The sequence below is a fragment of the Scomber japonicus genome, chromosome 6 (genome assembly GCF_027409825.1).
Source record: "Scomber japonicus isolate fScoJap1 chromosome 6, fScoJap1.pri, whole genome shotgun sequence".
Taxonomy (NCBI): Eukaryota; Metazoa; Chordata; class Actinopteri; order Scombriformes; family Scombridae; genus Scomber; species Scomber japonicus.
The window spans coordinates 15,816,780-15,960,958 of NC_070583.1; the positions used below are offsets into that span (position 1 = coordinate 15,816,780).

General features: G+C 39.0%; 8 protein-coding genes across 14 annotated transcripts; 2 read left to right on the forward strand and 6 right to left on the reverse strand.

Moving 5' to 3' along the window:
* Positions 1-1,347: 1,347 nt before the first annotated feature.
* st3gal4 (ST3 beta-galactoside alpha-2,3-sialyltransferase 4) lies at positions 1,348-24,861 on the reverse strand. Of its 6 annotated transcripts, none has more exons than XM_053321127.1 (12): positions 24,573-24,860; positions 19,256-19,327; positions 17,147-17,218; positions 15,251-15,332; positions 14,811-14,900; positions 13,354-13,451; positions 12,877-12,940; positions 12,592-12,687; positions 9,736-9,925; positions 8,179-8,316; positions 2,515-2,667; positions 1,348-2,401 (listed from the first exon to the last, which is right to left on the reverse strand). In XM_053321127.1, the coding sequence occupies exons 3-12, from the start codon at positions 17,166-17,168 to the stop codon at positions 2,312-2,314; spliced, it is 1,023 nt and encodes a 340-aa protein (XP_053177102.1). In that variant the 5' UTR covers positions 17,169-17,218; positions 19,256-19,327; positions 24,573-24,860; the 3' UTR covers positions 1,348-2,311. The 6 variants fall into 6 exon arrangements, with proteins under 6 accessions (XP_053177102.1, XP_053177104.1, XP_053177103.1 ...); XM_053321129.1 differs by having other exon boundaries at positions 19,256-19,347; XM_053321128.1 differs by having other exon boundaries at positions 24,565-24,860.
* An 11,507-nt stretch (positions 24,862-36,368) lies between these two features.
* tirap (toll-interleukin 1 receptor (TIR) domain containing adaptor protein) lies at positions 36,369-36,902 on the reverse strand. Its single transcript, XM_053320159.1, has one exon. It carries the CDS (start codon positions 36,900-36,902, stop codon positions 36,369-36,371), a length of 534 nt encoding a protein of 177 aa, XP_053176134.1.
* Positions 36,903-40,394: 3,492 nt separating this feature from the next.
* Positions 40,395-50,887, forward strand: srpra (SRP receptor subunit alpha). The gene is made up of 15 exons (XM_053321111.1): positions 40,395-40,463; positions 40,586-40,723; positions 41,058-41,141; positions 41,263-41,426; positions 41,727-41,887; positions 44,468-44,630; positions 46,055-46,205; positions 46,325-46,452; positions 46,580-46,701; positions 46,791-46,877; positions 47,386-47,558; positions 48,413-48,626; positions 48,825-48,988; positions 49,291-49,389; positions 49,575-50,887. Exons 2-15 carry the CDS (start codon positions 40,601-40,603, stop codon positions 49,701-49,703), a joined length of 1,962 nt encoding a protein of 653 aa, XP_053177086.1. The 5' UTR covers positions 40,395-40,463; positions 40,586-40,600; the 3' UTR covers positions 49,704-50,887.
* Positions 50,888-51,597: 710 nt separating this feature from the next.
* fam118b (family with sequence similarity 118 member B) lies at positions 51,598-61,501 on the reverse strand. Its single transcript, XM_053321126.1, has 8 exons — positions 60,987-61,501; positions 60,345-60,434; positions 59,844-60,096; positions 55,430-55,657; positions 54,523-54,651; positions 54,091-54,388; positions 52,180-52,245; positions 51,598-51,885 (listed from the first exon to the last, which is right to left on the reverse strand). The coding sequence occupies exons 2-8, from the start codon at positions 60,425-60,427 to the stop codon at positions 51,872-51,874; spliced, it is 1,071 nt and encodes a 356-aa protein (XP_053177101.1). The 5' UTR covers positions 60,428-60,434; positions 60,987-61,501; the 3' UTR covers positions 51,598-51,871.
* A 1,824-nt stretch (positions 61,502-63,325) lies between these two features.
* ilvbl (ilvB (bacterial acetolactate synthase)-like) lies at positions 63,326-70,158 on the reverse strand. The gene is made up of 14 exons (XM_053320994.1): positions 69,788-70,158; positions 69,169-69,370; positions 68,702-68,829; positions 68,332-68,582; positions 67,823-67,922; positions 67,597-67,694; positions 67,135-67,271; positions 66,282-66,416; positions 66,014-66,128; positions 65,676-65,845; positions 65,471-65,541; positions 65,302-65,373; positions 64,715-64,820; positions 63,326-64,606 (listed from the first exon to the last, which is right to left on the reverse strand). Exons 1-14 carry the CDS (start codon positions 69,890-69,892, stop codon positions 64,428-64,430), a joined length of 1,869 nt encoding a protein of 622 aa, XP_053176969.1. The 5' UTR covers positions 69,893-70,158; the 3' UTR covers positions 63,326-64,427.
* Positions 70,159-70,688: 530 nt separating this feature from the next.
* glb1l2 (galactosidase beta 1 like 2) lies at positions 70,689-76,412 on the reverse strand. Of its 2 annotated transcripts, XM_053320995.1 has the most exons (18): positions 76,229-76,412; positions 75,940-76,008; positions 75,726-75,821; positions 75,522-75,630; positions 75,299-75,391; positions 75,109-75,190; positions 74,950-75,014; positions 74,746-74,830; positions 74,321-74,458; positions 74,102-74,182; positions 73,865-73,971; positions 73,185-73,331; positions 72,954-73,025; positions 72,245-72,323; positions 72,025-72,112; positions 71,476-71,590; positions 71,048-71,164; positions 70,767-70,942 (listed from the first exon to the last, which is right to left on the reverse strand). In XM_053320995.1, the coding sequence occupies exons 1-18, from the start codon at positions 76,390-76,392 to the stop codon at positions 70,832-70,834; spliced, it is 1,818 nt and encodes a 605-aa protein (XP_053176970.1). In that variant the 5' UTR covers positions 76,393-76,412; the 3' UTR covers positions 70,767-70,831. The 2 variants fall into 2 exon arrangements, with proteins under 2 accessions (XP_053176971.1, XP_053176970.1); XM_053320996.1 differs by lacking the exons at positions 75,522-75,630; positions 75,726-75,821; positions 75,940-76,008; positions 76,229-76,412 and having other exon boundaries at positions 70,689-70,942; positions 71,447-71,590; positions 75,109-75,344.
* Positions 76,413-77,965: 1,553 nt separating this feature from the next.
* LOC128360204 (beta-galactosidase-1-like protein 2) lies at positions 77,966-98,550 on the forward strand. The gene is made up of 19 exons (XM_053320579.1): positions 77,966-78,380; positions 79,016-79,201; positions 79,447-79,515; positions 79,982-80,077; positions 81,892-82,000; positions 82,521-82,613; positions 83,681-83,762; positions 84,402-84,466; positions 84,665-84,749; positions 86,788-86,931; positions 87,734-87,814; positions 89,661-89,767; positions 91,925-92,071; positions 92,558-92,629; positions 93,019-93,097; positions 93,258-93,345; positions 95,572-95,686; positions 96,693-96,809; positions 98,110-98,550. The coding sequence occupies exons 1-19, from the start codon at positions 78,277-78,279 to the stop codon at positions 98,194-98,196; spliced, it is 1,926 nt and encodes a 641-aa protein (XP_053176554.1). The 5' UTR covers positions 77,966-78,276; the 3' UTR covers positions 98,197-98,550.
* Positions 98,551-102,746: 4,196 nt separating this feature from the next.
* Positions 102,747-120,238, reverse strand: LOC128360469 (galactosylgalactosylxylosylprotein 3-beta-glucuronosyltransferase 1). Its single transcript, XM_053320904.1, has 6 exons — positions 120,167-120,238; positions 115,939-116,081; positions 113,114-113,625; positions 105,101-105,397; positions 103,084-103,194; positions 102,747-102,799 (listed from the first exon to the last, which is right to left on the reverse strand). The coding sequence occupies exons 2-5, from the start codon at positions 116,048-116,050 to the stop codon at positions 103,108-103,110; spliced, it is 1,008 nt and encodes a 335-aa protein (XP_053176879.1). The 5' UTR covers positions 116,051-116,081; positions 120,167-120,238; the 3' UTR covers positions 102,747-102,799; positions 103,084-103,107.
* Between the last annotated feature and the right edge of the window lie 23,941 nt (positions 120,239-144,179).

Below are 144,179 nucleotides of genomic sequence, written 5' to 3' on the forward strand. Positions count from 1 at the left end.
CATAACTCGATGACATAATACAGGTAAGGTGTTTTAGGTGTTTGGATGTCTGAGTACAAACATGTGCACAGACATGCAATTGTCTTATCATGTTGATGTGTGTGAAGGTGATACTCGTGTGTATTTTTGAACACGTTTCAATGCATGTGGAGGGGAGTGACAAAAGGGTGGTTTAACAGTATGTGACAATAGCCCCTCCACACATAATGAATGGCTCTCAGAAGTGACATGATGAGCTTTAAATGGTCTGAAAAGCACATTTTATTTGTTGTTAGGTTGGTTTTCAGTTGCCAGGAAATCAGTTAGAACCAACAATTGACAATTCTAGTTAACTGAATATGGGGTAGGCGTATGGTTGTAGTCTTTACCCTGCTGCAAACAGGATTGCCCGCTGTATCAGCAATACACAGGCTAAACACGTGGATTTTTGGCAAAACAGAACACACAGCTGAGCCCATGTACAAAAGCGGTACTAATCTATAGTTGAAAAACCCTTCATAGTCATGCAGTGAGTTCAGCTAGTACAATAGCAGACAGTGGTGCAGTACATCATACTTACAGCACAAAGGAACCTTTCTTACAGTCTAACCTTGAAGAAAAGGTCTACATCACTATTCAAGAGATACAACGCTGCACTCAAGTGCACATTTTTTGAGATTTTACCGTAATACATGAATACATTCACACTAGAATATCAGGAACGTGGTACAAATAGTAAGCTGTTGTTATTGCCATTAGTAATAGTTGTAGTAGCAATATTACAACACACCTTATATCACAACATTCTGTGTAACATTCTGGTCTTAGCTGATGAGCTAGACACTGTCAGAGTTGATGTTGCACCACCATGTGTAAGCCTAGTTTATAAATGCCAAGGGCACAACTCCATTCATGTCAACACTAATAAAGGGCTGAGTGTACAGTAGGCACCATCATTAACATCTGTTGCCAAGGGCACATGTGTGTTAGTCATTCTCAGTTATTAGCATTGTGCAATTTTCTGGTCTTCCAGATGTTCGTACTGTACATGCGCTCTACAGCACATGTGCTAGTGCTGGTTTGCTGTTACCATTACCCCAGGCACTTTAAGATGGGCTGCTGCATGACTGCACCATGTGCAGTGCAGCAGAGAATCTCCTGTACAGTACGCATGCAATGGAGGCTCTCTGCCATCTAGTGGTGATAATAAAATAATGCCGAACAAAGAACAGCTCAGTGCAGGGTTACACAGTAATGAAGTGTTCTGATTTCCATTCAATAGACACATTTGCCTGCTCATCTGAACATAAACAAAGCAGAACAAAGTTAAATGGATGCTAAATGAGAATCAAATGAAATTCATACTGATTTCCTTTTAATTAAAAATGTATTTAATTCTGTACAATACAAAATATCCAGTGGTACCATTAACCGGTATTGTTTGTGAAAAAAAAAAGAATAAATTAAAAAACAGATACAATTGTCTGGAAAATGTAATTAAAACTCTAGCAAATTAGCAAAATACAAGTAGTATTTCCAGTCCAAGAAGTAACGGCAAGAATCAGGTTTGTGATCAATTCATTTTTGTTTAAAATGTACATTTTAAGTGTAGTTAAAAACATCCCTCATCAATTCTGACAGCCCTCTTATTGTAAAACATATGACCAATCTGAATCTGAAAATGAGACGCACACCATAATGAGTGGAAAGAAATAAGACTGATTTGTTTTGCAGCTTACTGATGAGCATAAAATCTCTGGACAAAAAAGAAAAACCCATTCGAGCTATAGATCTGAAATGCTCATATGCTGTATAAACTGGTGCCATTACATGGTCCTAAAAACAACATCAAAGCATTCTAATTATCCAAGATCTGATGTAATCAGACTTCACTGGCTTGTAGGAGCTGCAACAAACAGATATCTGAGTTACCATGTGAATAGTTGATTGTACTGTGAATTGACTTTTGAAGTTGTGATTCATAAAAGATACAAACTTCAATAAAGTGACACAAAATGCAGAGCCGCATTATAAAAACATCACACCACTTCAGAAATCAATGGAGCACTATTAAAATAAACAGTTTAAACCACTTTTTATGTCTTTCAGTTCAACAAAACATAAGGTGCCACAGAGGTAAACACTCTTCACAGCTCGATCGGGGCTAGTTGTGTCACCACATGATGACTCAAAGCACCAGCAAAATCTCTTGTATCCCACTGCAGAAGGCACATTAAGATCAGATGACCCAAACCAATTTAAATGAGATTTGGGTGTTAAATCATTTTTTGGATTAAATCAAACTGGAACAGTGTTGTGTGCTGTATGTGCATCATAAATGTGGATGCAGGTAGAAAATGGCACCTGAATCCTCCAGTCTTCTTAAGGCTTCAGCTTCATGATTGAGGTCATGATAAGAATTCTGCAACAGGGAGAAAAAGATGCATCAGTATTCATAACATTGAACAAGCTGCAAATGAGCTAACTGCTTTTCACTATAAAGACTACATTTGAGGAAGACGACTGTGACCCCACCTTCATAGATTTCATGGTGTCATATCCATAGTAATGGATAGGCTGCCTTTGGGTCTTTGAGGTTGGATATCCAAAACCAGCTATGTGGACCACATCACAGTAGTTGAGAGCGACAAACACAGCAAGGATACCCGTGGTAGGATGTACTGGATTCTGTAACAAACAAACACAGTGTTGATTCTGATCCTCCTGACAAACTTTTAAAGCGACTATGTCTTGGATTTGAACATTGTTGACATTGGTGCATCCTAGTGTTGGCACCAAGAGTCACAGTTGATGCTTGGTACCTGAAGTATGGGTTGAAATAAACACAGAAAACAGAACAACAACGAATACACATGTTACCAGAATAATTTAAGCACATGAAAAGTTGACTCATAGGGGCTTTAAAATGTTGAGGAATCATTTTCATAACCCACAACTGATAGAGTTACTGTACAGCCAATGGCAGAAAATGTTTCTTTGAGCAGCATGCGCATGAACATGTTTGCGAGAGAGTATGGTGTGATGTTAAGTCAAGGGGTGCTGTAATGTACATTCACTCAACATGACGTTTGCTAGACATATAAAAGGGGTTATGAAACAAGCATCTGTGAAAAAAACTAAATGCTAATAATGTGTCTTTTGAGCAATGACTCCCCAAGTGGGCAGAATTCTTATGAGTGAATTGCAGTCTTTCATTTTGCCACTAGATGGTGGAAGAGGGCAACAGAAACCGCTTTATCCTCCTGCATCTGACCTTGGCTTGCAGTTTATCAACACTATTTTTTCCATGTCCAAAATCCTTACTTCATGTGAACTTGAAAACATAAGCACTTATAACTTTTGAAAGCATCAAGCTCTTGTTCCTATAAAAGTTATATGAATGACTATAACAATAAATAACTTTGAACAAAAACATTGTCAAATAAATGTTATCTAATATAAATAAAACATCTGTCATGTGACCTGGCAAAACAGAAATATTTACATTGCAATAACAATATATTTTTTTTAAAAAGTATATTTTTTGGGGCTTTTTGCCTTTAATGTACAGGTTAGTAGAGAGAGACAGGAAACTGGAGGCAGAGAGGGGGGAATGACATGCAGGATAGGACCGCTAAGTGCGGGATTCGTACGGGGGTCGCCTGCAGCGAGGACTGTAGCCTCAACACATGGGGCGGGTGTTCTACCCACTGAGCTATGCTCTACCCAATAACAATATTTTTAACGGAATATTCTGAATCAAGAATTCCATTTTTTCAGGTAGATCCACAGTTCAGATTTAATCTAAAAAAAAAAGATAATCCTCATATTACATTTGCAACAGCTGACCATTTACTAAATCCTCAACCCTTTGTGTACACCCATAATAATCTGGGTAAAGTGCTTTCTATTTTTTTCAGACACAACAAACATTGGATATCAGGTATAATGTCAAAACATTGAAACAGCTTTCATATAGTTGATGCTGATTTGTCCAACAATAGTGCCCCCTCTTATGCATACTACGTACGTGTGCCGTTGAAACCTTACGTACGTAGAAGCTTTCTAAAAGTTTTCTGCATTTCTTTACAGCTCTCTTTCTCCGATTTAACAGCCTTTCCCTACAGACTGTGTCTTTCCAAGCAGCTTACTAACTTCAGAAGAAAAGACACTCTTGATTCTAGTGACAAGACACAACTTCTGGAATTTCCCACTTGATGTTTTTTTTGGCAAAACACTTGAGAAATTGGAGAGGGCACTTGACACAAAAGAAAAGTGCTCACTGAGACAATTTAGTTCAAAGTTGATATAAAAAATGCTGAAAATAATCTTGAATACTTGAATGTACTTTTTACAGGCCGTCCTACAATATATCAGACATAATTGTTTCAAAAAGATGTGCCAGTATCCACATGCCCACTTCACGCATGTTGGTTTGCTCCAATTAAATCACTCCAATCGAATCTCCAATTAAATCTCTTTAGTAGCTGCCTGTGAGCTATATTATTGTCTTCAGGTGCTTGTTAGTATTTTAAAAGTACTTCATGGCCCTGCTCTTGAAAAGCTTAAGTCCTGAACCCTTCAATACATTCAGCTAACTCCTATGAATTGTTGTGTGCTCCAGGACTAAAGCTCACAGTGGTGTTGCATTAATTAAACTATTCTTCTGATTTACTGGCTTATATTCTTATTGTTACTGCAAATCACTGTGAATTAGGCAAACCATGTTGACATTGATCAACAGTAAACCTCTTAAATGACAAAGTGAAAAGAAATCTTTGAAAAAATATGTATTTACTTCCTTCAAATTAATATTTAGTAGAGAAACCTTGGGCACAAACTACTACAGCTCCAGTGATGACTTATGGGCGTATCATAGTAAAGAGATAAGACCGGAGGTTAAATATGTATTACTCACACTGAAAATGTTAGCTGGTACCACTGATGCACACCCTCATATGTACAGTACTATCTTCCAAAGGTATTGGTCTGGATAAGAAAAAAGATACAAAATAAAAGATAAAAAGTTGAAGCTCTAGGGTTTATTACAAACTTACCTTCCAGCTCACTGAAAGTCTATAAGAAAGTAAAGTTTACAGATTACACAGCATCCTGATGGACTGCTTCCTACCAAGTGACTCCCTCAGTTTGATTGCAGCTGGAGATTTTTGTTGCCTGTCATTCTCTTTGCCTGTTTCCCATGTTTCATATCTGTCTCTATGACAGAATTGGTACTGTATTTACTTCTTGAAAAAACTACATAAAAAATGGCAATGTCCTATGCAGCATCACATAAATGAATTTAATGTCATATGATTAGAGCTAAAATAAAATTGACCCTGTTCAGATACAGTTTTTCTTGCTTGTCACTTGATCTCCTCTTGTTAAACACTGGACAAACAAGATATGTAGCTAATGTGAGCCTCAATGAGGTAAGGCGTGTTTGTTGTGTTGTTCCCGCTGAGATTTCCACATATTGTTTGCTGATTGCCCAAATGACTCTGTCAGTAATTATCCATGTTCACATAGGCAAGAAGGAGAATCACTTCCACATGACCTGGAGATACAAGAACCTTTCTCTTTCCATCTTTTTTGCACACGTTCCCAACAGCCTTTTCATATCTCTTTCTTCTATAGTTTTCCATGTTCTCATCAAGTTTCCTCTGCAGGAGCCCAATCTGCAAGGACATTTCTATTGTCCAGTATCCCATTAGTGCATATCCCAGTGTTTACAATGGCCTGCTTCTTACATGTCCTTTAGCAAAGGCTTATGATTATTTAACCAAAATTAAAGGTTCATTTGTCAGCTGACTAGTTTTAGATAATATAACACGTGTTCCCAGCTAACAGAGGCAGACGCCTGTGTGTGAAATATGTGAAATATGGACATTCACCAGCTGATTAGCTTAGCTTAGTATAAAAACTGAAAATAGGGAGAGACAGCAAGCCTGGCTCTCTCTAAAGGTAACAAAATAAGCCTAACAGCCCCTCTGAATGCCTAAGAGCATTGCAGCAACACCTTTCAGAGGAAAAAATATGCTTTCAACCTCTGACTTCCTGAAGGCTACACCACTGGTTAAAATGTTCAAAGCATTCAGCATTCAACCAAATAAACTTGCTATTACATTGAGCGTGACTGTCTTTTTTTTCTTTCTTTAATTCAGTATCTATTGAGCACCCCACAATGGGACACAGCTGACATTCTGTGTGTATTAGCCTCATGTGGTCACCAGCACACTGGCGAACACCAGAACTCAGCAGCAGCGCAGCGCATAGTTTGGACGCGAGCCCGTGGAGCCTTGGTGAGAGGGGGCGACGGAGGGCTGCATACTATCACCACTGCAAGCCAGACCTACAAGAGCTCAACACAAGCCTGTGTTAGGGGAGAGGGGTGCGAACATGTGAGTAGTATGCAGTGTTCATGTGTGACTGCAGTGCAGAAAAAGATGAAGGAGAAGAAAAGAGATAAGTGGTTGCTTGTATGAGTATGTGTTTGTGCCTGTGTGTGCATATGTGTGTGTATTTTCAGGGGAATGCTTGTCTATCTGGCAGGGTCATTAGTTATGGGAGGGCAGGGTGGGGTGTCTGCAAAGAGACAGCCTGCACGGTCAGGATTCCTGCTATTTGTCAGATGAGGAATACAGAAAAGGGGAAAAAGATAGAAGAAGATGGTGAGAGAAATATAGAATTCCTTGGCTTTTCCAGCAGAGTCATCACTATTGTTTAAAAAATATGTGATTACAGGACTAAATAAAAGTAATTCCATTTTTAAAATCTGTTTAACATAGTAAAATGTAAGTGCCTATAGCCCTAAGTTCTCCCTTCAACTACATCCCTCCATCTCTCTACTCGTCCTGCCCAACATCCCCTTGGCCCTCACCATACAGTCTGTGCAGATGGTGCAGAGCTCCTGTCGGGCGAGCCCGCTGGTTGCCTGTAGGATCTCTTGCCTTCCCACTGCTCGCTCTTCTCATGCACCAGCCAGTTGTGTTTGTACTGCAGTCCAAAGGGGTAACACCCCCGCCCCCCTCACTCTTTGACAAAAAGGGCTCAGGAGAGGGGAACAAGCAGAACCAAAACAAAACTTGGCTCCAGCCCATGTCAGGGACAATCCCCACCAAACACACAACAAGTCCGCTTGGCAGATGGGATGCAATGGGCCAATAAAAGAGTTCATGCTACATGAGTAATAGCCCAACTCAAATCCCAGGGTGTTTCAAAATCCAAGCACAAGGGCCAAACATAGAGTCAACGTCCAATTTGTGAAACAAAAACAGATCAATGGCCCACTGGAAAAAAAAAGTCCTCCTCATGTTTTCTTATTGCATAATCACTGTTTTTCAGCCAAAGTTTCACAAGTTAGTTTTGGTTATGTTATGTATGTTTGAAGTTGCTAATTTATCTTCACTTTACTTTACTTGATAAGTAATAGGTAAGATTTCATTGTCTCTAAAGTCCCAAACATTTCCAATGAGATTCAACAAAACCATGAAATCATGCAAAAAGGTCACAAACTCTGGGCATTTTCATGTGAAAAAAGCAATAATCAGCTTTTCAGTGGAGAAACACTGGAAGCTGTCTCTTTTCCAAAAAAAAGGCATCTGGTTGAAATTTATACAATATTTTGGCTTTCCTTCAAAAGCCAATTATTTCTCTCGGATTCACTGAAGACACGAGGAGCTTATCTTGTAATGAGATGACAGAATTCCAAGCAGAAGCTAATCTTCATCATGTCTTGCAGTAATTGGATCCACAAAATCACTATTGACCCAGCTAGATTTCATGAGAAGTGCTTCTTCCAGTAAACTGTTTATCGCAGCACTCAAGACATATCACTGGAGGAGCTGTGGCTAATCAGTGGATGCTCCAACCAGCCTTGTTAACATTCATGTGGGAGGCAGCAAAGGGCAAAAAGGGGGAAAAACTGAGGTATGGAAGAAGGGGAACAAACAAGAGAACTGGTTCCAGTGGGAAAATTGCAGTTGACGATGCCAGAAATGGTCAATATTAATGAGATGCAGCAGAGAAGAAGCATCGCCTCCATAATTTTAGACTCATTTAGCTACAGATTTGATAGGTTTGGTTCCGATCAGAGCAACAATTTGGTGTGGACTTTGACCAAAACATCTGGTTCTAAAACTCTGCTCTTGCCTGAAGCTCAACAATTTTCCAAACATTGAAATGGAGGCAATTTCTCACCTGTTTACTCTTGGGATGCAGAGGGATCCTTAACAGTCTCTCTGCTGTCTGATGAAGAAAGTGGGGGTCCAGCACTCTGATTTTACTGGCATCAGCCAACCAGATTTGGGGAGGGGGCTTCCAAAAGCCTTTCCTGATCTGGGTGGCACACAGCAAAAGACAAAAAGATAAGTGACAGAGAGGCATAGAGGGTAAAAGGAACAAAAGCATAGAACAAATAAGAAATAAATTGCTATTCTTGGTCAGCACAGTGAGCTCATTTACACAAACAAGAGATGCAATTGAACCTATGACTCCTTCATGTCTGGAGGCAACTAAATCAATGTGCAAATTAGCGGGTAATGACCCTGCAACTATTAGCAGTGGGAGGCCGGAGATGCCGGGAGCAACACAGTGAATGATGTCTGCTATGGAAACTACATTTAACTCTGAAGAGCACTGGGAAAGAAGCTGAAAGAAGTATGTTTACGTCAGGAAGAGAGGGAGGGGAAGAAAATAAAAGAAAGTGACATGGCATGCATAGGTTTGTGTGTATGTATGTGTGGCACACCCAAAATAGGGTAACCACATTTAGATGGTAAGATTCCTTTTATATTGATATTTTCAATTAGAAGTCTTGAGGTGCTCCGTTTATGTTGGAAATGGGGGGGGGGGGGGGGGGGGGGGGGGGTGTTCTCATGAGTTGCTCTGGGGAATGGTTAGGGGGCCCAACTGCTGCCGCTTCCTCAGAGGCAATCTGGACAGGAAACACAACAAACTGTGTCCTCATTCCTCTGCTTTACCTGCTTTATACAGGTCAGTTAACTGTTAATCCACCATGAAATGTTACATATATTATCAGTGTGAGTGTTTGTGTGAAGGTTTTAATCTGTTTTAATTCATGTTTAAACAACATTAATATGTGGAAAGCACTAGTTAAAGTTGGAATAAGTGACATTTAAACCTCAAGTACATGATTTATTCCCAGCTACTTATGTGTTAAGTGTGTTTACTATAAATATGTACATTTGTTAAAATTGAAATATGGTTACAAATTGAATGTATCTTAGTTTATAAGCCTGTTGTCGGGTAAGTTTAATGTAACACAAGCACTTTGTTTGGATACACATTTCAGTGCTCTTTTACAGAGGCAAGGTATGTAATATACTGTATTTAAAGGTGTTTTATACACTGTAAAACTACACTACATGAAAATGGTGGAAATACAACAAACTGTGTCCTCATTCCTCTGCTTTACCTGCTTTATACAGGTACATATTTGTTACTGTGGCCCCCCATCCCTGGGACCCGTAACATATGTGTGGTCTATCATACACTAGGCTACTTTTGGGGACAACTTTCAAACTTGGAACCAGTTAATTTGGGACAATAGGCCTGTCCAAAATTGGGAAAAGACTGATATTGGGTCAGGTTAGGGTTAGTCAAGTAACAGTGATGGTTAGAAGTAATTAATGTAAGTCTATGTAATGTCCCCAAAAGTGACCATGATCTGATGTGTGTGTGCGTGTGTGTGTGTTTGTGTGAGAGAGAGAGTGCATTCTCACACATATCCTGTACCCTCTTCTCATTATAGAGGATCTCTTTGAGCCACCGTAGGTCTTGCTGTTTGAAAGGCACCAGGACCATGAGTGTGCCGGGCTCATTGTGCAGGCCGGGATTGTAGGAGGCCGATTCAGGGTAGAAGAACCTCATGGTGGTCTTGTTTCCCACGTCCTCCTCATAGCCCCTCACTGGAGCATCATTCAACCTTAGGGAAGGGACAGGATACAGCACAGTTTCACCTTTAGTTTAGGATTTTTTGTTTTTGTTGCATCGTACAATCACATTAACATTTTTGAAACATTTCTTTGTTTAAAAAAACTTTATTTTGCAGTTTTTCATTAACAAACATACAACTTACAAACATAGACAGAAAAAGAAATGTATCCCCCCCCACTGCCCCAAGGCTCTTAAACAAAAGTTAAATTTTATAAACAGAAAAATACAAAAACAAATACAAAAATAGTCAGACAGGAATTGGGTGAATTGATGTTAGTAGTTGTAACTATTCAATACAACTAGTGTTAAGGCATATCATTGAAAGGGAAAACCTTCTACGAATTCTATAAAGGGACTCCAGGTCAGAGTGAAGTTTTTACGGGCTTTACATATCTTGTATCTCAGTTTCTCTAAAGGTAGAAAAGATAGTACCTCCCTCAACCACTGCAGAAATGATGGGGTTGTATTTGATTTCCAATTAAAAAAATATGAGTCTGCGTGCAAGCAGGGAAGCAAATGCCAAAGCATTCCCTTGTAAATTTTGAGACTTTGCAGCCTGGGGGTGGTACGCCAAAGATGGCTGTGTGATAGTCAGGCGCTATAGTCTGACCACAGATTTTGGAAAATACATCAAATATCTGTCTCCAATAGTCATTGAGGGAGGTGCATGACCAGAACATGTGTCCTATTGTGGCGGGTACATAGCTGCACCTCGGACAGCCAGGATCTACAGTGGGAAAGAGTTTGGACAATTTATCCCTTGAATGGTGCAGGCGATGGAGCTCTTTAAATTGAATTAAACCATGGCGTATACACAATGACGAGGTATGAATACGTTCTAGACTATATTGCTACATATCGCCAGAAAGCCCCAAGCTCCCAAATCTTTCTCCCGTGCCATTTCAGTTATATCCCATGACATTGGTTTCAAGTCTCCCATCATATTGTAAATCACAGATACACGTTTCTTCTCATAAGGATCCAGTTCTAGAATTGCATCTAAATGATTCCTAGGTGGTGGGAAAGGAAACAAGGGAAACTTTTCTCTGGTAAAGCTACGTATCTGAGAAAACCTAAAATAATGTGATCTGGGTATATTCTGGTCATTTTCGAGTGTTTCAAACGAGATAAACACGTTATCAGGGTAAAAATTTGAAACATTTCTGAGCATTAAAGGGAAACATTTGTACTTTCTACCTCTGTTGTAGACATTCAGGGAATACAACTGTGGTCAAGGATATCTGGGTAAACCTCCTAAGACTTCCAAATCAACTTCACTTTGTCCCTGAATCAAAAGTATACACGGAAATGAGCCCCTGTGATTAGCTATTTTAGCTAACCTTACCTACAGTAACTAACCAAGCTAGCTTTTTAGCCAGCCAACTAGCAAACTATTAATCTGCAGTAATAACAAAATTCTGTTACTTATCATTTCATATCCAGTGACCAACTTATGATGAACATAATAGTATTCCAATTTTCCTCTAACTACTACTTTAAGGAAAACTGCTTGTAGACATGAATATGATTTTTTTTCAGTATACCTTTGATGATTTCCATGTCCATTTAAGTTACTGTTTTTTCAGCTAATATGTATTCTGTGTCTGCTTGACAGAAGGATATGTTAATGTTTAACTTGGTTGGTAAACAGGTGCCCTGAAAATGTCATTTGTGTACCATTTAATTACCCAACCAAAATGTTGTTGTAGTCAGGTTCCTCTTCTTTCCCCAGTAATTTCTGCCACTTTCCACAACTGACTGTCTGGCAAAATAACTGAAAAAAGCGTTGCCTTCAAAGACTGGATGAAACTGCTGACATACACTTAAGCGTTTAGGGCTTACATTTTGATGTGGGCCTTATTATGGAAACGTCCCTGCTTCATTACTTTGAACAAATCCCTAATAGAACAACCCCTTAAATACACATTATAATGCGTTGCTCAGGCCATTAATTAACACGGTTGCAGAGACTAAGACTGTGTTCTGCTAAATGATTACTCCAAACTTTGGAAACTCATGTCTCGACAGGCTTTAACAGTGTCTAGTGGGGTTTCTATGACAGAACCATTCCAATGGCGTCAAACTCTAAGGCATGCATTGAATTCTGAGTGTCAATAACCTTACTCAACTTGGCCAGGGAATGATTAGCTTCTGAGAAGAAAGGGAGAGATGTGAGGGGAGGAGGTGGGGGTTGATGCGGGGAGAAAAATGCATTGTGGCCAGGCCAAATTCTGGCTGTTTGAAAGAGGCTTATAAAAACTCAGAATGCATGTGTTCATTCCTAGGCTTTAAAGTCAGATTTGCCGAGTGCCTATGTCCCTGAGTAAATGAAACGCTTTCTGTAGTTCCTTGAAAAAAATTTGCTTGACCTAAAAGTTTGCTAATTGCAGGAGAGGACAACTCTATGTCAGGGTCAGACGGTCACACAGTCGGATACTGTCCATCATTAGACTGTTTATAAAAATAAATGTAATAAATTAGGATTTTTATTACCACCCTCCCCTAAGCATCTGTCTGATCCTAACCAGCCTGTAAAAGCTTTGGAAAAAGGAGGTGGTTATGAGGCGATTTAAGGTTGAAAAACTACAAAAATGGTTTTATTGTTGAAATTCATTATATGTAATATTTACAACATTTGTTATATTTTTTGCTTACCGAATGACCACGTCATATTTGTTGATGATTTTTCCCAGGGAACTGTTTTTAATGGCAAAGCCATTGCCTATGACTACACAGGTTCTGCATTCAAGGCTGCAAATAAGTAAACCACACACACACACACACACACACACACACACACACACACAGTTGAAATGTGGCCGATTTATGTTATGTACAACAACAATGTACAAAAACAATGTACAAAATCAGAATAGAAATCTTTGTTAGAACGAGTAACGAATGACTCTCAGTATTATGTGCCAGGTCTCTCACACTTACTTTTCAATGTTGGCTGGCACCTGATAGTTTGCAGTTACAGCGAGAACTTTCAGTAGTTGCAGCTCTGGGGGGTAAAGTGAGAAAAGGGGAAGTTTAAAAATATGATAATTTGAATACAGAGCTGTAATTCACATCAGGGCTGATAATACTCATATGTAAAACACATCTGAACTGCAGTCCTCATTACAGTAGATTAACACACAATATGAAGCTGTGACATCTGTTTTTCAAAGTATCATAACTGTATGACAGTAAAGCATCACATATTTCATGTCTAGTCATGAAATCAGTTACAAGTATTAAAAGAGTTCTTTTTATATGTGATTTAGTTTGGTAGAGGTGGAGATCTAAAGTCAAGTTAAATCTGGTGTTAATATATCTAAATGCCTCCTGTTGAAAACAAATAAATAAATAAATAAATAAACAAAAAAAAACCATGAACTAAGCAGAGCAGCGGATAATGTAGGGTCAACATACCACTGCCCTTAATGCCATAAGGTAACGCCAGCTTTGACAGATGCTCTCGCCAGAAGAAATCCTCCAGTTTCAGAAAGAGCTGTGTTTGTCTGCTAATGCTGCATGAGAAATGTCAGAGCAGGAATTACAACATAATACTGTGCACAGGGTTTTACTGTATAGATGAATTATGTTACAGGAGGGTTTGTGGCTGAGAAAGAGAGCGGAGCGGTATGAATGAGACGTAAGACAGCGAGGATGAAGAAAAGTATTTTCATTTTTTTTGGCTATTCACCACCATCAAACCACACAATGGAAAATACCAACTTCACTGCCAAACAGTACAGCGCTCATAGTGGCACATGGAAAACTGCTTCATGTGCTCGACTGATTCCTTAACTTTCCCAAATGTTCTGGTATCTATTAAGCAGGTAAACCAGGCTCATTATACACAAACCAGCCATTTACATGATGTCATTCAATAGCAATTTTCCTCATTAAAATCCTCCTCTGTTGGCATGTCTCTGCTGAGAGGAAGGAAAAGAAAACAACAACATTCACAGAGCCTGTGGAGTGAGACAAATGTGGCAGGTAGTAATATGGGAAACAGTTGCTTTTCTGTGTTCACTGCCTTCAGACTCCAGCTGTTTATGACCTACTGTCTTTGACAGTGAGTCTCTCAGACATTTATAACTCTCATGTGCCAGCTAGCTCTACGTGGGAGATCAGATATCTCTGGGGAAGGGTCTAATTAGAGGAAATGTCACTGTGATTGCCTGGAAAGTCTCCCTGCGACTGTAATGACTGATGTGAAAATCCGAGAATGGCAAACCAGGACCATAATGCAAATCATGTTCTTTCACAGGGATTATGAATCTGGGCTGTTTAAAAGGTCAAAGGGCAGCTGTGGAAGGTTCTACTGGGCTGAAGAAATAAACAGTGACCTTGGAGGAGGTTGGGACAAACCACAGATGGAGACCATATCGCTATTTTGTAACGGCGCACACAAAAAGACCAACAGTAAATATACAGCTGAATAAACTGATAATAGTGCAAGAGAAAATAAATGAGAGGGGGGCTCGGGGCTGTGGAACAATGATTACTTAACAAGGCAGAACCTGAGGAGGACAGAACAAGTGACTATCTGCCTCCAAAAAATACAGCTTTATCAAAAGCTCCTTTCAAATAAACAGTAGTTTTAATATTAACTCTACCTGTTAATCATTTCTTCAAGACATTCCAAATGAATTACTAACACTAACTGTCAGTACTGGAAATTAAAATCTTTTTTAATGATAAATTATGTTCAAAAATGTTTTACCCTTCACAAAACAGTTCCTGGAGCCTGGCACCTTTGGTTCAAATAAAAATGTTGGCATGCCATCCTCCCTTAATAGGCCATCCACTGCTTCCAGTTTGTGAAAAAAAAAAAAAAAAGGGAGAGAGAGAAAAAAAAACACAGACGTGCCATTACTCACTTAAAGTTAAGGCTCTCCCACTTCTTCTGAGTTAGCCAGCCACCACACAGCGACTTGCTACTGTTCAGAGACTTGCTGGTGCCTCCATAGCTGAAAGACAGACACACTGACAATCACCACAACTGGCATGAGAACTACTGCTGAATTCATAAAAACACACTGTGCCAGTTATTGGCTCCAGAGCACTCAAAAAAGAAAAAAACTGCAAAAGTGGGTATGTGTGAGGGCCTAAATTGACCAGCAGCTTAGACCACTGGATCAGAATGTGGGTTGTCTCCTTAACTTTTAGTGACTCAGCATTTCACAGACCTCATGAGCTTACTTTTTACCAGAAATGGGCATTTCTGTAATCAAATGACCTCAATACCACAGCATTGGAGAATGAAAGACAGACACTAAGAAGGTAAGAAAGAAATGGTTGTGCTAGTGTGTGCATTTACCTCTGAAGTATGACATAGGAACAGTAGTATGTGACAAAGGAGATGAAGAAGAGGAGAACTGGGAGAAGCCTAAGCCACCATGCTGGAGTCAAAGAAAATAAAAAACAAAGGGAAACATACAGAACACACAATTCAAAATAGGATAATAATTTCTTAGACACAACAATGTTCTGGCTTTAAAGTTTCAGCACCTTAAAATCCAATTAATAAAACCAACATCTAAACTAAAACTGAAAGCTTTTTAATAAAATGTAGCCACAGTTGTCTTTCAATTTCAAGCACGTGTACTATCGGTATAAACAAAATGGATATTGAAAAACGGAACAGAAATTACTATTAATAGATTCCCAGCAAAACCACAAGAAGTGGTTTACCCATTATAACCTGAAATTGAATAACAGAAATTGTAGCTCACAAATGTCTTCATTCTTAAGATTAATTTTCATTGTGTGTAACCCATTGAGTGTGCTTTTTCCAATACCAGTCATTCATTACATATGACACAAACTATACTACATATCCAAAAGTACACAGCAAAAACAGGGAGGACTGGGTTAGAATTTGGAAAATTGGGATTAAAATGATGATACTGTATGCACTGTGATCACGAGTGCTGTGTGCTTGGTTTAATTTTGACCAAAAATGACTGAGTGAGTGGGTTTTTGGAAAACTCCTGTTAAGTTGTCCAAAGCCAGTAAATGTACCCATATCTTCATTCAATTACCCTCAGAGCTGTTTCTGTCATATTTGCTATTTTTTCCACTTATGTAGACTGGTCACAGTAATGGGATTTCTGTCCTGGGAAAGAAAGGAAAACCATGCATAAAACTGAACATCAGAGGTATGTTCTTGAATTTGGAAATTTGGTTATTTGCTTTCTTGCTGAGAGTTGAAAGAGAGACTTTGATACCCCTCTCACATCTGTTTCTTAAAGGGGACATATCATGCTTTTTGTGACTTTCTGTTATGTTCATACTGTTATGATGTCAGATGTCTGTCAAACATGGTCAAAGTTCCAAAACTTTAGATAAACATATTCAAAAAAGCTCCCTGATAGTCAAATGCCAGGGATTCAACCTGCTTTCAGCACTCAAATGTCATATCTTACACACTGTGTTCACACTCTGTTCCAAAGCCTTTGTTGTTAAGGTTGTTGCTAAGGTTGTTCACATTGTTCAGTCTCATACTTCAGATCTCATTCAGGTTCGAACATGCACAGGTGTATTTGAGAAGCTGACATTTTGAGTAAAATCCTCCTTCTACAGTTTACTGTTGGTTTATTTAGCTGCCGGAGCCAATGGAAGTCTGCAGAGACACAGGTTCCAGCTAGCCAATCAGACTTGAATGGGCCCCTCTGGAGTGGGGCCTTAAAACGATAGGATCTAGTTTTTTGAACAGTAAAACATGCAAATATATCCTAGTAGAGCCCCAGTTTACATGAGCACAATACATCAGCAGCAGGTTATCATAGCATAGCACACAACTGGAAGTGGCATCAGTCCTAATAATGTAGCGTTTCAGTTATAAATGAAACACTTCAAAGTATCATGCTCTACTGTATATGAGGAAGTGACAAGAAGTAGAATAAGACTCTTTTTTCACACTTGAGTATGCGTATGGATTGATACATCTGCAGAGTTGAAAGGAATAAAAAACACAAGTTACTTGTGGTACAAATAACAACTGGTTATAATTCAGTAGTACGTAGATCATTAATGAGGGTTAAAGCCCATTTTGGACCATAAGATACCTAATAACACAGTCAGATTAGTGCTTTGCTGAATATCAGAGATTTTTTAAAAAGCCTGCAAATAATCTGATGAATGCCCACAAATTAGAACAAAGCGTTAACAACATCTGATTAAAAAAAAAAGTCCTCTGCCGCTTAAAACTTACTTTTAGTTGCCTTCTGGGACATCTTCACATGCTCCTTGTTCCTTTCATGTCTACATAGTGCACAAGATCATCCTGGCAGTGGGTGAAGAAAGATGAAAAACAAATTAGCACTTCCTCTTTAACTGCCTCAAATGCTTGTGCTTCACTTCTGAGAACATTTGTAACTGTCAAATGAGCTTGAAAGCGGTTCGTTGAGATAGTGGGTATCACTCACATGCACACATGTAGTGGGGGTTGCCAGAAAGTCAATGTGGGCATGAATTTTTTAGCCAATCATATTTCATTGTGGTGTGGGCGGGACCATATCACGACATCTCCCGGGTATTCGCGAATACCTAGTAGATAATGTATATAAGCGACCGGTCAATCTAACGGCTAACAGTAAGCTAGTGAAGTGAGTGGGCGAGCGAGAGTGAGGGAGTGGCGTGTTGCAGTGTTTCAGTGTCAGGGCTGACAGAGGTGTGATGATGATCGGACAGAGCTGGATAAGCAGTATAAACTGAATGTAGTTGGAATGTTACATGTATGTTATGAGCCACATTTTGCAATAAAAATAAATGATGCAGACCTTCGAGCAAAGCAGAGTTCCTGAATTTTGTGTAGGCCTACATTCTGCTGATTGTAGTGACATTATGATGAGCTGCAATTTATCCCATGGAGCTGTAATGGTGTCTCAGAGCTTTTCAACTAGTTATGATAGAAACTTTGATATGATTTAAGTTATTTTGTTGTTAAAATGTGAAGTAAGCGAATGTGTGATTTGCTTGTTTCATTTTGTTTTTTTTAAATAAGTGATGTCATGATAGCCAGCTTTGAATGACTGTTTTTCCGGAATCACCTTTGTGTGTCGTGAAGCCAGTTAGGGCAAAGAAACCTTTAATATGTTGAACATCCATGTGACAGGGCTCTGGCTATTATTTGTATTGCTACGTTTAATTTTTTATTGCTACATGTGGTCCTATTGAAGGCCCAGGGTCAAGGTCCACGGTTCGCCACTGGCAAAACCCAACAGGAAGTTACACAGAAAAAAGACACACAGATGAAAAAAAAGAAAGAAATAGTAAAAGAGAGGAAGGGCAGCAAATGACAGACCATCCGTTTAAGAGGATCATGCTGAACTGGTAGACACTTAGTCCCTGAACTGAAGGAAATATGCAATCCTGCACTATCACATTAGCTTCAGCACTGTGTGCTTACTTCAACTGTGCTGTGGAGAGGCTGAGATCAGATTATGGTTTACATCAGATTAAAAAGCATTAAACCCAACACACATCTGACTATTTAATGCACAATGCACATTTTATCCACAATCTAACAATGCTTCAGAGCCAAAACATATCACTGACAATCTATAGCAAACTGAGGGAGCCCACAGCTAAATATCTGTTTTAAGACATGTTTGTGTGTGTGTGTGTGTGTGTGTGTGTGTGTGTGTGTGTGTGTGTGTGTGTGTGTGTGTGTGTGTGTGTGTGTGTATGTGTGTGTGTGTGTGTGATTTTACTCCACAGTACGTTAATACTCAAGCCCCTAAAACAGAAGCAGTGCCACTTAATCACAGAAAACATGATAAGATACTGCTATGTCCTAAATTTGAGTGTGGTTCCTTGAACGTGTAATGTTGAAGGAACAGGGTGGGGTTCATCTTTAGCCGGATATGAGGCTGTCCTGTGTTTACTTCTCAAGTTATTGTTTAGGAAATGATAAAAATAATGCAGTCGTAACAAACTGATGTTCTATGTCTCTGTTATGCTGTCTGCTTTGGTGCCTGTATAGAGAGGTAGCACAGCATCCCAACTGTTGGCCTGTTGTAACAACATATTCATTTGTTTTGTATTCAATAGTTTAATAATCAAGGAAATTAACAATGGCTTCAGCCATCAAACAAAATGTTCCAGTTTCCTAGGCGTACAGTCAGGATATGCTGCTTGTTTGTTTTTTACATTGTTGGAAACGACAAATAACTTGAGGTTTTGAGAAATGGTCTCACAGTTTTCCAACATTTTACAGACTATCACTTATTCAGAAAAGAAATTCACTTGATGACTTGAAATGTAGTTGATTCATTGCTACAAATACAAAAAATGACAATATCACTACTGAACATCTTACCTTTTCCCTCTTTCATTTCCAAAGGCTACAGTATACCCTCCGGGATTCAGATGTAATAAAACACGGCTTGTCCTTGGAGTAAAAACAAAAAACTATCAGACCTTTAGATGATACAGTATCAGCAGAATAATAGATATATTACTATATATATATCATATATATCAATTAAAAACAATAATAATGAGTTCAAGTGCTTCCTATGAACTTTAAACATGATTGAGTAAGTTACAACAGCTGGATGTACTGTAGCTCACAGGAGACACAGAAGGCGCAGGACCTCCTCACAGGCACCACAGGCAACACAAGAACAGAGCAGCACAATGGCTGTCTGTGTGCGATGCTGTGAGGCAGACTGACGCTGGCAAAAGTCCTCAGGATGTGAAGGACCGACAGAGCAGCAGCAGAGTAAGATTCTGTCAGACCTGCCCTTCACCACAGATGTTCTCAAAGCATTGCTGCAAGCCTAAACGTGGACCACGAAATAAATGCAGTCAGACCACTCAAAGAACTTACTCACACACTGTAGTGATTAAAGATGATTCAGGCTGCTACCATGGAATAGCACAGTGGATCTAACTAACAGTAAAACAACGAGTAACAATGTAAGGCCTAACAGATTTATCAAGAGATGTATTGGGTTGATTCAAAACAGCTGAGGTAAAAAACCTTGCAACGTCAGGACCGACATAAATGATGACAAAATCGACCTCCTCCTTTAAACTTCTTTCACCTACCAGCTGATTTCCCTGAACCACAGACACACTCACTAAAGAAAATCACGTGTGTTCAGCAGCTCACAATAGAAAATCACCTCTAAAACACATAATCCCAGATTTAATCCAGTCAGAGGAGCTAAATCGGGTGCCCATTTACACTTTGACCCCTTTTATGAAGAAAAGCTTTCAAAGAAATTGCAGGCTCTAGTCAAACCTTTTTTTGCCTCCTAAAAGAGTCTGTATGGGAAAAGGCACCTTCAGGCAGCGAGTGTACAGTAGAGGAGACGTGCTGATTCCCTGCAAGGTTTTTCATGGCAATCATGCTGAAGGCAGTTTTAGTCCAGGGATGTGGCTTCCCTTCAATATCCTGATCCTCTTTGTCAAATGCCACTTCCCAAGGTTTCAGAATACTTTTTTAAAGATTATGAATCTTTCAACGTTCCCATATAATGCAGGGTTTTTTTTCCTTCTCTTCTTGACTCAATATGATCTTAAAAACAGAACCAGTCAAAAGTTTAGACACACTGGTGCTCATTCAAGTAAATGGGAAGGTGTGTTCAAACTCTTGACTAGTACCGTAAAGGCGTGCAGCAACACATCGAGACGTATTACCGCACTTATCCATGGTATGTCTGAGTTGTGTCAGTTCCACTGTTTTGTAATTGCGTTATTTTTAATGTTGCAATTTAATTGTCATTCTCCACCCACCCTGTGGTTTTTAGCATCCACTTTCCATTACACAGTTTTGGTTGATCTCTTCCACTTTTGTACATTTCAAGATGAGTTTTAAATTTCATGCAATTGTGTAATTTGTTTGTTTAGCAACTATGATATGTTGCTTCACATGCACAAAAAGTCAACCAATTTAGGATTATATAAAGACTATTCATATTGACATTGTCCTGTACTTGTCATTTTGCTTGACAGAGCTAAATGTGATGCCCTTGGAACATAGGGAAACACTTAGTCAGTATTTCACAACAGGAACTCCACCAAATCCACACAAAAACATCTTTTGCTTACTCACGACACTGGTCAAAGAAAATCTTCCAAGCTTTCATAACACATGATTCATAGTGGTAGTCAAGCCTCTTAAATTATGATAACAGGGCACTGTACTTGATACAATTTAAGGAATTGTGAGTCATGCTGCATGTTTTGGTACACTGGAAACAGCATTGGAGACATGACGTAAATGAGATCCAAAGTGAAAATTAGCATGATAATAATTTGGTAGTACAATCAGAGTAGAATTTGTATATGTGTAAAAGTGCAGGCACACCCCTCTTTGGTGACTCAGTACACCCATCCTAGTCACTTCTTTGGAAATCAATCTGGTCTTAATTAGTTCTATGGAGTGTGTTGAGTGTGTTTGCTCAGTTTACTTTGGCAGCAGTTGACCATTTCCAGTTGGTCATTGCTGATTGTTCCCACACTAACATATTGAATCAAGGTTAGGCTTATTTGGGCTTTGTTGTCATTCTCATCTGCAATCCAATGCACACTGTGAATGTCTACAGATAATTACTTGCAAAGACTATCTCTGTCTGCAAAAAAAAAAGGAAGACGCCATCTCAGAATAAAAACAAGGGGCAATAAAAGTCAGATGGCTGCATATTGCACTCTACTATAATATAAAAAGAACATAACTGTATCAGGGTAATAAAGAAATGCTACCAGAGATATTACACAGGTTAAAATATGGAAGAAAGCTACTATATAAATGTGAACTCTTACTTTTTGCATAAAGAAAACAGTGATTAAAGTTTCTATGGTAAGTTATTTCGTGAAGTGTAAACTATGTGGTGGAGGACAATCAGAGAGGTTTCTGAGGTCAGTTTTCTCACCCCAAGTAGAGTTTCTACTCTATTTGTAGTCCAACATCCTGTGACACATTGAGATTGAAACTTACTGACATGCAGCTCTTATAACGTAAAAATGCATGATCGACTTAAGATTATAATTGAGTGTTCATATTCAAACACAAATTTGCAATTAATCAAATTACCCGAATCACACTGGGGCCTGGGGTCCAAGAACTTCAGAGGCAGGTAATCCAGCTTTGCATGTATTCTCTCAATAACAATAAGATGTTTTGAATTTGATAAGTCTATGGAAACACCTTCAAGGATCCGCGGAAGCCTGTGGGCTTTCACTGCACAGTGAAGTGCATGAGAGTATGATTAAATTCCCCTGAAACTAATGTTTTGGGGGCAGATAAGCACTCAACACATCTATTGTATTTTTCAAACCAGATTCCCAACTGATTGATTCAAATAGGAGAGAGTCATGACTGCAGAGGGCATATTGTGGTCTTTCAGCTGGTTTGCTACAAGTTGCCATGTGGTAAATATCTCTGAGAAAAAAAAAAGGTCTCTTATGTAGCCGCTGCTACAGTGACCGAATTCCACAGCCTAAAAAATACAGCACGGATTTAAAAGGAGCAAAATCAATTTGGAAAAATAAATATATAACAATAAGATCGATGACATTAAATGTGACATCATGAAAGACATTGGCAATCAAGAGTTGTGCCATACAAAGTAAAATGTGATATTCGGACTAACATATAACATTCATACAATACCCACTACGCCAATGTGTGACTGTGTAATGAACCCACCTTTTCAAACAAATGTGCTGCATTCTAGAGCCAGGCCCTCTGATCTGCCTTTCAAATAACTACACCCAGTTTGGACAGTTTGTACATGGACTATCCCTACCCTACCCGATACTGTGATGACAGACTTCAACCTGGCCATCACCCAAATGTCTTGCATACCAAACCTGTTTTTAGAGAAATTGTTAATACATTTTGTCAAGAAGACGATGTTGTGCACCAAATACCAGAACAGGTTAGATCGAGATTGCAACAGACTGTCAAGATAAATTGTGACATACAGTGTGGTGGTCCAGCTGTGAAGATCAGTGGCTCAGGGCCAGACAGGAAAAAGGATCTATAGAAGATTTAAATGAAAGGGTGAAGAGTGAAACCATCAGGCTGAATTACAGCTGATATAACTTTCAATTGATCTAATTTTTTTTAATTGTTTACACTATTGTTGAGGATAAGAACTTATTAAGCAATACTGTTGGTTCCTGCATGAGGAGATTGTGTCATAACTTCTACAAAGCACATATAATCCCCACTATTAGTTCACATGTATTGTTCTAGACGCTGATAAACTACAGAACACAAACAAAAGTTGGACTTAATTTGCCTAAAATGTTGGGTTTTTTAGGGCAGATGTGTGCTCAACACAGTTATCACTTTTTCAGCCAGACTGCAGCTGAATGATTGATTCAAGGACGAGTGCTTCAAAGCAGATTTGCCACTGCAGAGAGCAAAACATGGTTTTTCAGCCAGTTTGCTCCAGATCCTACATACTACAAGGCCTCATTACATGTCACATCTAAGGTTAAGAAGAATGGCAAACTGGGCAACAGATCTGAAACAAATCAAGTATGAGTGTGAAGCAAAAAAACAGGTGAGTTTTCAGCAATAAGCAACACAAAGGACTGAAGCCTCAAGGATACAGTCAGACAGTATCCTTACAGCAAGAGTAAATAATATAATCAATAAAGTAAAAAATATACATATGATTGGATACACGTTCATACTGTCTGCAGTCAGAAAACCCCCCACCAAAACCAATAAACAATCCCCACAACCATCCCTTAGGTCGTCAACAAAATATAATATCACTCCCCTCCGGAAGTTAACCAAACAAATAAACACTAAAATAAAATAATAAAATAAACCAATCTGATTAACTACATTGGATTTTCTAGTAATAATGAATCAGTGTTGAATCAGAAATGTATTAAATTCATTTACAGCTAGGGAAATTACTTGTTGAAATGAACATTACTTGTCCTTTCTAGGACAAATGGTTGGTTTCAGCTTCTTAAATGAGGTAAATGATTTCTTTGTTTTTGATTTTTTGTCTTTGATGTTTGGACTTTTGGTCAGACAAAACAAGACATGTGATGGGGTTACCTTAGACTCTGAAAAATTATAGCATTCATCTTTCAATATTTCCTGACATTTCATAGAGCAAATTTAACCAAGAAATTAATCTGCAGATCAATTGATTTATAGCCCTCTTACTAATTACATAGTAAACAATATAAAACAATACAAGGGTAGCTCCTTTAACTCTACCAACACTGACCAAAAACATTCTCTCCACTCACTGCCTGAATGTTAGAGTTGCTGAGACATTACATTTAAACCAGGGAGGTTTACTGGCAGACTGTAACTGAAGCTGCACTTTGAGTCACATCCAGTGCCACTGATCACGAGGAACATAAAACTGCCTGTGGTTAAATACATTTAGCAATATGTCAGTATGCAGTCTTCATCCTAATCTACATTAATCTTCCAACCAAACGAAAAAATGAAAAGTGATCTCACTGATAGGAAAACAAGAGTTGCACCACCTAAATGAAATTTAACATCTTGTGATCCAAAGAGGCCAGTTACAACAGAGCAGTGCAATTGTATCCCTCCCTACAAACATGTATAAAACTCCTACAGTAACACACATACAGGGTGCACTGTTAGTCCGCAAATGATTGTAACAGTCATACCTACTTACCAGCAGTGCCGCCCTGACCGATGAGGTTTAATCCGCGGGGGGATTCTGTTGTGCTGTACGTAAAATGATGTTAATACCAAGTTCACGTTGCTTTTAGTAACACTCACTGCGTGGGAAAACGAGAAATATGCCTCTGCCCGCAGCGCATACACTCTGGTGGAAACAGTGATGTGACACTCGCCTCAGCGTTCATACCTACGCTCAGTGTCGCGGAAACAAGGACCAAGCAGAGTGGTTTACAGTTGGTCTGACTGCCATGAAGTCCACAGGCAAATCTAGCGGAACGCTTTCTCTCTGTCACAGTGCGTTCTCTTTTCTCTCCATGCAGGGACGCATGCGCATGGCTGTAAGCGCACTGGCTGGCCGCAGGAGGACAGATCCAAATACAATGGCTGCAAAAAAAAAAAAAAAAATGTACAAGCCGAAACTTCATGGAGCTGGTGTTGGTGTGTGGTTCATATAAGATTATCGACATTTTCAGTGTGATCCAATGTTGATCGTTCCCCCTGTGCCTCCTCAGTCCGCTACAAACTGGACTTTTCTTCCAGAGGGAACAACATCTGGAGACTGCTTGCTGTGATTTTGTGTAACTGAATGTAAGAGAGATAACAGACTGAAACTCAAGGACACTATTACCTTCAGTTTCCATCGCGATGTGTATACAACTACATTAAAAGGAAGGTTTTTAAAAAAAAATCATTTCAGTCAGTCAAGTCAATTTTATTTATAGCCTAATATCAAGTCCATTTTTCAAGTCAAGTCATTGTGTCACAGTGGAAAATATAGTGCCACATCATAACGAAAGTTATCACAGGGCACTTTTCAGATAGAGCAGGTCTAGACCATAGGCTACTCTTTAATTTACAGAGACCCATCATTCCCCCATGATCAAGCACATGGTGACAGGCAAGGAAAAACTTGCAGGAAGAAACCTCAAGCAGAACCAGGCTCTTGGTGGGCAGCCATTTGCCTTGACTGACTGGGTTGGAAGAGAAAGAGGGATGGGGAACACAGAAGCACAGCAACAACATTACTAACAATGAGGACTAATATAATAATATAAATATTACCAATAATAATAGCAGTAGAAGTGGGCAAATTGGACCAAGGGGACAGCAAGCAGCCTGCAATTGGAGGCCACTTGCGAGACAAGAAAACACAAAACACCAGGGAAGATGACAAGTTAGTAATATGCATTAAAAGAGCATGAATGCATACAGATGGAGAGGGAAAGGAGAGAGGAGCTCAATGCATCATAGGAAGTCCCCCGGCAATCTATGCCTATAGCAGCATAATTATAAAGGCTGATCCAATGCAACCCTGGACCAGCCCTAACTATTAACTTTATAAAAAAGGAAAGTTTTAAGCCTACTCTAAAGTGTAGAGAGGGTATCTGCTTCCTGGATTGGAAATAGAAGAAGGTTCCACAGGGTAGGTAGCTGAAGGTTCTGCCTCCCACAAGATAGTATCACAAACCACAAATTTGCCTCACAGGATGTTGTAGTCAGAAATACAACACTGATCTATTTAGATCCTCAATTCAAATAAGGAAAAACGTATTTCTACAAAATTATAATGAATATGTAAATTACTCACATCACACCATTCAAATACACAGGAGAAGAAAATACATTGTTTACAGAGGAGAGAGACAATAAGATAAAGGCCTCAGTCAGAGAGAGACATGAGGTGAGGCTGAACTCCTGCAACATGGGGAATCAGATCTAAAACCTCAGTAAATGGCACCGACTACCAGGGAAGCAGAGCAGTTCCAAGATGGGTGCTGGTCCAGCAAGAGATAGCCTGAGAGACAAGAGAGGACAGAAGGAGAAAATAGAGAGAGAGAGGGGGAGACGAGCAGATGGATAATCAGAACAGTTGCAACAATCAGTGATCTTGTCTGCAGGACAGCAGTAAATTAACAGAGACAGAAACCAACTGTGCAGTAGAAGTTCATGAAGTACTCAATTAAAGGCAATTAATTGTAGGTTAAGCCAAAAAGATTAATTTTAAGTTTAAATGTAAATGAGTCAACAAACTCAGACTCTCTGATGTCAGCAGGGAGACTATTCCATACAAATGGGAGTGGAGGGCTTGAATATAAGGTAAAAGAAGATCAGACAGGTATTTTGAGACATGACCATTCAAGAATTAAGGTTTATATTAGCAGAAACTCAATGACAGCATATCATTTGGCCATAAGGCAAAATATAAAGAGAGAATAGCAGAGGGCCATGGTCTTAGCCCTGAGGTACTCCATATTCAACATCAGATAAATTAGATGTAATATTATTATAGCAGACACTCTGTTCGTCAGATAAGTCAGACTTTAGCCAAGACAGAGTTAGACCAGAGACACCAAAATTACAGTTTAGTCTCTCTAATAGTATACAGCGGTCAGTGGTGTCAAATGCTGCACTGAGAACCTGTAATAAGAGCACAGAGGTGGAATCTGAATCCATACCATGTAGAAGATCATTTGCCACTCTGGTTAGAACTGTTTCAGTGGAGTGACCGGTCCTGAAAGCTCCTGAAAAGGTTCAAATAGATCATTTTCTTTTATGAGTCAAACGTTTTTGAGGCAGATCTCTCTCTAATACTTTAGAAAGTAATTGAAGATTAGAGACTTGTCGATAGTTATTAAGACTTATTGAGAGACCCTGGATCAAGGTGCGGTTTCTCAAGTAGAGGTTTAACACAGTCATTTTAAAACTGAAGACAATGTAGTAAGTGATAAATTAACATTATCTAGCATTGAATGTCCCAGAAAAGGCCAACAGCCTTTATTCCCTTCAGACCCGCATTTTGTTCGGCTGGGCAAAAAACTGATTCTGAATCCTCTCCAACATAAAAACAAAAAACACACTTTTGCTAACTCATGTTTTTAATAGTTTTTTATCAAGTCCATTCCAGTGGACACCAAGACGAGATGGGCATAAAATGTCATAACAATTTAAGAAAAATAAGGCAGAGATTTTTCACATAGTAATCAATCAGGTATGACCTAAACATCTGGAACTGGATGTTTGCATGGTTTGAAAGGTTTTGCTGGTAAAGTATTTGGTTTAGAAGCTGGCACGAGCTTTATCAAAGATAAGAGATCATTTCAAAACCAGTAATTACAGCGAATATCTGTGATCTGTGTTTACATGTGTACTAGGAAGGTTTAAAAAAACGTCTCACGTTGCTCAGTGATTTTTCTGTTGATGTGCCTTTACTATGCCAAATAATCTACTCTAGCATATATCCAGAACCCGTTCAATTGTGGCTTTAGCTTGATATAAGTGTTGCAGTTGCAACTTTTCGCCGAGGGACTTTCCTTAGGCCCACAGAGAAGCAATGTGAGCATCAAAGTTCATTCATGAATGGCAGATCCACACACATCCAAACACTGTGGCTGCAAAAATGAAGTCTGTTGTAACTAGTGCTAGATTTTAAAACACACACACACACACACACACATTATTCTAAGAAAAAAATGTAATAAGAAGAAGTGATATTGCTTTATTTTAGAATCTAGCCTTTTATTAGATTCTGAATAACACTGTGTAAAGATCTCCTCTAATGTATCTGCTGGCAACAGGACTGTTTTCTGCAAATGTAAACCCAAAGATTACATGTTGGATAAATGTTTGCTGGCTCGGGACCAGGGACAATGTCAGGGTTCTGTAAATAATCTAAGAGTGAATCACTCCTTTACAAGCCTTCTAATTCCACTGCAGTGTTTCATTATCAAGTTGTGGTGTCCATAATTTATGTGTGACTAAGCATACAATGAGTACTGCACATTATTTCTGCACCAAATGTAGAAGATAATAAAGCACAATGTCTCTTTCTATGAAATGTAATCCTATTTTAAGCTCTTAAATCTTCGTTCAGGAAACTGGATTATGACTAAGAGGAGAGGTGCAAGATGGACTTTTTGTAAAGTTTTGTATCACTGATACGTAGTTTTATGTGCTCAGTGTTTTAGTTTCCCATCATTTTCTGAAGAAAAAAATGGTATGCAGGTTCAGTTCAGATCAGATCTTTATTGTCTCACAAGAGGAAAGGGGTTTCATAATAAGGCAGAATAAAAACGCATATTTATAAAACATTTAAAATATAAACACAATAAGGCAAAAGTACAATCAAAGACATACAACATTTTATTTGTAAAGCATAATTGTTTGCTGGAAAAGATGTGGCATGTGGTGAAAAGTGTATCATCTGACTGCATCTAAAAAACAGTGTAGACATGTGGGTCTAAAACTCATCTTCCATTTTTGTGTTCAATTTTACTTGCAGCTCTCTCACGTCTCATTTCACCATATGGCCTAAGTTCACTAGAAATCCAATAAAATGTTTGGATCTCCTTCTTTCCTTTAATTAACCCAGCTGGTGCTTTACTGTAGCACAGCAAGCTGAATTTACTCACCACAGATAGAAACGTCCAGGTCAGTACTGCTGCACCCAGCAGAGACCACCATGCTGACTTACAGCAGAGTGCTTTTCTATATACTGTTGGTGGTCCAAAGTACACCAATGGCAAGTATTCTCTCATCTCTTTCAGTTCTCCCTTCATGCTGAAAGTGAAGGGATGCTGACGCTTAGTCAGCACGCCCATTCAGTGGCTTTCCAACACAATCACATGGGCTATTATTAGATTTAATGTTAGTGGAGCTAAAAACCTGAGATCGAAGGTAAATGCGAGCTCTAGTCATATTCAGTCAACTTTGTTTGAGTTATTTTTCATTCTTACAAAACATTCACCATTTAAATCTTGTTTTAGTCAGTCATCAATAGATTACTTAAAGCAGACAAAAAACGTTGTGAATGTTTTAGTCTACACTGTAAATGTTACGTAACTAAAACTTTTTTTTAAATGAGGAAACATTTTCCAACCACTTTTAGGAGTTGGTTGAACTTCTGCATATTTTAAGTTGTGTGAACTCCCCAATTGTATTTCAGTGAAAAGAATGAGTACACTCTACAAGAAACAACCAGGAAATTGAGTTTAACCAATGTGAAAAAGGGAACGTGTCTATGTTCCCACAGCCCTATGTTCCCACATTTCTAAGAGATTTTTGAACTTTTTTAAACTTTAGGCCCTATGTTCCCATATTTCTAAGAGAACCGTGGGTTCAATCCACACTCTCGGTTCAATGCTGCATTCCCCTTCCAACACATAGAGCTGTGGGAACATAGGGCCTAAATTTAAATAATTTCTTAGAAACGTGGGACCATAGGCTGTGGGAACAAGATGATATTAATATTAATATCATTAAATAGTATTTCGTGCGCACGTTATACCTATTTCGTGGCCACAAACTAGTATTTTGTGCGCACGTTATAGCTATATTGTGGCCACAATTATTTTTTTTCTTTTGACCATGACACAGTGTTTCCCACAGGACAGGCATCTATTTGTGGTGGTGTGGTCCTCAGCTCATTTTTGATTCTCCCCAAATGAGAAAATGATCGCTCCCCCTCACAGTTTGTCACCGGCAACGTAAGGAACATCCTCAAAGCCACATAAACATTAAGGAAGACTAACTGCAGGCCAAACTTCAACATGGTTTTCAGCATATTTGAGGGTGACTTGTCTGTTTCAGCCAACATGAAGGATCGGAACTGCAGACACTTAAAACACGCTGTTCCGCCTACGGGACGGACCGGAAGTTGGGAGGTAGCGACAAGTTCTTCTGAATGTTGAACACCAACCCTTAAACATATATATTCATGTCGTACATTGTTACATTGAAAGCTTAGATTCTCCTGATTCATTCAAGACCACTCATGAATTATATGGTTGCTCACAGCTGTAATAGTATTAGCGGTTAGCTCGGCTAGCCACTCCGCTAAAGTAAGCTAACAGCTATATTGCTACATACCTTCAAAGTCTTCTCTTTATCCACAACGATCATCTTATGACTCAGGACTTTCTGTACAGCTCGCCAAGTATCCATTCTGGTGAAATATGAAATCCGTTTCCATAAAACCGAAATATTTTCCTCAATATGTCCATGTATTTAGTCCAACACGTAAGGAAACAGACACGGAACAAACCATATACGGTCCCTTTCCCGACACTGCATCTGTGGGACACGTGACTGTTTTGTTTACGTCCGTGAACTCCTCCTGTTTCATACACACCACACACCAGCAGATAGCCTCTAGCAAAGACATATGTATATGTCTATGTCTATGTCTATCATGTCTATCTTCTTCTTCTTCTTCTTCTTCCTTCCTTCTTACTTTTTAATTATGTGAAAGAATAGGAAATTGATTTAATGGGTAAATATACTTAAATAAATTGAAAAATATATACACTACCACTGAAGGACCTTTTACAGTGTTGTTTTAATCAGTCAAATATAAGCAAACTGCCTCCAGTTCAAAATGTATTCAAATTGGTTTTCAGGTTGTAAAACCTAGTATTGACTGGGCAGAAAATGGTGGTGTTGTACAAGACTGTGTTTCTAATACTTGATGCACAACCATTTACATAAATTTGGAAGGCAAATATGTGGTCTAGATGGCTGACCAAGGTCGATATGTATTGAAGCCAGAACCTTATGTTTTTTAATCTTTAAAGTAAAATGATTTGCATTGTAATAACCACAATATATTGCAAATTTACCACATGTAGCTGTCCTAAAGTCATTCAAAATAGACATGACTTGACTATCAAATATGTTCTGTTGTTATATTGTGCACCCTTGGATAGATAGTAAGTTTAATATTCCAAATAAATGAGGTTAGCCAATTTAGCTAGTTGGGCTACTTGGGTAAGCTTCCATAACCCTAACCCTAACCCTTACACCACCAAAAGATATCTTGTCTAAACCTTACATGTATATGATTATTATTGTTTGATTATTGTTGTTTGATTTTTTAAAAAATGCATTTGTTCATTAATTGAACAGTTCTGTGCCTCTAATTTATTGTTGAAATATAGATGCAGTTCATACATGCAAAACTACATTAAGTGGCATTGGAAAGTGTATAGGGAAAGTAACTAAATTAAATTCCAACCTTCATCATTGTTTACATTGTTTTTGTTTATGATGAAAATAAATGACCATGACTTCTTTTAACATATATGTTATTAAAGACACATAGCATGTTTGCTCTCTTCAAACTATGAAAAAGAAGAGAGATTTAACTCTCAAAAAATGAATGATGGGAACTCTGCTAATATGCTGATTTCTTTATAAACTTAATTCAATGAGTTAAGTGACCTCCCAGCGGGTCATTCATTCAACATAATTTCAAGTTAAAAGACTCAAAGTCGGAAAAAATCATACATGCTTTGAAATAAAAATCCTAATTTAGAAAAATTAGGTTGAAATGACTTGAAGTTATAAAACCTCTATATTTAAGTTCATGGCAAAATAGGTATTGATTCCCCTGAACTCCTGTATATTTACATTTATAGTGTAAAATTTAACCTTCTCATCTAAAAAATGAAATATAGCTTTATGTGTGTATGATGTTGTGTCTTGGCTAATGATTACACAGTTGTGAAATTGCCTTTCTCTCAGTCAGCATTCAGATCTCACATATCGCAGTGTGTGTGTGTGTGTGTGTGTGTGTGCGAGTGTGTGTGTGATCTGGAGGATGATTTTATTATTTATTATTTTATAATTTTATTATTATTATGGTAACAACAAAAGCTTCGTAGAACATCTGTGCCTTTCAGAGATTAGTCTCAATTTTTATGTTCCAATGTTGGCTCGCCACAAAAGAGACCATTTTATTGTGGCCCTAAATGTTGATGTCTTGTTTAGGTAAGTGGAATGATGATACAGCTAAAATATAATAATAGTTAAAAATACAGATACAAAACTCATAAGAAAATAAAACAAACGTAACACTTCTTGGAGGCATAATACTAATAATACTTAAATGTATTTGTAATCCATTGCATCCAAACTATAATGGATTACAGTTAGGCTACTGAGAAAATGATGTAATAAAATTACAGTTAAAAGTGAAAGAAAATGCTAGTGATTATAAAAGAGTTGCATTTGAATATATTCCTTTTGGTAAAACGTTGAAATTAATTCTGTCGCTTTGTATCTTCTTCTTATATCCTGTCAACGCAGGTCCACACTCAGCAAAGCTTTTAGGACAAATTTGAGTGCATCATATGGTGATGATAGGTCAGACTTTTTGCATTTGCATTTGCATTTGGCAAATGGCAAATTGTGAGCATCCCATCCTCTTTCACTCAGTGTACAGTCTGCACTTTTCACAGAGGAACGTTTAAAAAAATATATATATATATACATATATATATATATATATATATATATATATATTTTGGGCCTTTTAACTGGCAGAGAGGAAACAGATAGAGAGATAGGGGAATGACCTGAAGCATTGGTCCCTGTGTGTGTGTGTGTGTGTGTGTGTGTGTGTGTGTGTGTGTGTGTGTGTGTGTGTGTGTGTGTGTGTGTGTGAATAAACTGGTTATGATCGTCTTGGTGCCTGTAACATTACCTCTGATAATGTATATGGCTTGTAGGATTAAACTTTGGTACATTCAGGCAAATATAATTCTAATGGTATGACTGGCCTTGGGCAGGTTAGTCAGGTTAGTCCAACCTGATTTACTTTGTGCATACCCACACTGTGATTCCTGACTTTGATACTGGCTTACAAAGCTGTGTCTAGACAGGCTCCATTCATTCAGCAGTATGAACTTAAATTAACTTTATTTCCTAGATTGAAGCATTTGTTAGAAACTTAATCACAAAGTAATCGAATGTAATAAGTTACATTACCTTGATTAAGTAATTAAAATAGTTACATTAGATTACATTTTAACAGGGTAATTAGTAATCTGTAACCTATTACATTTTAAAAGTAACCCTCGCAACACTAAACATACATAATAGAGAACTTAAAGATCATGTAAAGTGAATTCAAACATTTTCTTCTAAACACATTAAATAAGTCATGAATGTAAAAAAGGTGTAAAAAGCATTTCAACCATTTAGATTTGAATTGTGAAGCTAAGTTTCAAGATTTCTGTGTTCAGGATTTAGTGGGCGGGTCTGATAAAATACATTCAGCGCACACTACTACTACTACAGTCTACAGTTAGCTGAGTTAGCCGCCGAGCTAGCCGCTGAGCTAGCTGCTGAGTTAGCTGCAGAAAGCTCTCAGACCTAGCGTCCATGTTTCGGTGACTTTGATTGACAGGTGACACTTGGCAGGGGGCGGGGTTTCAGCGAACTCGGTGTGCACTCCCACAGCGTTTGGGAGCAGAGAAAGAGGCTGATTTTTACACAACTTTGAAGCCTAATATCATATATTTGGCGATTTTTTAAATAATTCAAATTTGGCAGGGTGGTTAACAACACACTTTTTCTGTGGTATGTCAAACTCAGAAAACACATTTATTCTTACTTTACACGGACTTTAAAGGTTTTTTTGGATGGAGGAGGAAGGGTGTTCCTTCCAAATTGTTGCCTCAGACTTTTCAGTCAGAAATATTCTGCCTTAGATGCCATATGCCAGTGGATCAGAGCTGCAAGTCTGACCTCTTGCTGTGTTTAAGAGAGGTCATAGAAAGAAGAGAAGACTGTCAAATTGTTGTTCTCACCAGGGATTACAGTTCCTCATCTATTACTTTTTAGAGAGGAAAGGAAATGCCACAATCACCTGTTATCATGGGTGCGCCTTTCCTTTCTTATCTCACTCTAACACTACTAAAACAAACACACACACAAGACTGTTCTTCCTGAGGAAACTGAGCAGGATTGGCTCCACTGTACCATTCTCTACTGGATACTATGGGAAAACACTCCATCTAGTGGTAAACTTATGTTTCACAGTATTTTCATCTTAAGCTTGTATACCGCCATTTTTCACTCTGTTAAAAAGATGATCACATGTATTTATGGTGCTATAGTGCCCTTTATTGTAAACTTAAATAGGGTGTGCAATTGAACTGAATGGATTAACACTAGAACGGCCAACATACCCCGTCATTTCTTGAAGCAGTTAAGTTGTTCATTTTTCATCTATTTTTTAAATAAAAAGTAAGACAAAATAACTATTTAAATTTCAGTTTATGGGGTTTATTAATTTTAGGCCTACAATTGCTTTAGGTTATTTCATTACAGATCGAAAATGTCAGATATGTCAAATTCGACTGCATCGGACTGTTAAATTGTTAAATAATTTAATTAAAGTATTTAATTATTGTATTAGAAGAAAGTTCAAAGTTAAAACAGTTAAAAATACGTTATGGATAATAATGTGTTGTTTTAGTTACGCTACTGGGAATAAAGAAATGGGGCGCTCAATATTTACAATTGTTTTTTTTACAAATAGAAAAGGTCAAAAATGTATCAATAAACTATGGACTACAACAAACAAAAAACAAAATGATTAATAATTTAAATAATTTAATTATTATAGAAGAAGAACAATTAAAAGTTAAAAATTTTCGATAATAACGTGTTTTATGAAGGGAATAAATAAACGGAGGGCTATCTCTCTCATCACACTCCTCATCTGTTCACCCATGGATTATATGTGTATATATATGTATATAGTAGGGTTGGGAGATATGACAATATATAACAATAATTAATGATAATAATATTATAATAATAAATATTGCAACAACAGACAGCAAACTTGAACACCAAAGCTGCCACAGCAAGTGTCAAGAACACTAAAATTATGACTGAAAACTGCAACAATCAGCACATCAGTTTTGTTTTTTGTGCACTTGTTTTACACATAGACTTCCTCAAATTGCGTCTGAACAATCTCTGTTGCTCAGCAAAATGGACTTTGCGTAAATGTTGAGCATGGCATTATACAGCAGTTTTATGAGGGGTAAAAATTAACCCCTCAGTGTCTTGAGGTATAAATGATCACTTTGTTTTTCTTTTTATCCCACACCCCCCATAATTCACTAGATGATTAATAAACCCATTTTAGAAAAGTCATGAACTGAAAGATGTAGGGGTTTTAATTTAACAGAGTTACATGCATTTGAAAATGCCAGGGGGGTAAAAGTGACCCCTTGGCGGTTCTAGTGTTAAAAAGATGATACTATGGGGACAAATGATCACGATACATGTACATTAATGCTCAGAACTGTACTTCTCTAGCTATGATACAGATATATGCCCTGTGGCATCTGTTTCCTGTTCACTGTATGGATATCCTCACCCAGAGTTGATTTAGCATAAATGAAGAGTGAAGAAAAGTCTAATTAACACTGTAGCTTCATTTTGTTGACGTTATGTATAAAAGGTTGGTACGGTTGACATCAGTCAATAGTAGCATTGTTTTCCATTTAGAGCCTCTTGCCCTTCATCTCTTTCTGTTGCAGTAATGAGAGCAAACATCATTGAAGCTACATCTGTATTCTTTCTCTTCCAGCAGAATTGAAGTCTCAGCAGGAAAATACTTTGATATCAGCTGGTCTTCTTGTTAGCTGCTCACTCCACTTAATCCATTGCTAGAGCTGTCCATGTTGCAATCAAGTGTCTTCTCATTTTTAACCATGTCTTGCAGGTCTGGAAAAGACAATATGAGGATATTATTGTTTCACCACCAAAATGTTTCAATCATTGCAGAATGTCTTCTTTATTGTAAAGTTAAAGTAACCAAAGTGCTAATTTCAACATTTGTCAGAAAAGGAAAAATAACAGTTGGCTACTTATCATGGGTTAAGTTAAAATCATCATTGACAAAAGATCTCAACAACTTTCATTTCAAATTTGGGTTTAAGGTCAGGCACAATTTACATTTATGAACCCTGCCAAAAAAATGATTCCCTCGTTACTCACATTGTACCACAGTGTTGCTGACACGAGTATAACATTGGTCAGGATGCTTGCCAAGGTCGAAGTAGAAGCGAAACTTGAGTTCCTGAGGGTACTGAGAGTGTGGCAGGTTATGAACCAGTGGAAGCATGCGATTAGACATTGGCCCCTCTGACAGTGCCTGGTGCATCATATACATGCACCATTCATCCTGCAGGAAGTTAGGAGTGATGAGCAGAGCCCTCAAGTGGCTGTTCTGTATAGCCTCACATAATTCTGTGGAAAATGCACCTCCTGGACATGTGTCCCTGTGCACAAGAAAGCACCGAAGACTGTGGGCCTCCAGAAAAGAGACCAGGTGTACAGCCTCCTCAGTGTCACTGGGATCTGAGCTATGGCACACTAACACATCATATTTTAGACTCCATCTCAGTGGTGAGCTCAGAGCAGGTGGTGACTGTGGTGGTTTAGGGGAAGTTGTCCTTGATGATGGTGACGAAGAACAAGATGATGATGTAAATGAAAGTGATGAATTGCTAACAGAAGTCATGTTTTTTGTCACTTTTTCTTCTGTTTTACATGTTGATGAAGATTCTCTTGATTTCAAGAGTTTTTGGAACCAGCCTGAAACAGAAGGAAAACAATATGTACATATTTCTATGTTGATTTTACATTTTAAAGTGCTGATGAATTCTTTAAGTTATGGCGCTTGAGTGGTCGAGTGAGCCGACCCCGGTTCAAGTCCCAATCAGAGGTCCTTTGCTGCATTTTACCCCCCGCCACCCCCTCTCTCTCCCATGTTTCCTGTCTGTCTACTTCTTAATAAAGGCAAGGCAAGGCAAGGCAAGGCAGTTTCGTACACAATGGCAACTCAATGTGCTTTACATAAAACAGAAACATTAAAACATACAATTAACCCCCCCAATAATAAAACCAAAGTACAGATAAATAGAAAGACATAAATAAAATGCTAGAATAGAGCATTAAATATAAGATTGCAGCATAAAATAATAAATTAGCTTTAAAATCATTAAAAGGACATAGAGTGCAAATGAAAGAAATTAGCTTTAAAATCATTAAAAGGACATAGAGTTCAAATGAAAGATTAAAATGTAAAGTGCTTTAGAAGAGCTCAATCATAAGCACAGGAGAAGAGAAATGTTTTTAACCTGGATTTAAAAATGTTCACAGTTGGGGCTGATTTCAGTTCTGCTGGTAGTTTGTTCCAGTTGTGTGCAGCATAACAGCTAAAAGCTGCTTCACCATATTTAGTTCGAACTCTGGGCTCAACTATCTGACCTGAGTTAGTAGATCTCAGAGCTCTACTGGGTTTATATTCTACTAACATGTCATTTATGTATTCTGGACCTAAACCATTCAGTGATTTGTAGACCAGTAGCAGAACTTTAAAATCTATTCTATAGCTGACTGGGAGCCAGTGTAGAGACTTTAGAACTGGAGTAATGTGCTCTGATCTCTTTGTTCTGGTTAAAACTCGAGCTGCAGCGTTCTGAATGAGCTGCAGCTGTTTAATGCTTTTTTGTGGGAGTCCAGTCAGAAGACCGTTACAGTAGTCGAGTCTACTTGAGATGAAAGCATGAATCAACTTCTCTTGGTCTGTTTGAGACATAAACCCCTTCACTCTGGATATGTTCTTAAGCTGATAGAAGGCTGTTTTGGTGATTGATTTGATATGACTGCTGAAAGTCAGATCTGAGTCTATCAGTACGCCAAGGTTTCGGACTTGGTCCCTTGTTTTTAGAGAGAGTGACTCGAGATGTTTACTGACAGCAATCCTCTTCTCTTTATTGCCAAAAACAATGACCTCAGTTTTGTCCTGATTTAATTGAAGGAAATTTTGGTTCATCCAATTAGTTACTTGCTCTAAACACTGACACAATGACTGTATTGGACTGTAGTCATCTGGGGACAGAGCTAGGTATATCTGTGTGTCATCTGCATAACTGTGATAGTCTACATTAGAGTTCTGCAGAATTTGACCCAAGGGCAGCATATATAGGCTGAACAGAAGGGGTCCAAGAACTGACCCCTGAGGAACTCCACGTCATAGCCACTCGATTAGATTCATAACTTCCAATGGTCACAAAATAACTCCGCTTTTCCAAGTAGGACCTGAACCAGTCTAGGACTGTTCCGCTGAGTCCTGCCCAAGTTTCCAACCTGTTCAACAGTATACTGTGATCCACAGTGTCAAACGCAGCACTGAGATCCAACAGGACCAGAACTGACACCTTGCCTGAGTCAGTGTTCAACCGTATGTCATTTAACACTCTAATAAGAGGTGTTTCTGTACTGTGGTTAGGTCGGAAGCCTGATTGAAATTTGTCAAAACCACTTTCTCAACAATCCCCACACACACACACACACCCTTAACTCACCATGCATGTTGTTAATGGAGCAGAACTCAGAGATGGAAGCTGTACAACTCATTATTTCCACAAATGACAGTCCAACGACAGAAATTGAAGGTAACGGCGATGAAGTGCAGCATTGGTGTCTCTGACATCCTCCTGAAATAAGAGGAAGTGTCTGGCTGCTGAAATTTGATGTGAGGCATGCAAAGCCAAATGTGTCATGCAAAGACTGAAATGTGACACTTCACTGAGCAGGCAGTTAACCCTTTGTTGGTATATGGACAAGTTCAATATGATTATTGTCAACGAAAACAGCAATTCATAAGGGACAATTATACTACTTTCTGATCACCCATTTGAAAGAAGAATAGAATAGAATAACAGAATGACGAGCTAATGATAAATGATAAAACTACTGTAATGAGAGCATTTTCACATTAGGGGAAGTCAATGTGTTTATGGGATGTAATGGAGTGGTTTTCTTGTCGGGCTATAAACAACATGGAGAAGCACAAAACAGTAGTCCTGTCTACACAAGAAGAAGTAACTGACTTCCTTTTCTTAGGTCAAGTAGAAATAAAAGTAATACCACTTTATAAAAAAATAATACTTCATACAGGTAAAATTGAAAATGTTAGTTAAGTAAATAAGTAACACTGTATATGTAATACAGGCTAATGTTGGGGGTTGAATTACCAATGATAAATGATACAACCACTGTAACTTAAGCATTTTTACATTAGGGAAGGGAAGAAAAGTTATATAGTATCTGTGGGATTTCATGTGGCTTTCTTGTTGGACCGTTGAAAAATTGGTGAAGCACATGCTTAAACAACAATATAGTCATGTCAACATAAGTTACTCACTTCCTTTACTTAAGTTAACAGTAGAAGTAATACACATTATAACAAATACTTCATCCAAGTAAAACAGCAAATGTTATTCAATTAAAAAAAAAGTAACAATGGCAAACTGTATTTGTAATAAAAGGTAATGTTGCACTTTAAGGCATAATTACCAACAGGGCAATTGCCAAAAAGGAGCAGAGGCCCCAAGCTCCCTGGCCACATTAGTTTCATAATATTGTATGCACATCTGCAGCAAACTATAAACTGAAATGATAAAGGCCTTAAGCAAACACATGCTTTATTACCAAGGCCCTCGTGTTATAATAACAGTTTGCATTTTCCATTTTAAAATTGAATGTAAATTTCCGATAAGGACCCACAACTCATTTCTGACCTGGGCCCCACAACAGGTTAAACAGGTCATGGATAGCTCCATCCAAAACCATGCACCACATTTTATAAAAATGTCATAGTTTTGCGTGTAAAACCATAATAATAGCTAATGCTAGGCTACTACTACTACTACTACTACCACTACTATTAGTCTCACTAGTGGTACTGTATTAACAGTGCAACTTAGTTTAAAAGGCAGATTTCTCTCCGCTAGTGTAACACTCCCGCTGGAGTTGGACGCCGGGCAGAGGACAGAGCAACATCGTTGCGCAGCAGCCTCATGCGGCGTAACCGCTGCCGGTGGAAATCCCATGCCCACATGCATAGACCCACATGTGCTTGAGTTGTAATGACGTCAAGTTGGCAGTAGCCACCAGACAACGCATGCGCGGAAAACCCCGCCGGAAGACAACGTAACTTCCTGGTTCTGTATCTGACGTGTCTAAAGCTGTTTCGCACTGGTGGGGGATTTACCATCTATTCAAGTATTATCTGGTAAGATTTCATCATTTTATGAGTAGGTACAGGCCTTTTAAATGTGTCAAGAAGCATTCGTTTGTAGGCAGGGCTTCAGTTTCACCTTTTTTCCCCCTTCCGTGTTTGCTTTTTAAATCTAGATACGTGGTGGCAAGATGCTCGATTTCTTCACCATCTTCAGCAAAGGGGGGATAGTGTTGTGGTGTTTTCAGGGAGCTGGGGTCACTGAATCCTTCACCGGGCCTGTCAACGCCTTGATCCGCTCCGTGATCCTTCAGGTAAGTCTCAGTGACAAGTGTAAAACCTGTGACAGTAAACCTATCTGCGTTTTTCTCATTCTCGGCATGGCTTTGACAGCTAATGCTAACGCTAGTAGGGGACAGCAAACGCTAGCTTATTGCGTAACGTTAGTGTGATAAACAAGGGCGCTTTTGAGATGCGTTTACCCTGAATACTCCTTATTACAAACTGTGAGCTACTTTTTCTTTATAGTTTGCTCTCCAATCACTTCTCACACATTGTTTAGAAGCCACAGAAGACTAAAGCTGTAGGAACAGTAGCAGTGTGTGTTTATCTCCCGTTGACATGTCAACGATGATTGTGGTGTTTCAGGAGCGAAGTGGGAACAATTCATACACTCATGAGGCCCTGAGTCTTAAATACAAGCTGGATAATGAGTTTGAGTTGATTTTTGTGGTAAGTTTCTCAATTGCACACTGAATACATTAAAATCAAACACTACCAAGTTGTGGGCTGCATGTTGTCTTTGTCTTTACATGTTAATGATCCACACTCTTCCATTTTCTTTGTAATCCAGGTGGGTTTTCAAAAGATCCTAACGCTGACCTATGTGGACAAATTCATAGACGATGTTCAGCTTCATTTTAGGGATCGTTATAAGAATGAGCTGGAGCAGAAGGGAGCATTGAAGCTTCTCTGCAACAATTTTGAATTCGAGGAAGACTTTAAGATACTTCTGAGGTAAAGACAGACAGTTTCACTCATGGAAAGGACTTCTTGTCATGTTTTGTGTCTGAAATGAGTGATATAAATGCATCCTTGATTTATTACTTCTGTACATATCAACCTTTTAAAAGTATTAAGATAAGTGTATTAGGATTATTGACAGGAAATTCTTGTGAGTTTTCCAAGTGCAAGTGGTATCATAATTTACAAACCATATCAAAAGAATGTGTCCAATGAAGCTGCGAGAATCAAACACTAACCAAAACCTTTTTTGTTTCTGCTCATGCTGATACATGACACATGTTAAACCACAAGAGAGGCAGAGGAGAGCTGCAAAATTCGAAGCCCTGCCACCATGCGGACCTTCAAGGAGTCCGAGAAATCACAAAAAACTGTGAAGTCGATGATTGAGACAAAAGGTGGGGACAAAGGCAAGGAACAGGGTGGCAAGAAGAATAAAAACACCAAAAAGGAGGGTAAGTGCTGCTGGAGGTGGTTGTTCTAAAGTGTTAATGTTGCATCATCATCATCAATCTCAGTCCTTACTTGATTTGAATTTTTTTCCATTTCATTTCAACCTTTATTTAGACTGGGATATATAATGAAATAGAGACGTCATTTCCAATATTGCCAAGCAAAAACACAAACAACATATCCCAGGCACAAGAAACACAGATAACATACTTAAATAAGGATGATGACAGAGCCTGAAATTAATTTTTCAAAATTTGGGGGAATTTCCCAGTTAAATTATTCACATGAAGGGGATTTTACTTTGTGTCCTATTCTTACCGCAGATTGCATTTTGTCACTCTCCTTCAAGTTATAGTCTCTGAACTACAGTCACCCACCACTTCATTAGGTACACGTGTGCAATTTCATTCAATCCAATACAACAGCTCTGCTATGAATTCTACTTTTTTTAAGTTTATACATTTTCAGTTTTTATTGACAATGTGAAAAATTTCATAATACTGCTTTATGTTTATTACTGAGGTCATAGTGGATGGTTATTCTGCTCTCAGAATAATTTTCATGATTTAAGGTACTTGAAATGATTCAATGAATGTATTAGACTAAACTTATGGTAAGAAATTCTGTATAAGAAAAACACACACACACACACACACTCGGTTATAGTTGTACAGTGATCTGGAATTTTATTTTGAAGGCTACATAACTCTTTATACTTGCGGTAACGTAGCAACCAGCAGTAAGAAAGACGCCGGTCACTCACGAAAGCAATGGCTTTTCACTCGTGGTATTCACCATAAAAGAAGGAAATAAAGGGAGCAAGACGCTCTGATCCTGGCTCAAGTGTTGTGTTGTACCTGAGTTTGGCTGACCGTTTAACTGTGATAACGTACACAAAGTACATAACGTGCAGGGAGAACAGTACAGTGGTGGTGTACTGAGGTGCATTATATTGAATGGTGTTCTTCATATTTTGTGCCGCGCATGTGTTTTTAATGGAGTGGACAAAATATTGGGAAATCAGTCAAATTGAAATGAGGCGGAAAAATTAATTTCAGGCTCTGTCATCATCTTTATGAAAGTATGATATCTGTGTTTCTTGTGCCTGGGACATGTTTGTGCTTTTTGCTTGGCAATATTGGAAATGAGGTCTGTATTTCATTACATATCTGAGTCTGAGATGATGCAACACTAGCTCTTTAGAACAAGTTTAATTGCTTACGGTTTTAATCAATTAAACTCGGAGCAAATGAGTGGTAAAAACAAGAGCAGTTGAGAATAAAATAGAATGAAATTAAACATTTTAATTGCCCTAAGAATAAAAGTGAGGTAACAATTGAAGGTTCTGCAAGTTATTCCAGGTTGCTGGTGCACAGTATGAGAACTTAGATTTTCCAAGTTAAACATATATATGTTAAGAGCCCACTTTAAAAGACAACAAAGTGATATAGGAGGTAGCGATGCTTTATAAAACCCAATGTTTATTATACCTTACAGAGAGAGAGAGGGCCACCCAACCTTATCATACTCATAATGATGTGTACTGTAATTAATACTGTAATGTATTATCACCAGTAATAAATGTTTATACAGAGTGATAAACTGTGTCCAAGGGCCGAAGCTGAAGCATGCATGTATAAAATAGTGAAAAGCATGAATTTACTTCTGTCTGCATTAACAACTAGTTATTATTGAGTGCCACTTGTAGCAAGGGATTCAACAGTAGAATGTGCTGTATCAGCGTTACAGTATAAAATAGTATTTTTTTATTGTGGGAAATATATGCGATATAATAAGCAAAATGGTATGGTAAGTTTATCATTACTGATGATTTTGAGAATCTAACTTACCACTAGCAAGGTGGAGTCCAAAACACTGCAACCGAGTCCATTGATTAAGCTCCACAGCTTTTACAATGTTAGTGCCATTATCTGTTGTGATAATGACCTTACGCTCCTCACACAGGTCACACATTTGTAATATGCTTTGTTTTGTTTACAGGCTGGCCTTCACATTCTCATGCACACATTTGAAACATTTAAGTAAATGGCAGTTTCTTTTGCAGTATAATCATGCAGCACTACTATGAAGCTTTAAAAGAAATGCATGGTCAACTGTATACTTAAAATAGAAAGTGTTTAGAGAAATGGTTTAAGGATTGTTAATGTCAGCAGTTTCACTGTTTTTATGCAAAGGAGTTACTTCCAGATCCCCGAAACTGTTCTAGTTAAAACTGAAAGGTTAAAAGTATGTTTATATAGCCAACTACAAGTGGCAACTTCTCCAACCAATTGCAGCTGGTAAGCTAGACCAGCTTCAGCTTGGTGGTCCTGGGTGTCAGGATCAATAGCAGACAGAGGGGGTCCTATATATTTTTCATCAAATAGATTACCAGCAGATGCAAAATGTTTATTAAATGCTACACAAGTCTTTTAATGATCTGAAGTAGAACACCCATCAGCAGTGATAAGATTAGGAAATGATGGGGAAAAGAATTTACTGCCATCCAGAATTTAGCTGGTTTTGTACATGTTTCGGCATTTTAGCATTTTTTTTTCAGCAGATATTTCAATCTTTTCCAGCTCCTGCAGCTGAGCCTGTCAAAGTGGATCAAGGTAAGGCCTCATCTGCTGGCCAGAAGACGGTTGAGAATGGTAACCAGGGCTTGACTCATGATGAGATCATGCAGAAGAAGAGAGAGGAATTCTTTCGCAAGCGCACAGCAGGACCTGTTGAAAAATCCAGGTAGGGGAAAACATTTTTATGAAAAATCAAACTTTATATTAGATTAACTTTTTTCACTATAGTGACTATCTGTGAAAACTATTAGCTCACAGGATCCTGAATCCATTTAATTTGTATTTATTTTGTTAAATCCTTTGATTTAAACAGTCTAAGTTGAGTTTTAAAAGGTTATGATGTTGCAAGTAGTGGATTTATGTGTGCTTCATAGACAAATAATGTGCAGTGTTTTAAATCTTTGACATTTAATACACTTCAGTGATGTGCATAACAGTAATCCGCAGTGGATCCTTAACAGGTTTTGCCTAAAATTAAAGCGCATCAATATTTGATGTGTTTTACTTTTAATAAAACTGTTGAATACAATATCAGTGTGAGTCCCGTAGAACCATATTAACCAAGTGTAGCAATTATGGATATTATAAGGTATCAAGAAAAGCTCTCGTAATCAGGGGCACCACCGGAAAGTTTCTGGAAATTACGGTCATTAATTGGCTACAATCAAATACCGTAATTCAAATTAATAGACTTGGCTAAAATCAATTAATTAATGAATCAGTCAAATATCTAAAGTTATGAATTCTCCGACATCAGGGACAGTCTTGATATTCACTCCAAATCAATACACACACACGATGGACTATGATTATATGGGTTCTATTAACTGACAGTGATAAACATTCAATAAAAGCACATTGTGGATGATGGACAAAACAAAAGGAATAAACAAATGAATATATGGTATATGTTCTAAAGAATGAAAGATGATGATGAATTGTGGAATCAAACAGAGGTTTTAGGTCCTATGGTAATGATATTAAAAGGGGATTAAAGGTAAAGAATACTTTGTTTAATTCAGTTAAGCTCTTAACCTAACACCTGCCCGATTAAAATGAGAGATGGTTTAGTCAGCCTACTTTTCAGAAGATGAACTGTCAGCTTTTCTGTGGTTCTGTGGTCCGGGCTGCGGTCAGCTGGCCTAAGCGACTGCTCTTTCCGGATGGTGTCCGGAGGCTCTGTCTCTGTCTCTCTGGGGTCCAGGTGATGAGCACCTGAGATGGTTCGGTGCTTTTGGTGGTGCAGAGTGCAACTGATTGGACTTAATTTGTTGCTCAATAAAGCTTCAAAAGTCGGAGCACAACCTCAGTATTAGTCTTTTATGGGGGTGTGAAGTTTTAATCCTCTGAGTTGGGTCTGCAGACGGCTTACCAGATGTTGACTCAGTCCTGTGGTCAGAAAGTCCTTTGTTCTGCTGTGAACCAACAGATAGGGGACTCTGAAAAACAGACCCCCATGTCCGGCTACACAAGTGGGCAGCCAAGTGTTTTTCAGTACTAATCAGGTTTAGTTCTGTCTGCTAGTGTAAAGCATATTTAACAGTCAGTTTTGCATTGCTTAATTCAGATTTGATGTCATCTTACTCATAGTAAGTCTCCAAAGCCTCAGAAGCCTCGGGAGAAACAAATGCGTGTTTGGGACATGGGTGGTAGCAGCACCAAGAACCTGGACTACAGTGACAGGAACGGAGATGGTTCCCCCAATGGTGGTGACCAGAACCTGGAAGCACAAAATGACCCAGTATGTACCCTTCCCCTCCACTATCACTAAGAGGTTTTGTAGTTGAGGAGAGTCCCATTAATCCTGTAGTAAAGTAAAGGTTATGATGCCAAGTTCTTGACGTCATGGATGTGTTTCAGGGGATGCAGCTTAACTCCATGAAGGGAGACCTGCTGTCTGTGGACTACGAGTCCACTGAGGAAGATGAAGAGATGGAGGAGGAGGAGGAAGAGGAGAGAGTGGTTGTCAGTGAGACAAGCAAGACAAGGTAAGAAAGTGAATCTTAGTTTTGTTAATTTTGTTTTTCAAATGTGTTGCTTCATGTCTCAAATGTAAGTTTCAATGTAAACATGTTACCAGCTTCGTCTGTTTGAGATAATTCGAAATCTTTTTAGCTCCAAAAAGGGTGGCGGTTTTGGGGGCATGTTTGGGATGCTGAAGGGTCTGGTGGGCTCCAAGAGCCTGACCCGTGACGATATGGAATCAGTTCTGGACAAGATGAGGGACCACCTCATTGGTATGATATCTCTCACTCATCACCCTCATTCTGCAGGATTTGAAACTGGCTTGTCTGTTATTCACTGTTAACTTTTTTTCATCCTGTAGCGAAGAATGTAGCAGCCGAAATTGCCTCCCAGCTCTGTGACTCTGTAGCCAAAAAACTGGAGGGCAAAGTCATGGGCACATTCACCAGTAGGTAAACTTTTAACATGTATAGAACTTACTTACAATCCTTGTTTGATTAAGCCCAGAGGGGAACAGTGGAGCATGAGTGATTTGTCCCCTATGAGGTCTGGTCTACATGCTGGGAAAATAATGTGATTACAGTCATTTGTTTTCCCAAACACTTGTGGTATAATTACCACAATAAACTGATTCAAATAGTTCCTTTCTCACTATTTTATATACACAGGACTGTGATTTTAAAATGACGTTTAACAATTAGAAACATTCAACAGATATTCAAGCTTAGGAGGAATAGTGCATGTTGGATCATGTTGTTTTTTTTATTGAATTAGACACTGTAACTTGTCATCAGCCTGTGTGTGTACAGTTTGCTATATATAACAATAACATACTATATAGAAGAACTATAATCATTAAGTGATATCAGATTATGTGTGTCAGTCAATGTATGGCATGAAGAATAGTGCCTAATGATTACACAATTCTAAGCCCTATTCTTTGTCTGTGTTTCCAGCTGTTGCCTCAACGGTAAAGCAGGCCCTGCAGGACTCACTGGTGCAGATCCTGCAGCCCAAGCGAAGAGTGGACATTCTGCGAGATGTCATGGAGGCACAATGCCAGCGAAGGCCCTTTGTCATTACATTTTGTGGTGTAAATGGGGTTGGAAAATCCACCAACCTGGCCAAGGTGAGCTGTCATTGTTAAAAAGGGTAATGACATGTACCCCGAAATCCACTTAGTGCCTCTATGTTCATTTGCCATTTCCAGGTCGTTTTCCTGTGTGGGATCGTGCCCCGTTTTGTGAAAGGTTTTGGTCATGTTGATGTCTGTTAGTAGAGCAAGGGACAAAATTTGAGGAACCCTCAGTTCAACACTTGACCTAAATTTTGGTGAAAAGGGTTTCTGTTGACTCAGCACATCCACATCCTGCAGCAATATTTAATCCCTGACTACTGTGTCCCTTTGTAAAGGGTTTAGGCGTGTGTTAGTCAGTACAACAAGTATAAACACAACAGATAAAGACAGAAGTTTCTGCCCAAATATTCCCATGTAGTAGTCAGTCATTTATTAAACTCCAATTACAGAATTTGTGTTGGGAATGATAGGGGTGGGCCACACAGACAAATCTAATATTGAATTTCTGTTATTTTACTACAATATTGAAAATCACACATCAAATACAATTAACAATTACAATATTCTTTGTTCACAGCAGATATTTCGACTTGTCAAAGTAGAAAAAGCACACATGCTACTAAACATTTATAGGGAGGCAGCCTACACAATACAAAGACTGTGAAACTGAAGCAGATTAATGGCATTCAGCCCTCATTTGTTTACACCTTTGCTTTTCCTGCCTTCACTCAAAATGTCTTCTGTGACAAAAGGCCTGGTCTTAAATATGTAAAAAAAACAACATCATTTTCCCAGCTTCAGGTATTTTGCTGCAGTGTCACTTATAATACTGTTCATTTTATACATGTCCAGATTGTGTGCCACACATGTTCACGTGAGCTAAACTTGCCCTTGTCTCAACGCAGATCTCCTTCTGGCTGATAGAGAATGGTTTCACAGTGCTGATCGCAGCCTGTGACACGTTTCGTGCCGGGGCGGTGGAGCAGCTCCGCACACATCAGCGCCGCCTCAACTCTCTGCATCCTCCAGAGCAGCACGGAGGACGGCCGGTAGTCCAGCTCTATGAGAAGGGCTACGGGAAGGATGCTGCTGGAATTGCAATGGAGGCCATTGCATATGGTAAAATGATTTCTTTCTTGTTAACTAATTATTATCTGAAATGATTTGTAGCCAACATGAGCATACTTACTGCCCAAAAGAGATGTAAAGGTTGAAATTTAACTTATGGGGCTCCAGTAGTTATGAGGTGTTAATGATTAATGTCAACCATATGGTAAAGTCACACGCACGCTGTTTGTGTTTCTTCCCTCTCTCTAGCCCGCAACCAGGGTTTTGACGTGGTGCTGGTGGACACTGCAGGGCGTATGCAGGACAACGCCCCCTTAATGACAGCCCTGGCCAAACTTATCGCAGTCAACATGCCTGACCTTGTGCTATTTGTCGGGGAGGCTCTGGTGGGCAACGAAGCAGTTGATCAGCTGGTAAGGACACTCTGACAAACTCAGACTTTTTGTTCATACACATCATGCCCTGATAGGAAATGTCTTGGATGAAGAGACGCCGAGAAGAAAGTCAGTTAACTTGAATGTACTTATAATTACACTCGCCAGCAGATGTCAGTGTTTCTCCATTGATCTGCTGGCTCTAAAACTCTCAACATGCCGGTACAGATGTTCATGCGCTCCTCCTCTACTCTTTATGAACAGCGAGATTGGAAAGATACTTAACCTCTGTCGTCATCCCCCGTTTTCTCTTGAATGATTCACCCCTCTCTTGTCCTCAGGTAAAGTTCAATCAGGCTCTGGCAGACCACTCCATGTCTGACAAGCCTCGCCTCATAGATGGAATTGTTCTCACTAAATTTGACACCATCGACGACAAGGTATTATAACATTTTCTGTACAGACACACTATGGATTACATCATGTATTGTGGCCTCAAAAGGATGCAGTTAATGACTTGTCTTAGGCAGTTGTTTTTTTTTTCAGTGACTGATTATGAATGATGATGAATGATTTGCAGTTGGAAAGCGGATAGCACTCATGCATAACCCTCCCTCCTTCACAGGTTGGTGCTGCCATCTCCATGACCTACATCACAGGCCAGCCTATTGTGTTCGTGGGCACAGGGCAGACTTACAACGATCTGCGCAGCCTGAACGCCCGCGCTGTGGTCGGCGCCCTGATGAAAGCTTAAGTGGCTGCATGCTCTGCTGTTTATTCATCGCCGCAACGAAGCCAACAATACCTTTTGCCACGCTGCCGTGAGATGTTCCAGCCCCGCTAGCCTGCGTCTTACATCCTCCATGCCCCTGCCCTCTCTACTTTGCATCAAATGAAGAACTCATGTCATGAACTGAACTTTGTTCTCCCAGCTCCAGGCCAGAGTAAAGGACAAGCTGTGCACTTCAGAAAGAAAGAACATCTTGTAACAATGCTCGAGGAAGCCTCTTTTCTGCATCATTTCTAAACTTTTGGGCCAAATAAAAGTACCTCAGATCAGAGTTTTCAACAACAAAGTCACATCCAATAGACATTCTGCTGACTAAATGGACCTAGGCTGTTAATGTCATTCGGTTAGTGGGTTACACAGTAAATCTCCCCCTACCTGGCGTTTTGTCAGTTAGTTTTCCCCTCTTCATGTAAATGAGGTCAGGTCGTCAAGGCTTGCTGGATGTGATTTTTCAGCAGCTGCATGTGCCTGAGGAAAGCTTAGTGACCATAGTGCCTATCTGTCTCCTGTCGTCTTAGTTAACACTTTCACTACGAGTGGTTGTCCAGCAACGGTACCACGACAGTTCAGGTCAGAAACCACTGACTCGGTTTACAGTCTGCAGTCGGGGTAGATGAGAGTATCAGCACTTGTCAAATCAGTTTCTTGAAAATTTGTCATGGAAGAGTAAAAAATGCTGCAAGCTCACTTTGATCAAGGCTGTAACATTTAACAGTACATTGGTTGAAGACACTAACTGTGGAATATTAGTTCTGGATTTATACTACAAAATTGATCTCCCAGAGCTCCTCACCTGCCTAACACACAAATAACTCACTTTAATTACAAAAAGAGAAACTTTAATCCCTCAGTTTATTGTTGATTCAAAGTGGAAAGCTATTTTGTAAATGTATTTTTTTGGTTCTTACAGGTGGTCCAGAGTTTCAGACTACACTTTTTGAGTGGTCTGTTGAAGTTCAATGGGCCTTTTTTTAAATTTGTGTTCCCCTCTGATTTACTCATCATTTACAAGAGGAAATGTATGAACATCTCTACCCCCCTTTAATTTGTGGTAGTGCAATACGAGAGAATCAAGAGTTATACAGAAGATCTGAGCTAATTTATGAGAATGTAAACATTTCTAAATAAATCTGCTGTATGCCATAACAGTTTGTAATCTTTGTTTTGTTGTTTTTCATAGGCATGTGGTGTGTGGCTCATGACAGCCTGTCCGGTAGTCTTTTTTTCTTTTATTGGAAGGAATACAAACACAATAGGACAAATGGGATACCAAAAGCTTTATTTTTTAAAATAGTACTTATAAATACTATGTCAGAAAACACATGCAAGTATTAAAAATACAAAAAGGCTTACAAAGAACATTATTTAATTTTCAGCACAGGAGTGGCAAAGTGATTGCTACTGGCAGGGAGCCGCTTTGCTATGGAAACATACACTTCTGAACTTAATTTGAGCACAACATTGTAACATTAATGTGTTTGCAAACTAAGTAAACCATCTGTGACACAGAATTATATCCACCCATCCCCTACCCAGTAGTGTGCAAATCAAGTTTTCCTGGTTTCAGGGTTAAGCATGACAGATACAAACCTTACAAACTCTACACAAGATGCTTGTTACAGCTTGCACCTATAGAGAGTATCTTACAGAGGTGGGTAGGACAAGGTGATGCAGTTACTTGAGCTGCATGCCTGTTTACTGTTAGGTCTAAATCCAATGACTCACTGCAGCTCAGCCAACTTCTGTCAATCGATTAAGATCTATCATTTTTGTCAAGTTGAGAACATACCATAGTATCAACTCCTCCACCATCTGCATACTTTAACTGTAGATTAACAGAAGTCAGGGTTTAGGCAACATTTAAGTACAGTACAGTGGGGGGGGGGGGGCTTTGAGGTTGAATCTTGGTTTTAAACAGTCATGTTCAATTTTTCCTTTCCCTTTTAAACAAGAACTAATAAAGGAAAAAATAAACATCTGGAAAATACTGACAACAGCGTTTAGGTCTCCCATGTCCCATGGATTCCTAAATCCATAGAATGAACTCAGACTCAAGTACTACTCGAAGTAGACTGATCTCTTGTTGGAGCTGTGAAGGAAAATGTCTGATACTGATCCCGACTGAGTGCCTGTCAAGAATGATAGTCTGGGGCAAAAAGAGAAGGAAGGAACTTGAGTTGAGCAGTTGAAAAACAAAGCGCATCAACTGAAAACGTTGCCACTGACTCTCATGCATGCAATACCACAAAGACAGTTGTATCTTTGTGTACAGGAATATCAGCAGGTCTTTTCAAACTGAAAATCAAGAACAGACTTTGATTTTCTATCTACCAGCATGCAGTGAGAAACTGTCTAAGACAGGGCTGTATTGTGTTATTCTGGAAACGTCTCTTGCCAAATGGCCACTGCCTGATGTCAAAGAGAAGCATTCAGTCCTAACCTTGAAGGAGGCTTTTCTGTGTGTTAAAGCCATTCTGCACTTCCTCCCCGTTTTTTGCGGGAGACCCTGGAAATAAAGACAAAGACAGACAATTATAGAATGCAGGCAGCTCACTGTCTGAACTCCTCATCAGAGGGAAGAGTTGAACTGAAATGTTAGACAATCTCACCTTTTCAGATTTTGTTGCTCAAGTTTTCAGACACTAAAGTTAAAATAAGTACACTGCACTGGTGCCCAAAGCAGGTTTAAAACAATCAAAGAACTGTTACATCAGACTATCTCTTGACTGGAGACTGCTGCAGGGTTGTTAAGTGGAAAGTGCCATTTTGTTCCTGTATCTCTTTTAAATGAGTCTTTAAATGATATCCTCAGTACTTAAGGTAGAAACACCGGACTCACTGAATGATGGAACAATCATATAGGTTTATATCATAACCCCCAATTTTAATCACGTGTTGTTGCTAAGAATAGCAAACTGCTCAAAATACTGTAAGTCCCAAAAAGTTATGTCACATTCGCTCCACCATCTTGCATCTCATCATATGTAATTATCACCTAAACTTTTTATGTGACTTTTTGTCAAGGAACAGGATATTTTTGTCTAATGTAGTAGTTAATCTTTATTTGACGACTGAACTGGAAGAATTTCATGGCCTCATCCAAGCAGCAGAAGTGCTTCAACTGTGAGTCACATGACACTGTCTATAGGACAAATACATGACTTTTACTTCCAGACCCAGAGGCACCAAAATATTTCCATTACACTTCTAGAGTCTCATTTATAAAACAGTGCATAGGATCCATACTAAAAGTGTACGTGTGCACAAAAGCCTAAAATGCTGTTTGCCAAAAAATAAAATGTCCCTGTTTTTGGTTTTTGAGGTTATGTGTATAACCCAAAACAACCATATACACCAAACATTGCTGTGGAATTTTAAGTCAGTCATCTCTGGTTCTTACCGGAGACTCTGCAGCAGACCTTTGAGAGATTTGATAGTGTGTGAGAGGAATCATTAAACAATCTGGCTTTAATTCAACACCTCACCACTGTGTCACTAATTTCTCCTGTCTTCACAATGTTGACACACACGGGTCAGAGTTTACGTACACATGCCCACATTCTCCTGTCAAATTAGTTTTTATACATCACATCTTTTGTGTGGAAATGTGGCGTTTGCCTTTTTAGGCCCTGTTTTGTGTGTATACAACAGTTATAAATGAGACCACTGGTAAGTTTGGGGACTCACAAAAGACCATTTAAAAAACAAAAAACAAACAAACACACACACAACAAAAAAACCCACAGCTGATTTCAAAGACTATATAAAATATATGTGTAAAATCAGCAGCATGCCCCTTTAACATTAGGGGTGTAACGGTACGTACCTCGGTAGGGGGGTCACAGTTCGGCACAACGGGAAAAAACATTTATTTTGAACAGACACCAATTGACGGCAAAATAAAAAAATGGGAGGTCCACCCATCAGTTGTGAGTGCAACAGCTTGTGCAGTAGACAGCTCATGCTCCACCACTGCTCGTGCACGCTTGTAAATGGCAGGGACCACAGACTGGCTGATGTGCGCACGGGGTGGGACACTGTAGCGTGGCTCAAGCACCTTTAATAAATACTTGAAGCCGGGCTCCTCTACTACGGCATATGGGCGCATAGATGTTGATATGTATATGCCAATTGTTTCTGTAATGTTTTTGGCCCTGTCAGTGTTAATGTCAAGAGGTGGCTTAAAAGCAGCGGGGATAAGTTGTTGCACCAGTGACAGATATGTCAGGGTGATGCCGTCTTATGTGACCGTTCGGGACGAATACAAATACCGTTACACCCCTATTTAACACAGAATTAACTTACTGACTACAAGCATAAATTAATTGCAATAGGCTTTTATCCTTCTTACCCCAGCCGTTGGTTGATACATCACGATTGCAGATCTCATTGGCAAGCCTCTCGAAGTACTCGGGCAGGTCGCCATATTCGTCTCCATAGGAGATGACTTTGATGCCTTTGTCCAGCATGTTGTCGCGTAGCTTCTTGAACTCACCCACATCCTCGCGCCGCACAAGCATAAAGTGTTCCAGGTCCGACTTGTGCTTGACCGCCTCCAAGAACAAAGCCTGGAAGGTTGTGTCATCTACTGTGCGCCCGCAGCCGAGGAACACAAATGATTTGGTCTCATACAGCTTCTGGATCTCACGCTGTGGAATCCAGCCGTAATATATGTTATTACCACCATTTCAACTACATTAACAACCACACATTTATACATTTAGCATAGATGTGAACTTTCTAAAAAAAAAGAGAGATAGTAGTGAACAATTTCAGCACTCACCATAACCTCAGTGTTCCTCAGTACATTCTGGTAGCCAGCAGGGTGCAGTACGATACCACTGGGGTTGGTGTAAACACCGTGGATATGGAGAACACTTAACCTCCGTTTCTCCTGAGCCCACTCCAAAACCTAAACACACACAGACACACACACACTTCACAGTCCATTGCACTCAATCCTGTTCTGACTGGGCAGGGAGTAAAATCACTGAACAGCAGTGAGAGGATATTAGCCCTGATGGAGACAAGGTATAAATACCAGGACTGAGAGGCAAAGCCACAAGTCTCTCAGAAAACTCTCACCCTTTCTAGCAAATGTGTGTCGTATTTAACAGATTACAAAACCACCATTGTATTAACGGGGTCATAAATGTCACGATTGGAGCTCTGACATTTTTGTTGAGAAACGAGTTAGAAGTGAAACAAAGCTATGTTTACTGGGAAAACACAGGCTTCCTCCTCACTCCAGTCTCAAACCAAAAGCAAATATTGTTCAATCTATAAAATTTGACACCAGCAGGCTAATGACTAGAACTTTAACCTTCCTCCACCTGTCAGAGACAAAATGCTCTTTCAGGTCAAAGCATTATCTATTTTTCTCCAGAACTAGCTGATGACAAACTTCACTTAAAGAAAATGTCATAGATGTAAATCTCACAGAGTGAGGACCCTGATTTTCAAAAAATTGAGAGCCATGTTGGAAGTGTGTTTGCGATGTGAGATAAGATCATTTGTGAAATGACACTTCAACTCATTATTTATCAGGGTTTTAAATCCATCTGAGTCTGTCCTAACATACAGTGCTTGCTTAAGTTTAGTGACCTTTGTACTCATTTCCAAAAGCTGACTATATCTGCTGTGACAGGACAAATCAATCAATGCCATAACATCATCTGAGCGTTATTTACCTTCTTCTCATCTGTCAGATCCAAAGACTCCAGCTTGGTGCCTTGGTGAGCTGCATAGATCTCCAGTAAGTTGTCAAAGTTAGTGGTGAGGACCAGTGCGCCACTCTCCATTAATTGCAGCACCGAGCGCAGTAGATGTTTCCCTGCATGCTCCATCTTACACTCCAAATCGTCAAACACCTCGTATAGACAGTCCTTGAAGAATGTGGATCGCACATTGCCTGTTCTCTGTAAGAAAAAAAAACAACAGGCAGGGATTGAAATAATGATATATTTAATAATCACAACCACAGCTGTAGATACATTGTAGTTAAAAGCAATTATAGTTCATCACAAATACTTTGGACGTCTTTATAAAGACCTTGAAAAATAATTGAGTTCTATAGAACATTATGAAAATCACAGTACAGTGACAATGAGACTTCTTACGGTGCACAATGTACTGCAGACAGAAAGCCATACCATTGTCTCTACACTACCTGCTACTGATAATTGATATTCAGTCTTCAGCTAAGCACCTTTAAAAATACTGATTGCACTATGGCAACAGCTGGGAGGGGAAGTGCAGTGAAATGTGATATAGTTCTCCAAAGGAAGTTAAATTCACATAATAAAATTAAAATATTAGAATTAGACTACTGAACAAGTACACAGGATTGTGATGATTTTTACTATTGTAGTAATGGGAGAGAGCTTTCCAGTCTAAACCCTAAACCCTTCCCAAAACCATGACTGCTCAAATTATAGTGAAACAACATCTGCACTCTGCAAAGTTTTAAATATAGATACAAATTTATAGTGTTTTAGAGCTAAAAATACAGTGTACTGACTGAAGACTGACCGGCCACAATCAAGTGTGAAGGGAATAATAATTACGATATAATACTGAGTCAGTGTGAATATGATAGAATATTCCTAATTTTATCAAAACTTCACTGTGACGTTAGCTTATTTTTAGTGTGAATGGCCCTGCTGGGAAATGAACCCCTGACTCTATCGATGCTTAACATTCACACATTAACTGTAAAAAGCTTGCTTTACTTGTATTGAGTATTTCATGGTGCACATTTCATGGCCATTGTCAAACTACCCTGTGTTGTCAAGTATACTTTCACACAGCCACAACAAGCAGCTCTTTAATGGGATTGAGCTGAGTAGACTCACTTATCATACCATGTGACTTCACCATGTTGCATCAAGAGTCTTAAAATAAATGTGCATTTGAGCTCAGTCTGAGAAACAGCTGAATATTGATATTTTTTCTTCAGTGAACTTAGAAGAAGAGTGGAACCGTCGCACAAACATGACCACCAACTCAATAGTTTTTAAGCCTTCCTCTTAGACACCCAAAGTGCCCAAATTAAAAAACTACAAACTTTGTCAGTTGTGCTTCAGAAATGAAAATTACCATTTCTCAAAACATCTGCTCAATGGCAACTTTCCTATGTCTCTACTCTGACCCTGTCCAGAGCTCTTCAAGTAGCAACCCCCTTACACCTGATTCTGCCATGAGATTACGGTCTGTGACTACACCGTCTAAATCTCACCCTTACCTGGTGGAGCCTGTTGTGAAAAGAGAAAAAAAAAAGCAGGTAGAATTGAGCAGCTAAGAATAGCAAAGGGTAGCGCAGAGCTGTAGTGACCAAGGTGATCCTACTGCTGGGAAATGCTCTGACTTCCAGAGATTACAGCTCTAATGGGCTAAACAGCGGGAGTCCTTTCCACAGGAAGAAGCTCATTATCCACATCTAGTGTCTACAGCACCCATCCTGACCACTGTGTCCCTGGATTGCCTGAGGACCTTATGTAATAACCAAATGCAGTGCAAGTAAACAACTCTGCTTTTTAAATATTCAACCTAAACTTTCATTCATTTGTTTTACTCAAAGTTTTAAGGTATTTGTGGACTGCCTTATTGAGTAAATACTTACAGTTAGTACTCAAAAGATATAATGCAGACTTTTCATACATCTGTTGCAACTGGAAAGAGTCTGTGACACACCTTGATCTTTATCCACAGGACGATCTGGTTCATTTCACATTGACAGTTGACTTTTTTAAATGTTGAAAGCTACCTTAAAAGCCTTTGGATGCTATATAGCTCACTGATTATCAGCAGATGATGAAGGCTTTCCTCCAATGATTGTGTGGGGGAAAAAATCTTGTCTGAATCGAGCAAATAAAAACTGGTCAGCAAAGTTGTAATTAGCCTCAATTTCGCCAAGGTCATAGGTGTGAGAGGACTTACAACAAAAACATTCCCTTTGAGTTTAAACTTCAGATTAACCCTCATTAGCTGATACTGCGTGCCTACAGAGTAGACCACAATAATCCAGTTGATAAACAATTCCATACAAAGTGGGTTAAAGTCTCACAGCCGACTGTTACTGGATTTAACTGGATATTAGCATTACTAACACAGTTTTCGCTAAATCCTCACAATTATACACATCATAAAGAAACTCTACTTTAGTGGAGTGAGGATGACACTGTGTAAGATTTTGATGATCTTCTCACATATGGTTCAACCCTGACTGAGGAAGTCTACACTTAAGGGAGACCCCAAAATTAAGAAGTCTGTTCCATTTAGGTCTATGCCCTGGGGGAACGCAGGACAGTGAATCTGCTAGGTGCATCACTTCAGGTCAAGTGCAAACATGTGTGCTTATCAGCAAGGAGGAAATATTTGCAGGTGTTTTTTTGTTTTTTTTGTGTGAATGGGCAGTCACTTCACGCGTATGTCTTCCACTGTAACTTATATGCTAAGTGTTTGGGTGGTGCTTTAACCCTGAATGGAAAATCTGGGCTGGTGGGCTGCTGATTCGCATTATTCTATGCTTGTTTTTCCTCAGCACACTAGAGCCTGTAGTGTCTGTAGCCAACGGCAGTGGGCTGCACGACTGTGGATTGAAATAAACACGATGGATAAAGCCATAAAAGCAGTGTTTGTTCCCTTTGTGACAACAGGCTGAGGGCTGAAACAAAGCGTGTTTTATCAATGTCAAAGGTGCGATGAGACATGACTAACACAGGAGGCAAACGGTATTAAGGCTCCCATCTGCCAGCCCTGCTCCAGACCAGACCAGTCCAACAGGAAGAGACCTGAGTTATATGGATCCAAATGTGGTTTTATCCTTTTTATTTTTTAACTGATCTGCCACACTTCAGTTGGTTTAAAGCTGCATGGTACTTTAAAAAAAAAACAATTAAGATCATGATTTCTCCCTCACAATTGACTATTTTCTTTCTTGATTAATAGGCAATTTTTTTTCTTTTTAAAAAAAAAAAGTGCCTTTGTATTGTCCTTACGCCTTTGAAAGCTTGTCAAGGATAGCGATGCTGTGAGTCAGAAACCTGTTATAGATGTTTATGTGGTCGGGGATTTCCTTGTAATTGTGATGGCCTTGATTATTTGGTTATATTTTAGGGTGGCATTACCTTTTACTGCTGCAATTATAACAAAATGTGCTTTTGGTTGTCGTCATTGTCTTTAATTCTCAAAATGCGCCATATCACACAATGTGACCCATTTTTAGAGTACAGGCACAACAATGTTTATCAGAACTGGTTTGATGAATCTATTTTCTCTTCCTTGCCGTCACACGTGAGTTGACACATATAGTTCCCCCCATAGCTTTCTGTTAATCACAAAAGTTGGATTTATTTTTGCTCCAGTCCTCTGTGCTGTCACATAGTGTAACTCAGTCTTTCTTTATCATTGATGCAACTTCAGGTAGAAATTATGAATGCTTGTTGTGATAAAAATGGACTTGTTCAACATAAATATGTATGAATTCTAAGGATGAGATTGCACAAATGAATTCAAAGCTCCATTTAATAATATCAAGCCTTATTTGCAATAACAAATTCAGGCCATGTTCACATTACAAGGTGTGTGGTGAGGGTGAGTTTTGTATCTTATATTAAAGCAGAAGTCTCATATGATGTGCAGCTTGTTGTATTTAAAGTGTATATATTAGTGACCATTTCAATGAAGGTTTGTATGCTGTGTATATGTTGTAAAGGAGGGCAAGGGCAGATTATAAAATAAAAAACACCAGCTTGCATTCATGAAGTTGTCTTTTCAGGGAGCCCTAAAGAAAACACTGGTGATTTTTTAACAACAACAAATGAGAAACAGAAAAATAGCCAGCTCATTGCATGTGTAACTGATTCCAAGTTAAGTGATAAAAAATTGATTTCTAAGACAAGCCACACAAACAAGACTTGTGTCATTTTCTATCAGCCTTTTAATGAGATATGGTTGAGATGTCTTATCTCAATTCATGGAAGTTGAACCAAAATATCCTCAGCTGAAGAAAGGAAAATGAGCTGGCAGTCTGTCTGCCATATGTTGGTACATGTATGATTGGTTGGTGTAGAAAGGAAAGGAAAAAGGATCAGCCAGTCTTACCGGGGAAAGTTTTTGAATCAGGTCATGGGCCACATGCACCAAATTCTTGTCTTCCTGCATGTGCTTCTGGAAACGTCGACTCTCTTCCTCCTCTAGTAGGTCAAAGTCATTTGCTGCATCAAGCAAGGCCTGGATGAGACCTTTCCAGGAGCGCAGAGCAGGGACCTGAGGGGCCACTGCAGAGCTTACCCCCGTGCCAATCACCAGGACTAGCTCAGGGGCTCGCTTAGTCTTCAGGCTGGGCAGCAGTTTCCTTTGGGGCAGGCAGAGATTGAGTGATGACGGTTCCAAAGATGGTGCTTTCCAAATCCTTCCGACAGCATGAAGGTTAAACAATCATTTTCAAACATGCAGTATGAAACTAAAACCTACCTGTATTTAGGACCAGCAAAAATTTCGAATGCAAAAAAAAAAAGAAGCACAACCTTGTTGACAAAACTGATGAATGAGTAATAGCCAAAGTATGCAGTCGGCTCCAAAGCACCTAAGCTTACCACTTACCTGGGTTTTTTTGCATTTGAGTCTGCATCCTGAGAATCAGCTGCAGGTCGCTTCTCAGTTTTCACTCCTACAACGGAGGCCATTCAGCACCTGTAAGATAGACCACATGCTAACTTTGATGACAACTTAAACAAACAATGGGCAACACATTAGTAACAATTCTGGATATTACAATGTGATGCTTGTACTGTTGTTGGCTGTTCTTTGTAAAGCTTCTTAACACCCTGGTTATATTGGAATCATGTCACATATGAAGCTGTTTTATATGTAAATCTGGTCTGACTTTTTTGGGAACAGGAAATAATATATAAACTATTTCTTGGCAGCACACCTTATCTGATGACACATTCTGTTCCAATAAACCACACGTTTGACAATGATTCCAATAAACACTGTAAGACTAAATGACATTAAAATGTAAACAATATACAATAAATATGATTTCCTACATAGCAGGAAACTTTTATTATTGTTTACTTTAACGTTAACGGTCCATGGCCAAGTTAGCGTTAGTATTTAACCAACGTCATGCTTTAAACTAACATTAGTTTCAGATGAGACAATAGCCAGCGGCGTTAGTGCACAAAGTAAGTTAAATAAAACGTTTCATAAGCACGTTTAACTAACATTACCACTACGTACCTTGATATTCAGGTAGAAGTCCCTCTGATTTCAGAAGTCAGCGAAAGTCGTTGAATGTGTATCGACGTAAACCACGTGAACCAATTGAAAATCGACTTGAGTTCAGGGTTTCAGCTTTTCGATGATGTTAATTCAAACGCAAAGGTTAACACACTGTTACTGTGGCAGCAGTGAATAACCGACAACCAAAAACCCAATTTACAACTCACTAGCATTAAGCTAGCGTTCATTTGTTTTTTTTTTGCTTTAAGCTAACTTAGCTGTTAAGGTTAGCTGTCTCCAAGGTTGTTAAAAGCCCCAAACTGCCTCTGTTTTACTTGTCATGCTGTACGTAGTCATGAAGGCGGCATATATCCGCTGAAAACAAGTCTGTTTGGCTAAAAACGCTGCCAACTGCTTTCCTTCGCGTAATTGTATACACCGCGAATGCTCTCGACTCCCCCGGCTACGGTCCGACACATTGCCGGTCGATGTTTAAAGTTTTTGCCGAGCTGTTGAAGTCGCCGCCTGCGGTGATGTATGCTTGATCTTTTGATGCCTTCATGTGCTGTACGAACAACCAGTGGGGATTTACTGTCTTGCATCGTTTGCAGCGTAGCATTAAGCTACACATTTCTGTTTTTATAATTAACGTATTATTCTATATTCTATATCTGATTTCTTGCTTGTTACATGCATATTTTATCAGTCTTATTCAGCCATTACACTAAGCTTAATAAAATAGCATAACGGCCCTTTATTGTTTACTACAAAGCAACAGAGCAGTCGTACTCATGCGCTGGAAGTTAGGAAATGCAGATTTACAATGAGCACTTGAAAGCAGCAGCGTGTGACGTCAAAGAAGGGCAAGTGGTTGGACAACAGACACAAACTGTTGCTTGCATCACAAACTGTAGTTTACTGCCTCTGGGATGTTTGCATACATGAAATTATTGCATAAATACCAGCCTTTTAGAGACAACGGCACGTTTTACTTTCTAATATAGCATTATTCCTAAATCTATGAAATAGTAATAATCCGTTTGTCTTGGAGAAGACAGAATTAGTAAATATGATTAGCATGTAATAAATGATTAGTATCACACCCTTCATCAAAGCCTGTATGCACATTTACACATAAAACACATAGCTTTCATAGTTGACAATAAAACCGTACAGTGTTTTCATTTTGAATCACAAATAGGCTGCTGTTTTAGGTTAATTGTTACACTTTTTTCCTAGTGGGCTGTTGTGTTTCCTTTTACCATACATTGATTTCCTTCATAATTTATGCTGAAGAGGAACACGTCAGCATAGGCTACTTCAGTAAACCTTCTACTAGACTGCCATCTCCTGTTTAAAATGAAAACCACACTTTGAAGTATTCGGGGCAAAAGTCATGAACCTAGTTCCAAAAAGGTCTTGTGATTTAAGTCTTTTAGGGCCAATTTCCCAGACAGGGATTGAATCTAGTTCAAGACTAGAATTGTTTCTCAATGGATATTTTCATATAATCTTGTCTTCAGTCTAGGACTTGTCTTAATCTCTACATTGAGCAATGTAACCCAGACAGTATATTAGTCAAATGAACAATAAGAAAATATTAAAATGTACGCTAATGCACTGCATATTTGTTATGGTCTAACTCTGCTGGTAGTACGGATGGACTCAGCTGACACCAGCTGTGTCATAGTATTCATCACTATGAATGAACACTTATAGCTGTGTAGAAAATATTTACCCTGAGACTGTGGACCCCTTTGCACCATGAGTTCAGGTGCAGCTGACATTGTGCACTGCACATCACAGATGTCATAATGTACATGCCCTACCGCATTATTATGTACAAGTGGTGCCACACTGACATAAATAGAAGATCCAGACTTTATCAAATATTAAAAGGACTCTATATTGCAGTTATTGCAGCCAAACTGGTCTAAGTTGCAGGGAGTATTAAGCAATATTAGGGAGTATATGGGAAATAATAAACAACAATTTCCTTTCCCAACTTCCTTAAATCCAAATGTAGATGACATCTACAAAAAGCATTTTGAGCTAAATGAAGAAAAAAAGTTATTGGAATGTCCCCTCTTTTGTAGACTAACTGGCAATCTGACCGTTCAGTCCTACTTGCTTTCCACCAAAACTGAAAATGTGGGTAGCATTAACACAAGCTGGTTAACACTGATCTATAAATACTGCAACTGTATAACCAGGTTTATGAAGAGTGATGGAATTATTTGTATGGATGCAGTGAGTATAGAAAACTAAGAGTATAAATAACTTGTGTAAATGTAATGTAATGTAAATTTGCAAGAAAACATGTACCAACAAAACAGTTTTAGACTCAAGAGCCAATTTATATCTTCTTTCAATTTATTTGAGAATAAATCCGAATGAACAGTTCATGATCCAAAGTTTGACATACATCCCTCAAGATACCAAAAAAAACAGCATATATGTTGGAGTGAGATGATCCATGTGTTCACCCTGTGAGCAAATAAGTTACAATTATAGTGCAATATATATTGTGTATAGGCATTTTTAATTTATAGCCCACATCACTGCATACATGTTAATATTAAATATCATTTGAATACACAACTAAATCAGCAGACACATTTCAATCTACACATATCAATGTATTTGAAGATACAATCAATCATTAAAAGGCATACCGTTTGTCTGTCATTCAAAAATATTTTCCATTTGCAAATTTATCCCAAATCATCAATCGATGAACAATATTACAGCTGTAAGATTTCACATGTCCTCAAAGAAAAGGCTCTGTATTCATTTTATTACAGGAGAAAGGAATACTAGCATATTTAAACCAATGCACTCTCACTCAATCACTGATTTATTTGTAAGAAATGTCTAGTTATAATAGACTGTTTGAAGGTCAAAAATCAAATCCGAGCTCCTGAAGAGGCAAAATCCCTAAACAAAGCAAAAATGTTCTTAATTCTCATTCTTTCCCTTCTTGAAATGCAGCAATTATGCTTTGAATTAGCACAACATGAACCTGAAAGTCACATGAAGCTCAATAAAAGCTTTACTTTCAAGGCTGGCAGATCTTGAGCTATATTTTACTGCATAATAGTAAATAACTTAATATAATAGAATATATTAACTGGTAATGATAATAATAATACTACTACTACCAATAATAATAATATAACTTATTCATAATAATGCAGTACTAGTATGATTTTTGACTACACAACTGACAGTTGAGGAACTCTTATGGGAGATCAGTAGACTGTAAAGTCATTTTCTCTTATCAAAGTGAAATATGGCTTTAAGGGCACAAAGGATTAGCAGAGGTCGGGTCAGGGCTGGGCTCCACACAGTATCCAACAGTTTTTTCTTTGAAACCCTTCATAAACCCTGGTAGTAAAAGTCAATGAAGGAAGCCAAGGGTAAAGGAAGAATACACTCTTTTAGAAAGTTACAGCTGCTCTATACAGAGATGGAGCCTTCTCTAAAGTTGGTCTTCCCTATCAGAACGTTGAGAAGTGTAGCCTTGCCCTCCTTGGTCTCCTTCTGAGCCTGTTTGATGATGTCACTCAGGCGGTCCTCATCCTCACGCCCTATAAGGTAGCCCTTACCACCGTAACCATCAGCTACTGTGTGATAATCTGCAAAAAGGGGCAGAAAATACAATCTGCCAGTTAACAACTGCCCAAATGTCATACATTAATTCTGTTCAGAGAGTGTGATTTTCTACTCATATGCAGAAAATATACCTGTAAATGCAAGGCCACATGCCACATTGCTGCCAAGTATGGGAACCTGCTCTCTGGAAATCTGACTCCAACATGCATCATTTCCCACCACGGCTATAACTGCTGTCTAGAAGATAAAAGTGAGATATGGAATATTGGACAAAAATAAAGAAAAATATACAATCATGCATGCTCCACAGTGAATAAAGGATCATTCCTTGCTGAGGCCTTTAACAGGGTACAGCAATTAGGCATTACAGCTCCCAGAGATAAACAATTCATAACCAATGTGCGCATAGTTATATTCAAAAGCCTCTGAAGAACCGCATTATATAAGAAGTTTCCAAGCATACTTCTGTGAAATCTTTATATCTATAGTGAAGGTGTTTTTAACGATTGTGTATGTGTGCATGTGTGTATGTGAGTGTCAACAGTGTATCTTTATGATTAACATTTAGATTGGTGTTAGTGTGTTGTGTGTTTGAGAAGATTTTCTGAAATGTTGTACTTCTTATTGGTATGTTTTTCATCCTGATAGTCTCACATTTGCTATGGGTACTTGAGTTGCTTACATACACATAATGACAATATTGTAAGAGTGATTTTACCTTGTGTCTAGTGAATGTGTCAAACTCTGCAACACTGTATCCTAAGGAGCCGTCACCATAGACTATCCACACCTGGAGAGCACACAAATTAGCATTTCATTTAGAAAAAGTTAAAACTGTTAGATGATCAGACAAAGCACTTTCAGAAAAGCCTGTATCAATACTTTACCTCAGATTCAGGCCGACACAGTTTTGCCCCTAGAGCAAATCCTCCTCCCACCCCAAGAGTCCCAAAGGCTCCTGTAGGGACAAGGAGCAGTACTTGTTGAATCAACAAATTATCTGATTTGTTTCAATTATTAATAATTTCACATTCAGTTCACTGAAATTATCACATTTTATGTATCAAACATGTGTTTTATTCACATTCTCACCTGGATCTAGCCAGCGCAAAGGTCCTCTTGGTCTCATAATGTAAGCAGCACTTCCCACAAAATCACCACCATCAGCCACAATGATGCTGTCCTCTGCCATCAGTTCATCCACAAGGTGGAGGACTTTCAAGGGATTTAAGTGGTGGTTTGTCTTTTCGTCAGCTTTAGCTCTGAAATGAAAAACAAACAACTATTTTTATATATGTGGGAAAAAATATTTTTCTTGCCATGGATGCATTTGATGAACTTATGTTTGCTGAAGAAGAACAATTTTATAATATCTGTGACTATAGACTGTACAGTATTGACAGACAGAACGGAGACCAAGCTCTGCTTACCTGTTAGTGTTTTCTTTGGTGGTATCTCCTGCTTTGAGACTTTGAGGCCATTCTTCTGGACAGCGATGGCCCTTCAGGCCTTTGGCAAGCCGTGCTAAGAATGAACCAGCATCACCTGAAACAGGCAAATATTAACATTTCAGAGTTTAACTGTTAAACAGATGTTTTTGTCCTATTTTTCAACCCTAGAAGAGTGCAAGTCAACTGCACTGCATGAAACATTGCTACTGTAATTGTAAACCTGAATGACTGCATGTCATGAACATACCTTGAATTGCTATAGTTGGTTTCCAGAACATATCAGAGTTTTTGAGCAGCTGTGACTTATCTCGGTTGACAGCGATGATCTTGCTACGTCTGTTCAGAACTCTGCCATAGCTCAACCGGAAGTCACATACAGTGCCTATAAAAACACAGTAACATAATGTCAACATTTCTTTTCTTTTGGATTGCCTGTGCCTAAACAGGCTCCTCTGAAATACAGTTCGACTTCTAACTGTATGTCAACAGACATAAAACAAGTATTGGTTACTTTTAGCCAGGAATGAAGCAGCTGTCATTCTATTAATTGTAAAATTAAGTACTGTTGAATTATTTATTTAAGATTAAACTTTTAAATTTGATACCAAGTCAGTGGAACTTATCCACTGCATACATGTGTTAAATAACAAATGCTTGTCATCTTGTGTTAATTACCTTCTGTCATCTTAGGTTTGATTATACAAGAAAAAGAGTCTATAGCCATGCTAGCAGCTGTACTGCTATCATCAGCATGCTAACAGTGTACAATGTATAAAGTATAATGTTTGCCATCACCACCTTAGTTTAGTATGTTAGCATGCTATAAGATACTCATTAGTGTTTAACATAAAGTGCCAATGTGGCTGATATTTAGGCATAAACCAAAACAACAATTGTGAAAGTGAAATTTGACCTGATGATGGTGCTACATATAAAGCCAGGAGGAGGTTCATCAATCCAGGATGGATTGATGAATTGTTGTAGATAGATTTCAGTCAGCACAAAGGTGTGGACAGACTGACACTGCCATCAGTAGAGTGGCTAAAGAGTAAAGGCCAAAGTATAACATACAGAATCTGAACTGTAAGACTTTGTCTGACCTGCTAAGAGCACCAAGTCGGCATCCTTCAGAGCATCGCGTCTGTTCTGTCTGATGTGGATGGGGCTAGCTTTACCCAGCAATCCACGGGACATGCCCCCGAGGAAGCAGGGGATGCCCAGGTCCTCCAACGCCTTCCTATAATGCAGGCAAACATTGTTGATCAGATGACCATCACTAAAAGAAATCGAATTGCTCTAGATGCAGATTACATAGTGGAGAATTTGTGTGCTGTTATATTACTGGGAAAAACTTCAATGCCATGTGAAGACTGACAGACAAACCAATTGCACAAAAGCAGTGAATTGTATTAAAGTAAAGTATTTTGTACTAAAGCATTAAGAGAATTTTTAAACACTTACATTTTATCAGTATCAACAGTAAACAACCAAACAGTAAAAACAGTTAGAGAAAGAATAAAAAAAGTAGAGAGGAGGTGGGCACTGCATGCATTGTCCTTTACCTGATGTCATCAGCCGGGGTTGGGGGTAGTGTTGCTTGGCTACCCAGAAGAATAACTGGTTTCTTGGCTCGGCTCACCAGCTCTATGCATTTTTGAACCTATTTTGTATTGCAAAAAAAAGAAAAGAAAAGAAACTCTATTGTCCACAACTGACTAGGTAGTTGACTAAACCTTTTATAACATAAAGATCTCAACAGCAAACCTTTAATACTACGAGCGGACTTACCTGATCATCTGTGGCTTGTGGTATGTCAACAGGAAGTGGAGAAACATCTCTTGTCTCCCAAGCTCCGGCAAAAAGGTTAGTGAGGTGGCTATTGAGGTACCTAATGAGAAAAATTCGACCATCACTTCAAATCATTTTACATGTATTATTGCATTTTTGCCTGGATTTCACAGTTGAAAATGACATAAATAGCGTAAATAAAGAAGAACCATAAAACCTGTTGTATTAAATGTCCAGGTTGAACCAAAGATGCTAAGATAATAAGGTTACAAGGTATGTTTCCTAGGCTTGTGCCCCACATGCTATTCCTTCATCTATAACAACGTAACAAATCTCAGCAAATACATCATAAAATTGATGACTTTAGTTATATATATGTCAAGTGAAATTTTATATTTGTCTGAAGTCAACTGGTCACCTATTCTCTCAAAGTATGACTTTATTTTAATGTTATCATTTTTATTACACATAGTAAAAAATAGTGTATACCAGACATACTGATAACATACCATGAGACAATTTTTCCCATCAGGCCTTTAGGAGGGTTTTTAACCGCAAACTCTTTGGAAACCAGGTGGAAGGGGTAGAGTGTGTCAATGGGGAATTCTATGAAAACAGGACCAGGAGTTCCAGACTGGGCGATGGCCAGGGCCTTCCTGACTGTAGGCACGATTTCCCTGATAGTCCTTATGGAGGCACAGAACTTACATAGTGGCTTGAAGAGAGACATCTGGTCAATATCTTGCAGCGCTCCTCTGCCCTGTAGCACAAGCACAGTTGATGGAGAGGTTTTGTCGTTAAAGCAGAGAACAGTTAAGATAAAAAACATTCTATAACTAAAGCTATTAATCGATTAGTTGACAGAAAATGAATCAGCACCTGAAGAAGTGTACCAGCAGCTCCTCCTATAAGCAGTAGTGGAGATTCAGCCATCTGAGCATTCTTCACTGCTGTCACTGTGTTGGTAAGGCCTGGGCCGGCAGTCACTGCTGCTACACCAACAGTGCCTAGTGGAGAGACAATCAAAATAACCATCAACTCGCCTCAAAAAACACGCTCGCCTCTGACTCAGTGGACCAACTGTACAAGACACTGAGACAGTTCATCTTAAATGTATTATCCAAGGACTATTTGCAATATCAGGGCTAATACACTGACACACCTAAATAGAGCTTATATCTATTACTGTTTAATACTGTTTCATACATGTTTGACAAGTAAGCCCTTGTACCAAGAGATACACCCAGTTTTCCAATTCTCTGCAATTGTTTGCACCTATATGAGTTCAAATAACACTCACAGTTAGAAATTCATTATTTTTTCATCTATGTGAGATCAATTTGCACCTGAGAGCCTTGCCACAGCATCAGCAGCAAAGACAGCAGTGGCCTCGTGTCTGGTGTCTACAATGCGGATGCCCATCTTCTCGCAAGCCACCAGGATGGGTGAGATGTGTCCACCAACAAGAGTGAAAACATACTTGATCCCGTGAGCACGGAGGACCTCCGCGACACTTTCACCACCATGCCGTGGGCTCTTCGTCTCAGCCTGAAGTGAGCAAGATAAAATTTAAGTCAAAGGAAAAAATATACAGACATTTGTAATCTAGAAGAATGTTTTGTCATAGATAAACAACTAAGTGTGAATGGATGACCCTTCACCTGTCACACTATCTAGTGTTGCTATTCCTCTGGGCTTTGTGCAATCCAGGTTATTGATGTGATACCCTTTGTGCTAGAAAACCTCAAGGCCGGTCAAAGTTTACATGAATGAAGGCCAGCTTACCGTTCACCTGTGCCAGCCTCCAGCGACACAGGTCATTTTGTCAAGGTAGAAAACAAAGAATGCAGATGTATTTGAAATAAATTATCGGTGCAATGCTGCTTTAAAAGATGACGCATATGGACAAAGGGGTAGAAAAGCATTAAAGAGATAATGGTGAGTACGAGTTAAGAAAAAACCTACCTTGTGAAACAACTGGTAGAGTAAGCCAAGTTTGTAGGCTGCAAACAAAAGCCCACCCACCGCAATACCCGCACTGCATCCAAGAATGGCTCCACAGGGCTCCATGTTAGGATGCAGAAGCAAACCTTTAATTGTAAAAACTCAACTTAGGTCCACTTAACACCTACAACCTTATCGTAACTCGTAAAGTTGAGCAGCTCACCAGTTCAGGCTAGGCTAAGATAACTAACTGTGGAGCTGCTCTAATAACTGCTATACGCCCATTTCAAAAGTATTTTTTTCATACATTCACTGTGAATTTAGCTTTAAAAAAAAGTTACTGAATGAAGGCTGTGAAGGGCATGAAGGTGGCTTGAATTGACCGAGCGCTTCTTCCGCAACCGCTGAGCCAACACAGAAACATCAACGTATATATTTACCGGTCAAGCTAGCTACAAGTACATACAAGACTTCCGGATGCTTTCAAAATAAATCCAGACGAAAAATAAGTGCGCCCACATTACATCGTAACTCGATGACATGCACACGATGCACTCGTATTTTCACACATTCATATAGAAAGTTAAATGTTATAATCATGAGAATATAATTTAAACAAATTTGGCCTATCTTTTTTTTGTTAATGCTTATCAGTCTGACAAACGTGTTGCATTTATTGTGGAGCAAAAGATGACTTATTTTCCGGTTGCTAAGCGTCGGTGACATTGATATGGCTGTGTGTCAGGTGTGACAGACAAGTCTTTGGTCCAATGAGAATCTTGTGAGGGTGTGTCCTGTCAAAGCTATTTCTAATCAGTGCAAAGATTACAGTAAAAGGAGACAAGACAATTCAGAAGACGTTGCAGTATTTTTATTTTATGAAATATCAGAAAGCAACGTAATTTGAATACACGGTTACAGATTAATTGTTTAACTGTTTTAATGTATTGATTAATTTACCCAGAAGTGACCCAGGACAATGTGTGTGTGTGTGTGTGTGTGTGTGTGTGTGTGTGTGTGTGTGTGTTTGTTTGTTTGTTTGTTTTAGTGATTATTTTATTATTTTCACAGCAATGTGCAAAAGGGAAGTTTGTAAACATCAGTTGTCCTTCCATGTTCAGGATTTTCAGCAAACTGTATTTTGTCATCTGCTTTTTGTTCCTCAAATACAATGATCTGAAAGAAAACATAAAATAACATGAGCTATAACATTAACATGCTATACATTTCTCACAAACTTCTATGCAGAAAACCAACAGGTTTGTTGAGTATACAGGCTACCTGATTCTCTCCGCTTCTGAGCCAGGGTCCTGGGAGGTAAAGGAAATTCTGGGGACCAATGAACCAGTGGCGTCCAAGGTTCTGTCCATTGACAAACACAGCTCCTTTACCCCAACCCTATGGATGGATGCACTATGATCAATAACCTGACAGTGTGGAAATTGTAGTATGAATTTACTTAACTAACTTAATAACACTGGTCTCATCCTGTCAAGAAAACCAAAGTGTCACATGACATACAGATATGTCTTTCTGCATGTATCTGCATACATAAATATACAAATAAAACATAAATAAGAAAGATATAAGCTGCATTATAATTTTATTGAAAATGCATGGGAATCACTGAATGGAAATTAAATTGATATGAAATAATGCTTTCAAATAGATGCTGTTTACCATAAAAACTCAGAGGTCATTCTACTCACAGGGAGTCTGATGAAGGTGTCTCTGGGAGGGCCGTCCACATGTAATCTGGCCTGGAAAAACCCTGGGAGCGTGGGTGACTTGAAATCACTCTTCCACTGACCTGAATTTGTTAACCTAAAACAAGAGTGAATTAATTTCAAACACATACTGTAATTATGTGAAGCTATTGACATATGACATATGGGATGAGGGATGCTCTTATGCTGTTATTTTTCATTTGTGACAATCAGTAGATTCTTTTTGTTGTGGAATAATTACTGCAGGACAGTTATTTTTTATAGGTGTTGTAATGAAATGTTGGACTTTACTTTCTCTGTCTTGTCTCATTGAGCTTGTGGTTTCCTACAATTGTATGGGTATGCTGTAAACAAAGGCAGCTTCTCAAGTGTGACACCAAAATGGACTCAGATATACAAGGTGAATTAGCAAATACTTGGAAGAGGGGTATAAAGTATTTTAAGGTGATTTTACCTTTTGATTTACAATAGCTAACAATCTAGTAGTTCAGCCATTTTTACAAGATGAAAAATTATATTTTGTGAACCAACCTTTTAATAAAGCCTGGCTTCATATCTAAACAGAAGATGGTGAATCCTCTCAAAGGGGTGTGATTCAACACAATGTCTCCCACAATACCTGTAATACAATAGAAGGTAGACATATACTCTGAATTATAAGCAATGCAAAATTGGTAGTTACATTCAGATGACTGACTTGGTATAAATGCAACAAACCAATGTATGGCAGTAATGTTTGATGATAGAATACCTTTGCGCTGTTCATCTAGAGCTTTTCCATAATTCACTCTTCCACAGTTCTCCACAAGTAAACTCAATGTCCTGTCTCCCTTTGGTGTTCAAAGGAAATAAATAAGACAATAAAAAGTAAAAATTACTGTAAGACAATTCAGTATTTTTCTGCTTGTTACAACAATCAATGCCCATTTCATTTCATCAGTCCTCGTCAACAACATCTGCAGGAATGAAGCTGCTCTGCTGATGACAGTGGAGGGACTAAATGACAGCAAAGATTATTTTGTGTACAGGAAAAGATTCTGTCACGCTGTGTCTAAATGACTTAAATAAAGCTGAAGTATCACTAAGAAATCCTGTTACATTCATGCATGAGGTGGATATATCTTTTATCTATCTATATATACTTAATAGGAAAAATTATGCACTGGAATTGATTTATTACATTTTTGATTTGCCAGTTAATGCTGGAATGGGCTTACCTTTACTTACCTTTGTACTTGATTGTACCTAGACATCATCTTAGAAAAACACATAGTACTTGGGAGCTTTGCTTTGACTAACAGGTAGAACAGGTGTAACCGGTATGAATTTGAGGCTGTTTAGTAAAGTATTTATGTGAAGTTTCATAACATAAAATGTATATGTTCCATGGGCTAAGGTTTATACTGTAGGGAGGACGGCACTGTACATACAGCTAAGAATAGATATAAGACAGTCAGTACCTGTCCGTCAGGGAGTGTCAGCTCCTGAATCTTGTAGTCCAAACTACCGACACATTGTCTGTCCACAAAAACCTAGAGCACATTAGAAGTCACAATGACAGGATTAAGTATGTGTTATCAACCAGAGCAAAGGTTCAGCCTTTTTCTCATTATTTGGCATATCTAGTTGAACCTCTGAATAAATATTTTGGATCTATATTTCAGCATGAATGTGTGTCTGTGTGTCATCACCAGTGCTCTGTCTCTGATGCTGTTCTTGGAGTTGAGGGCTCCTCCACATGTGATGGTGGTTTCATACAGCGTGTAACCATATGACTGACCATTGTTGTTGTTGACAGGGAGATTCTCCATGTTCACCGGCCTTTCTGACCTGTATGGCTGCACGAATAGTCAAATATCTTATGGCATTAATTAAAAGAATCTGGCAGAGCACAGTAAGCATCAGACCTACGATGACATTGGAATAAGATGTAGCTGTGTGGCTTGATAGGCAGGACAAGACACAAGCACTGTTGAGGAAGTTCCAATCCTCACTGAATGAAACCATACAACATATGTATGCATGCATGACACTGTGACACACTTGTAATAAAAGAGTCAGTATAGATTCTTCTAAAAAAGAAGCAGGTGTTTTGACACTTTGATGTGAGACCGAACCCAAGCTCCCAGGTGTGAATCATCTGTCTTTAGCATAAGCAGCATGTTGCTACATTTCATCTAGAATGATAACAGAGATGTTCTGTTTCTCTGAAATTCCCCACATTTTACATTTTGCTCTCTGCCCAGCATGGCTCTCTCTCTGACAGTCTAGTCTAATTGGAATTTGGATTTGCATTTTCTGATCTGCAGATTATATAATGAATTATAATGAATACATCTGACAGGTGCTTGCCATCTGTACAGTAGCTTACCTTTTCGGTGAAGTGCAAGCTGTCCCACAGTGACAGGTACTGCTGGATGACAACAGCATCATATGCTCTCCTCTCCTGAGGAGAGGGCACTTCAGGAAGAGGCTCAGCTTAAATGAGTTGGCAAAAACACAAAGTTAATGTTAATTATGACCTGGGTTATGAAGGCATATAGGCATGCATGGTTTCTTATAAAATCTGTACTGCATTCAATGCAAGTGCATGTTTAAAAGACCTTACAGTGGTACTGGCTGAATAAGTTCCTCAACAGATGATATTTTGTGGTACAGTCTCCAGCCTCAGCTAAGGGAGCATCATAGTCTGCAATGAAAACATTTACAAAAAGAGCCAAAAGCAATGTGTTTTTGATTGGAAAGAGAGACAATTAAAAAAACCCCCACATCAATCAAACATCTTTTTTTATTTGGTCTTTGATGACAGAAGGTGATTCCTACCAACCATAACTGGTGATCTGAGGTTTGTAGGTGCCAAAGTCCATCGCTCCATTCATGAAGCTGAAGCTGGTTCCACCATGGAACATGTACAGGTTAATGGATACACCTCTCTCCAGGATCTCTGACACCACAGCTAGCATGTCTGTCAGGGAAAACACACTCTGAGAAATCACTAAGAAAGTAGCAGTCTGTAGTTTTTAAAAAGGAAAGCACATAGTAATAAATTATTATATAATAGACAAAATCATATTGTCAGTTGAGGTGTTCTAAAGTGCGGTGTCCTTAACCTACAGTAGCAGCTAAAGTGTGACATTCTGAATCATATTAGAATAGAGTATCTAAAATGCCAAGAAAATAGGTTTTATAAGTGTTATTGTGCACAAAAAAATTGTTCGATAGAAAACTTCTGTTCAAAAAATGTTGCCATACCCTCAGCATGGAAAACATGGTGATGCTCTCCCCAGACGTCAAACCACCCACACCAATACTCCATAACCATCAGAGGTTTCTGTGGCTATACAAAGCAGATCATATTTCTATTTAATAACAATTTATAATATTACATATAATGTTATGTGCAAAAATAGAAATAACTAATAATGTCATGACCATCAAAGACCACCCATCACCTACCTGCATGTCAGCTAAGCACTGAATCGCTCCAAATGACAGTCTTTGAAGGTTTATGGTTTTTAGAACTGAAATAGGTAGAATTACAGTATCAATGGAAAAAAGTTTGCATTTTTATTTTCTTAACACAAGTGTTAAATTTAAAACCAATATCTTCATTACCTCCCTCCATCCCTCCATATCTCAAGCCTTCCCAGTTGTCTGAAGTCAGCAGGAGCTCATTGATCCCTCTAGACTGGAGGCACTGCAGTAGTAGGTAAATTAAGTGCTCCATTCATGGTGGATACTGAATCACAATGACATATAAACATTTCAGTGAAATACAAACACTGTAAGACATTACTAAACTCACTTCTTTTATAAACGGCATGTATCTTTCATCTTTGGCATATGATCCATATTCGTTCTCGAGTTGAACTGCAATGATTGGGCCTCCTTCTTCAAACTTAAAAAAACAAACAAACAAAAAACACAAGGAAAAAGAAATATTTGCTTCACCATCGATGTAATATCCCACAATTATCATAAAATGTATGATATAACTATTCTAATTCTAACAAAAAACAGTGAGTTACCATCATGGGTTTGATCACTGAGACAAGTTTGTCAAAGTACAGGTTGACAGCATCTACAAATCCAGGATATGTTGTCCTCAACTGCATGTTTTTATCTTGTAACAACCAGCTGAAAAAAACAAACAAAAAAAACATTACAACTATACTTAGCAATATGCTGCTAAAATTTGGTGGTATTTTAAACTAATGAGCAGAAGGTGTTACCTAGGCAACCCACCCAAGTCCCATTCAGCACAAATGTAAGGTCCAGGACGCAGGATCACCCAAAGACCCATCTCTGCTGCTAAACTGACATAAGCCCTGAGAAAAGCCAGATTCACTGTGTTAAATCTGAATTAAAAATATCATAAAAACAGCTGCTCTACAACTCTTTATGAAATATTTAACAATTATACAAAAAAGATGATGGAGCCCTTGCCTGAGGTCCAACTGATCCTGAAAGTTGAATGTTCCTCTCTCAGGTTCATGCAGGTTCCATGGCACATATCTAAAAAAAAACAAGAAAATAATTATTTCTTAAGCAATAATACAGTCTAATGGCTCATGAGATCCTGGCAATTAGTTTGTTTCTATTTTATTTTAAGGTAAACAGTTTAATAAAGAATTTCATACACTTTTGATTCAATCTGATCTGTGATTGATCTTTGCCGGTAAAAGTCTAATAAGTTTACTGTGAATTGAAGTATAGTCAAGTTTCAGTGACGTACGTTGTGAGAGTATTGAGACCACAGGCCCTCATCTTCAGCAGCCGGTCCTCCCAGTAGGCTCTGGGGACACGGAAGTAATGTATAGAGCCTCCCAGGATGCGGAAAGGCTCTCCCTCCAGAGTGAACTGAGGGGAGTCAGCCCTCAGACCCTCCACACGGCTCATTCTTCTTACTTCAGCACAATATCTGGTCAGGAAAAAACTGTTCCATAAAACAGAATAGCAAAAAAAACCATGAATGTTTCTGCTGTGTTCTGTGTGTTGAAAGATAAAATTAAAAGGTGCACAAAAGTGACATTTTAAACATTTGATACAGTCATACAATTGTACGAACAGTTGCTACTGTAAATAATCTATCTGTAATATGTTGTACACATAGTAAACAAACTTCTGAAAAAGCACAGCAAAGATCTAACCTTACCAAGATAGAACAGCAAGGTTCCAAATGCACAAATATAGAAAGTCCTATTCAACATCAAAAAACATGATCAATGCTGTACCTTGAAGCTGACCTCGCCAGTGAGCAATTGAAGGGATGACAGTGCTGGGAGGCCTCGAACACGGTGGATAATGGAAACTATTGTTGTTTCAGAACAAAAATATAATAGTGCTCTGTCTCTCTCTCTCTCTCTCTCTCTCTCTCTCTCTCTCTGTCACTCCCTCTAGCTCTTTAGCCCTCAGTCAGAGTGAGGAGGCATCACATTGTGTAAAATAGTAATGTGGGTCCCATGATAAAGGTTAAATCTACAGACAAAAATATACTGATGCCCCCTAGTGGTTTTAACTTTCATCACAGCCCATAGTTAAGGGACCGTTTGCAACTGTGGTCATGGTGTGCAATGGTATGCATGTGTGAGTGACATATTCATCCTATTTACCATTAGAAATTTAACACCAAGAAAGAAAAGAGCAAATGCCTGCTATATTTATTTTCACATACTTAGGTATGAACTATTGTATACTTATTTATAGACATTTATTGAGAGAAATATTCAATATTATCAGTAGGGCCTATTAATGTGGTATAAAACTAAATAAACCCTTGTACTACCAAGAAACTCCACACTAGCTTGTGGTTTTGATGCATTCCTGATTATTAATCACATTTACAGCATTTATAGAGGCCATATTATCTGGCCATATTGTCTCTTTATACACAATGCACTTTGATTTTCACATTTATATAGTGATACATATTCTGGGTGGATGTGGCTCAGGAGGTATAGCGGGTCGTCCACCAATCAGAAGGTTAGTGGTTCAATCCCTGGCTCCTCCAGTCTGCATATCAGTATCATTATCTTGCCTAAGTGTCCATGCGCAAGATACTGAACCACATCAGTGTGTGAATGTGGATGTGAATTAGAAACATTTGTAGAATAGATAAATAAATAAATAACTAAATAAATAAATAAATAAATAAATAAAGTGCTATATCACTCACATGAGCAGGCTGGCACTTTGCATCGCAGGAAATTTCCCTTTCTACAATATTTCCCAATATTTATTCATGTATTTTTTTTTGCTTTTTTTATTTATTTATATATATATAAGAAAGTAAGGGAAGCTATGACCCTTTGAATTGTCTACGCTTTTTGTCGGTCGTGTAGTTTTGTGACTGTCCCTAACTACCCTAACTACAGACAGTCATCGGGTGTTGCTGAGTTTTGGAGCTACCGCCAACGGTCATTACCACGTTAGGATATTACTACCACCGTGGGAAGTCGGATGTGATTTTGTCATAGACCATGTATCGTTTTTTGACTTATTTCTTCCTGAAGTACGAATAACTGCGCATTATGTGAATATGGGACTCCTCACAACTTCCAGCTACTTCCCCCTGACACTTTTGGCATGTTTTGCGAAACTGGTTTTATCGTGAGTTTATGTGACAGACTCGTTATGTTATATCAGGACTTCAATTGGTCGAGTAAACTGGAAAGAAAGGGGAGCTTGTAAGAAGAGGACTATTTATATACACTTTATTTCGCCCCATAAACACCGGATACGCGCTTGGTGCATCTGTCACTGAACTCGTGTTGTTATTTGCCAATGGAAAGCTCATCAATGTTTGGTGTCCGTCTGTCCCTAAAACAACGATATTTCCTCCTGCTGTGTTTAGTTGTCGGTGGGATAATTGTTTATCGGTCCACAAGGTAAGACAAACATTTAAACAGCTAACTGAAGCCCGAACTAAGTCAACATTAAACAGGCCTTGACTAACAGGAATCATGCATGAAGATAAATTCATGGGTAAATCCCCGCCCACTGTCACTTAGTTATGATAAGTCAAAGATAACAGCCATATGGAGGGTGTGTCCTATGATTGAGTGATGTTGCTTGGTTACATTCCAGTTTCAATTCTTACAATCAAATAACCAACCAGGTTACCTGTGAACTTAGACCTGACTCACCTGCTGGCCTGTGGACATTGAACATTAATACATGTAAGAAGTTATGTCAAGTGACCTTTCACTGCAAAACCTCACTTTGTCCTGTTGCAAGGAGTGGAGAAAGTTTCACAGCTCACCATGTAAGTCTCAAGTCAGACCTTTGCTACTGATCAGAATGCAGTATCATGTTAGTGTTGTATCATTGTGCTCCCCAGGATGGATCTGCAAAATCATATGCTGTCACCTTTGTGATGTGGTATTAGTATTTTGCTCAAGGGTTATTTAGTCACCAGATTACCTCCCATCTGTGTAATGTGTCGCTAATACCTTCGCAGCCCTTTTAGTTGCACTTGTACAACAGTTCTTTATCAGTTATAAACTGTATTGTGGTCCCCTAGGAGTCGTCCTGAGGTAAGAAGAATCAGCCGTGTGGATGGTCTGAAGGCCAACTCATCTCAGTTCACCCTGGAGAGTAAACCCTTCCGCATTTTCGGAGGCTCCATCCATTACTTCCGTGTCCCCAGAGCCTACTGGGAGGACCGGCTACTGAAGCTGAAGGCCTGCGGTCTCAACACTCTCACAACGTAGGCTCCCACTGCAATGCACTGTACCTCAAAGCATTAGAATGAACAGTGTCACAAATGTATTATTACTGCAGAAGCAATACACATATCAAATACAATAAAGCAAAGCACAGCAGACAAAATGTATGAGTGTTTTAAGTTACAGTAGGAAGTACTAGCTAATTTTACTTTCCTTAAATCACTCAAATGTATCACCATTAAAAAGCTTGCAGCACAGTCAAAATAAGCTTTATTTCTTCTTTTAGGTATGTGCCATGGAACCTGCATGAACCCGAGCGAGGAGTGTTTAACTTTAAAGATCAGCTGGATTTAGAGTAAGGAATGGTGGAGGGAAGACTTGGGGGGAATTCGGAGACTGGTAGAGGGCAGATGAATTCCCACAGATGGCACTGTTGCATTGCAAAAGGGCTGAGCTACTCTGTTGAATAATTTGATACTGCTGAGGAGGTGTATGTTTTCCCTTTTTGCTAATTAGTTGTGCAATATCAGTATTACTGATTCTTGACTTATTGATTTTGATGGTGTCAACCTATTAAGATACACTGTGTGATTGCTATCAAGTCTAATGCAAGAAACATGTTCTCTGAAAAGGGCAAAAACATGCTGTGAAAATGAAAACAAATTGAATGATATATTTTTGAATGAATGATTTTACTGAACATTTTGAACTGAGAATAATTATCTATTCCCCACATTATATCAAGATTATTAGTGCACTGTACTGAGCATTAATTAACCCCACTGACAACATCATTTAAACACTGTGTGTCCTTCTCTCAGAGCCTACCTCCGCCTTGCAGCCCGCCTGGGCCTTTGGGTGATTCTGCGTCCAGGGCCATACATCTGTGCTGAGTGGGATTTAGGGGGGCTACCCAGGTAAAAATCACAGAGTCACAATTAAATTACAGTTTACCTTTGCAGGTAGTTGAAATCTTTTTTACTGCACCATTCAGTAATGTTATAACATAGTCAGCAATTAGCGCAACTATTCCCTTAAACTGGCTTGGGAATTAACTGTTCAGTCACATTACATGTTAGTGAGTGGTGTCTTTGCTGCAGGCTAATTCTGAATAACTCCTGGAAATAATTGATAGTTAAGTTATTCACTGTTATTCTTGAATGCCAAATCGTCATTTTATGTCTCTGCACTATCTGAAAGTAAAGGACACCCACCCAAAGCAAACTTTTGGAAAATAATTATCACATAGTCCTACTTCATCATTACCAAGTGAAATCATTCAAGGTTTCACCACTATCTCAGTTCAAAAGAAAATATGTGATGCATTCAGTGAACATTATATTTCCTCTGGTTATTTATTTAAAAAAAATTGGATTTTGCTGGGCAAACAAATTAGGCACTCATACCTTTTCAGTGAAGCCTTTATGGACCAGGAAGTGTTTAAATGCTCTTTGATCTATTGACCCAAAAATTCCACTGCTACTTATCAGTTACAGTCAAGGCTTTTATTATTAGCAGCTCCATTACAAGTTTAATGCTTAACTTATATTTTTAATCTGCTTGTAGTAACAGGAAGTATCCCTGACCTTTGAAAGGCAGTCAGTCCAATGAGCTAAATGATTATTGTCCAGTCTCTAAACTATCGTGTTAAGCTTAAGTGGTAAATGATCAGGTAACAAATCTTTCTTATCTCAACATTTATTTTAAAATCATATCAATCAGGATCTGGACCTGGTCATTGTACTGTGATGGCAGCGTCAAAAGTCTTGAATGATATTGCTAGTGCATTAGATAAGAAGCACGATTGTGTCACCCTTTTTATTGATTTATCCTAGGCGTTCGATAGTGTCCATCATTAAATTCTTTTAAAAGGTGGAACAATCTGCAGAAGCTTGTAAAATCTGACAAGCCAATCCCTTTTAATCAATTCAAATCTCTTTTGACTGACATAGAGCAGTGTCTTTGAATTTAAGTTGTCCATTGTGTTGATGTATACTGTAACTTTTGTGTGCTTTTAATAATTATAATTTGTTATTGACGCATACTGTCATTTTCTTTTGTGTTCATTGTTTTTATATATACTGTAATCAGGGTACAGTTAGGTGTATCATTTCATGTCTGCTGTCTCTCTTCTATTTGGCCAGTTTCACCAAATGTATTGCCACTGAACAGCAAATGTAAAGGAATTCGTGTTGGTGAGACTGATCCAAAGTCTTACATACTGTATGATAAAATGATATCAGGGCTTCACACAGGGTACAAGACATATAATGGATGGAAGTGAACCACTGCTGATATTCAGATGAAAGTCTCTGATGATGTATCAGACTTTTCGTGTAAGGTATTAGAGGGAACGATAATTCAATCTGACAGCCATATCTCCCTGAAAGGACGAATTCATTTAATTCTGTAATCAAAATAGATTCGGACAGATAATGGGGTAAATGTTGGAGGGAGGGAGACTGGAAGTAGGTATTTTTGGAGTAGTTATGCCTTTAGGGAATGTGAGGTTGAGGTAATATTTATTTGATAATCATCAAAACAGAATGTTTCCAAGGGCATGCAGTGGAGCATTACTTCCCACTGCCACCGCATTATGATAGTCATGCTTAGGTTGGTGCAATATCTGTGATAGCAAAAAAAAACCTAAAGAGAGTTCACAGTACAGCGCATATTGTGTAAAATGTTGATTTTTCAGATTATGAAAAGTTTTCCTGTGATTTATTTTCAGTTGGCTACTACGGGATAAAAACATGAAACTGAGAACAACTTACCCAGGATTCTCTGATGCAGTCAACTCCTTCTTTAATCAACTCATCAAGAAAGTTGTTCCACATCAGGTAGTTTCCACCTAAGCACAGTACAAATTTCAAAAGAACCTTTGTGATTGATATACGTGCTGTAAGATATTCTTGAGAAATAACATGGCTGAATAATTACAATGAATATAATAAAAATACATTCACACTCAAAATAGAAAAACTTTCAATGTTTCAGTTGTCATGTCAGTTATATGCATACATATTTCTGTTAATTCAGAGAATCTGCTACAGTTTTATAATATTTTATCATATTTATAAATTTGATGTGATCATATAGTCAGTCATCATTCTTCTTTTCTCATCATCTCCTCAAAAACTGGGCATATGCTAACAATACAATGCACCGGACTTGAATTGTTCAATTTGCCCCCCCCCCCCCCCTTATTGTCCATCTATTAGTGCCATGCGCCATTGAACAAGCTCTGATTTCCATTTGACAGTGCTTTTTATAATTTAGCTGTAGTGAGGGTAGGGATGGTCAAAAACTTGTGCCAAACCCTAATATGTGTTCTCTTTTCATTGGCTAAATAATATGCAGTACTCCAAGGGTGGCCCAATTATTGCAGTTCAAGTGGAGAATGAATATGGGTCCTATTCCAAAGATAAAGAATATATGCCATTCATCAAGGAGGTAAGAAACCACATTTCTAAATTATTTCAAAAATAATTTCAATTTCAATGCAAAAAAGGGGACTTTGAGGCTGAATTTCTCAAAAATGATACAGTAAATATGCTTGATACTGTATGAGTGAACAGTCAGGATGGTCCCAAGGACAACTGTCTCAACCTTTGTCAGAAATTATGGATAAAAGGGATTTTACAGTCACGTAAAAAATGAGCATGAGCCTTTTTTCTATGTAAAGCTTAATTTCTCTTTCATTGACCATGAAAAGACGAACGACGGCTCACTTGACCGCAGTCTTGAAAGTTGCCTATATCACTCTGCTGCTGTTAGTTTAGCATGTGCTGAATCCACCGGCGGGAACTCTTCTTCCCCTTCTCACTTCGCATGTAAACAAAAGCCCCTCTCCTCTGATTGGCTGTGGGATCATTCAATCTCAGATCAGCACCCGCCTTTTGCTGCATAGGCGTGATGTGTAGTTGAAGGAAACAGAATCTGTGAGTCGTGGGGAAGATTCGAGCAGTTGTACTTATGGATTTGTGTTTGTGTTTTAAAAGAACATAAATATTTTCATGATAAATTATTTTACATACATCAAACATTTATTGTACAAATTCACATTCAGATTTGCACAAATTTTGTCCACAACTTCACATTGTTTGATACAGGTACACAAATATGTTTTGCACTAAATATACTACAATAATAGGAGCATGAATGTGAGCATGTCAGTTTTTTAATCTGTGACTTTGTAAAATAGGATTTGTGCACCTGTAATTAAGAATTTGTGAATGTGTAAGTGTTGTGTTGTATTTGTGGAGACAACTCATAGAGTATGTGACCTCAAATTTACTGATACACATACACAACCACTGTACACAACTACAAATTCCACTGTTACAGGTGCTCAAACCTTTTGCACCAATAACACTTTCATAGAATATGCTTATTTACCTTGCTTCTGTCCGTCACGCACTCTCTTCTTCGCACTCTCTTTCATAAATGTCAGCAATTCATTTTCAGAAAGAATTTTCAATGTTTTGTTAAGTTGTCTCTATAACCTCGCTTCTATGCAGGCTTTAACATCAAGGGGCATCACAGAGCTGCTGCTGACCTCTGACAACAAGGAAGGACTAAAGCTTGGAGGAGTGAAAGGAGGTATTGTTAGGCTGACAGACAAACAAGGCTGTGCATACACATACCCACACACATCACACACATATACAGTGTGATGGTTTGTGTGTAGTGTTTTAACACAGCGTCTGAGCCAAGGATGGCCCAGTGACAGGCAGCTGCAGTTCAGAACCAAATTCAACACACAGAGGATCCTGTGTTGTACTAGAACGTTGTTCTTTTGCATGTACACTGGCAAAGGTATTGTGGTACAAAAAAAACCCTTACTTGTTTTCTCTTTTTCTGCCTGTTTTAATGTACATGCATCATTAAACATTGTTTTACATTTTTTTAATAATAGGGTGACTAATTATTCGGATTATTAGTCTTTACTATTACTGCAACAATGCACAAACACCATCCACATAATTACAAGACAGGATCCTCTGTGGTACTGTTAGAATCAACCTTCATTATGGAAATTCATAACATTTTTAACAGTTTTAAAAGCATCATTATGGTCATACTTATAAGTTTCACACCTTCCAAGTTAAGTTTAATGCCTCACTGGCTGATTCAATATGCTGAAGCTTACATTAGACCATTTTATCACTTATAAACTTTGTGAACATAAGAATTATTAATATTTCTTCTTTCTTTTTTTTCTTTTTCTTTTGTCTGAAGCCCTGGAAACCATCAATTTACAGAAACTGAACCCAAATGTCGTCAAGTACCTGGATGAAATACAAGTGAGTTATATTGAGTCATTACCGTTTTTTTGCTTCCTGAGCTTTCCAACATATAGACCGTTCAGGTAAATCCAAGTGACATTTTAGAGCTATATATAGGTGACCAATAGTGTAGTTACTAAAAGAAACTGAGAGGTCATTTAGACATTTTGTTAAGCGAGCGTATGTTGCTTCCCAAAACATGTTTTCTTCCTCCAGCCTCAGAAGCCAAAGATGGTGATGGAGTATTGGTCTGGCTGGTTCGATCTTTGGGGGGGCCTTCATCATGTGTTCACTGCTGAGGGTGAGACAGACTTTGTTCCTGAAGTTACTGCAGAATCACAAACACTTACTGCAAGATGGGTCGACAGGGTTTCTTTCCAGGGGGAAACAGGATCCGTGATAACAGTAAGACAGGCATCCAGATGAGGCTAAGACTGGATTTCTGCCGATGGATTCTTTTATGAGGGTGAAACAGTTTTCTCTGTAGCGACGGTCGATAGTACAGGCTAATTTGAGACTGGGGTAAGACAGGTGTTGTGTGGCGAAAGTAAGAGAGAGAGAGAGAGTCTTGAGCTTGAGGGCAAGACAGAATCTCAGTGCCATAGGGTAAGAAAGGCTTAAGAGAAACGTTTTTAGCTGAGAATAAAATAGTCTCTGTAATTGGGGAAAGACAGAGTAAGGACAAACGCAGTGCTATGTGGGTTGTGTAAGATAAAATGTGAGACACTCTCTCACATTATGGCTCATTTAAAGCACAGAACACAATCAGTGTAGCTGGTATGTACAGCTTAGCATATGGTCATTTCCTCCTGTTTTTGCGGTTTTGTCATAGATTTGTGTACTTAAAATGCATAGTAGGTCATGAGCCAGGAATCACAAACCTGTCTATGTTCCCTCTTCTTTGTTGTGCATCGCATGTTTGCTGTAATATCTAACTGCATAATGTACACCAGCCAATAACACAACACAGATATGACAAAATATGTGGCCTGAGATATGCCCTAATAAACATGTTTTTTCGTCCTCATAAAATTGACCAATTTTTGGAAGAATTTGAAACTTACATCTTTACCCACGAGGTGCACAAGATGCATGCCACATGCCCGCAGTGGACCTTTGTTGCATGTCATACCCCATCTCTCTTCCCACTGCAAGAAAGACTTAAGAAAATTGTGTTGCTTGATAGTGCTGCTAGAGGTCAAAAACTCCACCTTTAAGCCTTAGATGCAGTTAAGCTTGTGTGAACACCTCAGTAGAGCTGCAACTAGTGGTTATTTTTATTAATACATTTCTAAATAAAAATCTAATTTTTTAAGTTATTTTTTTTTTCAAATGATTACCAGTAAATTATAATAATAATATAAAACATCAGTCTGTAATGTGGAATGATGTAAAACGGAGATGTTTCATATTTTGGCTTGCTAACAGTTAGTGGATTTTTAAAATTGTCAGCTTCATGTCACAAACACCATGAGCCACTTAAGATGGGTCACATTGTCCCAGCTGTTGGTATGGGCCATGAAGGTGTTAACAGTCATATGAAATAACTTGTGGCTGTCTCCTATGTTATATTATACCCTGCATACACGCAGCGCAAAGCTTCAAGTTTCTTTTTTTATTGTAGTCATTCCCAGCAGCCATCCACATCTTAACAAGATATGTTCTGAACAGGAAACAGACAGCAGTTGTGCTTCCTTATGTGTTTTCCCCATAGTGAGAAAGGGAAAAGAAAAAAGATCCTCACCATGTAGAGAGTGTCACAGCTATGGAATAAACGCTGGAATATTCAGAGGGGATTCATGTCCTTGACAGTCCAGTGCTCTGCAGGCTGCAGTACACCCAGCAGTTACTCACAGCCAGCGCCACTATGAAACCAACCAGGTCCATCTCTGTCACTCATCCTGCTCCATTGTTTTTCACTGAGGCTCATGCCTTTGATTGAAATCATTCAAATAAGTCCAATTTATTACTAAAGTCTGATTTCTATTCTCAGTTACTTGTCCTGGTATGTTCACTGCAAAATATACTGTAGGTAGCTGATTTACGTAGGTTGGCAGGCAATTTTGTATGGGTTTTAGCATTGCTCTGTAATGAGTTATAGTAACCTGTAATAGGATGTGTGGCTAAGGTCCGCCCATTTTGCAATTGAAGTGGAACTGAGGGCAATAGGATTATTCAAACTGTGGTTCTGGCGTGTTAAAGCTTAAGGAAATACTCATTGGTCCTAATGTTTAGCTTTTCATTTGTGACTCTCTTCCTGACTCAGTTGTAATATCAAAAAAGTAATAAATTACACACTTTGTGCATTAAATAGTTTGTGTTTTGCTTTTTTTTGACAGAGATGACAGCTGTGGTAACTGAAATCCTAAAACTTGACATGTCGATCAATCTTTACATGTTCCATGGAGGGACAAATTTTGGCTTCATGAATGGGGCGTTTGCTGTTGGAATACCATCACCTAAACCTATGGTAACAAGCTATGGTATGTGTGATAGATCTGTTTTTCTTTCATGGATAAGAATCAAGAGTGCTTTAACACATCAATGTGTATTTTATAGCATTTAAATAAAAATACTCCCTGTAAGGGTTAGGGGACATACTTTCTTATACAGGGTTGTCAAGGTTGAACTAGAGGAATGCCACTAGCTTTCTGACAATTTATAGCTGCTGGTTTTATTCAACTTGTCAAAGTCTACAGATCCTGCATCAAAGTAGTCTGCAGCAATTTATAAGGGGAAAAATATTCTTATTGAAACAGTATCTGCTTGTTACATTGAAATAAATGTGGGTGGGATAGGTAGATAAAAATATGTTGAGGATGTTTTAAATGTCTATAGATGGCGCTATCCTTACTCAGGAGCATCTGACCTTCGGCTGCATTGAATATGCAGAACATTAATGGCTTCATTACCTAATAAAATGTGTGGGAAATGTAAATCAAAGATGGTACAATGGGTTTTATATCCTCCTCTAGGGTACTTAACATTGTAATGACCTCGTTCTTCAGAAAAGGAGAGAATTCTGAAAACTGCCCCGCAGTAGGGAAGGCCGCCTTTGACCTTCAGCAATCTCCATACCTGTGTTTTCTCCTTTGAATGCCGTTTACCTTCTTGCCTCAAAAAAGGCTCCATTTTCTGTCAAGATAACCCAAAATGTGCCTCGGCCCACTGCTGTCTCAAGATGTTTGATAGGGGAGTACAGTGAAAGCATCTGCCACGGTAAGAGGCATCCCTACCTCTCTCTGGCTCCCAAGCCTGCTGTTCTGATAGCGCATTATCTTTCAGATTATGATGCTCCATTATCCGAGGCTGGGGATTACACCACCAAGTACCTTCTTCTGAGGAATTTATTCAGCCACTACCACAGTGAGTGTTGTGTGTTGTTGCTGAGTCAGGCCCCACATCTTCTGTCTCTCTTTCTCTCCCTTTCCTTTCATCTCCCCCACTTAAGTTAATTCTCCTTGTAGAACCTGTTCTCTGTTGAATAAAGCAGGATAACTTTGCATATGATTACAAACACGGATTAGATATGGGTTTGTGCATGTGTGCGAGATATCTGCCCAAGTCAGAGACCCTCAATTACTGCCCATTGTGAAAATTACATACTACACTTTGTATCATGTGTATTGCTTACGCAGTTCTCTCTATTTGTAAAACACTGTTTTTGTGGTTGGGGGGCAAATATTTCAAGTGTTTTGTGGCCAGGAGTAGAAATGTAGCTTTTGGCAATCTGGGATTGAATCCAGCACAACAAAGTAATAATTTGCCCAGCGTTGTGGTGATTGAAGATGGTTTGAAAGGCTGCCTGTGCATGATTCATCCGTATGTTTTGTAGTCTGCTGAACAATGAGCAGTGGCCTGGATATCAGAGTTAGTCTGAGGAGGCTTTGTGTTCTACCCAGCAACCACAAACACATGGCCTAATTCTTTAATTAGATCAACTTTTTTTTGTTTTGTTGGCTTGTCAAATCATGTACATTGTGTCAGTTACTCTCTATCCCGTGATATTGTTTTTGCATAACTTGACACGGGTAAGAATGATCTGTCTAAGTCCCTCCCTACACTGATCTTTGACAATAACATGACTCATGACTCTCTTAAAATAGACCTGTTACATTTATGCTTTGAGGTCTTCTTATTATTTTTAAGATGTCAAAAATTGAAAAAAACATTGTGTATTGAGCACTGCTACAGGTGCATTTGGACTCTACACAAACTCTCTGCACACCATTGATGTTACCACCTTATCTTCCATTTTCTATAGAGGATAGTGTAAGGATGCTATGAATATATTGATAAAATATGATCCTGTAGCGGGGAAAAAAATCCAAATTTGTGCCAGGAAAGACACAGTTTCATAAAAATGTCTTTCTAATACGGCCTACTCCTTTCTTATTTTTATACAGCATATATGGCGCTAGCTTGTAAGTGTTGTGGGGACCCATTTAGAGGAAAGGTGTTCGCCATTATCCTTGAAGCTTTCCTTAAGTGATCCAGCTGTTACCACTTGGTGATAAAGAAATGCTGTCAAGCCTTTTCTAGAGGGACTGCTGGTGTCTCTGCATGGTTTAACACCTTTAAAAGCAGTTGGAGGGCATGGGCAACCTCTGTTAATCGTTGTAAAGAGCCTGTTTTGTAACACAGAGCACAAACCGGATGCTGCTGTGGAGGGCAAATTGGCTCACCCATGGAGCCTTGAAAGCAGTTTCCAAGGGACAGGTGACTTTTATGATAAGTACTCAGTGATTCACAGGCTGCAAACTATTAGAAATTCTGCAAGGAAATGTAGAATGGTTTCAGTGGGACATTCAGGCTACTTTCCTGTAGAAGGTCTAATAGTTAATAGCCCTGTGTCAAAAAGTTATATCATATCATTCTTCCTCCCCAGCTGTAGCCAAATGTTGTAGTTATTAGCTTTAAATCTTTGTGTAAAGGAAAACAAATCAAGCAACATTTTCTATTTCTTTCTTTCAGATGTGATTATGTCACTGCATCCATTGGATTGTATATTTGACTGACTGCTTAAAGATACACATATTCCCGTGCACTTTTTGTGATTTTAAGTCAACATCTTTCCCAGTAAAAATGGTGTGCATGTATATTTTGCTTTCTATAACTAGTATGGGGGCCCTGGGTAATTACAGAAAATGAAAATAAATTGACATACAAAGAAATTGTAACCTACTTTCATATTTCCTTCTTGTTTTTACAGCCCAGACTCTTCCTGATCTGCCGCCTGCTCAGGAGAAGAGAGCATACCATTCTATTGTCGTCAGGCAGCACCTGTCTCTGTGGGACATTCTGCCTTTCATTGACAAGGTGAGCTACACACAGAGAGTGCCAACATTTGTGGCACAAAAATAATAAACATCATCCATGTGGCATTGCATTACATTCAATAAAAAAAAAACAACAACACACACAAGGATTTCTGTCACAAATGGGCCCAATCGTTGGTCATGTTAGTACAAATACTTGAAATTAAAATATATGCTACATGGCTACTATTATGTGTAGCTATTATAGTAAAAAAGTATGGGCCCTGATATATCAACTGTCCTTTCATTCCAAAAGTCAATAAGGGTGGGATATTTGTTGAAGCCATGAAGGATAGGAGTGAACCCAGTTAAAGAGTAACCTCCTGTATGGGATGCTCTTGAAAATGTACAGAACGCACTTGCAAGGAGACAGGGATCATTTCATTGGTCAACGCTTCACCTAGCCTGCTATTGGTTGGGGGATTTTGACAGGATTGTTGCACAAACAATCTGAGAGCAAAGCAGATATCTGAGAGCAGCCTGAGTGTGAAGAGAAGGGCTGAAGATGGAGCAGGAAATCTGTGCAAGCAACAATGTATCTGAGTGCAAGCATACAGTTTGGGCCTGATTTACTAAAGGTCTGCGTGTGTAAAATCAGGTGCAAAGTTGACATCACCCGCAAAAAATGTGCAAGCTGATCTACTAACGCAGTGCACTGAGGTTTGCGTTTTTCAACTGTGTAAGATGATATGCGCTGTCCATTTAGCATGTTTGCCATAATTAATATGCAATGTGGGGCGTTTCAACCCCAGTGTGCAGAATACAGTGAGGAGAAAATGCAAATATGTTATTTAGCACACGCATTGTGATTGACCAAACCTGAAGGTAATTTTACTGACGGAAACTGCATCTATAAATAATACCTTTGAAGGGCAGGTATTAAACGGCTGAGCACTGAGCACAGATGACTTCTGTTACTGTGGAGAGGAGGAGACGGAGGTACAATGACAGAATACGCACAGAATGCAGTTTTTCCACCTGTATTAATAATTTTGGAGTGGAATATTTTTTGTTTTATTAACAGAATTGACTTTGTCTCTCCTCGTACTCTCCCATATGTCAGGTTTTCTGGTAATATTTATTTTTCTTATAACTCAATATATTTGTTAACCTCTTCCACTAGAACCTGATAACATTTCATTTTGCGCTTGCGGCTTTCTGCTCGTCCAAACTCTCCATAAAGACGCAAAACCCTCATTTAAATACTGCTGTCTCCACCCTGTTGCACCTGTCTTCATTTACGCAGTTATTCTTAGTAGATCACCCGCAAAACCCACTATTTGGGATGTTAATAAATCAGGCCCTTTGAGCTGAAGCAGAGCAAATTTAAGTGCAAGCAGGGGCTATATGAGTGCGAGGAGAGGGTATGAGGGAAAGTATTACAAAATCTGAATGTGAAATCAATAAATCATGCTCTCAAATTGAAAGACCATGCTCCTGAATAAAGATAAATAAAGAAAAAAGCCCCATTATTAAACAATCTTTTTGGAGCGTATCCTCATGTATTCTTACTGTCATGTCCACCAGTCTGCTTCAGCCATTTACACCGTGCTCCTCTGAGGCATTTATATTTAAAACAGATGTAGCACGTCTGGCAGTTGCTTACAACATTAATTATTCACTCCCCGTCGAAATAATTTGCTTCCCTCTGAGACGACAATTACTTTGCTCCTGACCAGCCGCACACACTTGTTTAAAACAAGCATTTTCTCTTCGGTGGCTTCTGAGAGAGTGAGTGGGATGTCTGAGTTTGATATTGTATCTGTATGTTTGAAGGTAGGTGGTTAATCGTGTCAAAGCGGGGAGTGTTTATTGACTTGTGAAGAGTGCATAATGCACCTCCCAAGGGTATGCAAAAGAATGTTGCTGAATAAAAGAATTGCTCTGAATGCCAGACAGGAAAGCTTCATTAGGTTTGATATATCATCACTGTGGATGAAGCCATCTTGCAAGTGGGAGATTGTGTGGCAGTAATCATAAGATCCCATCTGGCTTTAGAGTGGTTTTGAGATTTGGAATGTTTTCACATTAAATACAGGAAACCTTATGTAACCATTTCATTAAAAAAAAGAATCTAAAAAGTATGAATTTCAGCAGCACATTTAAAAACCTGTAAAATGTATGAAACTTACTAACTATCCTTTTGTATATTTGGTAGCCTTTCAAGTCAGAAAAGCCTGTAAACATGGAGAATCTCCCTGTCAACAATAACAATGGTCAGTCATATGGCTACACACTGTATGAAACCATCATCACAAGTGGAGGATACCTCAACGCCAAGAACAACATCCGAGACAGAGCACTGGTAAGGACACGAAGACAGACAACGCCATAATGCCTCCAAAATCACACATTTTCTCCTTTCTGTGTAAGAAATGTTGCGCTTGTCTTTGTGAGGAAACTGCTAGTTGTAAATCACACTTATGATCAATGTACTTGCTAAATACAACTAACAAACTCAGGCTGAGACCAGTTGGTATTAGTGTCACACTGTTATGAAATCCTGCAGTTCTGCAAAGCTGATTTTCAAACATTTCAATGAAAGACAGAAAACAATGTGAAGACAAATCCATCTATGTGTCACCTGGAGGGCAGGGGTTCAGATGATTTTATAGTCATAGACATCCAGCTGTAAATTTCTTTCAGGTCATCTGCTTAGCGCCTGCTGAGCCTTTCCTCTCTGTTTGTACCTTTGTTGTATGTTCATGTCAGCAACAAAAATGGTTTCTCATGTGGCTATTTTCATCTTTCAAAGTATATTATTTTCCCATTTTGTCTTTTTCCCTCCTAGGTTTTTGTGGACAAACATTTTGTTGGTGTTATCGATTATAAAGTGCAAGAACTTGCACTCCCTGATGGGAAGGTATATTGTGTGTGTGTTTGTGTGCGTGTGTCCTTGTATATGTAGTTTAGATCCAGTTTGCTGTTAGCTTTTTTGAAAAGGATAAAGTTGTTAATATTTAACAACACGCAGCATGTGAAAGCTTCAGGGGATGCCAATAGATGTTTTTGGCGGTGAGGCACTGTGTATTAAGCCAACAGCAAATCCTCAAACCAATGTTTATCTTAACAAATTTGAATAGTCAATTTCAACTCTACAGAAAAACCAACTAAGATTAGCTTTGATCAATTACTCAAACCATACCAGCTGAAAGGAACTGTTGCCTCTGTTTTGTTGTAAATTATTTCCATTGAGGAATGCTGCTGTATTTCAGCTATGCCTCTCATATTCTATGTATTTTCCCACTTAAGGGAAAAAGAACGCTCGGGTTACTGGTGGAGAACTGTGGAAGAGTGAATTATGGGAACACCCTGGATGAGCAGCGCAAAGGTACAAATTGTTCTACAGATTGATGTCTTTGAAGATGTTCCAGTCAGCACAAGTCTTACAGAGAGAGAGACCTCGAAAGACACTAATTAACAGTGTCTTTTGGAGTTACTGTCCTCTAACTCTTGATTGTATTGTAAAGCAGCTCTGACTCACCTTGCAGGTCTTGTTGGAGATATTGAGTTGAACAAGCGCCCCCTCCGAGACTTCATTATTCATAGTCTGGATATGAAGCCGGGCTTTGTACACAGGTTTGTGTCTCTCAATTATTATCTAGTTTACCTCCATGTTTGTATTTCTCTGTCATTACATGTTCTCCCCTCTGATTCAATCTAGCTAATTATCTCCCTGCTTAACACAGTTACTGGGAGTAGAATGGCAAAATGCAGTCAATACACAGCAATACAACCAGGCAACTTTTTTGGAAGCATGTAGGGAATTGGAAAACTTAGATTGGATACAATACCTATGTGATAATGATGTTGACAACAAATTAAGGCTTAGTTGAATGAAGTAGACGATAATTTTGTACCAGTCAGTAAAATTAGACAGCTGAATATATTGGTTATTAGTATATTGGTTAGAAACTGTATTTAAGAAATATATATGAAGAATAGCAAGGCAATCTTAACAGACACCAAAGGTTTTCTGGAATTATATAAACTAGTGCAGTGCCCGTGCAAAATCTGTTTTTGCTTGTGTTTTTACTACAAAGTCAGACATCCCAACTCTCCCACATATTGATAGCAGCTCCCTGACGCCTGCAAATTAGATCCAATCTCCCGGAATCTGGAGCGTGCAAGCAAGAGCGCACGCTACAGAGTGACTGCACGTGTACTGTATGTGTGTATGTGTGCGACTATTAATGCAGCGAGTGTGAGAGCAAAACGTCCTGATAGCTCTGTGTTGCCCCTTATCAGAGCAATCCCCCCACCTCCCCCGGACCGACACCAATTGCCCCCACCCCTGGTCCTGCGCAGTGCTCAGTGTGCTGTGTGAGAGGGGGAGTGGCCAGCGGCTAGAGCGGCAACAGCAAATGTGTGCTTCTTTTACCGATATATTTATCTATATCTTTTACATTTCTCATTCAAACAACGTCAAACTTGGCACTGCACTTACTCTTGCCCGTAGCAAGACACCTGTCACGTTTGAAATCAATCGGATGAACGGTTCAAGAGATATGCAAATAACAGACAGACAGACAGACAGACAGACAGAGGTTCCTGTCATTTATAGATTGATAAGACAAAAAGACAGTAGTAGACTCATATACAGAATAATACTAACTTCCCCAAAACAGACAAAGATGTTGAAAAGGTGAAATATTGTCAGATTACTTCAGCTCCGTGTTCGTGAATGAACTTGAAGGGCACCAACCTGAACTGCCTTGGAAGTTCAGCAAATACAACATTTTATAATAACTCCAGAGAATAAAAAACTGAACTACAAAATATTATCAAATCACCAGGGCCAGATGTGATACATCCTAGGATCTGAAAGGAATTGGCTTGAGTGATCGCTGAATTTCTAACAGTATTCTATAATCAATTGCTTGAAGAATCAATTTTAGATGTTAATGGAAAGAGGCACAAATCAGTCTAATTTTCAAAATAGGAAATAAATTGTAAGACAATGGAAAGACATGTGGACCATCTGAAGTCAGAAGAAACTACTGTACTGTGCACATAAGTGGCTTCTGTGCTGTGGACAAATTAAAGTGCTCTGAGTGATTAATTGTGCATTGTTGATCAAATGCAAGACTGGGGTCATCCACAAAGATGAGTCCAACACCTTCCACAGCCTTTCCCAATCACCAAATCTTTGTTTGTATTTGTAATTTTCAGGTGTGTATTATTTTATAAGCAACACATAATAGCAGCACATATAATCAAAGTCTGGATCAACTGTATTAGTTAACATTCTGGTTTGGTTAGAGGTTTATATTTAGAACTAGTAGAATATCTTAATATGTTTTCGAGACATTTTGCGGTTTCTCCACATCTAGTGCAACATTGCAATTTTGTTACGCAGACAACATCCTGAAAATGTCAAAGCCTTAAGCCTGGTATGTATGTATGAAACCAAAAAAGCATAATCAAGAGATGTGTCTTGATGTTACAGTATATCCTGCCAACCTTTTAAATTTACTAGAAGGCAAAATATAATCTATAGCCAAAGCAAAGATGGTGAATCTGAATATTTCCCCTGCCACCAATGTCCAACTATTCACTTGACATTTACTGTGTGTGTATAAAATGTAAAGACATGATATACTGCTGGCTAACAAACAAGCCTCTTAAAAGTCAAGACTGATAGATTTTTAGAACCAACATGCAGCAGGTGTACCTAAACAGTAGCCTACATGACAAGACTAAGATATGTGTTTATATGCCATAAAATGTATAGTAAAAAGTGTTATCTGTAACGATTTGAGCAAACTGAAATGTGCAACGTGTTATCTTCTCTTCTCTTTACAGACTTGAGAGTTCAATTCACTGGGTGTCTATGCGTCAGCGGCAGACCTTCCCAGGGTTTTTCCAGGCCACATTGTATATAAGCAGATATCCTAAAGACACCTTCATCAAGCTCCCTGTGAGTAGGAAACCCAGTGGAGTTAATTCCACTCTTGTTAAATACAGGGCTGTGTTATTGGATTCAATTTTATTGACTGGTCTTCTTGTTATTTTGCTTGACCCCTGGGAGATACACAATATAAATTGCTTACTCTGGATTTAACAGAAACCCAGGACCTTGTTCCTGACACCTCATTTTCAAACTTAACTCTTAACTTGTGTGCCTGGTTTAATAGGCAGCCCAGATCTACCAAAGCTGGTCTGAGCAAGGGCATCAACCTGTATTACTTTGCTTTATGTCTTCACCACATAAACATGGAAATCTCTCATTTGTAGATTTCTTATGAATGTTTTTTTAGCTAATCATTGATTCAATATGAATGTATTTTTATATTTAAATTGATCTTTATTGATACAGTTGGCTTAGACTATTTTTAGTTGTCATACCTCCATCAGAAACACAGAAGGTTATAATAGACTTTGTACTTCATAATTATTATAATAAATATTGACTGAATTCTTTACTTCATACTTGATGCAGATCTGCAAATTATTTTTTGAATTCAAGTCACCAGAGAAATATATGTTTGAAAAGCTGTGTTGAGCACTGGCTCACTTAATGCTGTAATTCATTAGATACATTTACATGATAACATTATTATTTCATTTAGTGTGATCATTGGAACATCTGGAATGGCTCTTTACAGAAAAAGGTTCTGCCGATGATCCAATTGAAAAGTCAAGTGCCTCTTGACTAATCTGTTTCCTCCTATTATATTATACTGTACTGTATATCTCATGGTAACTTTACTACAGTTCAAATGTTGAGAATCAAAGTGACTGGATGTAGAGACACTAATAACTATAATTAACAAGTCAAGACATATTTAGCAAGAGATGTAAATTATATTAGATAGAGTCATCTAATATCAGTAGTCATCAGTATGTTTCTTTATCACCCATTAGATTCTGATTGGTTGAATCTGTCTGTTGCCATGGTGAAGAGTAGCTGCTTGTGTCCACAGGGCTGGAGCAAAGGTGTTGTATTCATCAACGGCAGGAATCTGGGACGCTTCTGGTCCATAGGTCCTCAGCAGACTCTCTATATCCCAGGCCCATGGCTTAACAGGGGGGACAACCAGGTACTTCTGTCTTATCTTTACTTTCACCTGCTTACCATTCTGGAGACACTTTTGTCAAAGTCACCTCAGTACATTTTAGCATGGATGACCTCAGCAGTATTGCAAGTGATGTAAGGCTGTGTACTGATGGTGTGTGCAGTCCCTTATGTTTGTTATCAGTAAGAAACACGAGGAAAGATAGGCCACAGGCCAAAGAAGAAAAGAAGGAATATCTGCAAATCATTAAGCACCTAATATTTTCAGCTATTTTCAGTCACTGTTTATAAAAAAACTAACTTCTTAGTATCTATCCATACAAGGACACACCCATCACCACATACACATGTATATTTAAATCCTTTTTGCAAAAATTACTTTCTTTATTCAATCTTGCCAAAAGTTGGTACTCATGAAAAAAAGAGAAATGGTTTCCAAATACCTCAAGATACCTGAAATAGAAACCAAATGTAGACATACACACATTTATTATAATTATCGATTCATTTAATTTAATTGATTATTATAATTAAAAAAATATCAATCAAAATCAATATTTATTAATTTTTATTTCATAATTAGTTTTGTTTATAAAATGTCAGAAAACAATTATGGTCATTACTATTTCCCAGAGCCCATGGTGTCATCCTCAAATATATTGTTTTGTTTTTGCCCAACAGTCCAAAATATTCAATTTATAATTACATAAAACATAAAAAATAGCAGATTTTACATACTGGAGAAGCTGGAACAAGCAAATGTTTGGCATTTTTGTTTGAAATGAAAATAGTTGTAGATTAATATGTGATGATCACCTCATCACTTAGTTGATCCTTTTAGTTCTGGGTGACCGTGGATGGCCCTAATATTTCCAGGTTTTACTTGTTATCAAAAAATATAGGATTGTCTGTCACTGTGTATTTTGATGTAGGTCTGAATCCAAATGATTAATTAAAAACTAAGGCTTTGTATCACTGAATTAACACATTTCCCACCTATGATGGATGTATACGTTCTATCTGAGTGCTTTTTATTTCCTTTGGTCATACCTGTATGATGCTCACTTTTGCTAAAATGATAAAATCATATTACAGTTACAGTTCGCAGCTACTGATATTCATCATCACGTAGTGTTGATGTTGTTGAATTCAGTGCTTTCTGGAAAAGGCAGTAAGCAACATCTTCTGTATCTTTGTTTCTCCTTCCTGCGGTTTCAAACTTTTCTTTTCTGTGAGTGTGCATATATTGACATTAGTGCTCAACCACCCACTCCAACTGTCCTTTCATGACCTCGGCTAAGCTGGTATTTTTCGCTTTATCACAGGTAATAATTTTTGAAGAGCAGGAAACAGATGGCAAGATCCAGTTTGCCAGTAGCCCTGACTATGGCATGGCTGTTGATGTCCAGTGAGAACAGGAGGTGAGAGGGAAGGACTGAAGAGGGGAGGAGGAGGAGTAGGATGGGAGAGGTTGGGAGGACTCAGAGCTTTATCTGCTCAGGCATCCACGGCCAGCCACGACCAGCAGCACTCAAAAGTCACACACAGTGAACATGATATTTTGTGCCCTATCAGAAAACCTCAATGTAGCAGTGATCCAGACTTATCAAGCTATTTTTCACATGCTGACTGTATGACATTCTGTTGTATCCTTTTTTATTCAATTTAGTAACAGTATAATTAACGGTTACTCACATACTGCACAAATGAAGACCAAGGGATTGTGACAAAGAAGGATCTTGATTATAATAAAGTGTTATAAAATCTCTTCCTCTCACAGACTGTATTTATAAATTATGTTCAGGCTGCATAAAAATAACTTTGAATAAAGACTGGTTTGACCTCTGTGTCAGTAGCCAAGGCCCATGAAGCTTTTGAACTGCTTTATTTATTCAGCACAGTGAGAGCCTGTTTGGAACAACACTGTCCATTTTTCAAATGTACCTTCTTATGATATGCTGTGAGCTCCTGCACAGAAGTCAAAATCACAAGCTGTTTTTGAAAATCTCATCTGTTCTGCCTCATGCTAACCAGAATGAATAACATCACAATTATTGTAAATTACAATAAATTACAATAATACAGGTAAATTACACTGTAAAAGCTAATAGATAGGTAACCTAAAAATAGTAGGTAATCAGGTTTCCTGTGGTGCTGAAATATTGGAGCAAGTTGCACCAACTGTTCAGAGGTTCAAACTTATCCTAATAAAAACCAAACAGATTGCACATCATACAATTGCTCTGATGTAGAGATTAGTTGCTATTAAATGTTGAAACACAATGGCTAGTTGCCTAGCTTAACAGCTACAGTATGAAGCTAATTTAACAACCTGACCTAACACTAGTTTGCTAATATATTACCTATTAGGATTAAAGAATAAAATAATTGGTGATATATGGTTGACCCAGTATAATTTCTAGTTACTAATTATTTTCAAAGTCATATCTAGAAGACATTCCAACTCTCCCGGAAGTTCCGGGAGTCTCCTGCATATTGATAGCGGCTCCCTGACGTTATGACTAACAATGCAGTGCATATGAGAGAAAAGCAACCTGATAGCTCTGTGTTACTAACCAATCGCATCTCAGTGTGCTTCATCTTATGAAATGCATTTTGCAGAAATTCACTATGAAATATCCCTCATATTTTATAAAATGGAAAAGTTTCATCAATGTGCCATACATACAACAAGGCACTCTGCCAGTTCGTGTGTACTCTGTGCGCCAAATGAGTAAGATCCCACAATAAAAATCCATACAGCATGAAACACTGTGTACATATACGTCCATTGAACAAAACACTCAGAGACAGATGAGGTTCTTCTCAGTTGTTTATTTCTCTTTATTCAACTAACATCGTTCTCTGAGACAGAATTGCTGTGGCAAATAAACAACCTTAAGAGTCACATGCATAAAATGTGATTCACATGAGGCTGGAAGATGACAGTGGAGATGAGGAAAAGGGAGGACTTGTGTGTCAAGTGTATTGTGCCTTAGAGAAGCCCTCAGAGGGTAATGCTCATTAACTGACATTAAATACTGAATAATCTGTACTGCTAAAGTTGATGTATATGTGGGTTGCTTCTACTAGACTAATTACTTTCGAGCATTTGATATTGCTTGATACATCATTTCGTTGGAGTCATAAACCAATCAAATCTCATGTCAGATAATGTTGTGGCAACATCACTGTCAAGGTGAAGCCTTTTGAATTCTTCAACAACTTTTGTGTGATGCTGCTTCAGGACACACCACATCACAGAATCTTATTTAACCAAACCAACCACATGCTGATCTGTACGCTATGTGACATTAGTTTGCCTGCATCTTTGCAAGAGCAACATTAAGTAGATAAAAGCAAAAATTGAGTTTCACTAGAAAAGGAAATGATGTACTTACATAATCAATTTCAGGATAACCTGTTAGCACAAAATGAAATCTATTCATGCCATTCTTCAAGTATAGTGTTTAAATTCATTCTCACACTGGCATTCTTCCATTTTAAATTACACCCAATAGTTTGTTGTAGTGCTAAATAAATTTCAGGTGGATTTAATAATTAATTTATATGGAAAGCCAATAATGACCACTCAAGTAGAACTTAGATCAACAGCAGTGCTAAAAGAAGATGTTGCGTGTCTGCCTGATGGTTCCGCTAACCTATTTTTGATTTTATGATAATACTGTACTGTATGTGGGCATGCTGTTGTAGAGAGCATGCCTGCAGAGAGCTGGAAAATACAGATTTAAGGGCAAACAGTGCTATGATTCAATTGCACATCCACAGTTGAAATAAATACATAAATAAATATATTAAGTTTTGATTTTAATAAATAATGGCAGGCAAGTTGAAGAATAGAACAAATCCAAAGATCAGTATCTTATCATATTCCATGTGATATATATGTTATAACACAGTTTCTCGGGCTGATGAACCAGAGAAACTGTAACATCTTTGTAAGCTTTCATACTGCAGTGTGCTGTGTGTGTGTGTGTATGTGTGTTGACAGGAGGGGGGCTACTTCTGCTGAGCAATGTTAGATAAGAACCACCACTGTGTATTGCACTGGACGGATGATTTATCAAGTAATCAAGCAGGGGAGAGAATCTATTATACGAGGTGTAGAATAACTTTGTTCCAGTGTTCAGCTGTACAGGGTCATAGCTACTGATGTCTATCGTCAGAGGTGCAGTGACTCCTTCTATGATCCAGTTCATGTACAACAGATGGATACAAATACAAAAAGAAAACACAAGATACTAACATCAGTCTAAAATACTGAAGATGTGTTGATATGAACTACCAAATTATCAGCAAAAAATAAGACTGACTTTTTATTTTTGTTGTGCTTTTCTTTACCCGGCTATCACTTCAGATTAGCATGTATTATCCCATTTCATAAGTGAAAGTTTTTATAAAAAACAAAATATTCGGAGGCCATGCATAAATTATTTTAATATACTGTATTAATCATGACTTCAGCTGTTTGATAGTGAGTTTTATTGAAAGTCAATAGATATAGCCTCCAAATTCATGTTTTGGGGAATTTCTGTCTCTCACATCATAGTAAGAGGAGAGGGACTGATAAGCCAAGTCAAACTGAATTCTTGGGATTTATCTATTGCGTCTGACATGATACTCTTAATACTGTTTCATCCTGCTCTTTTATGTACTTGCACACAGCTGACCTGTGTTAACCAGTGGTTTGTGTGTATATATGGACGTGCATAGACAAAGGGAAACATCAGCTTACTAAAATGACTGTGATTTCAAGAATGACACTGTATATGAAAGCTTACAGGGGGATCTGTGAATCTGCCATGTAGCTCATTTGACGTTCTTGTCCAAGCGTTATGAATGCTTCACAAACTGGAGCTTCTGTTACCAAATTAAACTGGTGGTGTGCTATTATTCTTTCCATGTGTTGAACCTCGAGTGAATCTGTGCCTTGTTGTGTGTCACTGTGATGAATTAACCAGGGAGAAGAGAAAGAAGATACTTTTTAAACATATAAATACAGTAATTACAATGCTTTTTGTCAAAAATTTGTCATTAATCCTCTTATTACTCTCATGTTGAATTACTATTTACACATGTTGCCACAGAGGGAACATGATTCGTGTATTTTTAAGTGCTAAGAAGTGTTAGGATTTTGATGTTTACATATAGGACTGTACGTTTCAGCTCCCTATTGCACAACAAGGGATATGTCTTGAACAGTTGTTCTTCAGGTGTACGGGCTGGCTTAAATGCATGAGTTATAATGACACTACAAAATGAACGATGATAACCCAAGAGTAAATGTGTATAAGAGCCAGTAGTATTGAACTAGGAAGTCAAGTGCTTGTAAAACACCCAAACCAATTAAATTAAATTAAAGCAAACATTTCATAGTTATCAAAAGAACATTCCTTCCCTCACTATGTTTGTGTTTGTTCAAAGAAAATCCACATGAGACATATTTGTCCTTGGAATCATGTTTTTGTCCAGGCTGATGATGTAGTTCGTGTCCTTAAATCCTAGAGGACTTTCTTTCTCCTGAACCGTGTGCAGATCCACACCCGTTTGTGTTTTATTTCCTTTTTATTTCTGAGGTGAAGGATATTCTTTAACCTGCTCAGACTTGTTTGGTTGAGTCCGCTGGCTGTATGCTTTTTCATATTGTGCTGTCTCTTTTGTTAGGTTGTCCTCAGCGGGCCATTGTACCGTGAAGGTACAGGTCACGTCCATACACACATACACCCTGACCCTGTGAGGCATCCTTTATGTCGTCTGCTCTACGCTTGAATTGTGGGACCTGATGAATAATCGCCACCTCTTACTAATCTGTGCTTTAATATGATACATTTGTACTGTTTCCGTCCATATTTAAAAAATGTCAGATTGAGTCAAGAGGATTAAATCCCCCTTTAAAGGCCCCCCTTCTTTATTTCTGATGATTAAGACATGAGCGCTGGTTGCACTTATCAAGAGACTGCCATCCCCCCCCTCTGCAGGTCCAAGGCCAACCACCTGCAACAGAAAGGATTAAGATTTGCTGAGAAGGAGCGCTAATGCTTCATTTAAATTAATTAAACCTGTTTATTTTGCAGCTGCTGTAATTGCACCTTAACAGAAAGCATATTAAAGAAGAAATGTACAACACCTGCTCTAACTATCTGAGACCAGGTAAAAATCATCATCACATTTTAATTTCCTCTACTAAATCCTTTTTATTCAGGAAGGAAAAAAAAGAGGGTTTAGCTCGCTAATGGAGGGTATTGTATTGAGGGTTGTTCTAAAACATTATTACTTACCGTTGGTCTGGGGGAGGTGGGTGGTCAAATCTCCACGTTGGGGTCTGTGAATCCTTTTTTCCCCTCGTTTACAAGGACGGGTTTCTCCGTTCTTGTGTGCCAAACGAGTATCTGGTGAGGTAAAGCGCACAGAAAAAAACCCACAGCAACATTAGTAACATGCTGTTCCCCTAATGCACTCATTCAGAGTCCACTCTCCCTTTCAGCTCCCACTCTGCTCCGTGTTCTTCAAAACATTAAATTCCACTTATAGCTCAAACAGTACATATACCACCACGGGGGCCTGTCTATGTGTAAAGAGCTACTTGAGCGTGAACCTGGCAGTAGATGGGAGCGAAGAGGGATCACAGGAATTTGTTACCGTACAAATATGACATAGCCCTTTCATCTTGGCCCATCTAAAGTCCTCTTCCAACCATAGGATAATGGCTACCTTCAACTAAAATGTCCTTGTCCTTGTTTTATCACCGTAGCTCTATGCAAATAAAACAGCACGGTTCTTCCAGGTATGCTACCGTGCTATCAAGCCTTCAGACTGGGCTGATTTGGCCCTAGAGACCGGATGAACATCCAGGAAAAGTGTCAAGCTCATTTTCCCTGGTCATCTCTGTGTTGGAACTCTCCTTCCTTTCATCTCACCACGGCACTGGCCATGAATTATGCATAGGCCGTGTTTGAGATGTTCCATGAGCCCACTCCCTCTTTGCTCAGGTGTAGGGGGAGGTTAATAGTCACGCTTGCATCTGAAGTGGTAGATTATGAGGAAGAGAGATGCTCATGCACGACTTTCTTTTTTTTTCCTTCCTGTTGCTCTCCCACCCCTTCTGTCTGTCTCTGCGCTCATCTGTAATCACTGTGACGTCCCTACTTCCCCCACCCTCCTCCAACCCCAACTCCAATTCCGCTCTATCAGCCCTTCCCTGAATTGCCTCTTTTCATTTACCCCTCTGAATGGCTGGGGGAGAACAGGAGAAAAGGCTGGCTAAAAGTATCTCTCTCTCTCTCTCTCTCTCCCATCCTTGTGTGTGTGTGTGTGTGTGTGTGTGTGCGTGTGCACAGGGGTGATTGCGGTGTAGAAACTGGCAAGCTAAAGCCCTCTGGCTGACTCCTCTTTGACCAGAAAGAGGCTTAGTGAAGTGACCCAGACCAAGGGCCATAAGCAGGAATGGTGGAGTGGGCATGGATAAGAGCGTTGCTGCTGCTGCTCAACCCTCGAGCCTCTCACTCAGCCGTGTGTGTGTGTGTGTGTGTGTGTGTGTGTGTGTATATAGTGTGCATGTAGTCAGTGAAAGAAATCATAATCAATTATATCCAACTTTTCAGCAATACATTTATATTCTGACCATGAGAAAATGCTCATTTTTTCATGGGATATGTGCCAAGAAACACAAGAATTCTCCTAGTATGAATTGTGGAGGAGAATGAATGTGCAAACTGGTAGCCTCGTGTGTTGCTTTTTTTCCAGCTCAGAATAAGTGACACACATAAGTGACACATTTTTTGCTACCATACAATAAATGTTTTTCATATCATAATGAAAATTTGGATTGTGAATGCCTTTGGATCCTCTTTTAAAGATCTGTGGCCTCAATGCATTGAAAGTAGCTTCTTCCACTTTCTTGATTTATTTATTTTATGCAAAAGATAAAGTTTCTCTTCATCTTCATCATCTTCATTTGTGTTTTTATTAATGACTAGTACCTTGCATCATCAACACAATAAGTGACAATGGTGTTGGTAGCAAAAGATAATAATTCTCTCAGATGCTATAAGGCAGCATTCAGTTAAAGGGCCTGATTTAAACTCTGAAGCTGAATATTTGTTTAAGTAAACAAAACCACCCACATTTTTAAAGATTATGCCACTGCAGGTTATAGTATTGTTGTGATACAGCAAGTTCAATTCCTTCATCTACAGTTTTTTATAATCATTAACAGTTTAGAAATTCCCTTAACTCTCTATGCTCAAGTTAAGCAGTTTAACAGTAGGCTACTAAGGGTGGGGGTGAGGGGGTTACCTTAGTGCAATTGGCTGCTTTAGGCTCCAGGTCGTTGAGTGTGACAAGTTCCCGGAGCAAACTACTCTCCTGGTATCCTCCCTTCACCCCGCGGAGTTTGAAATACGCCTGTGGCTTGAAGAGGATGAGCCTCAGGTTGATAGCAAAGCCGGCCATGTCGATGGCAAAGGGCCGATGGGGGTCGAACACTGTCTTCCAGCCATAAACCTTCCCAGCTGCATTGACCTTCGGGGACTCGTACCGCAAGCCGCCCACAAAAGCCACAGGCCATACCGAAACTTTCCGAGTCGATCTCATCTATTGAGAGGACAGTTGAGAAGAGAAATGGAGGAGAGAGAGAGAGAGAGAGAGAGAATTAGTCATCTGAGAAAAGTGTAGATGACAGTGAGACACAGTATTAGAGCATTGGCTGCCAACGCTACACCCGTGCACAGACAGAGGGTTTTAGAGCACTGCTATTATTCACTCTGAAAGACGGTGAATATTGACCGAGTCATTGTGCCATGTGCAGCTGACACTGTTAGATGAAGGCAGATCACACACATTGTTCAACAGCTGCCCTACAATGAGATAATTAGCCACAGCCATCTTTTTTTTCTTTTTGGCATGTTTGCCTTTATTGGATAGTAGGCAGTGAAGAGGCAGACAGGAAACAAGTGGAGAGAGAGAGATGGGTATGAAAGATGATGATGATGGATGGACGCGGCTGGAAATAAACCAGGGATGTCGTGGTTTTGTGGCATGTTCTGTAACCATTTGGTTACCAGGGGGCTGCAGCCACAAGCATTTTTTGGGGGGTAAATGCGGACAATGTCAAGAGGGTTTAAAGGAGGCACCTCATTGGAGCAAATGGCGTTTGTCGCTGGTTGGCTAAGGAGGTTCTTTAAGGTAGAGCACCATCCTTCTTTTTTATTTATTTTTTGGTCCTTTAATCTTCCAGCATCAAACAATCTCTGCCGCACTTTTCTTTGTCTGCCTCTCAGCAAGTCTTTGCCATCCTGGCAAGAGCTGCTGTAGTCATAAAAGGTACGTTTTTATAATGAGGAAAGAGGAAGGTTTAGAAACTCAATGCGGCAAAAATAATGATGCTGCTACTATGTTAGGAAGCTCCATTTAATATGAAGGTGCATGTACAGTATCTTGCTTGCATGCTCAGCAAATTTCTAAACGCAAGTGTGCTTGCATACAAGTTGCTGCTTTAGACTGGCATGTGATCTGATGGGATGCTCTGTGGTCAGTTGGGGGATCAGAAAGCAGCAGAGTTTGAACACCATGAAGCTGGCTGGAGGCTTAGGGGAATCCATGGATTTGAGCTTTAGGGAAAATTATGAAGGAAGGATAGTGCCATATATCCAAAGAAGAGCAGTTGTAAAAGTGTAATTCACAACTTGTGAAAGCACATCTTAGAGTTTGCACTTGTAATTTCTGATCTGCAAAGCTGCAAAAAATAAACTGCAAGTGTAATTCACAACTTGTGAAAGTGCACCTCAGATTTTGCACCAACTTCTGATCTGCAAAACTGCACCAAAGGATTTGCATTTGAATCTTCCTATTTGCCCACTCAGTTGCTTGAATTATGCTTGCAAATGTTTTTTTGCAGGTTTGCAGATCAAAAGTTACAATTACAAACTCTAAGATGCACTTTCACACAGTTTTACAGTTTCATAGTCTGTTCTTCTTTGGATATATGACACTATCCTTCCTTCATGGAAAATGACCAAGCCAAGCACCCAGATAAGATTTGACAGGATGTTCTGTTTTAATTAGCTTTTGGGTTTAATGGTGGAGGAGAGGATGTGTGCTTACATGTATGAATCCATGTGACTGTGCTACTATGATTTTATACATAGGGTCGTGTGTTTTTTTGTTTTTTTTAACAGCACACAATATCTCATTACATTACTTTTTTCCATGTACGTACCATTTATCAACAATGTCCTGTATCACTCACTGTTTCCCATATTAATAAATGGCTATACTTCACTAAACTGCTATTGTATGCTGAGGAGAGCCACTAAGTACATTGCCCAAAGTTGTCTCAGCTGTTGCCAGGCCACATCTGAATCCAGCTACTAACCCACCCTGCCAGCTTTCCTCATGGATATACTGTATGAACGCCTTAAATCAAAAGAAACCGCAAATCAGGCTTTCTGTCGGCAATGTCAAGAGAGGCTTGTCACTTTCCCATCTATACTGAAAATGTGAAAATGAGTGTTCCGCCTGCTGCCTCTGGTGAGGATATCAGCCAGAGTAAAACAGCACAAATCCCTCTTCTGCTGGCAGCCAAGCAAATGAAAATGCAACAAAGTTCTTCTCGCCCAATTCTGGTGAAAATGATGTGTTTTTCCTTGTTCCTTGTTGCTGTAATATGTTTGCATGCCTGTGTGTTCATTTAAGCTGTTTCCTGCTCCACTTATAATAGTGAGAAGTAGAGTAAACGTACAAAGAAAAATAAAATCCTCAAATTGTGAAAGCAGATAGAAGGCAGGCATCCAGGTACGTTAATCAGGATGCAGAGATGATGAAACAAAACTGAATTGTCTACCATCGGAGGATTCTGTCCAAATAGAAAAGTGCCACAGTTTTTTAGGTTTTACTACCATTTAATTATTTAAATCGTCCTAATTAAAAATGTATTTATACAGCTCATTATAAGAAAAATAAAGCTGATGGATCACAATTTACATTGCAAATGCAGCCAGTTGTTTATCTAAATTGTGCCTCTTGAACATACAATAAAGAGGGGGCAGGGTGTTATATCAGTAAAAAATGTAATATCAATTAGTATGTTAAGTTAATATATTAATATTATCTCAATATATTTTTTGATTTCAGTTGTTGACAGTTAATGGTTGAAATAGAGAACAGAGAGTTCATTAAAATTGTCCCCCCCAGTAAATAACTTTGGTCTGGGAAGCAAACAAGAAGCCTCAATAATTCATGCAGTTCTTTACAGGGATGTATTTTAAGTAAGGAAATTAATTTTTCATAAAGTTTTTTGGTTTTCATTAAGACATGACCTAAAAAGTATGCATGTAATAAAAGGCAGCATTATGCCACAGTCAGTGATAGCAAGTGCTGGAAAGAGAGACAGACGGTTTTCATACTGTGGGAGTGAATAGAGTCGTAATGTCCTTTGTTGCTTCAATGTCTCTGACAGCAGTTGTGATGTAAGTGCAATTAAAAGATTGATGATTCAAGTCAGTATGTTATTTCCCCCTCTGCAGACTTGTGTTACGTGATCTGAAATGTACTGTCTCTGTGTCGGGCTGGCAGTCACCTCAGGTGAACTCCCGCTGCTTTGTGCGTCACTGCCACTGTTGAAGAAGAATTGATTTTGATGATTTTTCATTTTAGGTTTGTTACATTCATTTCTGAATATTACAGTTTTTGCATGTTTAACTTTGAACTTTTTCTTCATTTTCTTTTAGATGATACATTAAATCTTTAAAATATGACTTGAAAAGCTGAAACATGAATAGTGTCATATCTTTAGAAAAATCAATGCCATTAGTTTTATTCTTACTTTGGCATTCATTCATGACTGTTCTCAATTTAAAAAAAAATCAGAATACAATAACCTCAACCTTCAACCTCAATGTGATAGAAACTCTAGCTCCATCCTCCATTGCATCAGGTTTAATTTATTCTAATGATATAAGAGATAGGGGGTTAGTGCTGCAGTCTGTAATGTTACCACACAGTTTATGGTATAATTCAACTGATGGGAAAGCATGACTGTAAAAGAAGGGCAGTTATTGTGTATCTGGATATTCATCAGTAATTTAATTATGAATAAATGATTTACATTAATTCATGTTTTAAACTTGTAATACACTATTGGTACAAAACTCTGGCCAAGTTCTCTTGACCAGGTTGAGCTCTAAAATATCTGTCATTGCCTTTCACCATGTCCAATGAATGCATGAATGTTGGTTTACAAAACAAAAATTGTCAGAACTCAATTTCAAAATCAACAAGCTATGGACCTAAAACCTATTAACCATCAGTTTTATATGGAATTTGACATATGGAATATGGCATTTTAGACTTCTAAATAAATAAATTACGTTCAGTTTAAACATGATATTTTCAGGCTACTAGCTGTTCATCTTATATTTAAACTTCAGTCAAATATTTTAATTGGTGTACGTTTGAAGAATAAGAAATTGACTGTTAATTAAAATGTTTTGGGTTTTTTTTTTTGCAAGTAATGACCTACACAAAAAAAGCAAAAAAACATCTTTCTTGATTTTAGTAGTTTAACATTGGTGAGCTTTATGAGTGGTTCTGACGGTTTTCCTTTGTTAGACATTGTCAGCCTTATGCACCTATTTGTTCTCAAGACATGAAGACACTCTGAACAGTTGCTGTGGTGTCAGCAAACTACAGCGTTTTTATAATGGGCAAACTATACAGTAGTTGCAGTCAACTCTCTCCTTTCTGTCTATCTGGCTGTCGCATTCTCTTTTCCTCTCGTTCTTTTCTGTCTGTCTCTTCACCCCGCTCCCTCTCTCCCTCAGGGCTGTTACTCTAGCCCATGAGAAATAGGCCTGTTGGAGGTGATGGAGGGCCTCTGAGGGAGACGGAGCACTTCGGCTGATTCCCAGAGAAAGGTAATGACAGGCCCCGTCAATACTCGGCGCTCCATTTACTACGGACCCCGTCTGCACTACTAACAAGATTTGAGGCTAATACTCAGAGGACCTAGACCGTGTCTGCTCAGGTAATTCAACTGATGTCAAGATGGATGGGCTGAGATGTACTGATTACATGCCCAAACTTCTCTCCACTTGCTTCGGATCCCTGACTATGCTTGTTAAGAGCTAAAAAAAATGCTTCAAGTGAGTGATAATTTATTGTTCAGTTAGACAGCACAGATGCCTACAATGCAGTAGTACATGGCTGAGCAGTGTGGTATAATATACTGCTGGTGTAATATGTTTCAAATACATGCCATATATTGAATTCAAGTTGCATTTGCTTATTAATTTTTTTTAAATTGTTTTTACAATACCGCCTATTTAAAAGTGTAGTCTGACATATTTTCACAAATTGATGATAATATATCACTGTGGGTTTGCTGATCAATGACAGTCACTCCTCTGCTAGGCGAGCTTTTAAGCTTTCTAAGCAGTCCTCTCAAGCCCCATGAATTATCCACCATCTATTCTGCACATGCTTTGCTTTTTTAAAACTCAAGTGGAAATCAACAGTGCAGTATTTGCAGTTTCAGAGTGTGAAAAATGTTTGCAGGGTTGGCATCATAGGTTATTTGTTGAATAGAGGTGGTAGTGGTGTGATAGCTCACTAAACAGGACAGTATTAGGTAGGAAGAAGATTAAATTAGGTTACATTTAGGTATAGGGGCAGCAGAAACAAACTGTAAGAACAACACTAACGAAAAATGTGCATAGTCAAATAGTTTCCCTTTACACATCCAACACAGAGCAACATTATCATTAATTTAGAGTCATGTCTCTGCCCACATGGTGAATGTCAGTCTAATATTCACTGTTCTTTGACTGTAACTCAGCATATGCTCTTCTACAACTTCAGGGGGAAATAAGCAGCTTATTTATGTTCAGCTGGTTGCCAACTTTGTCTGCTGTTTGGCATTTGGTTGGTTAAATGATAATTCTCTGTGGGCGTTGCACCAAAAAAATGAACCCTTCCACATAGTAATAGTCATGTGATCCATTGTAAATATACTCTTAAAAAAGATATTTTAGAGGAAATTTTACACCAAAATACTAAAATTCCAACTTGACTAACTCTCAGACTGCTGAAACATTTGAATTTCATTCCCATTCACTTCCACTGACAGTGCATTTGGAGGTGATCTTCTAATGGTCAGTATAAACAGGTAGAATGATTAACAATGAACCTCATCCTTCAATATTTGTGTGGATACTTCACTATGGTTTTACGGCAGATTATGGCAGAGGCTGACTGAGTGGTGTTCAGTAAACAACCTGGTTTTGAACACTAAGAAAACAAAAGAAATGATTGTTGATTTCAGGAGGAAAACAAATGATCAGCCGCTGGAGATAAATGGGCTAAGTTTGGAGAAGGTGGCTACTTTTAAGTTCCTGGGCACGTACCTTCTGAGGATCTTACATGGACACAAAATACTCACTTCCTGATCGGTAAAGCACAGCAGCGACTATACTCAACCTCCCACAACACCTGCTGCTGTCCTTCTACCACTGTTCAGTGGAATGTGTTTTGACTTATGGGATCCTTGTGTGGTATGGCAGCAGCTCTGCAGCTGATAAAAAGGGCCTGCAGAGGGTTATCAAAGCTGCACAAAACATAACAAAAACACACCTACCCACCCTAGAAGACATGTTCAACTCCCACTGTCTTCAGAAAGCCACCAACATTCTGCAGGATCCATCCCACCCAGCCCATCATCTGTTTGAACTGCTGCCCTCAGGCAGGCGTTACCGGGCAGTTCAAATCAGAACCACCCGACTGTTAAACAGCTTTTATTCCAAAGCCATCACCACATTGAACACAAGCCTAGAAACCCGAACCCATACCTAACAACACATATACCTCACAAACACCAAAGTTCAATAAATCAATTTGTGCAATATCACTGTGAAATGTGAAAATGTATCTGTGTTGGCATTTTTGTATGACTGAGTGTGACGAGATCTCGTGTCACGAGAGACTAAAACGTGACAATATTTTTCGTTGAAGTGAAGTGAATATTGTCTCGTGAAGCTATAATTAAGGGGCGCACCAAAAAAAAAAATAATTGCATGTTTTATAATTTCACGAGTGGATCATTAACCTTTTTACTGTGGGTGTCCTCATTCTAGTTGGTGAACTAACAGCTTTTACCTGCTGAGAAGATCTCAGTCAGAAGTAAGAGGGTGGAGGAGCAGTGGTAAGTTGAACTCAGGTCTATACACTGAAAGCCTGAATTAGGAGGAGCGGGGGAATCTAGTGCAGCTGTGGGAGCCTAATGATGCAAAAAGTAAAATGATTTTATTTATAAGTATGTTGTTCTACTTGTGTGTTTATGTGATATCAATCTATAAAATGTCTATCTATATGGGGAATCCTTTTACAGTGCTGCATACTGCATATGATAATTATATATTTAGAAAGTAGAACTGAAGTGATTCATTACAAGATGATAAGTTAAAACATTTCAAAATGCACCTGCATTATTTCCATTTTGTGAATGTAAAATAAAATGAAAGTCATATATTTCCTAATTGAAGTTTTCTTAAAAATATAGTTATTCTTGTGAACCCAATATCTCGTCTCGTCACAGTGTATTGTCACACCCCTACTGAGTATGTATGTGTATGGTTGTGTGTGTAGTATATATATATCTTATCTCGCCCTATTATTTTACTATGTATTACTTTTTAATTGAGCTCCGTTCTCTGCCTTGGGTTTTGAATTTCGTTGTATTCTATACAATAACAATAAAGGAATCTAATCTAATCTAAAAAAGATTTCAAAAATGGTGAACAAAAAATGAAAAACATCCATTCATCAGAACACTGTCTTGAGATACATTTTGTGAAGAATATTCTAATTGTGTCTCATCATGTTATCTGTCAGTTTATTCACAAGTAGACTACTTTATATAGATGAAAGATGTGTATTTTTAGCATGTTCTCCTAGCTGGAGAGGTGTGGCATCTGCTCACCAGAGTCAGCTTTTGTTCAGTCAAGTGAAATCTCAAGAGAAAAGTACACTGTGCCAATGTTTTATTTAAATCCAGCTGCAACTAGATGTAATAAAATAGTCATATTTAATGATAGTGCCTTTGATTGTCAAAATGTATTAAATAATTTAGTTATTTCTATCAAGATGCATAAAGTTTCATTCAGGGTGATGAACATTTTCAGTTAGGAGCTTTTATGCAGTTCTTCGTAAACCAGAGTAATCGTGACACATGTGAGGAACTGACCCACATATAGCATATGTGTGCACTACATGTATCCATGCACATCACTTCAGGAAAGCAGGAGTGGTGTAACTAACCTCTTCAAACAGCTCCAGGCTGTATGTGTTGTCATCATCAGCAAAGTAGACAATTCCAACTTGGCTGCTGTTGGCATTGAAGGTCTCCCTCAGCCACCGCAGGGCCAGATTCCTCTGCATGGTCCCCCTTGGAATTCTGGGGTCCCGAGTGTCACCCCGCAGCTTATAGTTCCTGGGCGTCTCGACATTGAGGTGGGTGTAGTTGAGCCCTGTTTCTCGGAGGAGCCTCGTTACAAGAGGTGTTCTCCTTTGAGAGTCCTCCACCAGAATCCAGTGCAGGTTGGGAACATGGAGGAAGGTGTTAGCCAGCCGCGTGAGCTCCGCCTTCTGCACCGGTCGGCTGTACGTGGGGGTGATGATATGGATTGTAGGCAGCACGTCGGACCAGGGTGGAGGCCGCGTGTACACATACTCAGTCCTCACCACCTCCACAATGTCCTTATCTGAGGCACAGTATTCCTTGGAGTCCTGCGCCTGGCCACCAGCCTCCCTCTTGCCCTCGACACCATCATCTAAAGATTTGGGGTTAAGAAGACATGTAAGGCATTAGTGCAACCTTGGGCTGCCCTCTGTATGTTTGCCTCAGGTGACTTAAACCCAATGGGGGTAAAGTGTACCTGAGAGCCGGTGGTGGCGGACTGCAAGCCTCTCTGGAATGATAAAGATCTCTTTTACTAGGTGGTGACAGGCTGCAAAAAGTGAAAGCAGGCACCGTGAGAGGATAACACAGCTGATGGACAGAGAGACAGCGCAAGAGGAGGAAAAAGGAGAGATGAGGCTTTTGCTGTTTCCTGAGCAATGGCATTGGGGATATCTTTATAAGGAAAGAAAAATGTGGGTATGTGGTTTCAGTTCACATGCTATCTTTTCATTCAATAAGCCTTCGTCTTCTGCCCACCCCCCTCCATTTCTGAGGCTTGCTGTGTCACTTTCCTTCAATCAGCACAGCCACGAATTACTGTATTTTACTAGTCTTTGTGTTCAAAGAAATAGCAGCCATGTTTGAAGGTACATTGCTCCAGACTGTCTAAAGATACAATTGCTGTGACAACTGTGAGCTCACCATTTGATAGCTGTTGTAATTAAGTAGTGAAGAGATAGAGCTTATTTTCAGTTGTCAGGTCAGGGTTAAGGTAAGGGTTAGTTATTTTTTGTCAATATTGGAATCATGTTGGCCATTTGATATTCACTTCACATGATTATCAAAGATCCCAGCAGCTGTGGCCCTGGTTATTTCCTGGTGTAAGACAGTTAGGTTCATTTCGAATGAATGAGGATATACAATTGTGACCACTTACTGTACCCATGACCAGCATGTAAAACAGAGGTGAATCAGTCAGCTCACATATGTGGATTTAACTCCAGTGGTATACTGTGGCACCAGTAGTTTGGCCATAATGGGTAAAATATGATTAAAGAATCATTAAGGTTGTTAATTTCTTTTCATTGTGCCACAGCTAAAGGCAATCTTTGTCACTGCTCAGCCAAGGCGCCATTTGCCCCTCAAGCATAAAGAGGATTTTTTTCTGCAGCACATAGATTAACACAATCTGCTGATGGCCAGATGTTCGACAGAGGCTGCCAGCGAGCACCCTGCCAAAATCCTCCAGCTCCTCTTTTAAGAGCATACAAAAGGATGCCTGTGGGCAGAGCTGGGTCAGATAGCACAGGAGAAAAATGTTTTTAATTTCTTTAATACTTTTTTGTGTCTTCACTTTTCCACGAAAGTTTAAATTGCTTCATGCATTTAATGGTAGACACCTTTATCATAAAGTATAATTTGATAATAATTTGAGTACTGTTCAGTGGTTGTTGACTCATCAGACACTATCTTAAATATTAAGATCAACTGAAAATTGTTTGTAATTATTATTTGTTCATCATTCTTTTATTAGTTTGTTTTTTTGTTTGTGTGTGTGTTTGCCTTCTATGTAAAGCATCCTTGGGTTAGTTATTACCATTCCTCTTCTGACTCCAGGCTACTCTGGGTCCTGTGTAACCCTGTTTTGTTTGCTAACACCTTTACGTGCATTCATGACATTATAAGCAGAGGACAAAGAGTGTTATTGATTTGTTGCTGCTCTAATTTGGCTTTGTTTACTGTTCAACATACTTGACATTTTACACTGTTGATTTGAGGTCTTGGAGGGAAATGATTTGGAGGCTCATGAGTGTGCAATAATGACTTGTGCGCAAAGGTGGTTTTAAACATGAACCCAAGATGCTTCATGAAGCTAATTGGGCAGACGTATTGATTATATTAACTTCCCGTTCAAACAAACTCTGAAACTGATTTGCAGGGAAATGAAATTGGGGAACAGTTTAAATCTAAATGGATAAAACAGCCGATAAACATGCTGCTGTATACTGCATGCTGTGTGTGGCTGAGCGTCAAACCAAGGGAAAAATATGAATTGATGGGCAAAGCATGTGAATGGATGAGCTGTGAATGCTGTGAAATCCAGCACTAGGAAAGCTATTAACATAGCACAAAATATTGTATATTGGACGTAGCTAAACAGTTTATTCTATATGACAGACTAATAAAAGAGTCTTCTAAATGTATGAGAGTGTGCAGGGTATATTTGAATGAGCTACAGTAACTTCTAAGTCTTCATCGTGCACGTAAACAGTCTGCACTGATGAGGCTTACAATGACTGGACTGGAGTGTTATTGAGCTGTGATGAAGCTGATGGTCATGGTTGGTGAGTGCCTCTAAATGAACAAGTTGTTGTCTAAACCTGAAGTGCGGAATGAGGTTCGAGGACCTACTTCAGCTCTGATATTGCCTGTGGAGTGCAGTGCAGTGCAGTGCAATGCGTACCCTTGCGGATGGCGAGAAGTGGAGCTATAGCGCTTTGGTGCCAAACAGTGATGAGCAGAGTCCAGGGTAACACGATCAACACGATGGCAAGAATATCTCTTCTCTTCGGCATCTCCAGGATTGGTTATTTGGCTCGGCATTACCTGGAGAGAAAAAAGTTAGAGAGTTCAGCACAGGATTTCACGTGGAATGAATTTGAGATCGTTAAAAGTATGGGGTGCCGATGGTAGAATTTCAATTACAGTTTTATAACTGATATATTTTGAATATTTAGCTCACTTTTCTCACATTTAGCTCACTTTTCTTTCATTTAAGACAGAAATTCATGTAAAACAACATGTTATATATAAATGTTAAAATGTGTTTTACAATCCCATATAAAAGAGACTATGTTTCTCTAATTTGTGTTTGTGTATTGCACATATGAAAATTAACTTGCACCGGATTAATTAAACATTCAGAGGGGCATACATACATAACTTGGAAATGCATGGGAAGTATATTACAGAACCTAAATTATTATTAACTCCCTTAAGAACACCATATTAGACACTGGAGGATGCCAATATTCATTAGAGGAAGAAAAAACTACTACGGTGAAATAGAAATTGAATAATAGCTTAATTAGTTAAAACAAAACATCATTCCGCAGCAGAGGCAGTGGTGTTACAGCCTCAGAAGAGTGCATAAAAAATTAGATTATGGAGCAATTGAATGCTGTTCCACCCTCCCAAAAAACTGTGTGTAATTAAAGTGAGACTGAGGACACATCTGGACACACTAGACCACTAAACCCTCCAGCTGGTGGGTGGTGCTGTTTCCTCCGTGATCGTGATTTACCACTTTTTTTTTCTCCAAAGAAATGATGTAGTTTATCAAGGAAACACTGCAGTGGGGTTGGTAGTGCTTGGTTTTGGCTAGTCTATTTTTAAATAAAATAAAATAGTGGCTTGGTCAAAAACATTGCTGTATTACAGGCAAACACTACACTAAAATATGTTTATGTAGTGACAGAATCTTGATTTATATTTGATCACTGCTGCCATTCTACAGTTTGATCTGAGTTTCATGAGTCAAGTGCGTTCTGCTGGACAGACAAATTGAGGTTGATTCAATTTTATGCAAATACAGAAACACTCAATGGTCCTTCAACTGGCCTGCATCATATCCATCACACACCACACAGCCGCATCTCATGCTGGCAGATTTCTATTTTCTAGGATGGTGATGGAATGTTCTGTGAAGACCTGCCCTTACTCTGCCTCTGACGGGCTAGTGCTTGTTTCCTTTATTGGTTAGCTTTGTTAATTTTAGGCATGATGAGTGTGATGGTTAGGGTTAGGGTTAGGGTAATAATATCAGGGTCAGAACGGCGGCGGGTCTTTACAGAATATTCCATCGCCATCTTATGAAAGAAAAAGTTTGCATTCTGTTCTCCATAGACAATACATCATTAGATCCAATCTGTGCACCACATACAGCCAACTGAAGGAAGGTCAAAGCCACTGGAGGAGGCCGTGGAGCTGTAGCTTTTGCTCTCTGCCAGGCTGATGATTTCATGCCCAGTGCTGAAACTACTCACTGGCCAAATGGCAGGAAACGATGTCACCAGACTGCGGGCTGGGCTGTGTTTGGCAAATATGCCCTTCCCTCTGAGTCTAGATCATTTGGTACAGCTTTGTATCCTTTTAAAAAAATCTAATTAGCATGAAAGACATTACAAACAAATATTAGTTCATTTCATCATGCTTTGAAGCAATTTAATTTAAAAACAGGAAATCTTTGCAAATGGCCAGTGTTTTAATGCATTCTGATTTTTGGAACAAACAAATGTAATAATTACATTAAATGATCTCCTACATCATAAAACATTTGCAGTACCCATTTTTAAAAGTTTAGAAATCTGCACAATTACTATCAACTTAGAAGCAACTGTTACCACCTCATCCTCTAAAGCTACAATCTATGGAAAAGACGTGATGTAAAAAGGGCATTTACATAAACTTAATGGAAATTATAATTTAATAAAATTGCAAGTTTATAAAGCTTTATACACACAATTGTCCTGGATGTTTCATAAATGCGATCCATTAACATATATGAGTGGGGCAAAATATTAGTAACACTACATTCTGTATTTTATTGGTTACATTTGGAGAATATGATATTATGGTACTCTAATACAATGTGGTCAAAAAAGACTATTGAGTTTAATTAGCACCTTTTTGACAAAGTCTCACAAATGTAGAATTAAATGTAGTCACTTTGTACTAGATTGCATTTGACTGTGCCTTTCAGACCTTCTAATTATTATGTCCGCTCTGTGTATTTAATCGTCACATAGCTCATTTACATTGAATTTAAGGACGGCAGACCTCCGCAGCTCTTCCAGGGTTTGTCTCCCCTCCTCCTTAATAGGCTTCTGGCATTATGCTGTGCCCTAACTGGTAAAATGCCATTATTAGCTGATCTGCTCAATTAAACAAAGGAGAAAAAACAGACATAATATGGGCCCAGGTGTTTGGTGTATTCATTTCAGCTCTACACATGAGGGAACAAGTCGCCACATTTCTCACAGTGATCCTGCTGCCCTTGCTGGGGAAGGTGGCAGTATGAGGCTTAACATAATTGAACATGCCAATTATGTTTATTGAGCCCTGTATAATAAATATAATACACCACTAAAGACACTATTAATGCTTAATGCTTGAGGTAAGATTGACTTCAGTGAGTCCTTACACAAACTGCACACCATATAAATGTTTTCTGCAGATCAAGAAATTGGCCCTGCAGAGTTTTAAAGCTTTATTTTTTTCTACTTCAGTGGAGAGGTGATTTACAGTAAAGTCCTCTGTGGAAAATATTGTTTTGTAGGGCTCTCCATGCTTATATGGAAGCATGATATATTGTACTGAAAGTGACATTACCCACATCCCCAGTTCTTGAATGAACGTCATGGGAATTTCACTGAGAAACCCAGTGAATGCATCCCTTTGAGCCATGTTATTGAATAGATGGAACAGTAGTATACACATCCTCATATCTTCCACCACATAAATCTCCATTATTCAGTGTGCATTATTAAAGATGATGGTTTGACTAAGTAAATGCTACAGTCGGAAGACCCTTCAAGTATAAACTGGAATACAAAGTAATTACATCCACGCTTACAGACACTGGAAATGCAGAAAAACTTTTTTTTTACGTCTACAAATATGGGAAAAAACAATGTCTACTTTATTTCACGTTCTAACTGTATCTGAGGGGAGTTTTCAGTAATTTGCCATGTAATCTGATAAGCACTTAGGGAGCACAACTCCCTCTCCAATGCTGAACATCTACCCATCATTAACTTAAATTGTAAGTCAAATTGATTTATCCACCTTGTAAATATGCCTGTAATGCTGTAAATCAAAACTGCATCTCTGTTAGCTCGATGGCTGGAAATTATAACTATCAATGGAAGAATGCCCAGAGTTATATCATTGTTAAAAGATCTAACAAATATATGGCCTGTGCCCCTACTAAAATCACTTGTAAATCAATTGACAAATTATCCAGTTATCCAAAAAGCCACTTTCAAGAAGGTGCATACATACTGTACAGACTGCCTTTAATAGATTTTGGTTAAAGATTGAGTCTACAGACACACCTGTGGCACTAATATACTCATAGTGCCACTTGCTGAGGCTAGGAAGGTAGAGATTACAATTCATACTGAAGTGGACCTGATTGTTTGAATGTTGTGGCAATGGAATGGTTGTTAAGAGAGGTCACATAAAACCACACTGACTGACAGACAAACACTACCATCCCTACAGCCATACTGCTGGTATGGCTACAGAGAACAGATTTTAATCCATTCTGACCTAATATTGGTAAAGATTATAATTCATCCTGACTGCACCCTCTTTTAGACCCTCCCTGCTGGGTAAATGCCTATGTCACTCCACACCTCCAGTTTATAACGCAGGCGTTTTCTTTTTTCAATAGTGATGACATAACCCAGATGACATCATTAGGACATCATCAGGGGGCTCCACCAGTGCCACACAGCATTACTGTTCTCGCAGGGTGAGTAGTATCCATTATGACCAGTAATTTGACATTGATGTGTTAAATTAGTGGACTGCCTCTTAAATAACTGCGGGAATATAGAGGGTCTATGCATGTGATTAAGTGATGGTTGATACAATCATATGAGTGAAAAAAGGCTTTGGATGCTCACCCACAGTTATAACTGGATCATGGCACCACTGATGATGCGCAGCTGGGAAGGCCACACTGCATACTGGGCGAGCTATCGAGCGGTGACATCCTTCACGACATGTCAGCCAGCCAAGTCCCTTCCCTCTTCCTCTGCCGTGTCTACTTTCACAGACAGGCGACTCCTAGTCCAAACCTGAAAGATAAAGACATTTCTGTAAATTTGATTCAGTAGACAGAGTGTACCTTCTTGTGCCCCCCCACCCCACCCACACACCCTTTGCTTCTCTCACTCAACACAAACATGGGGCATTCAAGGACAGTCAGCCAGGTTTAAACATAGCAGTTTGGACTGGGTCTCAGAGTCAAATGCCTCACAGAGATTCTTGGCCATGCACACCTTCATGAAGCAGTGTGGCTGTGTGACGTCTATTCATTATTTAACATCAAAGAGCCATGGCTGAAAATGCTGCTGAAGAAAAGCATGCCAGTGTAATGTAATGAACTCTAATTTGGATGCACATCATTCAGGTTCATTGGAGGAATGTCTCCCTCAGTGGTGTACCGCTGGTGTGCTTTACAATCCTGCGTGTCTGCTCATGTGTGAAATGATTAATTCTGCATTTATTGATATGTGCTTGTAGCTCATTGACTCCAATCTTAACTGCAGAGACACATTCTGTATTTTTCTCTTTTTTAACATCTAATGTAGAAACTGGAAGAGGTTTAGTCACAACGTCATTGCTTGCCAACAGTCTGGGGTGGGGGATGTTACAAAAATAAACTGGCATCATGTCTTATTCAAATACATCTGAGGGAACGCTGCTTCTATGGGGGCTTATGCTTCACTCAGCCAGTGATGTCTGCACGCTGCATCATCTCCAATGCCGGGTGGCTGAAGACTATATTTTTAGTGGCTTTGTGCTAAAAAATCATATAAGCTGCAACTATGTAGGTTTTTGGGGAATGAACAGCAGGAGTCCCAGAATCCATTTACTGAGGCATACTGTTGTATAAAAAGCAAATTGCCTATGACCTAGCAGTGCAGTAGGGGGTGTTTATGCTTTATGTGCACAAAATTTCAAAACAATATATTTTTAGGTTGCCTGTCTTGTTGTCCAATATTTCTAACTGAGGCATCAGGCATCTGAGGGTTGACATCAGCTGCGTGCACAACAGAGTAAAAAAAAAACTCTAGTAGAAATTGTCTTCATGGGTTAGCACAGCCTTCTGCAGGATTTGCTTTTTATGACAGCGACAAGTACTGTAGTGACAAAAAATAACTAAACAGTAGTGATAGAAACACTTTACAATTGCTACTAAGTACTGTCATGCATGCAAGCTCACAATGACAGTGTTGTCATCCTGATTTCTGTACAACACCCTCCCCTCTTCTACGTATTGTGATGGAGCTAAACAGAAGGGAACACAGTATAGTACAACAACCTGCCAACAACATTTCAGACCCTCCAACAGGCATCTCAGCAGCATCTCAATGCTAAACATTTTTGAAAGAAAGTGTTTGGAAAAAGAAAACAATGCAGCAAGCACTGCCAGCAGAAAGAAGCTGGAACATGGTGCTGCTGTATGCAAAATACACAGAGCTATAAGGGTGGATGATAAATGTGCATATTGCTAATTGTTACATCTACAGAGACAGTGTAAAGAGGGACGGGTAGAGAGGTCCCTCACCCAGGTGTCCTGTTTGTATTCATGGCACCTGAACTATGTGATGTGGGAAGAATACACCACAGACACATGAAGTCAATCCAATGCTGCACACTGCAGCAGCCAATGGCAGACAATGAAGCCTGACAGCCTTTCACATCAGCACAAGTTAACCAGCTGTGAAAGGAACACCTGCAACTGATTAATAAAGAATCACAGAAACAATGCCACGTGTGAAAATTGTTGTACTGATTGTTGAACTAACATCATTACACCCAAAAGATGAGGCACAGGAGGTTTGAGAGTATCAGAGAAAGATAGTGTAGGAAGTAAAAATGATGGGAGATATGGACAGTAATATATCTCTAATGTTCTCATGATTCAGGACCTCATGTTGTACAAAACACAGCAGACTGTCTTTTTATATGATCATTGATTTTATGATTACAGCAGTCCACTCATGGATGCTTTTACTCTGCTCCAGAAGCTTTTCCATATTGTCAGTGTTGCTCTATTATTTTGTGGATAAGAGCTTTTTGCATGCACAACAGTTTTCCAGATCTGAAACAAAAACAGCCCTTTATGATATATTAAATCATTTTAAAGCCCCCCAACTGCATACAAACAAGATGCATGGCAGCAGCAGCTTTAAAATAATTAAAGCACATTGTACTGTGTGTGTATATATATATATATATATATATATATATATGTCTATATAGATCCTCCAAGCCATTACATGAAAACACAGAGCCTCATTAAACTTTCCTTTGAATCTGGTTTTATTTGTTTTGGAAAGTATTTTTTATTCTTTAACAATAAACCTGCTTTAGAAATAGAAACAAAAATGGCTCCAAGCAATGGGAACTTTTAAGACAGTGAGACAAACTTATTCCCTGTCAAATAAAGTTGAATTATTATAGTGTGTGCCATAGGGTTGTGACGATACACTCAGCTCACGAGACGAGACACGATATTGGGTTCACGAGATCGAGACGAGATGAGATTTTAACTTTATTTTTAAGAAAACTTCAATGAGGAAATAAATGACTGTTCTTTTATTTGAAATTCACAAAATAGAAATTGAATTGAAACGTTTTAACTAATTAATTCTGCTAAGGGAAACCACAAGATGTGGTTGAAAGCTCTGGAAAAAACTTAGTATGTAAATAATGAACTTGAATCCATTTTTAAATTGTTTTAAAAGACTTAAGAGATTATTTTAATTAGAAAAATTAAACCCTTACCCTAGACAATGTTTAGTGTACTAATATATGTGCCCAAAAGCATAATGTACTCTCTTCTCTTAAACATATTTATATTCATTTTTATATACAATATATATGCCAAAATGTGTTAAAATCCATTACAGTTGTTTGGGCCATAAAAAAAGCACTTAAATATGACTCAGTCCCTCACAGTGAGAAGTATATCACAGCCATCAGGTCAGTGCTGGCAGGCTCACACATTCTCCTTCTTTCTTTCCTTCTTCCCTCTCTCCCTCAGATTTGTAAAGCTGAGTCTTCAAAGACGAAGCGGGGGCAACTTTCCAAGTTTGTAATCAAGTCTGCCTCTGACTTCTGAGCTCCCTTGGCCCCTACCATCTCCTATTTCCCGAGGACCAATAATAACAACATCTTTTCCTCGCTTGCTTTGCTGTGCCATCATTTTGATGTACTCTCTAGTTGGAAGGGAAGAGAGGCTCTCTAGAGATACTGTGTCCTGGTATGTCCGATCGTTCGTATTCGTTTATGTATTAATTGGTCTCTGACCAAGTTGGTGAATCCCCGGAACAGTTATAGATATCTGGGGAATCTCGGATGACAACTTGCAGCAGTAGATCATTATTGATGTTACTGTCGCAGCCCCAAAAAACAGCTTAGCCTCTAAGGTGTCATTTAATGTGAATTTTGAATTAATGGGCATTGATTCAAACAGGTATAATTGCATTTGAAGTACAGTAAGGCAGAGGAAGGTGATCTGACTACTGGCTTTCTAAGACTTCTCTCAGATAGTCCTGGAAGAGAATCACGTCATCAGCAAGTATTACAAATGTACAGTTTTACCCTTTTGGTTTTCTTGCTTCTCTTTCATCCCTTTTGACACAGGTATATTTTGGTATATACTGACAACTTTCAATGTTACACAGTTTAATGTATCATGAAAAGCAGGAACTCTCAAGTTGCAGACTACACATGCTTTTGTATATGTGTAGTGAAATGTATAAAAGAAATTACCTCATGAATGCATTTAAGAAAAATCTTGTGATTTACAGACCATGATGGACTGAGACTTGAATCAGTCTGGATATTAATTTGCTGTCTTTTCCTCCTGTTTTTATTAAACTCATTTGTGGGCAGAAGGGGGATCTGATGACATACTGTACAATGTTCATGAGCCGTGTTGGCAATTATTTTGCTTTTCAAAACGTTTCTTTCAATTCCTTCTTATGGTCTTCAAGGCCTGCCTTGCATGTGCTGGCTATGCTAACGTTCATATTCTAGCTTTGGATTCAATGAGAGGTCGCCCTCACACTAGTTTTGTGTTACTTGCCCCATCAATCCAATTCACACTTGTCATGGAGTGAGTGTCTTCAAAATGTGATCCTCTCCTTATGAAACGGAGGCCTGCAATGAGTCAACCTAATAATAGCAATGCAGGGAAGGCAGCTACTATAAGAATACGACCTGCCTGTAAGAGGAAAGTCAGATATGTTGTTAACGATGGTGTCATATTCTTAAGTTTACCTTAAATCATGCTAACTGGAATTCTAACTCACCAACTCAATTGGCTGAAACAGTAATAATGAATACAGTTATGCTAAAAGTCTCTGATGTCTAAAATGTGATTACCAGTTACGAGCAATCAAAAACATGACAACCTGAAATCAGAGCCCAATTACTCTAAATGCTGTCTGATACAAAAATTAGCCAGGACGTGTAGCAGCAAGTGCTGTTTCTGCTTGATTTAGATGAGGATGGCTGTTTTATTTTCAAGAAATCTTGAATAACCCATTAGCTGTGAGCATTAGCTCTGATCGATGGCCCCAGTCCATGCCTGGATCAGGCTGCCTCAGCAATGATAAAAGATTTAAGAGCACCAACCTTCAGGCAGGTTCTCCTCTGCCAATAACCACAGGGGATTGCCTAGTGCAGTCTGCCCTTAACTTATCCTGACTAATTTATAGTCCAGCTCACCCAGGGCACATTTCAAATGCTGGAACTGAGAGCACGATGCAGCTTCTCACAGCTGGCTGAGCAGACTGAAGAAGCTCCGTCAGGATTTCAGATGGTGCCGCTGAGACCTGGGCCTGCCATGTCAGGTCAGCGCAGCTCAGCTCTGATCAGAACAGAGTCAGGGGAAATGTCATATTCGAGAGACCACAGGGAGAGACGGGAATATTAAAGCGATGGTTCGGCGTAATTTCAACCTACTGTAGCGTCATATGCACCATTATGTCTATCTAAACACCGCCTCAGCCTTTTTTTTTCATTTGGTCGCAAATTAGTGGAGTTAGAGCCATCAGCCGAATGGCTTAGTACAGGCGCTAATGGAACCAACAGTGTATCTCATAAATTACCCCACTAATAATGCCTGGATTGTTATCAAACTTCTACAGTAGTACAAATAGGGCCTTTACTCATAAATCCATACATTGGAAAGTTTGTAAGTACACCAGGAGTTTATTACCTGATGGCTTTTACTCTGCTGTTACTGCTAAAGCTGTAAACATCGTCAAAATCTCGCGTGATCACTGAAATACTGTGTGGTCGCGCAAGATCCTGCACAGAGCACATCGAACGTGAAGATGAGTGGCTCAATTTCGAAGGTAGAGGTAGAGCAGAGCACCATCAGGTAAGTGTTATTTTCCTGGTGTACTTACAAACTTTCCAATGTATGGATTTATGAGTAAAGGCCCTACTACTGTAGAAGTTTGATAACAATCCAGGCATTATTAGTGGGGTAATTTACGAGATACACTGTTGGTTCCATTAGCGCCTGTACTAAGCCATTTGGCTGATAGCTCTAACTCCACTATTTTGCAACCAAATGAAAAAAAAGGGGCTAAGGCGGTGTTTAGATAGACGTAATGGTACATATGACGCTAGGTCGAAATTACGCCGAACCATCGCTTTAACAGCACTGGCTAAAAGTTTATTCTTATTGTGGCTATTACAGACTGGACCTCATTATTACTCAATGACTTCTACAGTTTTTTTCCTGGAAATAATTTCTACAGGTTGAACATTTTAAGTCAACCAAATAAAAGGATTTTTAGACTAACATTTTGGCTTGTTTTACCCGCAGCCTTCTTTAAACTCTCTGAGTTTGTAATTAATAGATGGGAATTAAAGTTGACCCAAAACAACATTGACCAAAATTACATTTTCTGTGTGAACTTTTAGGCCAGTACTAGCTTTTATTACAAGCCACTTTTTTAATGAATAGTTCTCCCTGTAGCATCAAGAAAATTAGTAGCATTATGGTTGAGGTTTTTTTTTCTTCACTGCTGCCTTTAGAGGTTTACACTTTAAAGTAGTCCTTTGTGTGCCATCAACAACAATATCCTTCATGAAGCAGAGGCTATTGTTGAAAATGACACAAAGTCAATACATCACAATCTCCGGAGAGTCTCCAGGAATGATTCATGTATGTGGACTTTAACAGTTCCTTAAGATAAAGGGACGGCACAGTGTTTGTCTCATTAAAATTGGTTTTGCTGTACTGGGCATTGATTTTAACCCCATGTGACATGTCTCACACTTTGAACAGGCTTATTATGCCTCAGTAAAAGGTCAAAGGTTGGCAGTGGGAGCTCCCAGATTCATTAGCTAATAAAAGCCTGCTTCTTAAGTGGAAGTGTAGGTGTTCAACTCTCTACTTCACCATCTCGCTATCACATTTCAACATGCTAGCTCTGCTGAATTCTGAGATTCGTAATGAGGGTTAGTCCTAGGATTTCTCCAATGAAAGATTCCCCAGCGTCAAAGTTCCCCAATTATATGCCCTTGTGGAGGGAAAATATATATAATTATGAATCTGATCATCGTTAATTAAACCTGGGGGATTTGATCCAATGCAGTGACAGTGCAGCTGAGTTTTGTTTGGGCTGTTATTTACTGCTGAAAATAGAGGAGAAAAAAAATGATAAGATGTGCTGATGCAGAGGCTTTCCTTAGGTACAATCTTTTTTCTTTTTTTTTAACTAAATGCTTATTTGACAAAGGATCGGCAATATCAGAAACATTCAAATGAACTGAATTCTGCCAGTGAGAGATATTTTATACTTTCTCTGATCTGTATGAGCCATGAAAATGGGGAAAATGAGACTTGAGAGTAGAGCATGATGATATGAAAAATGACATATGGGGTCACCAGTAGCAGCAGGTTTGACAGGCCAGTGGGGGAAGTGGATTGGGGCTCTGTGACCAACAGGAGAAAACTGGGTGGCTTTATAAGGTGACAAGTGTGTTTACTGCATGTGTAAATGTGAGGCAGGGAAATGCTGCAGGATAAGCATGCATGCTCAGCAACACCTCCCCCCACATAAGTTGAGGTTTTAAAGGTGAACTTGGTACATAACAATTATGGACTCAACACAGCTGCCTGTTTGTCCATATCCATCTCTGGTGTTTTCTTAATTGCATAATTAGTCAGAGTGTTGGTATATATGATTTCCCTCAAGTGACATGCTGTCATTAGTCATGAACCTGCCAGTAAAACACAGTGCTCAAGAGACAGCTGCTTTGAGGTGGATACTCATTTAATAGCTTTGATAACTAGTGGATACATTGTTAATATTATTATTTATGATTTGAAAAGCCCAATACTTTAAGTGTCACAGATTATTTATTTGCACAGATGTGTTGACACATTACAGACTATAGTCTGAACACTGTGAATAAGTTAAATTAAAGGTAAAACGTAGTGTATTGATAGACTGTTTATGGTCAATATGCAAAATTGAGGCCAATTTGTGACAGTGATAGTCAGTATATGTAATAGGAATTAATAAATAAGTGATTTCTGATAATTACTTTTCTTACATACCAGTATCGATCACAAATACAATCATATCCTTCAGGAAATAACTTTAATACCAGTTTTAATACAGTATATTTCACTTTTCCCCCAAATTCTATCATGAAAATCAGCTTAGCACATACAGTACACCACCTTCACACAAATGGTATTTCTTGAACTCCATAAAAGCACTGACATTTAGAGATCACTGGTAAAATGTCAAATAAGTGATGATGTTGAACTCAGGCCTAATGAAGTAGCACGTCAGCATAGTTTCCAGCTTAATGTAAAAACAAGTCACCTTTGACATTTCAACCCGAGCCTTCTTAATCTGCTCTTTGGTCGCCTCTCAAATCATTGCTTATCACGTACTATTATTATTTGTCCTTCTGCTTTGCTTGTATGCAACTATGCGCTGTCACATTCAAAGAGCACCCGGGGGCACAGAAAGATGACACCCTCAGAACACTGTTGACACAGCGACTGTGTGTCTGCTGATGCTACATTACAGAGGTGTCAGTGACTCAACGGAGCAATGACTTTGCTAAGATAAAGAGCATGGCGGTGACTGGCAGCATGTATTTACAGGCAACTAAATCCATTGGCGATACACAGCTTTATGGATGCTGTGTAAGCATCTGTGAAGACATACTGTGCTATGTCATAATGATAATAACTGTGACGGACAGATACCAAAACCAAACCTCAAATTGAATGTGTAACACCTTCATTATCTGAGTCTACCAAGAGAGTACCAAGAGTCTTCAGCCATGCTAGCTGCTCTGTGAGGGCTTCTATGAACATACAGCCAGCCAGGGTACCAATCAGCCCATTTAAAGCTCACTAGCACATAGCATTATATTCAATACAAAAACTGAACAGTAAAAAACAACTTTGTGGTTTTGTAGGGGGTTATTTGCAAGTCTATTTCTTAGCCACACACAGTCATTTGTCATCACTGTTAGGTTGTCACGCAACTCGACTCTACATATATATCTATATCATCATCTATAGCTCTTAAAAATGCATAAACTTCTCAGCTTTTCACCGAACCATTCCCAATTTGTATGTCTACAGCTCTGCACCATAACCCAGCTTACATGTAATATTCTATATTATATTTCAACTACAGCTACTGCCACTAGCCGTTATCTTCCTTGAAGTTTAATTTTGACGCATGAAAGGTGAGTCATTTCTGCAGTGCCCAGTTATGTGCCTGTTGTGACACACACACAAACACAGTCCACACCAAAGCCTGCATGACTTCTATCCCTCCTAATGGTGATCAATAGCCTATTGGTTGAAGGATACCCTGCTGTATCTGTCACTGGACTGAACCATTGGACCCTTATGAGGGGGTGGTTTAAGAATGGCTGACATTCCCAATATCTATAATGAGGCCCCTCTGGGCTGCCACATTATGTGTGGAAATGGCTCCAATTAGGTCATCCAGCTGTAAAGACCATAGGAAGGGAGGGCTGAACAATAACAAAGTTAGAGGGGATGTGATGGATGGGACTGGGCTACAATCAGGTGTGATCAGAGCTGCATTCAATCACACTGTTCTTAGCCTGTGCTTTCTTGCACAGTTCAAAGTCTGCTGATTGCACAAATCAAAGGCTTTCTTTCCTCAGTTGTCCTAGTTTAAAGACCCCTATTAATGCACAGTGAATCCTCATAACACACGTTATTAACAATGCAGAATTATACTAAATCTGTTTTTATAGTCACTGGCTTTCATCACTTGACATCAGATGCCTATGCATGCATATTAAGTCTGAATAACATCTCAATCTGCCTGCAGATTATCATAATTATCATATGTTTAGCTGTATGTGAATCCCTTCGTGTACAAATCATTTATTACTTCTTACTCTTACTTATTTTTGTTCTTTGTAACTGATAGTTTTCATGACACCTTGGAGATGACATGTTATCACTTTGATGAATAAATCCCTTGACTGACCCCTCTTGCCCTTTGACCTTTAATGCAACTAAATGATTTCTAGTTAGATGGATGAAGTACTAAGCATGAGGAAAGGTCATTGGTTCAGGACATCAATTCATCTTTCTGTAGTCATGTAATAATGTCAAATGTTTACTTGAATTATCTTCTTTATTATAGTTCTGGCAGAGAGATTTCCCACTTCAGCATGTTATCCAGGGTATATTTGAGAGCTGCTGGTTGCATTCTCAAGTGTCTGAATAGCATGATTTATAGTACACATTGGTGACAGTCATTCTGGCAGTGCCTCATGTTTATGCCTCATGAGCTGTCAGTCTTTGTAAGACAATTTCTTTAAACAATTTTGTTTTCAGAGGGAAAAAATGTGATCAATCATTCTAGGAACAAAGCCAACATTTTAGGCACTGCTTCAGCAAAAAAAAAAAAAAAGGGCATCATCATAATCTCTAATAAGAGTTTGAGTGGGATGTCTTTACTTGACTTTTTCTTGCTCAATTTGTCTTGAACATTTAGACATGCCAGTGGGCAAAGGAATGACCCTTTCTCTCTGCATTATAAGGAATGGCCTCTAGTGGAGCATCAGAAGATTTTCTCTGGCTACTATTAATTAACTCCTTTGTCTAATTCAGTGATAATAGATTTTTATACAGCTCTTAACTGATGTATAACTGGTAACTTAAACATACAGCACATTGCTGCATTCAAGTTGTAGTCCTTCATGAGGACGTAACTTATACAGCTTCCTTCAGTTTGGCACGCATATGTGTCTATTAAACACTTCACAAACGGGATGTGTGTGTGTGTGTGTCACGTTGTTTTGCCGCAGCTGGAAAGCTCATTATCATCTCTGTATTTTAATAATGCCTTAAAATCAGAAAATTACCATACATCTTCATCTATTTATTTGCTTGTTTGTTTCTTTGCCTTTAAATCTACACACAATCTGCAGTCACAGCAATAAGAAATTTGGCAAACGTTGAAAAAATGATGCATCTCAGTATTGGGTTCCAGGAACAACACAATACCCCAATTACAGACCAAAACAAGGTGTTACTGATTGGCTCACAGGCCCTACACCTGGTGGATGACATGTTCACTGCCATCTGGAACAGAAACCAATCATTTATGTTAGTATAAATTAGGATTACAACGGCTGTGCACAGCTTTGACAGATAAGAACGTATATTTACATTACAAGTTATATCATTTACATTTTCAGAGGCTAGGATTTGTATCCCTTTTGGCAACCTTTCTTTAACATTGACAGAGATCTTCCCCTAACCAAGCAGTTTTAAATTCATACTCAAAAATGCTCATACTGATCAAATCATTTAAGACTGACATATGTAGCAACTGAAAATATATATTCAATAATATAAATAATATCATTTATTCACAATTTGTTCAGTGTTGTCAGTAATATGTAGAAATCTTGGTTTGGTAATTGTACCTGACAGCAGGTCTATAACTTAACTTGTATGTCTTGATTAAAACATAAGGTGGAAGTGTTAATGTCAAGTAACACAATGCTGAACACAAACAAAACCTTATTATGTGAAAGTAATGCTACATATAAGGGCTAAACAAACAAATGACAAGTATGGAGAGAATCACAAACTGTAATAGGGAAACTGGTGTGGGCTCACCCACTTTGTCACAGTGCACATACATATGGACTAAAAATACTTCTCTCAAACCCTAAACATCATGCACAGTGGCCATATGCTGGGCTAGAAACTAGAGCACTGAAATTGCCTCTGAGGGGATTGTTGAGGCTGTATAGCTGCAGGGCAAAACAATGTTGTTGTATCCCTCTTTGCCTCCCAACAGAGATGGTGCCAGTCTAGGGGTTTTGTGCCATAGTTAAGGCTGTTGTCCTGTTAACTTGTATTAGTTGAGCTGGCCTAAGGCTGTCCAGTGACACACACACACACACTCACATACACACACACACTGACGCAAGCTGATGGGCTTCAGGGTGATTTAAGTCCTTTAAATGCCTCCAGGGTCTCACCAGTTGTGTATTTGTGTGCAAGTGCAATGTGTTTATATTTTGCTTGAGTTTTTATGTGTGCACACATGTGCCTGCATGTTGGTTTAATCAGTGCCAACTCAACACCAACTTTCACAATTCCCCAGGACTTCACTGCGTCTTAGAGCAGTGCTAGTTATCTAATCTTGCAGGAGCTCACTGTGTGCAGGTACCATACAGTGCTGCAGCCAGCTGGCTCATGGATAAATCCCAAAATGTCTGGTAGACTCAACCAGCTATGTGGGTCATGTTGGTTTAGGTGGAATGAAGGTGTTCAAATGCTGAACTTTCAGTGATCTACTGTGCTCATTTTGGCTTTGTTATATGCTAAAATAAAACGATTATTTCTCACCGCAATTTGGCATTCTGTCTGCATGCATCTGTGTGTATTTTATTACAGAAACTGTAAAATAAAAAAGAAATACACACTAAACATTGTAGTAGTAGTGAGATGCTGATAACTGGACGTAGATTTGAGATTAGGAAAAAAAAGTCTTGCACACTTTGGCTCCATATGCATTTCTCTTCTTATTTAGATGACGTTTCAACCATGAGGCCTTCTTCAAAATCAATAATCAACATATTCGTCTCCTCGAAAGCTTGAGGCTCGTAATGTCATCTAAATAAAAGAGAAATGCATATAGAGCCAGTGTGTTACATGAAGTGTTCCATACAATTCCTCTGTGGTTGGTTCACACTCCAAAAACCAGGTTGCTGTGTACTGAATAATTCATTGTTCAAGAGGGAAACATTAAGAGACATTTCTCATGATAACAATGAATTTGCAAACAGTTGCATCACGGCACAACACTTTACTCCTTCTAACCTTACAGTACATCCATGTCTGACAAATTTCTGTCCTTGCTCACGTGCTCTAAATTGAATCTGTGTTCAGTGATGTTGCAAGCTGCTGTTAGTCTCAGTATTTTAAACTGTTCACACAAGATAGTTATGGTTGTAGATTTGTATTGTTATTTGTCATTAGTGAGAGGTTGTTTTTTTAGTGCAATGACTTTCCATAGTCTGAACAAACATTTAGAAATAACTAGCTAACTGGAATACAAGATGAAGGAAAAAAACAGTATTTTCATGGCAGCTGCTTATTCTCCACAAATCTTCAGGTCAGCCATTTATATGCTTGCTTGGCTTGTAAGAATTAACACTACAGAAAACTGCCAAGGGCACGAATGTAATTGTAGTGGAAGTGATAAAACCAAGTAAATACGGATGCATTTAAGCGTTTCCTAAAACCACCAAATGTGTGTTATTATCTTTGAACTGCTCATTTTCCCCTCTGTGTAAGTAATCATATACAATGATTATGTTTCATGCTTGGCATTTCATCATTAATCTGAGAATGATTCAGCAGCTAATGCTCTGAAATTGAAATGAGAAAATGCCACCTTTAGGATTTCTGCACAGCAGGTTGCTACTGAACAAAGAGCTCGTGCGACAAAAGGGCAGAAAAAATGCGGCAAAGAGCTTACTGTAGATTTGGTGGAGTGATAACGATGAGCAATGTCTTCCCTACATTAAAAGTAACAAGCTCATCCTGCATCACCAAGCTGGAATCTATACAGAAAGTTCGAGGATTTGCAGGCATAAGGAGAAAACACAATGAATGTTTGTTTGTTTTTTTCAGGGGGAGGTGCATTCTCACTTAATAATTTATGTCCCAATATCTTGTTCTACAAAAACATTGGTCTCTAGCGTGTTTATCATCCAGGGCAAGGGAGAGACATGGGATGCTAGAGCAGAATGGGAAATGCACTTACTGTTAATAATAATGCCTGGAGGTGGGAAATAGAAAATGAAGGCCTATTCTAAATCTTTTCTGCAGCCTTAGGTCAGGATACATTACTATAATCTATTCTAAACATACAGTACACTGCACTGTTCTGTGTTGCTGTTCAGAGACTGCTTTACTGTACCTCTATGTAGGAGATTAGTCTGAATGCTGCAGCTGTGATAAAATGTGAGGCAGATTAACACATACAATGTTGTAGTTGTTGTTGTTTTTTGGCATCAAACATAGAGAAGGGCATCTGAATATTTTTTGTCATCAACACGCAGATGGTGTATGCTGTAATTGCCCTACAAATGCTGACTACAGTGTTTATTAGCAGACTTGTGATTCTTTCCTCTTTAGAAGTGCTAGACAAAGCTTACAACCATATGAGCAGCCACTGAAATTGTGTGATATTACATTAAGACATAAAATAAATATATAACCATCACATTGTGAAATAATCTGACTCGGTTTGAAGTTTATTGCTGTCTATTTCAGGTCATTTTTAAATTTATTTTTGGTTTCTATTTCAAAAGTCTATTTCAATTTCACAATGTCATTTTTTCACAGTGTTTTATTTCCCCGTGTAACTTTTTACAGGGATAAAACAGCGCAGATCCACTTATGTGATTGACTGTTGCCTTGGCCACATAATCACATAACTGCTCTGCCATAGTAAAGCAGAATGAAATGACATTTGATAACAGGCTGCTGATTTGAAAAGATGTATTGTTTTTATAATGTTGGTGTTTATCGTAGATTTAGATTGGTATTAATTCACATGATAATTGGCACTCGCATAACATTTTAAATGACCTGATTCACCTGATAATATAGATTAGAGATTTTTATTATAAAGGTATCATTTTGAATGTGAAATGTGTATTTGTCTGATTTTTTTGTCAGTTTTTGGCCCAAGACAGCCTCACATAGAAAAGTAGGAATTTCATTCTACTGTAGGTGCGTCTGGTGGCTTTAGATTCTTTGAGCTTTCTCTCTCATCCTCTCTCTTTTTTCTCTGTCAAGCTCTCTCTCTCTATCTTTCTCGCTCTCTCTCTCTCTCTCTCTCACACACACACACACACACACACCTACACACTTTTACCTTACCCTCTCCCTCTTTCCTATTCGAGTGCCCCCCCTCTTTCTCCACCTCATCTTCCATCCCTCTCTCTCACACACAATTTCTTCCTGCCTCTTTTTATATTAACTTTCTCCTCCTCTTAATCTCCAACCTCCCGTCTTTCTCCTCTCTTTCCCCATTCTCTCCTCTCTCTTTCCCACTCTCTCTCTCTCTCTCTCTCTTTGACTGGCTCTCTCTGGGGGCGGATGTGTCTCTGTGGCCCTCTGCAGATCTGGAAAGGACATCCTCTCAGTTTAATTCAAGTCAACCCCGGTCTCCTGGTGCTCCGAGACGCAGCATGTGTGACAGCTCTACAGAGACAGCCAGAAGGAACAGACAAGTCTCATCTGCATATATGTGTGTGTGTGTGTGTGTGTGTGTGTGTGTGTGTGAGTGCTGTGTAAGATGGGGAGGGTATGTGTTTCAGCCAACATTTCCCTGCAGACAGAAAGAGTTGATTTCACCCTGGCAGCAATCATGGCCATCAATAAATCTATGATGAGAGGCTGCTATCTTGATTTGTCAGTGTTAATTCAGCTCACATCAATTAAAGGGGTTTGTAATTGCTATCTAAATTATTACATAACATATGATATTTGCTCTAACCTTGCTGGAGAGACTGTAAATAACACTATGAACACACCAACATTGTGGGATCATGCATTCCCTCACTTGTCGAGGCCACACACAAGCAAATAAGCGTGTCTGGCAGTCACCTAAAGTGTGGCTGCTGGTGGGGATATTACATCAAAGAATGTTAAATATAACACAGTATTCTTGCAACATTCAGTAAGGCCGCCTAATAAAACCAGACACTGAGTCCTCAAAGATGAACAGATTGCTGAACTCTGCTCTGCCAGAGCTTCATGAAAACTTGGGCTTGCTGTAAGGCTGTAATGTCAGGCTGTGTTTCTGTTATTGTGTCCACTGCCTATTTTAAATGACATGAGTGCATCTCTGGGAAAAAGAAAAAAACAAAAGCAAACATGTTCTGACTTTATCTGTTTCATTGATCTGCTGTTAATCATTTTCTGCGAGCAGTGAATCTCTTTTTTCAAAGAAAGAAACATTGGGGTATCAGGTGTGGAAGTTTAATATTTGGTGCAGTGTGGAACTCTGCTATTGACTGGCCTTGAGCTCCCAGAGCACTGTAGTTTATGTAAGTCCTACAGATCTGTGGGCTAACCTGTCTTATTTCTGCTGGGCAAAACGCAATATGAGAATATAAGGTTTGGATTCATCTTACCATACACTTTCCAGTAAGAAATAGTGATATTTTCTCTGGCAGAGAGGAGACAACAGAGCCTACAAGCGATTTAACAGCCAAACTGCTCTTTCTTTCTCTCTCTCTCTCCCCCCCCCCCCCCCCCTCTCTCTCTCTCTCTCTCTCTCTTTCTTTCTCCATCCCCCACTATCTCATTATTTGATACCTTCACACCTTGAGATTATTTCCTCAGTTTTGTCATCAGCAGCATCGGCTCTTGAGCTCTCACACCTCACCCAACCCCCCCCAACCTTCTCCCCCATTATATATAGTATCAAACTCTAATAATATCAGAGGCCAGGGGGATTGTAGACAGTAGAGGTAAGTGGATCTGTCAGATCATTTTGCCACTGTCCTCCACCTAATTCCTCTACTGGATTTCGTAGTGAAAATGGAAGATCTATTGGGCAGGAAGTGAGACAGAAAGCAGGGAGACATGATAGAGTGAAGCAGGGAGGGAGGGAAGATAGTGAGTGAAGGTGCTATCACCTGCCACCTCTTTTTACCTTTTATATCATGTCCTTTGATGCTCCTGGTTTTAAATTTAGCTGCCTTGTAAATTAAAAAAATAAACAAATAAGGCAGCTGTGTGTTCGTTCAGGTGGGATTTAATTGAACAATGAAAAAAAACAACAAAGCCAGATTGTCAAGGTCAGTCCAGCTGTCTGTGTTTCAGACAGAAACACAGAGATAAAAAAGAAAAATCATATATTTGAAAAATGTCTCTGGATAGAAAAATAATACTCCTAACAAAGAAATCTATATTGCGTTCATTCTTTGATATTTTTTCTTGGTATGAACCCCACTATGTGCTGCACTGGAAAAACATCAAATGTATGGGAATGGGTATTGCATCAACCTGGTCAGTAGTATGGAAGTGTGTTTCCCTACAACAATGAGAACAATAGGATACTCACTCACAAGCAGTCCTCTGCCTGTTTGCTGCAAACTCAAGCTCCTCCTCCAGTATATTCCTCCTCGTGCCGGTATCACCCGATACTGTCACAACTCCTGGTCTCAAGCCTGCTTTAATTGGTGCCGTCTGGAGAGCAGAGATGTTTGTAGCTGAAGATGGTCAAATGGAGATGAAGCTGTGACCAGTGACATTCAAGCTCCCAACAGTTTTCACGTCCTCAGGGCAGGCCCCTGGAGAAACAAGAGCACGAGAGATGTGAGTAAGAATGGGCCTCCTCTTCCTAATACAATGAGGGGCATTGAAGAAAAGCGAATGAGCAGGATGGCAGCTGGGAGGAGACGCTGCCATACTATAAGAGCCACCGGGTCATCCTCTGTGCCTCGGTGACGGAATTTCTGTCTGCATCTGGACAACTGTCAGGAGAGATAATCATTGTGTGTATCTACTACTCTGAGGGCTGTGATGAGGTTAAGTTACACACAGCCTGACTGATAGGAAATTAAAGAGATTTTTGTTTTTGCCTTCATGGGGTGTGTCTTTCAGGACTACACCCATGTCTCTGACTTCAGCTGGATATGAATGTATCATATTTTTGTTATACAGTATGGTAAACACTTGCATTGCCCTTGTTGTTTTTTCTGTGTCATCAGTTTATTTGTCCTACTCTCTGGGGGAAAGATGGCTAAACAGGAAAGGAAAATGTCCATAAATGATTGAACATGACCAGGTGCATATCTACAGCGCAATTTGATAATTTATTCAGCCTATCAGCTATTAATAGACACCTTCCCCTTATGAATGCCCTCTGGGGAGTGTCATTTCAAAATGTCCATTTGGAAGAAATCAGACAAACACACCAGCTGCACTTCTCACACACTCCACTGCAATTCCTCTGCACGACTCCCCCCAGCTACTGCTCTCCATTATTGATGAGACTTCCTATGTCGGCCTCATCTGCCACAGTGTCGGTTGTACTCGCCTGTGGGCAGCCGCTGTGGTTGTAGAGGGGGACCAGCTGATGCCAGGCAAGAAAAATGAGACAAGGGTCAGGCACATTAACAGCCTATTGACAGGATGCAATGCAGAGGGCACACAGTGTTGCAGGTTTGTTATTGGCCTAATCTAAATTCAATAGGGTTGTCATAAAGGAAGAAAGCAATTATCTCAAATCCATGGGGAATGCCCCCTTCTGTAGATCCAGCTGACTCACAGATACTTGACCTGAGCACCAGGATTTAAAACACGCTCTGTGACGTCCATTTATCGAATATAAATATGGATGTCACGACAGCTCCCTGAATGTGAAGCCAAAATTGATTGCAACCTGGTGGCTGGCTGCAAGTACACATCAAGTCAATTTTTCCCAAAGATAGTTTCTGTCATTTTAGGTAGTTCTTATCGTGCTGATGTTTGTCCAAGTGCTCATTTCTCTGATAAATTTGTTTTTAATTAGTTATTTGATGATATAAAAAAGGGGAATGTGACACCATGATTGACAGCTGTGACAGCAGCACTGAAACCTTTGTCAGGCAGTGGAACGGCTGAGTGGGCATGACACATGGGCCGTCTTACCATTACCTGACTCTGGCTCCAAATTATGTCACACAACCAAGATGGCAGCTTCCGGAAAGGAGATATTTTAGCTTTACTTTTGCAAGGTAGCAGGAAGTTGAGACCCATCATCCATATTTATATACAGTCAGTGATAGGTGTCAAATTACAACAACAAAAGGACTATACTGGAAACACAGAAGCAGAGCGAAGGGACAAAAAAACAAGCTACAGGGTCAACTCTACAGTTATAGATTCCCACGCAAGCACTGTCTCCATAAGTGTGTTTCTATGCCATTACGATGTGTATCATGCATTTCACTGCAATTGCTTGTTGCTATTTTAACGCTCTATCGCGCTTGCGTGAAGAGCGTGGCGCAAGTGCCTTTGGGGCATATCCAAATCCACTTTTGCTATTTTAATGGGGTGGGGGTGGGGGAATGGTCACTGCGCTAGGCGCATGGTCTCAAAGGGTCAGACTTAAATCCCCTCATTAATCATAGGCGTGTTTTGGGCATAACACACGGTAAACCAATCAGAGTGTCGTCTCCCATTCCCTTTAATATCCAGGCGCGCTGTCACCTTGGCGGATTGTGTGCTGTGATTGCGCTACTGACCAAAATAAAACAGGTCTAAAATCACTGGCGCATATGTCACTGTTATTGAAAGGTGCATCATCAAGAGTCCAATATGCTCGTAGATAGGCAGGTGGGCAGCGCACAGACACTGTGCCTGTTACGCACACATGGGTGCCCAGCAGCACAAAAAACATGCAAAATATCACAAATAAAAGGACCACAATGTGAATTCCTATTATGATGTACATCAAAATGACATGCCACTATGTATCAGAATCAGTCAATTGCAGTAATGATCAATGAAACTGTCAATGTAGTCATGTGACCTATCCTGGTAAATCCGCCATCAAACTAACAATCTGCCAAAATGACAGCACGCCTGGATATTAAAGGGAATGAGAGATGACACTCTGACTGGTTTACTGCGTGTTACACCCAAAACAGGCCCATGATTAATGAGGGGACTTAAGTCCAATCCTTTTAGACCATGCACCTGGGGCAGTGACCCTTTTTCCGCCGTTAAAATACCAAAAGTGGATTTGGACACACCCCAAAGGCACTTGTGCCACGTGCAACGAGCCACCAATGCGCCTGACCACACCTCATTTTGAGACCAACACGCCCATAGGCGCACAAACTGGTGCAAGTGCATTTGCTATTTAGACAACGTGGGTGCAGGGCAAGAAAATGACAACTGCGCTGGGGGAAACTAACACACAGACACATGCACCATGCCTGCCAAGACGAGGCCCTAAACGCCTGTAGTCAAAATTAAGAAAATTGCAGTTTTCTTCCTTTTCATGAAGGCATAAAGAGAGACTAAATGAAGACAGACTGGCATGTGAAGTCACTCTATATAAAATGCATTAAATGAACTAAAATAGGAGATACAAATCTTACAACATTATCTCCCTATTTAGCTTAATGTGTTTAGTAATATAAATATAGACTCAGAGAATTAAACTGGAGCACCTATATAGTAGTTATCACTGAAGATCTAATGCTTCTAATAGACTTAAAATATAATGCATATTAAACAGACTAGCTGCATTACATCTATAGAGTAATGATGCAAGCTTTTCTTCAGCACCCACACCATCACTTGTTGAAATACTCTCTCCACCGTTATCTCACAATGTTGTATCCTGCTTTGATTGATTCATCAATGCTATTACATGTTGAGACTCAGTCAGCATGGATCCCCAAAAGAGCTGTTCACACCTTGCCATTACAGTATAACCCCCCCCCCCCCCCATCCCCACCCCAGTAAATAAAGATAAATAGTTCTAAATATATTATTAATAACTCACTAAATAAATAATGTGTAAAGAAATTATGTGGGCAATAAATGAATGTAAAAACAGATTAAATAATATACAAAGGGTAAATGGGTAAATGCAAGAAATATTTCAAATGAAGCAAAACAGATAAACAAACACATATCCGATGATGTAAACAGATCAGAGTTAGTCAAAGAGAAAAAGCTCTGGCCACTGAGTTGCCCAGTGGGTCATTGCAGTACAGAGGGATCCTGATGGAAAAAGCTCAAACAGCAATAATTGTCAGACTTAGACTGCGGCGCGACCAAAGGAGGCCGAGGATCTCAAGCTGTGCCTGTGCTCATCGGGGGTTAAAAGCTCAGAGATAAAACCAGGCACTTACCCAAAATGTGTCTTTTGTGCCACGCGTAGCTATGGTTACTACACTGAATTTAAATTGGCTGCTGATAGGAGGTGTGAGCAGAAGATGGTGTTATAGTTTTCGAGAGTCTTTTAAATGTTTGACGTAGACAGATACATTCCTGCTGTTTAATCTCTTTGTTAAATGTTCAGTTTTACCAAAACATACACCTGCTCTTTTGTTTTGTACAATAAAACAGGTTTCTAAAATTAACACCATCACTCACACACACTCCCTGAGCTACAACTGTGATTGGCTGGAAGTATGGCTGGCTGGCTGAATGGCTGTTATACATCAATATATAGTGTATATCCACCTAATCAAATCTGATTCAGACAATGACAGGGAGGAGTTGTGCTATGAATGTCCTCATTTTCTTGCACAGATGCATCATATTGAGGTGCAGCTCTTAATGGCTTTTTTCAAACAGTTGTATTTCTTCACATTATAAAAAATGTGAAACAGTGATGAGGACTAGATTATCTTGTTTTCTTTACGACCTCTCAAAATTGCCATGGTACATGCAATTTCTAATGGTGAAAACAGCTGCCTTGTTTCTGTAAACACAAAATCACATAATGAAACTTTAGACAATTGCAACTCATTTTGGTTCCACATTCGGATAAAAATATTTTCAGACACAGGTAGTTTTATGTGTCTTACTTTTCCTCCTCAGTTAAGATGTGATGCTGATCTGTGCTCCCATCTGTGCTCTGCATTGTCCCCAGCTTCTAGAAAGTTCACATTTTGGTGACATCAGGTTTGTACCCGGCAGCAGTTTCATGAGTCATTAACATCTGCAGTGCACTCAGGACCCCCCCCCCCAGACTTTCAGAGTGTATGGACTGCAGCTGGCGGATACACTGTTCAACCACCGTTCTGTCATGTTCTGCTCTATGAACACACACCGCACACTTAAACACTAAGGCACACCAATATATGTGTGTGGGTGTGTGCACACATTCACACAATTTCACACGAGCTCATACTGCGTGGCGAGCTGTGGTGGCTGTGTAACATTGACTGACCATTGCGACCATATCAGCCTGTGCATCTAATGGTGACGGATGGAGGACAAAACTGGAAGATGGAGGAATTGAATGGGAAGGAAGCAGGGAAATAATTAAATAAACATAAAAATTGCAGAAATGTGACTTTCCTTCGTTGATGCACTTTTGATTGCAATTTATATCGCTATATGTACTGGCAGGATGGGTGAGCTCTGATATACTTTATAATCTAATAGAGAGTCTGGAGGAGAAGCTGCCAGAAGCCCTGAGGGGACAATCCTTCCTAATTCCGCTCCCACCTGATGGACCCATCGGGAGCCATGTGCAGGGCAGCAGTATAAAACAAACACACGCACGCGCACACACACATGCGCACGTGCGCACACAGACACACACAGATACACATACACACACAGTTAAGTATATGGACCCACATCGATATACAGTACACATATTGCCAACAGCAAGAAAGAAAGCACACTGCACTATGGGCAAGGAGAAGCATGTGCTTATTTTCTGCAGTCAGTCTTAAATATGTTTTAAATGTATCTTGCCACATTCTTGGAGGGTTAGACCTGCACTCCATGAATTCACAAGGCATTATTTAACCCCATCCCTACATCACTTTTACTCAATATAGCTGACACGTACGTGTTAGCTATATTCTTCGTTTTACTTATGCATGATGACTATTGGGAAATCATTTCAGTAAGTGGAAAATACCCCACTGAGAAAAAACACAAAGCCTGTCCTCTGCTAAATCTTTGATGGTGCAGCAGATAATGCCAGAGATAATGACAGAGCTGTTGGCCTTTTTTATTCTGGAGACATCTGTCATTTACATGAAAATTGCCAGGTTTGCCATGAAAGAGAAGTCATCATGCCTTTGAGTATGGCTCTATGATTAATTCAGGCATGTCAGTTGGTGAGTAAATGCTTCTTTATTCTCGCGTAAGTGGTCAATATTAATAATGCACACGCGGGTCTAAGTTCAACATCCGTCTTGGCAAAGTTCAACATGGAAGGTTTCACCAGCTGTGTGTGCCTGTCACCACATCCCTTCTTACTTTTTTTTCTTCTTTTCTTTTCCTCTGAAAGCTCTCTATCCTTCCTCTCTCTTTGTGTCCCCGGCCCTGAATGGTGCTGTATGGCTATGATGCCTATTCTGAGAGAAAGATGTGGCCCATCAGCAGTAATTGGAGGAGCTGTGGTGGTTGGGTTTCTCTAGGAGGCGGCGGTATGATCGATCCCATGGATGGTAGAGGTGGGCAGGCAGGCAGGCTGACAGCCCTGAATCCCCCACAGCTCCTGACAGCTCAATGAAGGCCAAGCTGCAGAGCACAGGATGTCCTTTTACAAGAACAATCATCAGGCGTGCAGGTCACCCTCGAGCCCCCAGAACTCACAGCCCTTCAGTTAAATCATAATTACCCATTTAGTCGATTATCAGCTTGATAGAAGCACATTGAATTTAATGTTAGGCTTTCATTATACTCACATTAAAGAATAAAGGAAATGTCACAGGCTTAATGGCGATGCTGTGATGTTATTATCTCCAAGGTGATTTATTTAAAAGATATTTCAGCAATAATCTTTTGACACCCTCACACATTATGTGAAGTACACAATATAATTGCACCCCTTGTTCACTAACACGATAAAATAGCGCAAGATGTGGATGATGGATGAGGCAAAGACTTCTCACCAGTCAGATCATTTGCATGCTTGTGACAACACACAGGCTGGTGTCCATATCGTGAGTGTGTTTTCTCATCACAGCTTTTGGAGAGCAGTCTTTGTTTGTCCCTGTGTTTATGGTTTTCTTTATGGATCAAAATTGTACTGTGCTGAGCTCAGCCTGACCATCGGTTGCCATGGCGACGTGCGGCTGCTGGGACTGATGGTGTGTAAGAAAAGCTTGGCACAGGTTAAATCTAAAGAATTACTTATTTGCCTCGCACTGTTGTCTTTATCCTTATCACTGTCAGACCTAATGTATTGAGATAAGTGTGGTGACTGTTTAGGAACCTGCTTGCAGTTGTCCAATTGCATTTTAATGACTATGAGGTTATCCAGTCAAACAGACTCAAAGAAAGAGAAAACCTACAGAAAATTATACATACATATTGTTTTTCGATTTCCTTCCGTCCTGCATTTCTGTTTTGCCTTTCTCAGTTATCCCTTTCCACTTATTCAGGACTTACATATAAATTATATTTTTAAAAAGGATGAAAATTAACTAATAATTCAACAATGTCTACCTTGGATTCAAACAGACTTCATATTCAACAGTCTATGCAGTGATAGTTTAAATGATAATACACATAAAAGCTCCAAATATCAATGAATTGCTCCAATTCTTTATCAGTATCAGGCCTTGTTACAGAGTTTCAGCTCTGTGACCAGTAATATTGTAGCTGCATCAATTCCCATG

Bases quoted from the DNA above. Each gene is read 5' to 3' on its own strand.
- st3gal4 (XM_053321132.1), bottom strand. From the start codon at position 17,168: ATGTCCCAGAAGGCAACTAAAA. The intron at 12,688-12,876 runs GTAAGTGTGAGA...ACTTATTTGCAG, and splicing joins GTGCCAGCCAACATTGAAAA to CCTTGAATGCAGAACCTGTG. The intron at 9,926-12,591 runs GTAAGCAAAAAA...CCCTTCCCTAAG, and splicing joins AAATATGACGTGGTCATTCG to GTTGAATGATGCTCCAGTGA.
- tirap (XM_053320159.1), bottom strand. From the start codon at position 36,902: ATGACTTCTGTTAGCAATTCATCACTTTCATTTACATCATCATCTTGT.
- srpra (XM_053321111.1), top strand. From the start codon at position 40,601: ATGCTCGATTTCTTCACCATCTTCAGCAAAGGGGGGATAGTGTTGTGG. The intron at 46,206-46,324 runs GTATGTACCCTT...GATGTGTTTCAG, and splicing joins TGGAAGCACAAAATGACCCA to GGGATGCAGCTTAACTCCAT. The intron at 48,989-49,290 runs GTAAGGACACTC...TCTTGTCCTCAG, and splicing joins ACGAAGCAGTTGATCAGCTG to GTAAAGTTCAATCAGGCTCT.
- fam118b (XM_053321126.1), bottom strand. From the start codon at position 60,427: ATGGCCTCCGTTGTAGGAGTGAAAACTGAGAAGCGACCTGCAGCTGAT. The intron at 60,097-60,344 runs GTAAGTGGTAAG...CCTGCCCCAAAG, and splicing joins TCAAATGCAAAAAAACCCAG to GAAACTGCTGCCCAGCCTGA. The intron at 52,246-54,090 runs GTAAGAAGGATA...CTTTATTTCCAG, and splicing joins TGTATCAACCAACGGCTGGG to GGTCTCCCGCAAAAAACGGG.
- ilvbl (XM_053320994.1), bottom strand. From the start codon at position 69,892: ATGGAGCCCTGTGGAGCCATTCTTGGATGCAGTGCGGGTATTGCGGTG. The intron at 66,417-67,134 runs GTCAGACAAAGT...GTGTTTTTATAG, and splicing joins CGACTTGGTGCTCTTAGCAG to GCACTGTATGTGACTTCCGG. The intron at 64,607-64,714 runs GTATATTTTCTG...CCCTTTTTGCAG, and splicing joins ATGTGGCCTTGCATTTACAG to ATTATCACACAGTAGCTGAT.
- glb1l2 (XM_053320995.1), bottom strand. From the start codon at position 76,392: ATGAGCCGTGTGGAGGGTCTGAGGGCTGACTCCCCTCAGTTCACTCTG. The intron at 74,183-74,320 runs GTTGGTAGGAAT...TTTTCATTGCAG, and splicing joins ACCTCAGATCACCAGTTATG to ACTATGATGCTCCCTTAGCT. The intron at 71,591-72,024 runs GTTGGTTCACAA...CTCTTGTTTTAG, and splicing joins AAGCCAGGCTTTATTAAAAG to GTTAACAAATTCAGGTCAGT.
- LOC128360204 (XM_053320579.1), top strand. From the start codon at position 78,277: ATGGAAAGCTCATCAATGTTTGGTGTCCGTCTGTCCCTAAAACAACGA. The intron at 82,614-83,680 runs GTAAGAAACCAC...GCTTCTATGCAG, and splicing joins ATATGCCATTCATCAAGGAG to GCTTTAACATCAAGGGGCAT. The intron at 92,630-93,018 runs GTATATTGTGTG...TTCCCACTTAAG, and splicing joins TTGCACTCCCTGATGGGAAG to GGAAAAAGAACGCTCGGGTT.
- LOC128360469 (XM_053320904.1), bottom strand. From the start codon at position 116,050: ATGCCGAAGAGAAGAGATATTCTTGCCATCGTGTTGATCGTGTTACCC. The intron at 105,398-113,113 runs GTTAGTTACACC...TCCTCTCAATAG, and splicing joins GCCTGGAGCTGTTTGAAGAG to ATGAGATCGACTCGGAAAGT. The intron at 103,195-105,100 runs GTAACCCCCTCA...TTACCTCACCAG, and splicing joins AAGCAGCCAATTGCACTAAG to ATACTCGTTTGGCACACAAG.